The sequence below is a fragment of the Oryctolagus cuniculus genome, chromosome 11 (assembly GCF_964237555.1).
Source record: "Oryctolagus cuniculus chromosome 11, mOryCun1.1, whole genome shotgun sequence".
NCBI classification, from domain to species: domain Eukaryota; kingdom Metazoa; phylum Chordata; class Mammalia; order Lagomorpha; family Leporidae; genus Oryctolagus; species Oryctolagus cuniculus.
This window is the reverse complement of record NC_091442.1, coordinates 66,457,673-66,564,271: the sequence shown is the minus strand read 5'-3', so window position 1 is coordinate 66,564,271 and position 106,599 is coordinate 66,457,673. Positions and strand designations below refer to the sequence as shown.

Genomic DNA, 106,599 nt, shown 5'->3' with positions numbered 1-106,599 from the left:
GCTAGGATTCCTGTCCTGTGTGTTTCAGTGTATCCCTTAGAGCCAACACCGGTGCCAATCTGTAGTTACAACTCAATAAATGAGTTGCATGAATTATTCCATTAGCTGTGATGGTCAGCTATGGACTGTGGAAGCTCGGTAATAATCCTGGTTCAAGTGGCTTTGCATTGTGTGATATGTTTAGCATATTTCACTGTCTCATCTTAAAAGAATTCACTATGTTGTTTTGTAACTGGATTTCCTTGCCTTTTTTTTTTTACTTTGTACATGGATTTTATACATACTTCATATGTTAAATATCATACAAAGTTTATATAGCTTATCTAGTATCTGTAGCTTATCTATAATTTGGTGACTGGCCTTTCCTTCATGGTAGTTCAAATACCTAGGATTGTAAATATCTTTCAGTTGGGGCCGGTGTTGTGGCACAGCAGATAAAGCTGCTGCCTGTGGCACCAGTGTCCTTATCCGGTTCATGTTCCAACTGCTCCATTTATGATCCAGCTCCCTGCTAATGGCCTGGGTAAAACAGTGGAAGATGGCCCAAGTATTAGGGTCCCTGCATCCACGTGGGAGGCCTGGAAGAAGCTCCTGGCTTGGGCCTGGCTTGGGCCTGGCCCAGGCCTGGCCATTGTGGCCATTTGGGGAGTGAACCAGTGGATGGAAGACCTCTCTCTGTCTCTCCCTTTCTTTCTTGACTTTGACTGTCAAATAAATAAATAAATCTTTTTTAAAAAGAAAAGAAAGCCTTTCAATTTTGTAAGCTCACGTTATTTCGGAACGAATAAGGAACTACTTGGTGGAATACAACCAAAGAGGATCTAAAAAAGGTATTAAATTTGATCATTCCATATTCTGTCCAGTCCCATGAAGGAATGTACAGTTTCTCATCTCAGATTAACATAAAATGCCAGTTATCAAAGTTTTGATATATGCCACTGTTGCTATTTTAACATAAGGCATGGATGTTTGCATGTGGCAGTGCTTTTATGTATTACTTGTCAACATTTTTGAGCATTTCTTGAGTGCTAGACACTGTTCTAGGAGTTCACACATTAATTCTCAGAACAACTAGGGAGTTGTTACTATTAACATTACTCCCATTTTGTACTTGAGAAACCTGAAGTGCATAGAAGTCAGCCAAACTGGGATTCAAACCTACATAGTTTGATTCTAGAAGAGGGGTACAGAACATCGGACCTGGGGGTCCTGTAAGGCCTGTGAAATTATTTGATCTAGCCCTGCCATGGCAACCGTAGGCGGGATTTAGAATTCAATACATCTATAGCGAGTTAATTTTTAATTTGATCATTTGGTGTGGCACACAAATGGTAAATATCTGAATGACACTTGGCAGAGGAAAGGTTCCCCATGCCTTCCTGCAGAGTCTGTGCACCTAATCCCTGTCTCTGAAATAAAGGTCAGTTAAGACTGATGACATTGTAAAGCAGCAGTGTGTCAGTTCCTGGTCCTATAATGTACTCTGGTACCCTCTTGTTTTGTTGTTTAAACAACATTTTATATGTTCCTGTCCCAAATCTCCCTTTTCTTTCAATTTCAGAGAACGCCAGTAGGTAACATCTAGGTTTATTTCATCATACTGTTATTCCATATATCTTTCCTACTGCGTTCCACTTAACATTGCAGGGACAGAGTAGGTATCATCATCGTTGTCGTCACTGTCCTTTCATGAGGAAACCAAGGTAGATCTATTATAAGTAGTGTGTCCTGCTGGTAAATGGTTAGCTGTAACCCTGGACTTGATTGGCGATTTCTTGTCTCCAGCACACCATGTTTATTGCCCACAGTTCCTTTGCTTCTCTTGGCTTTTGTCATCTGTATTCTCCTGAATCACTACTGAGCTCTTACACACTGTCTGACATTATGACCACTTTTATTCATTTCTTTCAACTTCTCTGTTGACTATTTCCTTTCTCCTTGAAATTCTCTACTCTCTTGGCTTCTGACCCTATAGTATTCTTAAGTTCCTGTTACATTTTAAGCCCTCCTCTCTGTCTTCTCCACATGCCTACTTCTGCTCCCTTGACATGTTTATGATCTTAGCCATCTGGTTTTCTTTTGCCTACACTTGCCCCTTCAGAAGTTACCTCTTTCCACAGTTTCAATATTTAATCTAGGAAGATGACCTCTAGTTCTATACTTCTGCTTCCAGTATTCTGTACTGTCTTGCGTTCCCAGATACCTACATGTCTCACCAGCTCCTCAACTCTAAAATATTGTCAGTGGACTGAAAGTTTGTGTACCCCCAAATTCATATGTTGAACCTAATCCCAAGATGATGGTATTCAGAGGTGAGGTCTTTGGAGGTAGTTAAGTAATGAAGTAGAGCCCTCGTGAATGGGATTAGTGCCCTTAGAAGAAGTGCTAAAGAGATAGCTATCTTTCTTTTTGCCATGTGAAGGTACAAGGTACGAGGAGAAGAAAGCCATTTGTAAAACAGGAAGCAGGTCCTTACTAGATGCTGGATCTTGAAATAGATTGTTATTTAAGTTATCCAGGCTATGAAAGTTTGTTATAGCACCCCAAACTGACTAAGACCAAAGTCATGATCTTCCTCCCAAAAATAACTTCCTCTTAATGAACCTCTCAATATAACTCAAGGTCTGCGGTGTCACCTTTGTCTCCTTGATGTTCAGTGTCCCAGTACTATTTCGTCATAGCATTGTCTATCACATCTGTTCTATTCCATATCTTTCTTTCTCTACCCCTTTTTAAAATGTGTGTGTGTGTGTGTGTGTGTGTGTGTGTGTAAAATGGGTACTGTGGCACAGTGGGTTAGGTGGCCCTTGGGACACCCACATCCCATACCAGAGTGCCAGTTCCAGTTCTGGCTACTCCTCTTTTGACCCAGCTCCCTGCTAATATGCTTGAGAGCAGAAGATAGTTGCTCAAATACTTGAGTCCCTGCCACCTGCATAGGAGACCAGATGGAATTCCTGCCTTCTGACTTCAGCCTGGCCTAGCTCTAGCTGTTGTGGCCATTTCGGGAATGAACAAGCAGTCAGAATATTTCTCTCTCTCTCCTCTCTCCATCACTATGTCTTTCAAATAAATAAGTGTAAGGCAGTAACACAGAGAGGTCTTTTACCTGCTGAGTCAGTCCCTGAATACCCGCACTAGCCGGATCTGGGCCAGGCTACAGCTGGGAGCCAGGAACTCAATCCAAGTCTCCCGTGTGAGTGGCAGAGACCCAACATCCTGAGCCATCACCTGCTGCCCCCCAAGATGCACTTTAGCGGGAAACTAGAATCTGGTGCAGAGCTGTGACTCCAACCCAGTCACTGTGATATAAGATGCAGGCATGTTAACCACTGCCAAATACATGCCCCTCTACCCTTAGATTAGACCATCAAGACTTCTTTCCTAGACTTACTGAGTTCAATAGGGAAATATAAATACATCACTTGAAATGGTTATCTCTAGGTAGTGGGGTTGCAGATGATTTTTGTTTTCTTCCTTGTAAATTTTTTGGATTAAAAAAAAATCTCCACAGTAACCATGTGCTACTTACATAATCAGAAACCAAAGTAACTTGACAATAATAAAAGGAAAACTGTCTCATTCCCTCTTTGAATATTTATTGAGTGCTACTTCCTTCATGAAGTTGTTCCAGATTTCCTCAGCCAGCTTTGTGCTTGATCATTTCATTAATGTTCACAAGTTTAAATCCTATGTCAATAACATATTTTACTATGCTTTTGTTTTGTATTAAATGTTGTGTGATTATCTTACCTATTAGGTAGTTCTTAAATACTGAAAGTATTATTTTGTTTATGCTTAGAGATAATAATTTCTCAGTAAATATTTGTGTAATGTCTTGAGTTGATCCAAAAATAATATAATTGTGAGCCTGTAACCACTAAGTTGTATGTCAGATTCTCTTTTTCATGTGCTTCATCTCAATGTTTGTTAAACCTAATATCACAAAAAGCTAATTCATGATGGTTTTCCTGGCAGAGACGAAGTCAGAAAAGAGGTCAGTTGTGCTGTGTTTACTGGTCCTAGTCCAGTCATGGTGTTTTGTTTTGTTTTTAGAGGAAGTGCATGTGTGCTGTGGTAGGAAGCCTGCAGGGCAGAATAGGGCATTGAAGCATTATTCAGTCAAAGAAAACAGGTTTTTAAAAATTCAAATCATTTGCATGATTCCTTAGACTTTATTTTGATGACATTGTTCTGTATATCTTCAGATTCTAATTGTTGTAAATATTTAAATGGTTACTGCCTATTAATATATTTTTAAGAGATTTATTTATTTGAAAGGCAGAGTTAGAGACAGAGAGGCAGGGATATATCTTTCATCTGCTGGTGCAATCCCCATTTGGCCACAACAGCCAGGGCTGGGCCAGATGGAAGCCAGGAGCCATGTCTCCCATTTGGGTGGCAGAGGCCCAATCTCCTGCTTTCCTAGGCACATAAGCAGGGAGCTGAATTGGAAGTGGAATCAGCACTGATATGGGATGCCAGTATTGTGGGCAGCAGCAGCTTAACCCACTGTACCATAACACCAGGCCTATACTATTAACAGCAAGTTAAAGCACTAAGAGGTTTCTGCAAGGTGTCCAGCGTGTAACAAATCTTCCCAGGCAGATGAATCAATTAATTCACAAGCTTTTATTGGGATTATGCTCCCGGGAGAGGTTCCCGGTCCCAACAGAGTGGGGGCGGGGAAATCGTGCGTCAGAGGTTGGGAGGGCTCCTTTTATAGATAAGGGCGCGGGGGTTAAAGGTTGAGGCAGGTCTGATCCTCATTGGTTGACCTTTAGGCACCCGGGGGACCTTGACAAGGACTTTTCTTCCCTGGAAGTACAGGTAGGGACTCTCCATTCCCAGAAGTATAGGCCTTCTCTCCTTGCGGATCCCAAAGCTACCAGTTTCTTGATTGGACACCTTTAAAAATTTAAGTTCTGTTTATCTACTACACATTCTAAGTATCCTTTTCTAAAAAAGTTTATTTATTTATTTGAAAGGCAGAGTTACAGAGAGGCAGAGGCAGAGAGAGAGAGAGAGGTCTTCCATCCCCTGGCTGACTCCCCAGATGGCCTACTACGCCACAGCACCGGCTCCCCAAGTATCCTTCTATGCATGCTTTCTTTGGTTTCATATTGGGGGAATGGGAATGCTTGGGATCCTTAGACTCATTGACTTTAAAAAAAGACTTAAAAAAAGAGTAAAACTGCTATTCTCTCTCTCTCTCTTTCTGTCTCTCTCTCTCTTTCTGTCTCTCTCTCTCTCTCTGCATTGGATTAGATTCTTGCTTTGAGCCCAAGTTGGAAGTAACAAGAGATGAGACCAGCATGAAGTGAAGGACAGTCCGGCATGGCTGTAAATGAGGGGCAGAGTGACCACAGCTACAACAGGCGGTCACAGACTTGGTGAACTGATTCTTCCTTTGAGCACTTACACTTACTCTGTCCCAGGTACTTACTCTAAATATTTTTGAAGCTTTGTTAATCCTCATAATAACCATTTGGGGTTGGTACTATTAGCCCTATTTCACAAGTAGAGAAACTGAGGTGGAGAGTAATTTGCCCGAGGTCATTTAGCCTTCGATGCTCATAACTACTATCAACTACTACAGTTGAATTGGTCAACCAACTATGGACCCAAGATTGCTCTGTTCTGGTGAAAGTCAAGGAAAGTGCCTTGAGAATTAATTTCAAGTAAGTAATGTTTAATTTCTTTTGATAGTTTTATCAAGAAACATCTGTTAAGTGCCTGATTGCATCGGATCTGTATCAAATGCTTCTTGACTTAGTGCCTGTCTTGGTGCATTTGGGTTAACTATTCATGAAAAGCTTTCCAAAAGGTAAGGAAACATGAACACTCCATGTAGTTGTGATGCCCATAATTCATCACATTTATCCTTACACCAACTCTTGAAGGGCAGCAGAGCAAGCAGTAATAGTTGAATTTTACAGATGATGAAACTGAGACTCAGAAAGGTTAAGTCACTTATCAAAAATCTCACGGATAGTGGGCAACAGGGCTAGCACTCTTAGTGAGCTCTCCTAAATCTACTGCTCTTTCCATTATATGTAATCCCTTTACGGCAGACTGAACTTTGCTGTTACCTTGGCAACGGTGGTGTAGAACACGGAGTGCCTGGAAACTCCAATTCTGCCCCCTCTGTGTGCCCCAAAGTTAACAGTTTAACTACAATCATCTTAATCACCAATCCCTGTGTCAAATATTTTTCTTTGTGTGCTTCATCCTAATCTTTGTTAAGTGTATTCATGATGGGCTTCCTGGCAGATAAATCAGGTATCTGTCTTTTCTAGTCCTGGTCCAGCCATTCTTTTTCTTAGTCCTGTGAAGTGAGTGTGAAGCAGGAGGCCTGGGGAACCCAGAACAGCAGCATGGGGTGAGGGCTTTTCCCCTACTCAAGTCTCATTTTCCACCTCTGATACAGTCATTTGCTTCTCAGCTGCACTCCCGGGTGAGGCTCTTCTGCAGAGGTGAAGGGCCTTTGCCTTTCTGTTGGTTTGTGGAGTGCTTTAGATAAGGAATCGCCTTTACTTCCAATAAGGAGGCTTCCTTTATCAATCAAGTTCATAAGGGATGGTGTTCTCCTTTCATCCAGTGTTGAAGTTGTGAGGGGTCAGATGTATGATCAGATCCTAAGAAAACACTAAGTGCTGGGTCAATAAGATTCTGCCAGCAGATGGCACTTCTCTCCTTGCTCTCGAAATACAGTCTCTCCAAGAAAAGAAATAGTGTATATTGAAATTATTTATAACATTCAGTACACAATAGTAGGATAGGAAGAAAAGGAGACTGTAAATTACAACAAAGTATGTATAATTGGATTCAGGATGTATGTAGCTGAACCACCGTGTTTTCCATGATCAGGTCTTTGGGTGAAGGAAGCAGGGGAATGAATGACTTTCTAGGATTTGAAATAAAAACGGAAGCTCTCACCTAGGCCAAGTTTCTGTGGTGTTCCTCTCATCTCTCTCCTAATTTGTAAATGACTCCTGGCCTGTAAAAGCTCAGCACTACTTTCACTACTGCAGTCTGATGCCCGTGTGATCAGCATTCTCAGCCAATCAGCTCCAGCTGTTTAAGACGTCCACCTCGCCATCTCCTTCATCCTACCTAGATCATCCAGGGCACGGGGACACGGCATATTCCTTAGGTAGGCTTGACTGTGTCTAAGTCAACTTGCAAGAATCCCAACTCTCACAGAGCTTTTAACTAGTTGGAGAAAAGAAGACCAACATTTAACTTAACAGAACTACAGAAGTAGACCAGACAATGTTATAATCAAATGCTAAATCTATGTCTTAATAGGATTCTAGGGTTCAAAATACATTGTTAAATTCCATCTCTTTCAAGTTTCTCTCTTAAGAGACCAGAATAGGAATTAAAAGGGCTTCCATAGCCTTGGAAACTCATGACTGGAGCATAGGGAGATTACTGATGCCATAGACAGGAGTGTCAATTGGTAAAGTCAACAACAGGAGTCACTGTGCACTTACTCCTCATGTAGGATCTCTGTCCTTAATGTGCTGTACATTGAGATTTAATGCTATAACGAGTACTCAAACAATATATTTCACTTTGTGTTTCTATGGGGGTGCAAACTGTTGAAATCCTTACTCAATGCATACTAAACTGATCCTCTGTGTAAAAAAAAAAAAAAAAAAAAAAAAAAAAAAAAAAAGAAATTATCAATTCCCAACTTGACTCTCACTGGGATTAAACATGACAATAGGTCTGCTCTGATTTCATCATCATTTAAAAAAATCATCTATTATTTTTCACTTTATGTTTCTGTGTGGGAGCAAACTGTTGAAATCCATACTTAATGTATACTAAGCTGATCTTCTGTATATTAAGATAATCGAAAATGAATCTTGATGTGAATGGAAGGGGAGAGGGAGTGGGAAAGGGGAGGGTTGTGGGTGGGAGGGACGGTATGGGGGGAAAGCCATTGTAATCCATAAGTCGTACTTTGGAAATTTATATGCATTAAATAAAAGTTTAAAAAAAAAAAAAAAAAAAAAAAAAAAAAAAAAGAAGAAAAGTCTCTCCCAAAAAAAAAAAAAAAAAAAAAAAAAAAAAAAAAAAAAAGAGAGACCAGAATAGGGGCCAGCTTTGTGGCATAGTGGGTAAAACCACTGCCTGCAACCCTGGTATCCCTTATGGGTGCTGGTTCATGTCCTGGCTGATCCATTTCCAATCCAACTCCCTGCTAATGGCCTGGGAAAAGAGTGGACCATGGCCCAAGTGCCTGGGCCCCTATTTCCCACATGGGAGAATTAGAAGCAGCTCCTGTTTCCTGGCTTAGGCTTGGCCCAGCCCTGGCCATGATGTGGCCCTCTAGGGAGTGAACCAGAAGATGGAAGATCTCTCGCAATCTCTCTCTCTCTGTAACTTTCAAATAAATAAATGTTTAAAAAAATAAATAAACATTTTCAAATATTTTAAAGAGAGACCACAATAAAGCTGAATTCCTTTATGGATAAAGTTAGTATAGGGTAGAGCGGTCCCCAAAAATTGGAGTAGGCAGGGCTGGGGCAGGGTGAGGGGTGGGCCTAGAGGGCCCCTAAATTCGCAGGGCACTCTGTCGCGATTAACCTGGTTGCCCGTCAGCCCAGCCCTAAGGACCAGCGTCTTGCCCCGCCCATCGTTGTCTGCGGTTAGGACAAAGATTGGAGGCAGAACCCCCTGAAGTTGGCTTTGGCTCTTCCGCGCCCTGGGGGAAACGCGGTGGAGTGGGCGGCTTTGTGGCGGCAGGGGTTCCACCGCCAGTGGCGCGGAGGCGGGCGGGGCTGGGGGCCAGTCGCCCCCTGCACTTGGCCCGGCGCGCGCCGAGCATGGGCAGCCCGGCGCGGTCCGGCTTCCCCGCGCGCATGAACAGCCGCCTGGATGCGTTCCTGCGGAGGCGTCTGGCGCCCGAGGTCTACGACGCCATCCGCGCCTACGAGCCGTGTGTTGTGGTGTCCGACTCGGAGAACCACACTTTCAAGTACGTGGTGCTCAGCGACCGTCTCATCTACCTGACCGAGAACCCGCCCAAGTCCATCCGGCGAGCCGTGGCGCTGCGGGACGTGGTGGCCATTGAGCTGGTGAGGCGCGCGGGCGGGCTTGGGCGCGCAGCGAGCACCTGGGTCCGGAGCTCCGCAATCCCGGCCCTCCGGCATCCCGCCCTGGACTCCCCGCCCTGAACTCGGCCAGGAAAGGTTGCTTGTCCCATTCGTATCGTGTCTACCCGCGGGGCTACAGATTTGAGAACGTAGCTTCCTATCAAAAATACGCTCTGAAGTCACTCCTCAGTTCAATAAGTACTTAGTCTGTGCCAGGCATTGTGCTCTATCCGGAGGATGACAGGGAAGAACAAAACACAGCAAAACAAAAGCAACTTACAAAACGAAACAGAGCCCTTTCTTAGAAGCGGTTGTGAGTGGGTGGGGACAGAAAATCAACGCCAGAGCTACTAATTCCAAGTGTTAAGCATCCCTATTCCATGTATACTTTTTTATTTATTTTTTTGTCCCAAGTGCGTAGAGCATGTTAGGTGCACAGTGACTGAATAAATGAATGCTTGCATGCTTTTATGAGAAGTTCACGGGATGCCTGGTGATGTCGGGAGGGCCTCTTGATCCACGCTAGGTGGACCGCCGGGAAGGAGAGTGGAGCCTTGCAGGAGATGGAATCTGGCACAGCCTGTCTTGTCCCAGTTTTTGGTATGCTACTACTGTATCCCTGTCCCCTGAGAGTAGATTTACTTTATAAACCAGCAGCAGATTGGAAGCACAGTCTCCTCCAATTACTGTTTTTCCCCGTTGGCTCCCTTTGTCTGAGCTGCTCTCCAGGTGTGTGCTTCCTTTTTCCACTGGGGACAGGTGTCTAGCCTCTTTCTTTCTCTTGCTTTACCGCCCACCCGCAAGGGAGAGGTTGATGTTCGAAAGGGAGAGGTTGGCGAAACCCTGGATGGAGCAATTTTGCTGGAGGGAATCATAACTTGTTTTGAATGTGTCTGTAAAAAAAGAAAAAAATAAATGAAAAGCAGGATATTTTTATATTCAAAATTTCCCTGAGGTGTAATATCACTGTGCAAGTTTGTTTGCTTCTTTTTTGCGTAAAGGTTAGAAGTGATAGTTTGCCTTTTTCCTCACTGCTATTTCTATTTTCTTAAACTAAAATTTAAAAATTTAAAATTTCCTTTATTAAATATCTTTAAAAGCTTTAAATGCTCAGGCTTTTCTGCTATCTCCAGTGCAAGCATTTATTGTTTTGCCAAAAAATAACGATGTTAGGATATTGTTACTCTCCCCAAAAAGAGACAGTATATATATATATATATATATATAGTTGTTATAAGCTGTCAGAAACTGAAAAGTTTGATGATAAAACTCAATTGATTGGCCGGCGCCGCGGCTCAATGGGCTAATCCTCCGCCTGCGGCGCCAGCACCCTGGGTTCTAGTCCCGGTCGGGGCACCGGATTCTGTCCCGGTTGCCCCTCTTCCAGGCCAGCTCTCTGCTGTGGCCAGGGAGTGCAGTGGAGGATGGCCCAAGTGCTTGGGCCCTGCACCCCATGGGAGACCAGGAGAAGCACCTGGCTCCTGCCTTTGGATCAGTGCTGTGTGCTGACAGCAGTGCGCTGGCTGTGGTGGCCATTGGATGGTGAACCAACGGCAAAGGAAGACCTTTCTCTCTGTCTCTCTCTCTCACTGTCCACTCTGCCTGTCAAAAAAAAAAAAAAAAAAAAAAAAAAAAAAAAAAAAAAACAACAACCAAAAAACTCAATTGATCAAGGCTAAGCCACAATTCCTACAAACAAGGCTTGGTAATTTCTTTGGTCATTCTTTTTTAATGTACAGGACTTACCTTTTGGCATATAGAAGACTGTGTAATGTCTATAAATATGCTGAACAACTCCAGGATGTCAACATTATTGAAAGAATTATTGAATGTTCATATTGTACAAGGTAGTTTAACTTTGGAAGTTATGGTAGACACAATACTTCCAAAAGAGAACCCTATATGTTAGATTACATAGCAAAGGAGGATTAAAATTATAAATGGGGTGTAAGTTGTTAATCAGTTGATCTTTTTTTTTTTTTAAGATTTATATATTTATTTGAAAGTCAGAGTTACACAGAGAGAGAAGGAGAGGCAGAAAGAGAGAGAGGTCTTCCATCCGCTGCTTCACTGCTCAATTGGCCGCAACAGCCAGAGCTGTACCCATCCAAAGCCAGGAGTCAGGAGTTTCTTCCAGATCTCCCATGCAGGTGCAGGGGGCCAAGGACTTCAGCCATCTTCCACTGCTTTCCCAGGCCACAGCAGAGAGTTGGATTGGGAGTGGAACAGCTGGGACTCAAAGTGGTGCCCATATGGGATGCCGGCACTACACGCGGCAACTTTACCCGCTATGCCACAGCACTGGCCCCAATCAGTTGATCTAAGATAGGGAAATTAATGTGGATTATCTGGGGGGGGGGGGCTCAGTGCAATCACTTCTTCAGAAGTGGCGGAGAGGCCTGATGTTGCAGTATAGCATGTTAAGTGTCCACCTCTGACAGTGGCATCCCATATGTGTGCCGGTTTGAGTTCCGGCTGCCCCACTTCTAATCCAGCTCACTGCTAATATCCGTGAGAAAGTAGCAGAAGATAGCCCAAATGCTTGGGTCCCTGCCACCTGTGTGGGAGACCCAGATGGAGTTCTAGGCTCCTGGTTTGAGCCTTTCCCAGCCTTGCCATTGCTCCATTTGGGGAGTGAAACAGCAAATGGAAGATCTCTCTCTGTCTCTCCTTCTCTCTAACTTTGCTTTTCAAATAGATAAACTCTTTTTTTAAAAGATTTTATTTATTTATTTGACAGGTAGAGTTACAGACAGTGAGAGAGAGAAAGGTCTTCCTTCTGTTGGTTCACTCCCCAAATGGCTGCAACGGCTGGAGCTGTGCCATTTGTGCGAAGCCAGGAGCCAGGTGCTTCTTCCTGGTTTCCCATGAGGGTGAGGGGGCTCAAGCACTTAGGCCATCTTCCACTGCTTTCCCTGGCCACAGCAGAGAGCTGGACTGTAAGAGGAGCAACTGGGACTTGAACCGGCATCCATATGGAATGCCAGCGCTGCAGGTGGAGGATTAACCTAGTGTGCCACGGCGCCGGCCCCTAGATAAACTCTTAAAAAAAAAAAAAAAGTGTCAGAGGGAGGCAGAAGAGTCAGTGATAGTGTGATGAAGCATAAGAAAGTCTCTACCACCTGTTGCTAGTTTTGAAGGTGGGAGGGGGCCATGAGCCAGGAAGTGTGGGCAGCACCTGGAGCTAGCAAGGCAGGGAACAAATTTTCCCTAAAATCCTTGACAAGTGTGAAGTTCTGCTGTCATTTATTTTATTTTATTTTATTTTTAATTTTTATTTATTTATTTATTTATTTATTTATTTATTTTTGACAGGCAGAGTGGACAGTGAGAGAGAGAGAGACAGAGAGAGAAAGGTGTTCCTTTTGCCGTTGGTTCACCCTCCAATGGCCGCCACGGCAGGCTGCGGCAGGAGCACCGCGCTGCTCCGATGGCAGGAGCCAGGTACTTCTCCTGGTCTCCCATGGGGTGCAGGGCCCAAGCACTTGGGCCATCCTCCACTGCACTCCCCGGCCACAGCAGAGAGCTGGACTGGAAGAGTGGCAACCGGGACAGAATCCGGCGCCCCGACCGGGACTAGAACCCAGTGTGCTGGCGCCGCAAGGTGGAGAATTAGCCTAGTGAGCCGTGGCACTGGCTTGTCATTTATTTTAGAAACCTATTTTGGATTTCTGAACAGTGAGACCCATTTTCGACTTTTGACCCTCAGAACTATTAGAGAATAAATTTGGGTTGTTTAATGCTGCCAGGTTGGGGCCAGCATTGTGGCGTAGCCACAAAAGCTGCTGCCTATGATTGGCATCTCATATGGGCACCATTTTGAGTGCTGGCTGCCCCACTTCCTTTTTTTTTTTTTTTTTTTTTTTGACAGGCAGAGTGGACAGTGAGAGAGAGAGAGAGACAGAGAGAAAGGTGTTCCTTTTGCCGTTAGTTCACCCTCCAATGGCCGCCGCGGAGGGTGCGGGCAGGCGCACCGCGCTGCTCCGATGGCAGGAGCCAGGTGCTTCTCCTGGTCTCCCATGCGGGTGCAGGGCCCAAGGACTTGGGCCATCCTCCACTGCACTCCCGGGCCACAGCAGAGAGCTGGACTGGAAGAGGGGCAATCGGGACAGAATCCGGCACCCCGACCGGGACTAGAACCTGGTGTGCCGGCGCCGCAAGGCGGAGGATTAGCCTAGTGAGCCGCGGTGCCGGCCTGGCTGCCCCACTTCCAATCCAGCTCCCTGCTAATGTGCCTGGGAAAGCAGAGAAGGCCCAACCTCTTGGGCCCCTGCAACCACGTTGGAGTCCTGGAAGAAGCTCCTGGCTCTTGGCTTTGGATCTGCCCAGTTCCAGCCATTGCAGCCATTTGAGGAGTGAACTAGTAACTCTGTCTTTCAAATTAATAAAATAAATCTTTCCAAAAAAAAAAAAAAAGCCACCAGGTTTGTGGTAATTTCCTACAGTAGCCATAGCAAAAACAGAAATATTTCTAGTTATTGTAATCTTTTTTAATTATCATTTTAATAAGAAATAAGTATATTTGTGCCAAGCACAAATGCATTAGTCTTCCTTTTCTTGATTTTTTAAAACAGATTTATTTAATTTATCTATTTGATAGGCCAAGTGACAGAGACAGAGGGAAAGACAGAGAGAAAGATCTTCCATCTGCTGGTGTACTCTCCAAATGCCTGCTGTAGCTAGGACTGGGCACTGAAGCCTGGAGCTTGGTACTCTATCCAGGTTTCCTGTGTGGGTCGCAGGAACCCAAGATTTTGGACCATCTTCCATTGCCTCCCAGGCATATTAGCAGGAAGCTGGATTGGAAGTGGAGATAGGTCTCAATCCCAGACACTTTTTTTGGTATGCAGGCATTCTAACCACGTTAACCCACTGTACCACAATGCCCACTCCTTTTCTGAGTTTTCTGGTTATTATAGTTTGGTGACTTTGTACTAAGCTCTGTAGTGTGTGCAAAAAAATGAGTGTCACATAATTCCTTGCATGGTACCAATTAATAACCATAGATGTAATTGACTAGTCATTCTCTATGAATACGAGGTCCTTACTCAATGCCACAACTTAGAATTTTCCTTATTTCTGTGTTTTATCATGTACAGTCATCTTCCTGTCTGTGCTAACTTGTTCCTTCAGTGCAGCTTTGTTTTTTAGAACCAGTTTCTCCTTTGAAAGATAAACTGTTTAATCTCCTTTTCTGCTAGGATGCTGTGCCCTTTCTAAGGTCAACTCTTGAGACATCCCTTTCCATTCTCAACAGTTTTCTCTTTATACTATATAAGTTTTCCTTGTGATTTAACTTTCACTTGGCTCAAGTTTCCATTATGCCTTCGTTCTTTTGGTCATAGGCTTACAGGTCTTCAGTAAGGCACTGGAGTCCTTCCTGCTTTCCTCCCAGAAAACAACTGCTCGCCAGCCAAGCCTGGCTCCATAAGGCTGGCAGCTTCTTTCTTCTACTTATGTTGCTTCTGCTTCTTCTGCTGTTGCTTCTTCTTCCTCCTCCTCCTCCTTCTGTTCCTTTTTTTCTTTATTGAGAGGCAGAAAGAGAAAGAGACAGAGGCTGGCAGAGAGCTCCCATCTACTGAGTAACTTCTTAAATGCCTGCAATGACCAGGGCTGGGTTAGAGCTGGAATGAGTATCTTCCACATGAGTGACTGAAACCCAGTCACTTGTGCCATCACTGCTGACTCCCAGAGGCTACCTTAGTAGGAATTTGGAGTCAGGAGCTACTGCTGGAAATCAAACTCTGGTACTCAAGTGTAGGATGGGGGCCTCTTAACTTCCATGCTAAATACCTGCTCCTCCACGTGTATTTATGTATTTGAGAGGCAGAATTACAGATAGAGGGAGAGCCACAAAGAGAAGTCTTCCATCTGCTGGTTCACTCTCCAAATGGCAGCAAGTCACCAGGAACCAGGAGCTTCTTCCAGGTCTCCCACTAGGGTGCAGGGGCCCAAGCACCTGGGCCATCCTCCACTGCTTTCCCACGCAATTAGCACGGTGTTAGATTGGAAGTGGAGCAGCCAGGACTGCTGACACAACAGGTAGAGGCTTAACCTATTACACCACAGTGCTGGCCCCCTCCATGAGGCTTCTTATATGGGTAACAACTGTACCTTTCACAACCTGGTCCATTTTCTTACCATGTACTTCTTTTCTCAAGATAGTTAAGAACGCCACTTTTTTTTTTTGTTTTTTACATTTTCAATTATCTTTATATACAGAAGATCGATTTAGTATATATTAAGTAAAGATTTCATCAGTTTGCACCCACACAGAACATAAAGTGTAAAATACTGTTTCAGTACTAGTTATAGCATTAATTCACATTGAGCAACACATTAAGGACAGAGATCCTACATGAGGAGTAAGTACACAGTGACTCCTGTTGTTGACTTAACAATTTGACACTCTTGTTTATGGTGTCAGTAATCTCCCTAGGCTCTAGTCGTGAGTTGCCAAGGCTATGGAAGCCTTTTGAGTTCACCGACTCTGATCATATTAAGACAAGGTCATAGTCAAAGTGGAAGTTCTCTCCTCCCTTCAGAGAAAGGTACCTCCTTCTTTGATGGCCCATTCTTTCTACTGGAATCTCACTCGCAGAGATCTTTCATTTAGTTTTTTTTTTTTTTTGCCAGAGAAGATCACCACATTTTATAATCAGTTGTTTCATCCTTGGTGATTCTGTAGCATTCATTTATTCACTAAGATGTATTATTGAATGATTACTTTGTGTGATACAGTCTATAAAGAATAATAGAATCCTCTTTTAAAAGAAACAGATATTTTGGGGCTGGCGTTTTGGCATAGTGGTTAAAGCTACCACCTGTGACACCGGTATCCCATGTGGGCACTGGTTCAAGTCTCGGCTGCTCCACTTCCTATCCAGCACCCTGCTAATTGCCTGGGAAAAGCAGTGGAAGATGACCAAGTGTTTGGGCCTCTGCCACCCACATGGGAGATTTGGATGAAGCACATTGCATCTGGTTTTGTCCTGGCCCAATCCTGGCTGTTGAAGCCATCTGGGAAGTGAAACAGCAGATGGAAGGTTTTTTTTTTTCTCTCTCTCTCTCTGTAACTCTTTCAAAATCATAAATAAATCTTAAAAAAAAAAAAAAAAAAAAAAGAAACACTTGGGGCCAGCACTGTGGTGTAGCGGATAAAGCCGCCATCTGTAGTGCCAGCATTCCGTATAGGCATTGGTTCGAGTCCCAGCTGCTCCACTTCTGATCCAGCTCTCTGCTATAGCCTGGGAAAGCAGTGGAATGTGGCCCAACTCCTTAGGCCCCTGCACCTGCAGGGGAGACCCAGAAGACACTCCTGGCTCCTGGCTTTGGATTGATGCAGCTCTGGCCATTGCGGCCAGTTGGGCAGTGAGCCAGCAGATGGAAGACCTCTTTCTCTCTCTGCCTCTCCTTCTCTCTGTGTGTAACTCTGACTTTCAAATACATAAATAAATCTTTAAAAAAAAAGAAACATTTGAACATACTTATTTAAGCCATGGGCTGGGGCCACCACATTCAACTCTGGCATTTCATATCAGAGTGCCATTTGGGGTCCTGGTTGCTCTGCTTCTGATCCAGTTTGTTGCTAATGCACCTGGGAAGGCAGCAGAAGATGGCTCAAGTGCTTGGACCCCTGCCACCCACATGGGAGACCTGGATAGAGTTTCTGGCTCCTGACTTTGGCCTGACCCAGCTCAGACCATTGCAGCCATTTGGGAAGTGAACCAGTAGATGGAAGATATTCTCTCTCTCTCTCTCCTTCTCTCTCTCTCTTTCTCTTCTCTTTCTTTGTCTCTGTTGCTGTATCAAATAAATAAACAATTAAATCTTAAAAAATTCAAAGCAATGACTTGTTCCACAGATATATTCCTAGGATGCTGTGAGATTACAAAGTAGTATCCTCTGATGTTGCTGGAGGAGGAGGGGGTGGGAGGATCTGGATTAAGCAAACAGAGTAGTATAAGGTGCCCAAGAACACAAGCCCTGGAGTCAGATGGCCTGGCTTCAAATCCCAGTTCCGATACCATCTTGAAAAGACTGTGTCTCAGTTTCTTCATTTGTGAAATGGGGAAAATAATGTAACTCCTCTTAGGGTCATTGTGTAGATCAAGTGAGATCATGTGATGCATTTAGCACAGTGAATAGGGCAAAGTGAGCAATCAGTGCTAGTTGGTATTTATAGAAGCAAAAAGGATTCTTGAAGGACAAATGCCATTTTCATCCATTATTATGAATTTTCATCCATTACAGCATTTAACTCACTGCTTGCTAAGAGGGTACTTCAGAAAGTTCAAGAAAAATGGACAAGTTTATTTTTGTGTGAAGGTTTTGAAGTCATGCATTTTTAAAAAGATTCATTCATTTATTTGAAAGGCAGAGTTAGAGAGGGAGAGAGAAAGAGAGAGAGAGAGAATGAATGTTCCAATACTGGTTCACCCCCAAAATGGCTACAGCAGCTTAGGCTGGGCCAAGATGAAGCCAGGAATCAGGAACTCCATCCTGGTTTCCTTCCTGGGTGCAGGGACCCAAGTAATTGGTCATCTGCTGCTGCCTTTCCCAGGCACATTAGTGGTGAGCTGAATCAGAAGTGGAGCAGCTGGGACTCAGACCAGCGCTCATATGGGATGCTCGTGTTACAGGCAATTCCATTCTTAGTTTATGCCTCAAATGTATGTAATTTCAAAATATTATGCTCAAGAACATTTTAACAGCAATGTTTATTATTATTATTTTTAAAATTTATTTGACAGGTAGAGTTATAGACAGTGAGAGAGACAGAGAGAAAGATCTTCCTTCCGTTGGTTCACTCCCCTAATGGCCGCCACGGCCAGCGCTGCACCGATCCGAAGCCAGGAGCCAGGTGCTTCTTCCTGGTTTCCCATGCGGGTGCAGGGGCCCAAGCACATGGGCCATCCTCCACTGCCCTCCCGGGCCACAGCAGAGAGCTGGACTGGAAGAGGGGCAACCGGGACTAGAACCCAGCCCATATGGGATGGCAGCGCCACAGGCGGAGGATTAGCCAAGTAAGCCATGGCTAAATGGTTTGTTATTTATTTATTTATTTGAGAGTCAGAGTTACACAGAGAGAGGAGAGGCAGAGAGAGAGAGAGGTCCTCCATCCAATGACTCACTCCCCAATTGGCTGCAATGCCTGGAGCTGTGCCAATCTGAAGCCAGGAGCCAGGAGCTTCTTCCGGGTCTCCAACATGGGTGCAGGGGCCCAAGGACCTGGGACATCCCCAACTGCTTTCCCAGGCCATAGCAGAAGTGGAGCAGCCGGGTCTCCAATCAGCTCCCATATGGGATGCCAGCGCTTCAGGCCAGGGCGTTAACCCGCTGCGCCACAGCTTCGGCCCAAACAGCAGTGTTTATAGTAGCAGCAAATTGAAATGTATATTGATAATTGAATGGGCAAATAAATACCATATAGTACTAAAAGGAATGACTTAGATCTGTTGATAGCTCTATAGATATATCTCAATATATAATGAAGATTTGAAAAAAATGTTGTAGAAAGTTATATATAGTATGGTGCCATTGACATAAATGTAGACCAAAATACTGTATGGTTTAGGGATGCCTATATATTGGATAACAGTCTGAAGACATTAAAGGTATTGATTTACATTAAAGAGAGTGGCTACCTCTGGGGAGAGGAGGTGAGTTCAGGAAAGGGAGCATAAGGGACTGACTTAAAAAAAATGTCTGAAGTACATATGCTGAAGTATTTGCTGGGTAGAGGTGCAAGTGTGTTCATTACATTCTCTGCACAATTTTTCTTTGTTAAGGTCATTTATTGGAAAGAATGACAAAGAGAAAGGGGGAGGTTTGAAAGGAGAGAGAGAGAGAAGGAGAGAATGAGAGAGAGAAAGAGAATGAGAGAATTTCTATCTGCTTTTTTACTTCTCAAATGGCTGCAACAGCCAGGGCTGGGCAGAGAGAATCTTCTATACACTGGCTCGTTCCCCAAATGCTCGCAATGGCCAGGGCTGGGCTGGACCGAAGCCAGGAGCCAGGAGCTTCTTCTGGGTCTGTCATGTTGGTGGCAGGGGCCCAAGCACTTGGGCCATCTTCCACTGCTTTCCCAGGAGCATTAGCAGAGAGCTGGATCGGAAGTGGAGCAGCTGGGACTGGAGCTGGCACCCATATGGGATGATGGTATTGCAGGCAGCTGCTTAACCCACGGCACTACAACATTCTCCCTAACATCTTCTAATGATGCTTTTACGAAGCAAGTCAGTACAGACCAAACAGGAGAGTGGAGACCAGAAGGGAAGATGTCAAGAAGTGAATAAATGCTAAAGTGAGAACAGTCACTAGAGCTGAATATGACATTTATAGTCAAATAATGGCACCAGCTTAGAGTTGCCGAGAAAATGGAATTTTTTTCATGCAGTTCATGAATCTGATAAGATAGTGTTCTTAACCCTTCAGTGGTCCCTCATTGTCCTCAGGATTAAAGTCCAAACATCTTAATTGGTGGCCCAGGTTCTTCACCATCCACCCCCTGCTCTAATTGCAGCTCCATCCGGTTTCCCTCTGTACTTCAGCCACAAGAAAGAACCTTTTGTCTGTGACAAGCTCACTTTTCTCTGGACTTTTGCGAAAGCCCTTCCCTTTGCTGTAACCTGCCTCTCTCCCTCTCATCTCCTGTCACTTAATCACCCTGATCCTCGCAGATACTCCCACCCCCACAGCAGGTCACACACAGCACTTCTCATCCTTACTCTTTCTTCTGTTAGTGTGTTGGCTTGTCCACCTTCCCACTAATTTGTGAACCCCTAGAGGATTTGAACCATTTCTCCAGCATACAGCACAGGGCTCAATACATAATAGGCACTTAAAAAATATGTAATGGGGTAGTAGGTGTTTACCCTAGTGGTTTATATGCCCACATCCCATATCTGAGTGTCTGGGTTTGATTCTGGGTGCCAGTGCCTGACTCCTGCTTCCTGCTAATGTGGACCCTGGGAGGCAGCTGATAATGGTTCAAGTGATTGGGTCCCTGACAGTCATGTGGGACACCTAGATTGTATTTCTGGGTCCTGACTTGGGCCTAGATTGGTCCTAGGTGTTGTGGGCATTTGGGGAGTGAAATAATGGATGGGAGCACTCTCTGTGTCTCGACCTCTCAAATAAAAAATTATGTAAAAATAAACAAGTTAACTAATTATAGCTAACAGTTATTGAGCACCTGCTGTGTGCTACATGCTGTTCTAAGCACCTCACATAGGTTAACTCTTTCAATCTTTTTTTTTTAAGATTTATTTATTTCTTTGAAAATCAGAGTTACACAGAGAGAGGAGAAGCAGAGAGAGAGAGAGAGAGAGAGGTCTTCCATCAGATGGTTCACTCCCCAATTGGCCACAATGGCCAGAGCTGCACCAATCCGAAGCCAAGAGCCAGGAGCTTCTTCTGCATCTCCCACGTGGGTGCAGGGGTCCAAGGACTTGGGCCATCTTCTACTGCCATACCAGGTCATAGCAGAGAGCTGGATTGGAAGTGGAGCAGCCGGGTCTCGAACTGGCGCTCATATTGTATGCCGGCACTTCAGGCTAGGGCATTAACCCACTGCGCCACAGTGCCAGCCCCCAACTCTTTCAGTCTTGATTAAGTATGTTCTTGGGGCTGGCATTATGGTGCAGTGGGTTAAGTCACTGCCTGTAACACTAGTAATCCTATATCAGAATGCTTGTTCAAATCGTGTCTACTCAGCTTCTTGCTAATGCTCCTGGGGAGGCAGTGGAAAATGGCTCCAGTACTAGGGTCCCTGCCACTCACATGGGAGACCCAGATGGAGCTCTGGGCTCCTGGCTTAGGCCTGGACCAGCAGTGGCCATTGGTGGCCATTGGCGGCCATTTGGGAGTACATCAGTGGATGGAGGATATTCTTTCTCTGTACCTTTGTCACTCTCCTTTTCAAATAAATAATTTTTTTAAAGTTCATGGGAAGTGGAATTAAAAGACAAGTTTATTTTGGTGAAAAATTTTTTTGAAATTCCTATGCAAGTGTTCTTCATATAGTTTATGGAAAATACATAATATTTTTTTAAATTTTATTTTATTTTATTTGAAAGAGTTACAGAGAGCAGTAGACAGAGAAAAGTCTTCTATCCACTGGTTCATTCTTCAGATGGTTGCAATGACTGGGGCTGGGCCATGCTGAAGCCAGGAGCCAGGAGCCAGGAGCCAGGAGCCAGGAGCTTCTTCCAGGTCTCCCACCCGGGTGCAGGGGCCCAAGCCCTAGGGCCATCCTCTGCTGCTTTCCCAGGCACATTAGCAGGGAGCTGGATTGGAAATGGAACAGCCAAGATTTGAATCAGCGCCCATATGGGATGCCAGTGCTGTAGACTGAGCATTTAATCCTCTGTGCCACAGTGCCTGCCCCTTACTTGTCCTTTTCACCTCCATATCACTGTGCTTTACAATCCCTGGGATAGCGTAGATGGTCACCAATTGTTAATTGGAAAAATGAATGAGTGCTCAGACTGTTAGAGTCGACCACCCGAAAAACGTCACCAAGAGACACGTCTCTTATGCAAACAGCACGGGGAAGTTTTATTGATTATCCAGCATGCTGGGGCTGTCTGATCATACATGAACAGAGCAGCCCTGAATAACCAAAGGTTAGGGTTTATAAAGGCAAAAACCACAAAACTGGGGAGGGGGGAATACATGGTTGCTATACATGGTTGCTATACACAATTGTTAAGACCAAAGGAGAATCAAAAGAGTATATGGTTACTGGGGTCAACATAACCTAAAACCTAAGTGAAATTAATATTTATCATAATCTTGACAATACTAGTTACAATCTTACAATTAGCAATTAGGACTTGACATTAATGTAAGACACAGACAAATCACATCTTCATTATGAACCCAGGTAACCCAGGGGCAACTTTTTGTGCTTGTAAGCTTGAGCAATCATGCTAGGGGGTTTTTGTGCTCTGCCAAGGGTGATATAGTGTACTGCTATTGTTTGACTATTTGAAACCATAGTTTCAGACCAGAGTCTCACGGTGGGGGGGGGGGTGTTGGAGTCTCAAGGACTCCAAAATGGAGTCCCTACTGTCAGGGGGCTACTTCAAGACCTATGCTATAATTTACCTCTTAGAGGAGTTCATACCTTATTTAGAAGAGTCAAGGGGCCTGGGGGACTGGCTACGTATATTGGCCAGGATTACACAGTCAGTGGTAGAGCCATTGTAAGATCTCTCAGGTCTCACGATGCTCACGTCCAGCTCTCCTCACTTTCCTTTGTGTTGGTATGAGATGAGCAGGCTGTTGCTTAGCTGCTTCATGCATTTTGATCGGTAGTTATGTAAGATGAAAAGATGAAGTTTATTATGGATTTTTTTAAAAAAGGATTTACTTATGTATTTGAAAAAGGCAGAGTGACAGAGAGGACACACAGGTACATACAAACACACATACACACACACACACACACACGCACACACACAGCTTCCATCCACTGGTTCACTCTCCAAATGCCTACAATAACAGATACTGGGCCAGGCTGAAGCAAGGAGCCAAGAATGCCATCCAGGTCTCCCATATGTATGACAGGAACCCCAGTACTTGGGCCATCCCCCTCCACCTTCTCAGGCATGTTAGCAGGTAGCTGGGTTAGAAACAGGACAGCCACAACTCAAACCAGCACTGTGATATGGGCTGCGAGCATCCCAAGCAATGGCTTACCCAGCTGTGCTGTGACACCTTCCTCAATGCTTCTTTTCTTTTCGTTTTCCTCTATTTTGACTATTTTGACTTCTTTAGAGCATTTCAGAGCTCTCGTTGTGGGAAGCAGAAGGAAATGGTTAAACTCACATTGGTCATTCCAGCTTCTTAATAGTTTGAACAGAATACTTTGGAATATTCAAGACAGTTTGGTTCTCAGCTGTATCCTTAGTGACTGTAGTGATAATGTATCAACCAAGATAGAGTAAGGTAAAATACCCCAGAGTCTCAGTAAAATACCCCAGAGTCTCAGTGCTTTATACAGCATGAAGTGTGTCTCATTTAAACCACTTGCCCATAGTGGATTAGCAAGAGGTTCTATTCATTTTCAACATAAGATATGCAATAACTTAGTCACACGTCTTAGTGTTAGAGGTTCCATCTCAGTGCATGCTTGCTTAAGCACCATGGCAGAAGAAATTAACTTGGCAAATTATATACTGGTTTTTAAGCTTCAACCTAGAAGTGACACATAACAGCTTTTCTCACATTCCATTAACTGGAATTAGGATTGTGGCCATGCCTGACTTAGAAGGGGACAGGAAAATATGATCCGTCTACAGATCTGGAAGAAAAGGAGAACGGGGCCGGTACCGCGGCTCACTAGGCTAATCCTCCTCCTTGCGGTGCCGGCACACCGGGTTCTAGTCCCGGTCGGGGCGCCGGATTCTGTCCCAGTTGCCCCTCTTCCAGGCCAGCTCTCTGCTGTGGCCAGGGAGTGCAGTGGAGGATGGCCCAAGTGCTTGGGCCCTGCACCCCATGGGAGACCAGGATAAGTGCCTGGCTCCTGCCATCGGAGCAGCGCGGTGCGCCGGCCGCAGCGCGCCGGCCGCGGCGGCCATTGGAGGGTGAAACAACGGCAAAAGGAAGACCTTTCTCTCTGTCTCTGTCTCTCACTGTCCACTCTGCCTGTCAAGAAAAGGAGAATGGGAATAATTACAAGCAGCCGTAATGCCAACCTCAAATTACTGACATTTATTGAGTGCGTACTGTATGACATTTAGCTGCTGTTCTGAGTGCTTCATTTGGAACTTCCTTGGCCTCATAACAACTCCAGATAATATTGGTAGCTCAGTTTTACAGATAAGGAACCTAAATAACAGAGAGTTTATTTATTTATTTATTTTTTGACAGGCAGAGTGGAGAGGGAGAGAGAGAGAGACAAAGGTCTTCCTTTACCATTGGTTCACCCTCCAATGGCTGCTGCGGTTGGTGCGCTACAGCCGGTGCACCGCTCTGATCCAAAGCCAGGAGCCAGGTGCTTCTCCTGGTCTCCCATGCGGGTGCAGGGCCCAAGGACTTGGGCCATCTTCCACTGCATTCTCGGGCCACAGCAGAGAGCTGGACTGGAAGAGGGGCAACTGGGACAGCCGGGACAGAATCCAGCGCCCCGACCGGGACTAGAACTCGGGGTGCCGGTGCCGCAGGTGGAGGATTAGCCTATTGAGCTGTGGTGCCAGCCAATAACAGAGTTTAAGCAATTTGCCAAAGGTTGTCTACTACATGGCAGTAGCAGAATTTGAACTCCAGATAATGCCCATATAACGTGACTCCAGAATCAGTTCTCTTAATCTCTATAGTTGCTTCAGTACATAGTTGTTTAAAAAAAAAAAGTCTTTTTTTGTTGTTGATGAATCCCCACAAGACTCTAAGCTTGTGAAAACAGAAATTTGACTTACATTTTATATATTTTAATTTTGAACTTTCCCACACAGATTCAAAAATATCTATAATGAATAGAATTGAATAAATTAAAAACTAGATAATCAGCTGCTGAAAGTTTAGAGGGTCTCTTTTTCCCTCTGAAATTAAGAGTAAATGAAGTCTGAGTCAAGGTTGTGAAATCAAAACTGAGGGATAAGGCAAAGATGGATTTATTTATAAAATATCAGAAACCAAGAAACAAGAGGTATATCTTTTTTGAGGGAAGTATTTTAATATAATTAAGAGAAATAAATACTAGTTACATGTATAAATAAAGTAAAAATAATGTTGATACATGCTCAGATTTAGTCAAACAAGTAAGGGATATTTTCCAGTGAAAATCATTTCTATGTATCTTATTCTCTTGTAATAATAATATCGTACTCTGTTTTTTCCCAAAATGCCCCTTTCTGCCCTCATTGGAGAAAAATCCTGGGCTGAATGGACCATTAATGTGACTCAGTGTTGCATTATTGAGGTTCTTGTCAACAAGGAAATGTCATGAATAGTAACAAAAATTATGTGCCAGCCTTGTGCAAAGCACTCATTAATCACCTTATTTAATTTTATGAACTTTATAAAGAAAGCAATATTATGTGTCTTTTACAGATGGAGAAACTGAGGCAGAGCAGGGGTAAATACTTGCACAAGGTCATGTAATCAGAAGACATCTGAGCTGGATTGTGAACTCAGGCCCTTTGACTCAGAGCCAGCATTCTTTACTATCCACATAGCAACATTTGGCTGCCTGTAAATTAATGATGTTTCTCTAGCAGTTTATAAGTTTTGCAATAGGGATAACACAGTTAGCCACAGAATGCAAATTATGTGAGTTTCTGGGCGTTGGTTGTCAAGGGATAAAGTTGTAAGTGAAACAACTCTTGCATTCCCCCACAGCTCTCTAGTCAAAACTGTTGTCCTTCAAAGCTGGTGTCAGTATTTTGGCTCATGGAGCTCAAGATAGGTTTGACTGAAAAGATCCAGGTGGAATGTAACATCATTTTCTTTTCTTTTCAAGATTTATTTGATTTGTTTATTTAGTTGAAAAGCAGAGTTACAGACAGAGAGGGAGAGAGGGAGAGAGAGAGACAGAAAGAAAGCTCTTCCATCCACTGGTTAACTCCCCAGATAGCCACAACAGCCAAGGCTGGGCCAGGCCAAATCCAGCAGTTTTTCAGGTCTCTACATAGGTGGTAGGGGCCCAAATAGTTGGGCTGTTCTCCACTGCTTTCCCAGGCACATTAGCAGGAATCTGAATTGGAAGTGGAGCAGCCAGGACATGAACTGGCACCCATATTGGTTGCCCACATCATCAAGGTGGTAGCTTAACCTGCTGCATCACAATGCTGTCCCCTAAGTGGCAACCTTTTCACAGAACCAAGACTTGAGAAACTGTTTTTCACTTTGTCTTCCTTAGCTGTGGCCCTTGGTCATGAGGCAGGACTTTTTAAAGCCTGTTATGGGTCAGGTAACAATTTGAGCCACCAAATGCCTGTGTATTGGGGACTTGGTCCCCAAAGTCTTAGGTTAATGGGTTAATGTTGCTGGTTAATGCATTAAGTCTGGAGAATTGGCCTAGGAGGTGGGCCTAGGGAGAGGTGTTTGGTCACTGGGGGCATGTCCTCTGACGGTAGTTCTCCTGAGAGGGGTGGTTACATTTGCTGAGTTGGATCCAGCCCCTGTCTGTGCTTCTTGACTTAACCACATGATCCTCCCTCTGTACACATCCCACCATCCACCACCCTATTCCAAAAGAGGCCAAACTAATGCAGCCGCTGGATCTTGGACTGTGAACTGCTAAAAACTGTTAACAGGAGTAAACCTTCTTCATACCTAAGTAACTCCTCTCAGGTATCTTAGTTGTCATAACAAAAAGCCAACTAATACAAAGCCTAACATTGAAATAATCTAGGGAGTCTTCACTATTAGATGGGGCACTGCCAGGTTCACAGTTGGTGATTCCTGTGGGAATATGTTGGTGGATCATTCATGCCAGCAATATTCATAGATTCCAAAAACAATTCTGCTACTCAGATTTCCTTAGGGATTGGTACACTAAAGCCCAGGTAGAATATAATGGGAAAAAAACCACCTGGTGGAGACTGCAGTAAGTTTGTTAATTATGACAGTGGGAAGATTTGCCATGTTCCAAATGTAAAAATAACTTCTACTTGGGACTAAACTTATGTACATGTAACACAATTAATTGCTTGTCTGATTTATTGTGAGGAAAATCCACTTGAATTTTTGAATTTTACTAATAGATTCAATCCTTTGGGTTTGCATTGGTTATTCTTAATATTCTCTCTGAAATATTCTTGGAACCAGCAACTCATTTAACTGTAATTAATTAACCTTGCTTTCTTTCCTTTATTGGAGACTGGAGAGTTAGAGCTTACTGCCCAGAGAGGAAGTTAGGTCCTGAAAGGACCATGGAATTTGAAGGACATCTCTCAGTTTAGCCCTTGCTGGGCCCGACTTCCACTACATTAAATGAAGTGATCTCCCAGCTAGGCCCAGTTAATAGACCAACTTTCCTCTGTGCTTTACACTTCTGTTGAATGGATGTTAAGATTTTTTTTTTTTTTTGACAGGCAGAGTGGACAGTGAGAGACAGAGACAGAGAGAAAGGTCTTCCTTTTGCTGTTGGTTCACCCTCCAATGGCCGCCACAGCTGGTGCGCTGCAGCCGGTGGCAGGAGCCAGGTGCTTCTCCTGGTCTCCCATGGGGTGCAGGGCCCAAGTACTTGGGCCATCCTCCACTGCCTTCCCGGGCCACAGCAGAGAGCTGGACTGGAAGAGGAGCAACCGGGACAGAATCTGGCACCCCGACCGGGACTAGAACCCAGTGTGCCGGCGCCGCTAGACGGAGGATTAGCCTATTGAGCCGCGGCGCCAGCCCTAAGATTTTTTACATATAACATTCTACCCATGTTTTGAATTACCAGAAACTATATAAAAAATTTTAAAAGGGTACCTGCTTTTGAGCATCTCATAATTTGGAAAGGGAGGCAAGCAAATGAAAAAATAGAAAAATAGTTACAAGCAGATAATTATACTGAAGAATGAAAACATAGAATACAAGTATTGTAGGAATCCTGAAGAGGGAGTGACATTCTATCAAAGGAAATGACATAGGTAGTTTCACCAAGGAAGTGAAAAGGTTGGTTCTCAGTGATAAATAGACTTTTCTAGGCAGAGATAAAGAACAAGCGTATTCCAGAAGGAGGGAATAGCACGTACCCCATCAGCCCTCTACAGTGCGTCTTTTTAAGAGGGAGCAATAGAGAGATCTTCCATCTGCTGGTTCACTCCTCAAATGGCCACAACAGCCAGACTGGGCCGGGCCAAAACCAGGAGCCTGGAGTTTCATCCCTGTCTCCCACATGGGTACAGGGCCCCCGAGGACTTGGGCCGTCCTCTGCTGGTTTCCCAGGTGCATTAGCAAGGAGCTGGATCCAATGTGGAGCAGCCAGGACTTGAACCAGCATCCATATGGGATGCCTGTATTGCAGGTGGTGACTTAACCCATCATGCCACAATGCCAGTCCCCTCTACAGTATGTCTAAACCCAAAGCAGTAGAGCCAAGTAGAATCATGTTTCAGTGGAGGCCATATGGAATTTCTCTTTCTAGAATTTGTTTATAGATGGTTTGTTCAAACAGGGACCCAATCAGAAAGCACACATTACATTTTATTGTTATCTCTATCTTTTGTTAGCTTTTTCTTATGGAAGATTCCAGACAAACAAACTAGAATTAATAATATAATGAAGCGCAGCTTTGTGGCACATCAGGTTAAGTCTCCATCTGGGATGCCTTCTCTCATAGTAAAGGGTTGTTTAATCCCTTTTGTTCTTCCTCCCTCTTTTCTTTTCCACTAATCATTTATTTGCTAGAGAAACCAGGTCACTTGCCCTGGAAGTTTTCCACATTCTGGATCTGCCTGATTGCATCTCTATAAAAGCTGTTAACCTGTTTCTCTGTCCTGTTTCTTATAAACTGGGGTGGTAGGAAGCAGGTTCAGTTTTTGAGGGCAGGAATACTCAGGGCTGGTACTTTCTGTTTCTCTCCAGCAGTAGTCATCCCGTCTTTTGCCTTTCTTTTTGTGATGGTCAGATTGATTTGTAGGTAGTTATGTCTGCTGGGTCTCTTTTAAAACTAGAGCTGTTAGCCCTCTAGATTTTTACATGATTTATTGGATGTATGACTTAGATTTTCATAAGATGTTTTTTCTCCTAGATTTGCTAATGATTTCCTCATGGTTCTGTTTTACTTGAGAACACATATTTTGATCAGATCTGATCATTAACCAAGAGCTTGTGCACACACACACACACACACACACTTTTACTAAGTGTGGTATAGGTGAGGTGGCAATTGAAGGTATCAAAGCAATTATAATAATGATCTCTCAGGTTGCTCTCATAATAACTTCATATTTTCTACTGGAAGATATTCACATAATGAAAGTCAGGTTTCATCACATCCTTCTTATTCATTGCGATTTTTTTTTTAAACAGGGAGGTAATTGAAATGGCTAAGTATGTGTGTTAGGGTAGTTTATCTACAATTCTCAAACTCCAGAACCTTATAATATGTATTATATGTTTCTGGATTTTCTATGCAGTGTTTTTTTTTTTTGTTTGGTTTGGTTTGGTTTTTTTGTTTGGTTTGGTTTTTTTTTTTTTTTTTTTTTTTTTTTTTTTTTACAGGCAGAGTTAGACAGTGAGAGAGAGAAAGACAGAGAGAAAGGTCTTCCTTCTGTTGGTTCACCCCCCAAATGGCTGCTATGGCCGGCGCACTATGCCGATCCTAAGCCAGGAGCTAGGTGCTTCCTCCTGGTCTCCTGTGCGGGTGCAGGGCCCAAGGACTTGGGCCATCTTCCACTGCCTTCCCAGGCCACAGCAGAGAGCTGGACTGGAAAAAGCGCAACCGGGACAGAATTTGGCGCCCGGCCCGGGACTAGAACCCGGGGTGCTGGCACCGCAGGCAGAGGATTAGCCGGCCTATGCAGTGTTTTATAAAAGAACTTAGCGCCGCAGGCGGAGGATTAGCCTAGTGAGCCACGGCGCCGGCACACCGGGTTCTAGTCCCGGTCGGGGCGCCGGATTCTGTCCCGGTTGCCCCTCTTCCAGGCCAGCTCTCTGCTGTGGCCAGGGAGTGCAGTGGAGGATGGCCCAAGTGCTTGGGCCCTGCACCCCATGGGAGACCAGGAAAAGCACCTGGCTCCTGCCATCGGATCAGCGCGGTGTGCCAGCCACGGCAGCCATTGGAGGGTGAACCACCGGCAAAGGAAGACCTTTCTCTCTGTCTCTCTCTCTCTCACTGTCCACTCTGCCTGTCAAAAATAAATAAATAAATAAAAGACAATGTAATTTGTTGGTATACAATTGTTCATAGCATTCCCTTTTAGTGATTTGTATTGCCCTGTAGATTAATGACATTGAGCATCTTTTCACATACTTGTTGAACATTTGTATGTCTTTTTTGGAGAAATTCAAGTCTTTTACCATAAAAGATATATATTTTTTCAGTTATTTATAGAAATTCCTTATGTTTATGAGTATTAACCCCTTGTCATTCGAATGTTTCAGAATGTTTTCTTCCGTTCATTATATTGCCTTTCACTCAGTTGTTTCCTTTGTTGTGCAGAGATTTTCCATTTGATGTAGTTCCCCTTACCTATTTTTACTTTTGTTGCTATATCCATGAAATCATTCTGAAGACTAATGTCATGACACTTTCCATTTATATTTCCTTTTAGGGGCTTACATTTTCAGGTCTTAGTTTTTAAGTCTTTAATCCATTTTGAGTTGATTTTTGTGTATGCTATAAGAAACCAGGTTTGTTTTTTTTTTTTTGCTTGTGCGCATTCAGTTTTCCTAATATCATTTGTTGAAGAGACTCTTTGTTTTCCATTTTTATTCTTGGCATCCCTGCTGTAGATCAGTTGACCATATGTGTGTGAGTTTATTCCTTGGCTCTCTATTCTATTCCATTGTTCTATATGTCTATTTATATACTAGTACCCTACTGTTTAATGATGTAGCTTTGTCATATATTTTGAAATCAAGAAATATGATGTCTCCAGCTTTGTTCTTTCTCAATATTGTTTTGGTTATCATGGGTCTCTTGTGATTCTGTGTGAATTTTAGAATTGTTACAAGTAATATCTTAATATGTAAAAAAAAACCCTAGTTTAGATTATTACCAGCTTAATATTAGTACTAAATAAAAATTCTGCTTCTTTTTAACTCCATTTTCTCTCCCTCCTTTGTGCTGTTATCACCATACAAGTGACATTTTATACATTGTTTTCCATAAATAATATTTATGCTGTTGTCTTTTAAATTACATCAGAGAAAGAGTTACCAACAAATGATACATGTATACTATCTTTTATTTTCACCTATGTAGTTATCTTTCAGCATGTTCCTTATTTCTTTATTTGTCTTTGAGTTACTCTTTAGGTCTTTTTATTTCAGCCTTAAGTATTCCCTTAAGTTTGTGTTGTAGGTTTGCTAGTGCCAATATCTTTTACAAAATATAGATTATTTTTATAGATATATGTATACATACATATATAAACATATATTCACATGTGTATGTTTCTTTATAAGGAATATTCTATATGTGAGGTATGTAAATGATTACATATTTACAAAAACGCTCTTCTCCTTAAAATGAAGCTCTATAGATGCTCTTTGCTTGCATCTTTATAAGTACATTTCCTGAAACATAATCATTAACAGAAAGTTTCAATATTGTAAAGTTATAATATAGTTATATATACATATATATATTTTAAAATATTTATCTATTTATTTGAAAGTCAGAGTTACACAGAGAGAGAAGGAGAGGAAGAGAGAGAGAGAGAGGTCTTCCATCCACTGCTTCACTCCCCAACTGACCGCAACCGCTGGAACTGCACCGATCCAAAGCCAGGAGCCAGGAGCTTCTTCCAAGTCTCCCATGTGGGTGCAGGAGCCTAAGCACTTAGGCCATCTTCTACTGCTTTCCCAGGCCATAACAGAGAGCTGGATTGGAAGTGGAGCAGCAAGGACACAAACTGGTGCCCCTATGGGATGCCGGCACTGCAGGCGGCGGCTTTACCCACTACACCTCAGCGCCAGCCCCATACATATATATTTAAAAACTCGTTTAAGCTGAATAAGGCCTTAAACTTATTCCATAGTTCTCATTTTACACATGAGGACATCAAAGGCAAAAGGGATTAAGTGGGGCTATGGTGTAGCAAGTAAAGCTGCTGCCTGCATGCCAACATCCCATATGGGTGTGGGTTCAAGTCCCAGCTGCTCCTTTTCTGATCCAGCTCTCTGGTGTGGCCTGGGAAAGCAGTAGAAGGTGTCCCACCAATGCTGTGGCATAGTTGGTGAAAGTCTTGGCCTGTAGTGCTGGCATCCCATGTGTAAGCAAATACAGTGCCAACTGTACAATTCAGCTCCCTGCTAAAGTGCCTGGGAAAGCAGTGGAGGATGGTCCTTGGGCCCCTGCACCCAAGTGGGAGACCTGGAAGCAGCTCCTGGCTCTTGCCTTTGGATCGGCTCAGCTCAAGCCATTGTGGAGTAAACCAGCGGATGGAGGACCTCTCTCTCTCTCTCTCTCTCTCTCTCTGTGTCTCTTTGTCTTTCTCTGTCTCAGCATCTCTCTGTAACTCTTTAAAATAAATAAAATAAATATATATAAAAAAAGATAGAAGATGCCCCAAGTGCCTGGGCCCCTGCACCCATGTAGGAGGCCCAGAAGAAGCTCCTGGATCCTGGCTTCAGATTGGCCTAGCTCTGGCCATTGCGGCCATCTGGGAAGTGAACTACTGGGTGGAAGATCTCTCTCTGCCTCTCTGTATTTAGTGTCATAGTGTAATACATACACTATGTACATGCAGATTACACTACATATACACTACATACAGATTACATATGTATTTAGTATCATAGTGATAGTATTCCAGAGCTCTCTCTGCCTCTCTGTAATTGTGCCTTTCAAATAAATAAATAAATCTTAAAAAAAAAAAAGAGATTAAGCAACTTGACCAAAGTCATGACACTATTTCTTAGTAGAGGGCACACTAGAAATCAGATTTCCTGACTGCTAATTCATGGTGTTTCCCCATCATTCCAAATTTCTGTCAAGATGTCAACTATGATTACCTAGTTTGATGATAAATTATTAGGGCCCCAAACAATGAATTATTCCATAAGAATTTAATTAGAATAATTTATACAAGTTAATTAGGTTGCTGTCTGCCTAATGGATTTCTGTTGGAACACTTTGATACTGTCCGCTCAGAAGTCTGATTTCCATGTGATTTTGATCCTGATCCTTGTACATTATTTTACAAATTCAATTTTTAGGCTTTCATAGTCTGAGGATCTCGCTCATATTTCAATCCCGCTTTGATGTCAGGTCTTTGATAGGAACTCTGTGGGCTGTTCATGAGAATGCATAAGAATTGAAAGCCACCAGAGCAAAATGGGTCGATTCGGTTATCAGTGAATTTGGACTTTTTGAGAGTTGTTGTGACATTTGTGGTTACCATATCAATCATGTATGGTAGTAGATTGCTTCTCTTTAAACATTGTCTTACCATGAGAATAGAAAAACTCAATTCATTTTAACATTATTCTGTCTCATAATGGTAGCAATTTTATTTTTAGACTCACAGTATTTTAGTTCCTTCCTATCTGTATGTGTTGTATTTCTTTCTTTTTTTTTTTTTTAAGATTTATTTATTTATTTGAAAGGCAGAGTTACACAGAAAGAGGAGAGGCAGAAAGAGAGAGGGTCTTTCATCTGATGATTCACTCCCCAGTTGGCCGCAGTGGATGGAGCTGCATCAATTGAAGCCAGGAGCTTCTTTTGGATCTCCCATGCGGGTGCAGGGGCCCAAGAACTTGGGCCATCTTCCACTGCTTTCACAGGCCATAGCAGAGAGCTGGTTTGGAAGTGGAGCAGCGGGACTCAAACCGGCACCCATATGGGATGCTGGCACTTCAGGCCAGGGTGTTAACCCACTGTGCCACTGCACCTGCCCCTGTGTGTATTGAATTTCATTCGTCGTTCTGTGTAAGTTAAGGGTAGAGGCTTCATTTTGAATCTAATCTGACATTTATTAGTATTCCACGCAGTGGAACCTTGGGCAAGTAACTTAACTCCCAAGCCTTAGGCTCCTTGTATTCCCTTATAAATGGGAACAGTTTTAAAAACACATGGAGTTGTATGAGGAGTCAGTGAGATAATACCTACAAAACTCCTAAAAGAGGATGTAATGAGTGCTCAGAACATGTTGGTTCTTATTATAATCTATGTGAAATTGTTTGAACATTTATTTTCTCTTTTGTTTACCTTCATGCTGAGGAGAATGCGGCCACAAGGATCAAAATCCTTTGGAGAGGAAGGACGGGAAAGTGGGCTGGCCTGTCTCCGACTTACAGCCTGGGACATGCAAGGCTGCATGGAGCCCAGGGGATCCAGAGTCTAGGCAGCTAGCAGCCATACACCTGGGTATTGTTGTCCTACTGTGTAGGGGGTCTTCAAGCCCACCTCCTGCTTGACGATTCACTGGAAGGACTCACAGGACTCAGAAGAGCTGTTATAATCACAGTGACATTTATTACAGTGAATGGGTGAAGATTGAAGTCAACTGGGATGAGATCCAGTGGAAACCAGGTGCATGCTTCTCCTGGCTGAGTAGCCCAGACATGCTTAATTCTCCCTGCAGCATGTAATGACATGTGCAGAGTGTTGCCAACCAGGGAAGCTCACCTGAGCCTCAGTGTGCAGAGTTCTTATTGAGGGTCAGTTGGAAGGGCACGCAGGGCCTGCATGAGTGACTGACTTCAGCTATTCATGCTTCCCCTTCCCACCTCTTGAGCAAAAACAAGTGTTTCCCATAAATCTCATTGCCAGGATAAACTTATCTGGATAAACTGATGCAGCATAGCCCAAATTCTTATTCATATAAAATCACTCTAATTGAGCAGAATATATTAAAGCCCAGAGATTATCTACCCAGAGTGGCGCAAGGCCAGTCCTGAAGACAGACCTGTCTTTGAAATGTGCAGTGTTTGAGCAGCTCACACCTGCCGAGTTAACCCTTCCCTGCATACTTACCTGTCCTTGCAACTTCAAAATTGAGAGAAGGTGCACATGGCTAGTGTGCCAACATGCTTTTCCCTTCACACAGGGGCCTGGTTGTTTAGATTTTTCCCAAGGCCTAGATTTACTAGGAGAATAGAGTTGGTGCACCATTTGGCACCAAACCACCAGTGATAAAAGTTATGTGAGCACTAGACTAAATGGATTTTTAAGTTTTTTTTTTTTTTTTTTTTTTTTTTTTTTTTTTTGGTTCAAAAAGTTTTGAAATCCATGTAGTTTTTTCAATGAACTTTTTGAAGGCCAGTCATATGCATGGACTTCAAAATCTTTTGTACCAAAATAAACTTTTAATTTCATTTCCACAAACTTTTTAAAGTACCCTGATAGCAGGCACCTTCCTCAGGTAAACAAAGTCAAATCAGATACTGAAAAGTGCTGTAGATGAAGAATGGTCTTAGAGTGTTTTCATTGATAATGGCTGGGACTAAAAATTTAGGAGGCCAAAGGCAAATAACTTCAAGTTCCCCTGTCTCAGTTTCTAATGAGAGAAGACAGGGCCAGTGCTGTGGCGTAGCGGGTAAAGCCACTGCCTGCAGTGCCCGCTTCCCTTATGGGCATTAGTTCATGTGCTGGCTGCTCCACTTCGGATCCAAATCCCTGCTTACGATCTGGGAAAAGCAGTGGAGGATGACCCACATACTTGGACCCTGCTACCCACCAGGGAGATTTGGAAGAAACTTCTGCCTCCTGGCTTTGGCCTGGCCCAGCCCCAGTCATTGTGACCATCTAGGGGAGTGAATCAGCTGTTGGAAGATCATTCTCTGTGTCTCTTCCTCTCTCCCTATAACTCTGACTTTAAAATAAATAATAAATCTTAAAAAAAATGACACAGTTACCATTTAGATTGGATTAGTGGGCACTCTAAGTACAATACTGAACCAGTAATCATTTTATGTAATTATATTTAAAAAGAGGCAATCTATCAAATATATGTGAATAATATGATTTACTAGCTATATAAGAGCACTTTTGGTCAGTAATTCATAGAAAAGAATCTGTTATGTGCCCTGATTTGGACTTTAAAGTTATTTTTATTTATTTCTATGCTGATATTGCTATGGTTTGAATATAATTTGTCCGTCCCAACTCATGCAGGAATTTAATCTCCAGAGTCCTATGTTAATGATATTAAGAGGGGAAGGAAATTTAATCTGTGTTGTTTAGGGATGGACACTATGAGTGAGGATTGGGATTGGATTAGCTCTTTAGGGTGGAGCCCTCATAACTGAGTCCTGGGGACTTTGTAAGAACTGGGACACACATATGAGCAGACAGGCACAGTCCCCATCTGTTGCCACCTGATGCTCTCTGCCACCTCAGGGGAGCACCGTCACCAGAGGCCAAACCAATGGGATCTGCCTGATCTTGGGCTGTGAACCTACAGAACCATGAGCCAAAATAAACCTCTTATAAGATTAGCCTGTCTCAGGTATTCTTTAATAGTAACAACAACAAAGGACTAATCAGATATTATGCAGATACTGTCACCTGTGCTGTCATGTGTCTGATAAAAGTTCTCTCAAATTTGATAAGCAGTCCTAAAACAAATTCAATGCTGTATGGAAAAAATGTACAATATTAGCTCTTTTCCTGCCTAAATGTTTAAGTATCCATTTATAAAATACAATTTTAATTATAGCATTTATAGTTCATTTTATTAAATAAAGTAGAAAAATTTTAGATATAATAATTCAGTGGGACCATTATAATTATCTAGCTATTTATCTTATCTATCTACCTACCTGTTATCTACTGATCTTTTCATACTTTGGGGTGAAGTAAAAGTTTTGGCTTTTAAATTTTCTAATGATCTCTCTAATGTAAATGCAAAAACATTTTTAAAAAAGAATAACACCATATCTAAAATAAATTCTGAGCAAGAGACTGAATCCAGCTCTATCTCTTTCAGAGCTTTCTTGTCTTCCTTTTGGGCATAGACAATATGTTGTTTTGGCTAAGTAGTCTTTTTTTTCTTTTTTAAATAAAGATTTATTTATTTATTTGAAAGTTGAGTTACAGAGAGAAAGAGAGGGACAGAAAGAGATCTGTCCGTTGGTTCACTCCCCAAAGGCTGCAACAGATAGGGTTGGGCCGGGGTGATGTCAGGAGCCTGGAGCTTCATCCAGATCTCTCATGTGGGTGTTCAAGCACTTGGGCCATCTTCCACTGCTTTCCTAGGCACATTAGCTGATCAGAAGTGGAGTAGCTGGGACGCAAACTGGTGCCTATATGGGATGCTGGCATTGCAGGAGGTGGCTTTACCAGCTACGCCACAGTGAAGGCCCCAGACTAAGCCTTCTTGCCATATTCAGTGCTCATAGTGGAGAAATTTTTGGAAAATTCTTTAGCCCCCATGGATGTATAAATTTGGTTTGCTTAGCTCTTGATTATTCCTCTCATCCTTCACAAACATGTTATTTTCAAAAAGGTTTTGAATTTTGAAGTTTTTTGTTTTATTTTTAAAAGTGTTAACGGAAGGAAAAATTTCTTTCTACTCAGATTGGGCTCATTGGCTGGGACTCATGGAACAAAAGAGAAAAGTGTACAAACTTACTCATTATAAGTTTAAGTGGAGGCTGGCTATGTGGCACAGTGCCTGAAACCACTGCCTGCAATGTTGGCATTCTATAAAGCACTGGGTTGAGTTCTGGCTGCTTTGCTTCTGATCCAGCTTCCTGCTAATGCACCTGGGAAAGCAGCAATAGATGGCCCAGGTGGTTGGGCCCCTGCCACCCATTTGGGAGACCCAGATGGAGTTCCAGGAACCAGGCTTTGGCCTGGCCCAGGCCCAGCTTTTGTGGCCATTTGGGGAGTGTACCAATGGATGGAAGATTGAGCTCTCTCTCTCTCTGTCTCTCTCTCCCATCTGCCTTTCAAATAAACAATAATTCAATTTTTAAAAAAGTTTTACATGGCACAGAAATGAAGACCTGAGGAAGTAGTTAAACCTGTATTTTTTTTGTTAAAGATTTATTTATTTATTTGAAAGTCAGAGTTACACAGAGAGAAGAGAGGCAGAGAGAGAGAGAAAGGTCTTCCATCCACTGGTTACTCCCCAGTTGGCCGCAATGGCCAGAGCTGCGTTGATCCGAAGCCAGGAGCCAGGAGCTTCTTCCAGGTCTCCCACATGGGTGCAGGGGCCCAAGGACCTGGGACATCCTCTACTGCTTTCCCAGGCGATAGCAGAGAGCTGTATTGGAAGTGGAGCAGCTGGGACTCGAACCAGCGCCCATATGGGATGCCAGCACTTCAGGCCAGGGCGTTAACCTACTGTGCCACAGCGCCGGCACCAAACCTGTATGTTTTATGCTAGGTTTGTTGAAGAGTAGAAAGTCCTGGAGAAGTATGATAAGATAAAGTATGAAACTGGTGGAAGTATAGCAAGGCCTGTTTGTTCAGATTCTTCTGTGTTGTCTTCAGAGATTAGAATGCTCCTCTACTCTGGGAATAGGAAGGGTGCTTTCCAACTAGTGGTCTCATAACCTGTTTTAGCAGAGATTCAGAAAAGCCTTCCTGGACTTTATGACATGCTTCAGGGAAAAGTCAGAAAGTCCTTCCTGCCCGTGTCATTCCTCAGGTTCCCTTAGCTTGTCAGAAAACAAATTGCAACGGATTTAGTAGATCTTTATTTGTGACTCATGGATCACGGCAGCTTCAGTTCTACAAAATGGCATGAGAGTCCCACTGGGTAATAGCAGAACGAGGATTTTGCGCAGTGAGAAGCAGGACGCAGGACAATAGCAATAAGGATGACTGGTGAACATCAGGTTACTTTTGTGTAAGGGTTAAAGCTGAGGGAACTTCCTTATTGTGCTGGCTAAAACTGTCTTGTTGGGGATTTGCCTGTGCTCTCTGCTGATATACTGGAAGGTCAGATTAAACAATTTAGTTTCGGCTAGGTGGTGTGGACCTTCAGCAGGAGGAACTGCCTCTCCATTAGTCTGTTAGGCGTAGTGCAGGAGCTCAGTCCAACCCAATGGCCTCCTATAAATTGTATTTAATAAGCACAGAATATTCAATATGGCGTGATTTTGGCATATTATATTCATATGTTGGGGCAGTATATCCTGAACTCCATCAAAGCAAATGAAAAAGAGAGAAAACAACGACCCTCCTTACATTAATATTTCATCTATGTCATTCAAGTTCAAGCTGACTTAAATGCTTCTGGCAGAGTTTTGTTCTGTATCTAATTTTGTGGCCATAGGCATTGCAATTAACACTGTGCTTGTTAAGTGAACCAGTAAGAGAATGGGAGAGGCCGGCGCCGCGGCTCACTAGGCTAATCCTCCGCCTAGCGGCGCCGGCACACCGGGTTCTAGTCCCGGTCGGGGCGCCGGATTCTATCCCAGTTGCCCCTCTTCCAGGCCAGCCCTCTGCTGTGGCCAGGGAGTGCAGTGGAGGATGGCCCAGGTGCTTGGGCCCTGCACCCCATGGGAGACCAGGAAAAGCACCTGGCTCCTGGCTCCTGCCATCGGATCAGCGCAGTGCGCCGGCCGCGGCGGCCATTGGAGGGTGAACCAACGGCAAAAGGAAGACCTTTCTCTCTGTCTCTCTCTCTCACTGTCCACTCTGCCTGTCAAAAAAAAAAAAAAAAAAAAAAAAAAAAAAAAAAAGAGAATGGGAGAGGTGAAAAGCAGTAGATCATTCAGCCACTACCACTATTCCTGATTACTCTCTTTTTATCACATTGGTCAACATCCTTTTTATATATGCATTTCCCCTTGGTGTGTGACAGCCATCAGTGTAATCATCTATCACTTCCTGGCAGAGATGGAGGCCTTGTAGGGTGCATGGAAATTGCTTTTTAAAAGTGAGGTTACTATAACAATACTTTCTTCATGAGTCACGTTAGATGTTATCCTTACTCCCTTACTCCCCCATTCTTTGTGACACATTTTCAGGGAAGAATGCACAAGTTTGTATTTTATGATTATGAGATGACAAGACCACCAGTTGAAATATTAAAAAGAGCAACAAAAATCAGCTAAATAATTGTCTCTATAATATTATCTAGATTATTCTTTGAGTTAAAATTTAAGAAAATAAATATAAATACCTATAATTCCACCATCCAGGGATGACCACGTCTAATAACATACACAGGAAAATTTGATATACAACATTCCAAACTGTTTTCTCTGCATTCACACACACACACAGAACCATACTCCACATAATGTTTTATAATATGTTATTTTCCCTTTACAGCATATGGTGGATATTTTTCTGTGCCAATGAATATAGAAAAAAGTTACACAGATGTTTTTATATGAATTCTGTCATAGTTTGTTTAAGGAAAGTATTCTTGAATGACAAAGCAAACCAAATTCAATGATAACAGCAACTGAAAGAGGTCTGGCTCAACTTCCTCCAAAATAAAGGGATTAACATAATGTGATTGAAGCCCTGACAAAATAGTGAGTCCAGCTGCTTGGTTACCGTTTGGATTCCCACCCCTGGCCACTAGTAGGGCTCTGCTCTTAAACATTAGTTGTTTTCATAAAATTGTCTTTGCAGACAAATTGTCTTGTAATTGTAGTTCTGTCTTATAATTTCAGTTCTACCATTTATTATTTTTGTAAACTTTAACTCTCTCTTAATGTCACTTCCCTCATTTGTAACAGGGGGTTACTAATAACTGCCTCATAGGTTTTTGTGAGGATTATATAAGATCATCTTTGTTCTGTGTTCCATAAATTATTATTCAAATTATTTTTTAAAGATTTATTTTATTTATTTGAAAGACAGAGTTAAGAGAGAGGTAGAGACAGAGAGAGAGGTTTTCCATCTGCTGGTTCACTCCCCAGGTAGCCGCAACAGCCGAAGCTGCGCCAATCTAAAGCCAGGAGCCAGGAGCCAGGAGCTTCTTCTGAGCCTCCCATGTGGGTGCAAGTGCCCAAGGACTTGGGCCATCTTCTACTGCTTTCCCAGGCCACAGCTGAGAGGTGGATCAGAAGAGGAGCAGCTGGGTCTCGAACCAGCTCTCATATGGGATGCCAGCGCTTCAGGCCAGGGCTTTAACCTGCTGTTAAACCTGCATTCTTCCTATAGATTTAAGAAGGAGTAGAGGAAAAGAGGAAGCTATAAAATGCAGTGAAATAAAAGGGGTGAATATTTATCTGATGTCAAGGTGTAGAGGCATTTCTAAGCATAAATCAAAGGAAGAAATAATAAAGAGAAAGTTGATAGATTTGCCACATAGATAATTTAAATTTCTCTATGTTTTTACAAAACACAAAAACATTTTATACAAATTGTAGCATTGTAGAATAGCTCAAAGATAGTGAAAAGCATTGATAATCTGGCTGTCTGAACTAAAATAGGCAACACAAGCTCATCTTCCGTTCCAGTCCAATTCAGAGTTCTTCACAGTTTTTTCTGATGGTTCCTCCCAGCCCCCACCATCTATTGCAGACATAAAATTAACTTCTTCTAGAAGATTTCATAATCAATGTTGGGTTAGACTTTCTAACAGCTCTAGAAAACCAACCCAGAGAAGCTCTCCATCAGATTTCTGTTGCAGTAGCCACAAATTTGAGTGAATTTTGAGGTACTAAAATCTTCTTTTAGAGGTTCTGCAAATTCTTTTAGTACTATAGCTGGGGTCCTGTAAACCAGATGCAGGCCGGCTTTCCTGGGAGAGTTTTGTAAACATTGGTTCTGTAAGTGCAACCAGCCTTCAGTTCTAACATGGCTTGCCCTTCCTGTCTAAATGAACACTCCCCTTAAATATGACACTCATGCACACCTTTGGTTGTAGATTCAGTGTGTCTAATTATATCCTGGTACAAAAGAAGGCAGATTCTCTGAATATAGGAAGACTTTCTGAATTCTGGAAGAGTCAGTGAAAATCAGATGTTTATGACCTTTCAGCTTACAAAAAGAGAATTTACAAAATTGTTGCAAGTTGCACATGACTTGTGATTTAGGAAAAAACAGAAATGGCTTTCTTATATGTCCATAAAACAGAGTATTCAAACCACACCCATGGTATAGAAAACAGAATAGCCACAATAAAGTTTTCCTTCTCAATTGCATTCAGACCTGGGATGTTGATTCTTACTTGTCTGAATCTTGAGTTAAAGTCTCATGAAAATGTCTGTTTGACCTCATGGAGTCCTGAAAATCCTCAGTCCACTGCTGTGACTTCAGAGTTAGCTAAGCAATGTCGGCTCACCCTTGACGGGACACTAAATAGTTTGAGAGGTTTTGTGCAGTCCTTTTGGAGGAGCCTCTGAGATTGTCCTTTTTTGTTGAAGATATGGACTGACTTTTAGATTGTAGTAGAACCTTCAGGGGAGCACCAGAATCCCAGAGTAAAATAAGAGACTTCAGCTGGCTATGAGTAGTTTATTACTGAGGACTCTCAGTTGTGAAAGGATGGATGAAAGCTCATGGTAAGAATAAAGCAACTGACAAGAACTGTCTATGTTCCTGTGGCCTGCAGAACAAAGATGATAAAGCCATTTGTATTTATCAACTTCTCATTACTATAGCGAAATACCTGAGGCAACTTTTTTTTTTTTTTTTTAAGATTTATTTTATTTGGGCCGGCACTGTGGCTCACTTGGCTAATCCTCCACCAGCGGTGCCGGCACCCCGGGTTCTAGTCTCGGTTGGGGTGCCGAATTCTGTCCCGGCTGCTCCTCTTCCAGTCCAGCTCTCTGCTGTGGTCCAGGAAGGCATTGGAGGATGGCCCAAGCGCTTGGGCCCTGCACCCGCATGGGAGACCAGGAGGAAGCACCTGGCTCCTGGCTTCAGATCGGCGCAGCACTGGCTGTAGCGGCTATTTGGGGGGTGACCCAACGGAAAGGAAGACCTTTCTCTCTGTCTCTCTCTCTCACTGTCTAACTCTGCCTGTCAAAAAAAAAAAAAATGCAGAGAGACAGATATCTCCTATCTGCTGGGTCACTTCCTAAATGCCCACTACAGCCAGGGCTGGGTGAGACCGAAGCTGGGAACCTGGAATTCAGTCTACAACTCTGACCTGGGTTGCAGGATCCCAAGTGCTAGAGCGTTGTATGCTGCTTCCCACGGTGCACATTAGCAGCAAGCTGGAATTGGGAGCCAGAGCTGGGACTTGAACCTATGATGTGGGCATCCCAAGCAGCCTTTGATTTTAAAGACTGAGTTCATTAATCCATTTCCTATCTTCAACTACTTTGAGTTAGATTTTCTAAATGTTATTATTACTTGACATTTTCTTATATTTGTGAAAAGAGAAAGATGAAACTACATGATCATAGAATTTTGCAATTTCTTAGAACTTACAAAAAGTCTATAGAGGAACCCCTGCTGATTCTTGAATTAATGGTTTTAGATATCCCTCTAATGATTCTCTGGCTTTTATTCTTTTCAATCAGATGCTTTGTTGCATGTCATAAAAAGAGAAGTTAGCTTATTAAAGACAAGATTTAAAAGTCCTAAGTATTTATTAAGATCTTTTCCCCACATATATGATTTATTTCATTTATTTGAGAGACAGAGTTACAGAGAGAGTTAGAGAGAAAGAGAGAGATCTTCATCTACTGGTTCACTCCCCAAATGGCTGCAATGGCCAGAGCTAAGCTGATCCGGAGCCAGGAGCCAGGAGCTTCTTCTGGGGCTCCCACGTGGGAACAAGAGCCCGAGAACTTGAGCCATCCTCCACTGCTTTCCTAGGCACATTAGCAGGTAGCTGGATCTGAAGTAGAGTAGCCAGGACTCGAACTGGCACCCATATGGGATACCAACCCTGCATGCTAGGGCTTTAACCTGCTGTGCCACAGTGCCGACCCGCCTTTTCCCTCTTAATCAAGAACAGAAAACCAAGCATGTTGGAGAGGAAGCATTTCCCATAGTTCAGCTCTGAATGTTTGTATTTACAGAGCCTATTGTAGGACATTGCATCCTCCATAGAAAAATCCTAAGTTAAACCCATTCATTGTACATTTTAAAAATCTTTTTTTCTTAATCTGTTTTTCAAATTGGAAATGAAAGAGCAAACATTTGGTGCAGCAGTTCAGAAGATGCTTGGCAGCACGTATCAGGGTAGTGCTTGGGTTTGAGTCCCAGCTTCTCTTCCAGTTCCAGCTTCCTGATGATGTAGGCACACCCTGGGGGATAGCAGGTGATGGCTGGAGTACTTGGGTCCCTGCTACCCATGTGGGAGACCCAGGTAAAGTTGCTGACTCCTGGCTTTGGCCAGGTCCAGCCCTGGCTGTTGGGGCATTTGTGAAGTGAATCATTGAATGGAACAATCTTTCTCTTTTCTCTCTCTCCAATCTTTCAAATAAAATAAAATAAATTTAAAAAATCAAGTTATTAAGAAAAAGAAACTTGAAAGAAAACAAACAACAAAATGGAAATAGAGAGGGATACATTTAGTAAATAAAAACATTGTTACTATTTAACAATCCTAGAGAGTCAGTAGTTTCTTGGGTTCTGCTGCTGAGCCCATTTTCAGCACATTTTCTCCCATAGTGGAAGAATTGAGAAACTGAAAAAGAAGAAGAAAGATGTCCTAGTGGAGAAAATAAAAAAAGAAATAAACCAGTTTAAACTTGCTACCAGCTTTGGGAGATTTATTATTCCAGAATAGGTAAGCAGTCATATTTATCTTCAATGAGTTAAATTACTTTTTTTCAGATTGATGATTACCCAGAATTTTTGAATTCACCTGATAGAGAAGTCAACCAACATATTCGTATCATCTATTCTTCAACTGTTAAAAAAGAATGTGAAAAGTCAAAAGGTCTTGGGAAATTCCTGTTTCCATTTCATCATGCCAATGCTAACAATAAAAAAGGTATGTAATATATTTCTTAAAATTATATAACAAAAGATGTTTCTTTATGAGATAAAAAAAAATCCTAACATTCTTTACACCAAAGCTGAGCTGACCAGTCCATTATCAGTAGCACAGTGGCTGGACAAAGTTTGCCATGAATACCGGTGTTTAGAATGGGAGGGTGTTGAGCGTTTGGTGCAGCTGTTAAGTTTCTACTTGGGATGCCCCATTTTGTATCAGAGTACTTGATTTGAGTCCTGGCTATTGTGCGTCCAGTCCAGCTTCCTGCTAATACACACCCTGGGGAGCAATATTTGGGTCCCTGCCACCTACATGAGAGACCCAGGTTGAGTTCTGCGTTCCTGGTTTTGGCCAGACCCAGCCCTGGCTGTTTGATGGTGAACTAGCCAATTGAAGATCTCTGTTAGTCTCATTCTGTTTTCCAGCTTTTCAAATAAAATGAAAATAAATAAAAACAGAAGGAAAGGGAAAGAAAGGAAAAGAGAGAAAGAACTTTATTCACTACATCCTAGTTTTCAATAAAGTTAGGATCATGATTCCATGTGGTCAGTTCTTGTTTTATCTTAATAATCTTATTAACATCTAAAAATTTTAACCTAAAACCTGGAAAAGAAGTACAGTCAGGTAACCAGAAATAATTTGAATTTGGCTTTATAGAAATGAGCCTTGGGCCTCTCACCAAACAGGGAAGCCATCAGCTCATTTTCCGATAGTTATAGTTGTTAACAGCAGTCACTCTTTATGCAAAAATATTTGTTGGGAATCTGTCAACAAAAATTAGAACTGGATAGTAAAGTGGGAAAAACAGATTTTTACTCAGGATTGTTGCAATAGAAAAAAAGAGACCTCAGTGCAGACCCTGGCTCCATTCTGAATACAGTAAGGACAAGTGGGGATTTGTAGCCAAGGAACAGGATGGGTTGTTGGATAGAAAATTACCACAAGTGGCCGGCGCCGCGGCTCACTAGGCTAATCCTCCACCTGCAATACCAGCACCCCAGGTTCTAGTCCCGAATTCTGTCCAGTGGTGCTGGATTCTGTCCCGGTTGCTCCTCTTCCAGTCCAGCTCTCTGCGGTGGCCCGGGAGTGCAGTGGAGGATGGCCCAAGTGCTTGGGCCGTGCACCTGCATGGGAGACCAGGAGGAAACACCTGGCTCCTGGCTTTGGATCTCTCACTGTCTAACTCTGCCTGTCAAAAAAAAAAGAAAGAAAGAAAGAAAGAAAATTACCACAAGAAAACCTTGGAGTGAGGTACATGGGGAATTCTGACCTAATAGTATCCTAGCTGAAGGCAGATCAGGGTGATCTGACATCACCTGGGGGATGTAAACAAGGAGAAACCCTATGAGAGGTAAAGAATAATTGTATATGGAGGTTGGGGGTTGCTGGCTAAACCAACTTAGCAGACCTTTTGCTAAAACTGGACAGTGCAGACAAGTCCAAGAGTTAAAGCCTAATGGAAAAGCTTAGGCGAGCATGATGTAAGGTTGACCAAGGAGAGAATCTTTGTCACCACCTAAGAACTGCAACACACACCTAGATACAAAGATGAAAAGTCACCTTAGATCCCGTTCTTGGAGAGCTCAGCATCTGATGCAGGTGATTTTCCTGCTGAGCCCATGGAGATCTGGAAGATCCACAGTGGGGTGGGGATAGGAGAAGGGCGAGGAGCCAGGGGTCCTAGCACCCTCCTGACTCAACCAAAACTGCTTTGCCTGTATGTTTCACTTGTTAGGCTTTTCCCAGGCTTTTCTCCTGTGAAGAAGTTTTAAAAATCCACAGACAAATGGGTAAAAATATAATTATCCATGTAATATCATATGTACGTCAGCAATTTACTATTTATTATATATTTTAGTATATATTATATGTAATTTATTTATATATTGTTATACAATTAAAATATGTATTTGTCCCAGGCTCCTGACACAAAACTTCTAAAACCTTGGAATATTCTGAGTGATAGGTGTGATGAGAATTTGTTTGTTATTCATAACAAGCTCCTTTTTTACCAGACCTGAGTCTGTGCTAATGGAGTCACCGTTGGTGAGCCACTGGGTAGCCTCAGGTGGAGGGTTGGTTCCTTTGACAGGGGAGCAGAGAGTAGGAACTCTCAGTCCTCTTCCACCCTCAGGAAAGGAAGAGAGGCTGGAGATCAAGTGAATTCCCAGTGACCAATGTTGTAAACAATCATGCCCATTTAAACCTCCAGAAAACCTCCTCAGGGTTGGGGCTTGGAGAGTTCCTGGGTTGGTAGACACGAAGACTTTTGGAGAGGATGCTGCACTGGGAGAGGGCACCTGTCCCAGACTCCTTGCCCTATCTGTCTTTTCCATTTGGCTGTTCCTGAGTGGTCCCCTTTATAACTGACTGGGAGTATAGTAAGTAAAGCACTGTGTTCAGTTCTGTGAGCTGTTCTTGCAAATTATGGAGCCTGAGGATGGGGTTGGGGTCCAGGGAAGGAGCGACTTTTCCTCTGCCCTGTTCGCTTGTGTGGATGGGCTGGAGGATTAAACTGACAAAAGGCAGATTAACAGGGAAAAGACATACATATTCGATTAAATGTTAACAATTTTTAAAAAAGGTTTATTTGTTTTGGAAGCCAGAGTGACAGGGAGAGAGAGAGGGAGAGACAGAGGGAGACATTGATCCTCCATCTGTTGGTTCACTCTCCAAGTGGCCACAATGGCCAGTGCCAGACCACGCTGAAACCAGGAACCTAGAATACCACCTGGATTCTCATGTGGGTGGCAGGGGCCCAAGCACTTACACTATTATCTGTTGCTCTCTCAGGCACATTAGCAGGGAGCTGGATCAGAAGCAAAGCAGCTAGGACTTGAACTGGCACTCTGGTGTGGGATGCTGACATTGCAAGTGGCAGCTTAACCCACTGTAATGCAATACTAACACCCAAATGTTAACATTTTCACATGGTATGGAGGCCCTCATAGAGGAGAGATGGCTAGGAAATAATGTGGGGACATTAACGAATGATAAGAGTTATTACATATCTTTACATTAACTCATTGTCTCTGGTAATGACAGTGCTCTCCTCTTCTTGGCACAGAGAGGTCACATTTTTTTCATGGGAAATTTATGCCTATCTTTTAGGTAGAAAGGACAGAGAGCCCTTCCTGCATATGCTCTTTCTCAAGTGCCTTCAGCTCAAAATAACCAGCACATCAGAGTGGCATCTTTCGGCTGGCGCTGCAGCTCACTAGGCTAATCCTCTGCCTTGCGGCGCCGGCACACCAGGTTCTAGTCCCGGTCAGGGCACCGGATTCTGTCCCGGTTGCCCCTCTTCCAGGCCAGCTGTCTGCTGTGGCCAGGGAGTACAGTGGAGGATGGCCCAAGTGCTTGGGCCCTGCACTCCATGGGAGACCAGGAAAAGCACCTGGCTCCTGCCATCGGATCAGCGTGGTACGCCGGCCTCAGCGCACTGGCTGTGGCAGCCATTGGAGGGTGAACCAACGGCAAAGGAAGACCTATCTTTCTGTCTCTCTCTCTCTCACTGTCCACTCTGCCTGTCAAAAAAAAAAAAAAAAAAGTGACATCTTTCAGGGCTACATCTACTGATCCTCTTTAGGAGGGCAGACTACAGATGGAAACCTAGGATTTGACAACTGGTGCCTGAAGTTGGGGCAGTCTTGTGGGGCTAAAACCTTTACCTGTGGGTCTACGCTAATTCCTGGTAGTGTCAGAATTGAACTGAATTGTAGAATACCTAGTTGGTGTCTGGAGAAGTAGAAAATTGGTTTTGGGGTGGAGGAGAAATCCCATATATTTGCTGTCAGACATGTTGTGAGTAAAACCAGCTCAGGTCTACAGAGATAGAGATCTGTAGACATAGCTATACCTGTGTAGATATATGAGCTCTGTAAGGCATCTGTCCCTGTAATGGAGGGCTGATGAAAAGCAGGGATAAAGAATGTGAACCCTGGACTTAGCTAAGCCCAGGTTTGGCTAAGAAACCTTCTTCAAGTTACTTAACCTTTGTGAGCCTCAATTTCCTCACCTCTATCACTAGCTTCACAGAACTGTGTTAACATGAAACAGTGTGTGCAGTACTGGGCACACAACTGGGATGGCTGACTTAATGCGGTCGGTCATTAAGATTGCATCCTTTGCTAGGAGAAGGGAAGGGTAAAGGTCCAAGGTGGCTCCTGGATAAGCCTTTCCACATCTGGCATCCGGTCAGTGTGACTGGACTAGCCCATGCCAGCTATTCCACTGGGTCTCCAAGTCAGAGTAGAGCCTCTTGGAGCATTGGATAGCTACAAGTATGAGGCGGTTATCTGGTGTGTTTGTACGTTTTCATGGATGAACACCTTTCCACACTAACACACTATGAGCATGGAAACTTTGAAGAAGTCGTTGTAATTAGGAGGCTTATTAAATCCCTGGTTGCTCACCAGGTCTCTTGTCACACTAATTAAGGCATCTAACTGGTGGTGTTTGCCTTAAATGCATATTTATCCTTGTCCATGAGTGTAATTATTCTTGGCTTTTTGTCCCCAACATATGTAGGAAGATGAAAACAGATGTGAAAAGAATAATAAAGCAAGTTGAAGTTCTATGAAATTTAAACGCCTAGAGGCTTTTCAAATGGTGTTGAAGCAGTGAAGAGTTTTTGTGTGCCTGGCTGGTCATAACATTACCTCAGCTTGTTCTTTACTCTCATGCCCAACCATCTGACCCTTTTGCATAGAGGATTTTGAAAACAAAATGGTCACTGTCACACAGAGTCACAGTACATTTCAGGATGGGAACATTCTCTTTCCTCCAAGCTACTTGTTTCTTGGATTAGATGTTGCTGTATATATCCTAGTGCTTCACCTGCCATACATTCTGTGATACATGGTCCTGAAGGAATATATAGGCTACAACCCGTCTGACCATCCATTTAAAAATAGTCTTTACTAGAGTCTTTAATGTTAATGATGATGTCATACCTAGAGAAGCAGTGTGTATTAGCCACTGTACACTTAAATACAGGTAATTATTAGAACGGAGTCCAAACCTCTTGGGTAAAAGCCTAGGGAATATTTTTGTCATGTGGCAGAGGTGCCCACACTCTAATCAGCTTGATCATCTGAACAAACTCAAAACTGCCCATCATTTATAGTAAAAACGCTTTTAACAGGATTCCTTATGAGGCCCAACTTTTCTGGAGATATAGAGAAAGAGTCTTTTGTCTGTAGTATATATGTGGCCTTATATGGGCCACAGTTAGCATTTTGAATCATACTTTTCACATTTAGAGGGAAGAAAATGGTAATTAAACAATGTTGATGAGAATAGAGTGACAGTAGTGAATTGCATTAGTAGCTAAAGCTCTTGAATAGATTGGGTTATTATGATTTAGTTTCAGATATGTTCTAGAACAGAACTATCCATAGAACTTTCTGCAATAATGGAGATATTCTAGATCTGGTCTGATTATGTCTATTACAGTAGACATAGGCTACCATGGCCATTTAACACTTGAAATATGGGTAACTGAATCAATTTTAAATTAAATCTAAATACTCTCAGATGGTTAGTGACTACTAAATGTTCACCATAAGTCTAGAATCAGAAAAGACCTTAAAGCTTTAATGGTATATTTTGAGATATAGGCAGGAAATGAAATCAACCAACTTCCAAACGTGCATGAAACAGCTTAATGAACTGTAAACTGAATCAAGGTTTTATACACACACACACGCACACACACACACAGGTACTTTATTTATTTTCTTATTAAAATTTATTTTATTTATTTGAAAGAGTTACCGAGAGAGAGAGAGAGGGAGGGAGGGAGAGAGGTCCTCCATCTGCTCACTCACTCCCCAAATGGCCACAACAGCTGGAGCTGAGCCTATCTGAAGCCAAGAGCCGGGAGCTTCTTCCGGGTCTCCCATGTGAGTGCAGGAGCCCAAGAACTTGGACCGTCCTCCGCTGCTTTCCCAGGTGCATTAGCAGCAAGCTGAATCAGAAATTGAGTAGCTAGGAATCAAACTGGCACCCATATGGGATGCTGGCACTGCAAGCCAGGGCTTTAACCTGCTGCACCACAGCGCTGGCCCCCCACACAGGTACTTTAAAAGGTTTGTGGGTGGAGGGGCATTGGACATTGAGGTCCAACAGGTTAAGCCACCTTAATATGAGACACATCCATTCCAGGCTACTCCACCCTTCCAATCCATATTCTTGCTGTGTGCCTGGAATGAAGTGGATGGTGACTCAAGTACCTGGGTTCCTGCCACCCATGCTGGAGACCCTGAAAGAGTTCCAGGCTCCTGGCTTCAGCATGGTCGAACCCTGTCTATTGCCGGCATTTTGGAAGTGAACCAGCAGATGAGAGATCTCTCTCTGTTTCCCTCTCTTACTTTTTCTTCTTTTCTCTGTCACTTTGCCTTTCAAATAAATCTTTTTTCTTTGTTTCTTGCCTTTTTTTTTAAAGTTTATGGAAGGGGCCAGCACCATGGCATAGTAGGTTAAGTCTCTGCCTGCAGTGCTGGCATCCCATATGGGTACCAGCTTAAGTCCTGGCTGCTCCATTTCCAATCCAGCTCCCTGCTAATGGCCTGGGAAAGCAGTGGAAGATGGTCCTAGCACTTGGGCCCCTGCACCCATGTGGGGAACCCAGAAGAAGCTCCTGGCTCCTAGCTTTTGATCAGCTCATTTCCGGCTGTTAACAGCCATTTGGGGAGTGAACCAGTGAATGGAAGATCTCTCTCCCTGTCACCCCCTCTGTCTGTAACTCTGCCCCTCAAATAAATAAATAAATAAATATTTTTTAAAAGTTTATTGAAATTGAATTAAAAATATTTATTTTTCACAATGAAACAAAGATAATTTTGGTACAAAAAATTTTGAAATCCATACATGGGGGTTCTTAAAAATTCATAAAAATGCATATTATGAACAAAACTATTGATGATTTAAAATTTTTTATTTAAAGAAATCATTTACTTAGGAGAGACAGACAGACAGATAAGAAAGAGAGCTCTCATCTGCTGGTTTGTCCCCAGATGCCCACAATGAGTGTGGTTGGGCTGGGGCTAAAGCCAGGAGCCAGGAACCCAGTTAAGGTCTCGTTTCTGGGCAGCAGAGACCGAACTACTTGAGCCATCACCACTGCATCCCAGGATCTGCATTAGCAGGAAACTCCAGGAAACTGAAGTCAGAGTCAGACATTGCTAGGTACTCTGATATGGAATGCAGGTGTCCTAACTGATATCTTTACCTCTAGGTCAGATGCCCTGCCCATAAGCTTGCATTTTAATTCCATTTGTCCACAAGCTGTGTGTGTGTGTGTGTGTGTGTGTGTGTGTATGCATGTGTAAACTAAAACCTACGCTTTTTCTAAAACCAATGACGTGTCCTGAGACAAGAATCACAAGGCGCTGACAATTCTCTCAGGTTTAGTAGACAGTTTTTTGTTGTTGTTGTTTTGTTTTTATAACTGGAAGCTTGAAAGTCTTTTCTACAGGAATAGGATTCTGATAAGTGTAATAAAACTTCTTCCAACTGAGAAAGCAGACGTATCATTTTTGTAGTGTCCCTTGTGAAAAACGTCCCTCAGTAGATCAGCACTACTGACGTTCCATCTGATACAGATTGTACTAAAGGACTGAGGGACTCCATACGAACTTGTGTCTCACATAGTGAAGGAGTCGAATGGACTCAGCTGCTCCTGTCAGCCTCTTCTATAAGGGCGCTAATCCTAGTCATAAGGGCAGGTCTCTCATAGTTTAATCACTTCCCCAAAGACCTTACCTCTTAATAGTATCACATTGGGTGTGTGGTTTTTTTTTTTTTTTTTTTTTTTTTTTTTTTTTTTTTGACAGGCAGAGTGGACAGTGAGAGAGAGACAGAGAGAAAGGTCTTCCTTTGCTGTTGGTTCACCCTCCATCACATTGGGTGTTAACGTTCTAATATATGAGTTGTAGGGATTCACATACATGTAGCCCACACCAACCACGACGACACCTTGACTCTTCCAACATTATCTTTTACAGCTGTAGGTTCCTTAAGAATGTTGTCTTCATCTGGCCTTTGTCTCAAATCCCCCGGTTGTCTTTGATTTCTGGGTTGTCTTCTCATGCCTGGACCAGAGCAAGCTGTAGTGACCTGTGTATTCCATGTCTCTGTAGATCCCTTCCTACACTGTCTCTGGCCCTCTGAAGTGCGGGAGTTCTTTCTCTCAAGTTTGAGGTGTCTTGGTCTCTCAGACACACATAAATGAGACAGAAGAGCTGTTCAGAGCCGTTCACAAGGAAATAGCCAAAGTCAGTGAAAATACACTCAAGATTTTGCATTCATCTTCTCAGATTTTACCTCAAAAGAAAAATTAACTGAAAAAAGGAAGGGAAAGTCGGGGAGGAAATGGAAACAAGTGCACTAAGGGAAGGCACAGCTAAGAGAGCCAGGGAAACCCTGGTCAAGAATTCTCTGTGGGATCAAGGGCTTCCCGCCTTTCCTGCCCTAGTGCTATGGTTGGCTCTTGCATCCTGGACTCAGTCTCTCTTCTTCCTTAGGGAAGGGGAGGAGGTCAGACAGGGAATGCTGGGTTTCCATTGGAGGTTGAATGCATAGCCAATATTGACTGCATGCAGTAGTTTATGGAAATGTGAATTCAGTTCTTGTTCAGAATACCCAGAGATAAGACTACTCCTAACCAAGATACACCCACATAATGAGGATGACGTGACAGCTTTCTTGATGTCAATTATGATTGGTTCTTTGATTTTACTTTAAAATAAGTTTTTAAGATTTTGTTTTATTTTATTTTTTTATTTGAGAGGCAGAGTTACAGAGAGAGGGAGAGACAGAGAGAAAGGTCTTTCATCCTCTCATTCACTCCCCAAATGGCTGCAACAGCCAAGAGCTGGGCTGATCCAAAGCTAGGAGCCAGGAGCTTTTTCCAGGTCTCCCACATGGATGCAGGGGCCCAAGCACTTGGTCCATTGCTTTCCTACGCCATTAGCAGACAGCTGGATCAGCAGAGGGGCAGCTTTTACTTTAAATGAAGCTAATATTTATTTTGCACCCACTCCACCAGGCATCATGCAACTAAGTCATTTTTATACATATTATCTCATTTTCATTCACAAAATTGCCATATTCATTTTTATTTTTAAAAAAGGTATATTTTATTTGTGTTGAAAGTCAGAGTTACAGAAAGAGAGAGAGAGAGAGAGAGAGAGAGAGAGAGAGAGAGAGAGAGAATGCTTCCATCCACTGGTTCATTTCCCAGGTAGCTGTAGTAGCCAGTGTTGGGCCATGCCAAAGCCAGGAACCAGGAGTTTCATCCAGATCTCCCACTTTGTGGCAGGGACCCAAATACTTGAGCCATCTTCCACTGCCTTTCCCAGGCCATTAGCAGCAAGCTGAATTGGAAGTGGAACAGCTAGGACACGAACCAGTGCCCAGATGCCGGTGTCACAGGCAGTGACTTTACCCACTATTCTACAACACTGGCCCCCATCTTCATTTTTGCAAATTAAGATATTAAAGCCAGAAGAAAATCGGAACTCGTGAAGTTCACACACATGTTTATTGGAAGAGTCTGAACTTGAGCACATGTTTTAGCATCTAAACCCATGTTCTTTTTTCTCCATCATGCTGTCAGGCTTATAATTTTGGACTTGTAAGTTTTTTTGAGAATTCTGAACTATCATTAAATCAGTACATGTGAATATGTCTTCTTCATATACTCAATAAAATTTTTTAATTAATGGCCAAATAACTTTTTTTTTAAAGTTAAGGAAGAGAATAATGGCCCTGTCTTTTGGAAAAGCAAAGAGCCTAGAAGTCCGAATGAATCCTCTCTCAGGTGAGATTGTTGTTTGGAATATGTTTGTAATGTGTTAGCCAAAAGATATTTTATATGACAATTTGTTTTTATTCACGCTTTCCTTATTTATTTATTTATTTGACAGATAGAGTTACAGACAGTGTGAGAGAGAGACAGAGAGAAAGGTCTTTTTTGTTGTTGTTGTTGTTGACAGGCAGAGTGAGAGAGAGACAGAGAGAAAGGCTTCCTTTGCTGTTGGTTCACCCTCCAACGGCTGCCACGGCTGGCATGCTGCGGCCGGCGCACTGTGCTGATCCTAAGCCAAGAGTCAGGTGCTTCCTCCTGGTCTCTCATGCGGGTGCAGGGCCCAAGCACTTGAGCCATCCTCCACTGCACTCCCTGGCCACAGCAGAGAGCTGGCCTGGAAGAGGAGCAACCAGGACAGAATCCGGCGCCCTGACCGGAACTAGAACCCAGTGTGCCGGCGCCGCAGGTGGAGGATTAGCCTATTGAGCTACGGTGCTGGCCGAGAAAGGTCTTCCTTCTGTTGGTTCATCCCCCCAAATGGCTGCTATGGCTGAAGGTATGTCGATCTGAAGCCAGGAGCTAGGTGCTTCTTCCTGGTCTCCCATGCGGGTGCAGGGCCCAAGCACTCGGGCCATCCTCCACTGCCCTCCCAGGCCACAGCAGAGAGCTTGACTGGAAGAGGAGCAACCAGGACTAGAACCCGGCGCCCATATGGGATGCTGGCACTGCAGGTGGAGGATTAATCAAGTGAGCCATGGTGCCGGCCCCCATGCTTTTCTTCTACTAATGGCTTTGGATTGAGTTCTGTTTTCTCAATATGCAATAATGAAGAAGGTATGTTGAGAGAACTTTCTCCTAAATTGAAATCCAGTTAGTTAAATAGTAAACCGTAATTTTTCTCATTTCAACTGCATATATAAAAGTTACGCTATAAATAATTGATTAAATTTAAATTTACTTGTAGGTATTTGGCATGGAAATTAAGAAGCCTACCTCTGGGGCTGTCCTGTGGCACAGTAGGTTAAGCCACCTCTTGTGATGCCTGCATTCCTTATCAGAGTGCTGGTTCAAATTCTGGCTGTTCTGCTTCTTATCCAGCTTCTTGCTGATGCACCTGGGAAAGCAGCAGAAGATGGTCTAGGTGCTTGAGGATCTGCCACACATGTGGGAGACCAGGATGGAGTTCCTGGCTCCTGGCCTTGGCCTGGCTTGGATCTGGCTTTTGCAGCCATTTGGCGAGTGAACCAGTGGGTGGAAGATCTCTCTCTCTGTCATGCTGCCTTTCAAATCAGTCAGTCAACCAATCTTTGAAAAAAAGACTTTTACCACCCATATTGGAGTTTCTGGTTTTTTACAGATGTCATTGAACGGTGATGCCCTTCAAAGAAGTAAGCATGTCAGGTAGGAGCAAGCCTGGGTACTGGGTTAGACAGGTTGATCCTGAGGTCCTGGTGGGCCTTTTCTGGGGACAGTTTGATTGGGCAGTTGCAATTTCAGTCTGGAAGTAAGAGTGACATTTTTTGGTAAATTTAAAGAGGAATTTCCAAGGTTGAAGTATGATACTATTATATACTTTAAGTACCTCTATATTAGAAAGAGGGGGAACTTAGGATTCTAAGAGCTGCCTGTGAATGGACATATAGGCAGAGGGAAAATTAATGTGAGAACAGGCATTTGACCTAGAGTAATGATGCCATATTCCATATTAGAGCCGTGGGTCTAAGTCCTGACTCCATTCCCAATTTCAGCTTCCTATTAATGTGCACCCTGGGAGGAAGCAGGTAATGGCTTAAGTAGTTGTGTCTCTGCCATCAACATGGAAGAGCCAGATTGAGTCCCCAAACACCTGACTTCGACTGTCCTAGCCCAAGCTGTTGTAGGCATTTGGGTAGTTCCCATGGGAACCCTTTTCTGTCTGTATTTCTCTTTGTCTCTCTGTCTCTGTCTTACCCTCTGTCTCTCAAATAAATAATAATACAAGAAAATTAATATGTGTTGTGGGCCCTGAAAAACAGATTATGGCCGATGGGAAATGTCCAAGTTAGAGAAGCATTGTAAATGCTGTCTGGGAGAAGTGAGGCCAGCGTGGGGAGGATTCAGACACCTGTGGGGTGACACGCTGCTCTGCTTAGGCTGCTGGGAAGGGGCCTTCTCATATCGCGCCTTCCTCCTTCTCATCTTTTCTCATGGTTTGCACAACAGGACCACAGTCAGTATTATAATCTCCTTTCCTTCAAAACCCAAAACTGGTTTAGGAAGTCTTTTTTCCCCCTATTGGGAACACATCTCAATTTGTTTTACAGAATTTTAACCATTTCTCTCTTTTTAAAGATTTATTTTATTTATTTGAAATACAGAGTTATGGAGAGTGAGAGTGAGACACAGAGAGATCTTCTGTCCACTGGTTCACTCCTCAAATGGCCTCAATGGCTGGGGCTAGGCCTGACTGAAGCCAGAAGTCAGGAACTTCTCCCTGGTCTCTCACATGGGTGCAGGGGCCCAAGCGCTTGGGCCATCCTCTGCTGCCTTCTCAGGCCACCAGCAGGGAGCTGGATAGAAAGTGGAGCAGCCAGGACATTAACTGGCACCCATATGGGATGCCAGCATTGCAGACAGTGGCTTTACCCACTACGGAGAGGCAGAGTTACAGGTAGAGAGAGACAGAGACAGAGACAGAGAGAGACAGAGAGGTCCTCCATCCGCTGGTTCACTCCCCAAATGGCTGCAACAGCCAGAGCTGGGCTGATCCGAAGCCAGGAGCCAGGAGCTTCTTCCGGGTCTCCCACGAAGGTGCAAGGGCCCAAGTACTTGGGCCATCCTCTGCTACTTTTCCAAGCCATCAGCAGGGAGCTGCATCAGAAGTGGAACATCCTGGACTCCATGTGGGATGCTGGCATTGCAGGCGGATACTTTACCTACTATGTCACAGTGTTGGCTCCTATTTCTCTCTCTCTAATTTTTAAAGATTTTATTTATTTATTTGAGAGGTAGAGCTACAGACAGTAAGAGGGAGAGACAGAGAGAAGGGTCTTCCTTCCATTGGTTCACTCCACAAATGGCCGCCACGGCCGGGACTGCACCAATCTGAAGCCAGGAGCCAGGAGCTTCTTCCCGGTCTTACACATGGGTGCAGGGGCCCAAGGACCCGGGGCCATCTTTTACTGCTTTCCCAGGCCACAGTAGAGAGCTGGATTGGAAGAGGAGCAGCTGGGAGCAGAACCAGTACCCATATGGGATGCCGGCGTCGCAGGCGAAGGATTAACCTACTGCACCATGGTGCCACCCCCCCCCCCATTTCTCTCTTTTAAAAATATTTACTTATTTATTTGAAAGGTAGAGTGATGGGGGTTGGGGGAGGAGAGATTGATTGATTTTCCATCTGTTGATTTACTCCCCAAATGGCTACAACAGTCAGGAGACTGAACTCTATCGTTGTCTCCCACATGAGTGGCAGAGGCCCATATTCTACTGCTTTTTCCACATGCACAAGCAGGAAGCTGGATGAGAAGTAGAGCAGCTGGGACTCAAACTGACACCTAAATGGGATCCGAGTGTTTCAAGCAGTGACTTAACCTGGTGTGCTACACGCAGGCCTCTCAATCATTTCTTACATGAAAAAACACTTGTTGTTTTAAATTGTTTTCCCATGATCCTTTTGAAGCCCCCTCCTAGCTCTAAATGTGCACCCAGGTCCCTTTCTAATGCTGGTATTGAGGAGGAGACCAACAGCCTGTACAGTTGGGTTCTTCCACCAGCGTTTCCCAGTAGGGTGCTATTGACATTTTGTAGGGCACCATTCATCGTCCTGTGGAACAATTCTACACTTTGTGGGAGTTGAGCTTCCCTTGCTAGTATCCACTAAGTACCAGTAATATTTGCTATTTATTGTGGCAACTAGAAACATTGCTCTGCATTTCTTGTGAACCACCCCAGTGGTCCCAGTACTCAGCACACCTGTCAGGTGGTCCAGTTGGTTTCCATTTCCCCCATCCTGTGTTCTTTCTCCCTTCCATGTGTGGTCCTATCTCTAGCCTTCTCTGGTAAGCACAAAATTTTGTGTTTTTATTGGTTTTATTGTTTGGGTTCGGGTTTTTATTGTAGTGTGATAGCTCAATGCTGATTTTGAATGGTTACCCCTCTGTGGGACTTCCATTTTAACAAACATCAAAGCCAGCATCCCTAGGAAAGAATCTCTATTAGTAGAATTTTAGCAGCTTTATTGACGTATAATTGACACACAGTAAATTATACCTGTATGTTCTCCCTACACTGGGGCCTGGAAATTTTTCAAGGTGATAAACTGGGGCAACTGTTGGGTTTCACCATGAATTGCTTCCTGTTTCTCAAAGCTCAGTGTGTTTTTTTTTTTCTTTTCCTGATGTCTTAACCTATTTTTTCCTACTTGTGTATTTTGTCCAGTTTTTTGATTGTATCAGGTGGGAGGGTATGTTTGGTTTGTACTACTCCATCTTGGCTGCAAGTGGAAGAACACCGGTACAGTTTGACACTTAACTCAGTATATATGGACAAGAATTTGGCTTGGTATTAGATTCCTCTTGGAAACAGTGATGATTCTGGAATTTCTAAAAGAGGATCTTTGGGGCAAGAGTAGAGGAGTTGAGGGAACGCATTTATTTAGACTGTATACTTATTCAGGGTGGCTGGAGACTCCTTTTCCCTTGGCAGGTACAGCTGCATTGTTTTTATGTAGCACATATATTTATTTGTGCTGGTTCACGTGAGGGATGACTGTTGGAGATCCTAGAGGGTGAGGGGCAGTGTACAACCCTGTGCCTTGGCTTCTGTTCTTGGAACCTGCTGTTTCAGACCTACTCAACAATTCCAGTTCTGGACTAGGTTAATAAAGATAATTTGGAAGCTTAGAAGGACCCTGATTATCAAATATTCATGAATGCCTGAGATTTTTACTTCTACAAAAACAAAAAGCCACACACATTGTTAGAAAATCTTAACAGAGTTCACTATCCACAACAAAGTTGGTTAGATAAACCAACTGAACACAAAAGCCCATTGATCCCCAAGAACTCTTGCTGTTTGGAATTAGATTGGTCTCAGGGACTTGAATTTGCTGGCCAGAAGTCCAAAATCTGAAACACCCACTGCTGCTTCCTAATGTGGTAGTGTTGCTTAATTACGATCTTGACATGTGCTGACTAGGTGGGCCATGTGAGGAGTCAGCCCAGCTTAGGGGGAGGAGTGGGAATAAAGATGACCTAGAGTAACAGCAAAGGTTCAGTTTTCAAGACTGGCCATGTATCAGAGTTTCTCAAGCACTGGTGGAGAGTACTGACTCCTAGACTATGCTCCAGACTACTGAATCCCCATCTTCAGAGATGAGCTCAGCAATTCGTTTTTGGTCATTTCTTAGATGGTTCTGCTAGTTGGCTACCAAGGTTTGGGAGTTACTAGTTTAGATTTTCTCCACTGACTTTGGTCTTCTCCTGGATTCTTGAGACCCTTGAGGTCTATACCCATAATCTATCCCAATTGCTAGCTTCTCTCAGTTTCTACTACCAGTACACTCAGTACAAGCCACTGTGATTGTCACCTGAACTCCTGTACCTCTGACCACCCTCCCCAATTCCATTTCCAGTACCTCTCCACCACCTATCTCCCCACCCATCTATTATCCATCCTAAAATCAAAGTGATCTTTTAAAAATGTTCCCTTCTTAAAACCTTTCAACGTCTCCCCCTCCCTCACCTCTCCCCCTCTCCCCCCTCTCCCTCTCCCTCTCCCTCTCCAAAAGAAAAAAATTCAGTGGTGCTCCATTGCACAGCAAATAAAACCTTTTACTGTGTCTGTCCATCCCCGCAAGGCCTGCCCTTTGCTTACTGCTGCAGCTTTATCTCATGCCAGTTCACCTTTCACTCATCTCCCATATGCTGGTTTACGCCCCAGTTGGCTGCAAAGGCCGAGGCAGAACCAGGCGAAGCCAGGAACCAGGATCCTCATCCAGGTCTCCCATATTGGTGGCAGGGGCTAAAGCACTTGGGCCATCTTCCGCTGCTTTTCTCAGGCCCTTAGCAGGGAGCTGGATTGGAAGTGAACCAGTGGTCATATGGGATGATGATGTCTCAGGCAGCAGTTTTACCCACTACAACGTTGGCTCCTTCATAGCACTTTTGTTAGCTTTGATTACACATTTGTTGTTTGTAGCCTGCCTTCCCATTAGAATATAAGACCTAGATATTTTTGCATGCTGATAAATTTCTAGTGTTGGCCCAGAGCCTGGGACATAATAGGTGTTTACTATGTGTTGAATAAGTAGCATTCTTTACAACTTAGGCTGGCTTGCATTGTGTAGGCTTACAAGAGTGTGAATTGCTCTGAATCTATATAATAATAAACCATGTTTTGAAGAGGCTGATTTACTTTCACTGTTGTGGTTTATGAACTTCTTGGAGGAGGATTCTCTGCCTTGGTAGGAGCTTTGAGAGAAAGGCAGCTCCAGTGATAGCCATCTGCATGCTTCCAGACTTACTAGTCTTCATTGCACATTTTGGCATATAATTACCAGAATCTTCCAGCATGCTCCGATGATCTCATTGTTTTCCTACAATTTAGAAAAGTAAAGGAGTTTTCTAATGAATGTTTTCAGTAGTTATTTTGGTTATTGTTGGAAGTTAGAACTCTGTGAAAATATGTTGAAATCTAGCTTAGGGTAAATGGGGAATTTATTGAAATTACTAAGGCATGCCATTCAACAGATGGATAGACTGATACAGAGATAGATGTCAATCTAACTATCTACCTCATCTGGCATACTGTGATCCCTGGGCTCTGGGCTCCATTTGAGGTTGTACCATGGTGAGCAAGACTAAACCACGAGAATGTAGAAATGGTAAGAATGAGGTTAGGAACCAGGGGCCTGAGTGTCAGGGAACTCTGTTTCTGATACTTGTGTGTCAGCTTCATTTTCTGTCATTGAATCCTGCATCCTCCAGGGTATGGCAGACAGTCTCCACTTGTCTCAAAGTCACATTTTACAGCTCCAACCCCTAGACAAAGGCTAACTGAAACACTTTCTTACATCAAATTTTAAAAATCCTGGAGAAGGCCTCTGACTTCCCAGCTTGAATAAATGGTTCACTAATGAACAACATTCACCACTGCCAAAGCATCAGGGGCTTTAAAAACAGGGCAGCCTCTGTGTGTTCCACACAGAAGGGAGGGGAGGAGTAGCTAACAAATAAAGGTAAGGAGGGAACTCTCACAGTTTTCAAGCACTGTCGTCTGTATAATTAAACATTTGAATCAGAATTCTAAACCAAAGTCAGGCTGGGATAGAAAACACTAATTAAAGGATGAAAGTGTGCTGTCATATACAGAGCTTTGAAACACCTCCTAGGTGTGAAGTTTTAGGCCTAATTATGAGAAGCTCCAGGTCATAAGGAGGATGCTGTTATCTTGGGACATCAGACTTACATAAGTATGCTTACTTTTCAGGGTAGTAGTAAACAACAGGGCTTGAAACACCTGAGGGATAGGAAACAGACCAGTGATCGCTGATAATGAGATCAGTATTTATGTCTGTCTCTCTTTAGGGTAGCTCTTCATTAGTGCACAGTTTTGTGTATTCATAGACATTTCATAGGAGGAAACACAAGTGGGTATTTCAACAAACTAATTTTTTAGGAGAAAATGTCTTGTGACTTAAGAGTTTCCTAAAGGTACTGTTTGAGAGTATTAAAAATATAGAGGAATATTGAGACCAGTAGTGCCAGCACTGTATAAATTTAATTAACTTCACTTTGAATAATACAAGGGGAAAAATAACAGTGACAATGCTTAGCTTTAGTCTGGATCTGCTAAGTCCATATTTTCTAGATTGAATTTTTTAAAAGATACTATTGCTTTTGTTTATTTTTAAAACAATTATTTTACTTTCCATTTTACTTATTTATTTAAAAGGTAGGGCGGAGATCTTTCATCCATTGGTTTACTCCCTAAATGCCTGCAATGACTGGAGCCAGGTCAGGCCAAAGCCAGGAGCTGGGAACTCCATCTAAGTCTCCCACATGGGTGGCAGAGTCCCAGATAGTTGAGCTGTCACCTGCTGCTTCCCAAGGTACACACTGGAAGGAAGCTAGCATTGGAACCAGTACTGAGATTTGAACCCAGACTTTTTTTTTTTTTTTTTTTTTTTTTTTTTTTTTTTTTTTTTTTTTTTTGACAGGCAGAGTGGACAGTGAGAGAGAAAGACAGAGAGAAAGGTCTTCCTTTTTCCATTGGTTCACCCGCAATGGCCACTGTGGCCAGCGTGCCGCGCTGATCCGAAGCCAGGAGCCAAGTGCTTCCTCCTGGTCTCCCATGTGGGTGCAGGGCCCAACCACTTGGATCATCCTCCACTGCCCTCCCGGGCCACAGCAGAGAGCTGGACTGGAAGAGGAGCAACTGGGACAGAATCCGGCGCTGCGACCAGGACTAGAACCCGGTGTGCCAGCGCCGCAGGCAGAGGATTAGCCTATTGAGCCGCGGCACTGGCCTGAACCCAAACATTTTGATAGAAGATCTGAGACCCCATGTGGTATCTGCACCAAATGCCTACCCCCCAGTGTAGATTTTGATCTTAATTTATGTGAATCTGTAGTCCTTAATGGTAATTAGCTAAAGAAAGTTTCAAAGTAGTTTATATATATTTATATATAGAGCGAGAAATTCGTATGTATGAGAAATATATATTTTATGTATATATACATAGGGGTGTGTGAATGTGTGTGTGTGTCCATCTGCTGGTTCACTTCACTCACTAAATGGCCAGAATGTGAAGTGACAATGCTTAGCTTTAGTCTGGGTCTGCTAAGTCCATATTTTCTAGGTTGAATTTTTTAAAAGATACTATTGCTTTTATTTATTTTTAAAACAATTACTTTACTTTCCATTTTATTTATTCATTTTTATTTATTTAAAAGGTGGGGAGAGATCCATTGGTTTACTCCCTAAATGCCTGCAATGGCTTGGCTAGGCCAAGCCAAAGCCAGGAGCCTGGAACTCCATCCAGGTCTCCCAAAGGTGTGGCAGGGATCCAAGCCCTTGGACCATCTTCTGCTGCCTTCCTAGGCATATTAAAAGGAAGCTGGAGTCAAAGTGGCACTCATGGGATACAGTGTCACAGGCAGCTTAACCTGTTGAACCACAACTCCAGCCCCTTCCTGAAAGTAGGTTTTCTAAACACAGCACATGGCAAATACAGAGATAAACTTGTGGAAAGGTCTTTGTTTAATTTTTTAAGGTTTATTTATTTATTTGAAAGGCCAAGTAAGAGAGAGAGAGAGAGTGCACACACTATCGTTCATCCACTGGTTTACTCCTGAAATGCCTGTAACAGCCTGGGGTGGGCCAGGCTGAAGACAGGAATCCTGGAATCCAGAATTCCATCTGGTTCTCCTACATGGATGGCAAGAATATAAGTACTTGGACCATTGTCCACTGTTTCCCAGGCACATTAGCAGAAAGCTGGACTGGAAGTAGAGGAGCCAAGACTAAAAACTTTACTCTGACATGGGATGTGGGTGTCCCAAGTGGTGGCATAACACACTGTGCTACAGTGACCACCCCAGCTGATCTCTTAAATAAACAGAACTTAGAGCTGACCAACTTGGTATTCTTAAGAACTTCGAATGTATACACTTATTTGTACATCTTAGAAAAATGGAAGGAAAAAAAAACCTAAGAAAGTGAAGCTTACATTTTTCTCTAACAAGATGGATTTCTTGGTTGAATGTAGGAAAAGAGAGCTGTGATATTTTTCTCTACATAGTAAGTACACATGCAGGCTCTGGAGCCACACTGACTGACTTTTGAATCCTGACTGCTATGTGGTAACTATTTTCCCAGGCTTCTCTTTTTCATAGGTGGGATGTAGCTCATAGTAATACCTACCAGACAGGGTGATACATAAGGGCTCACTCATGTAGATGTAAAGTGCTTACACTCTATGCAGCATTTAATGACACCTTACTGAATCTCAGTTCTTCTGTTACTGTTGATTACTGATAAGACAGTCACCGAGTCAGCATCCTTAGAATCAAGGCCTGGGGTAGATTGACTATCCTCGTTTTCTACTCTCACTTAGTATTGGGGGCTGGCATAGCAGGTAGAACCACTGTCTGCAACTCCACCATGCTGTATGCGTGCCAGTTCGTGTCCTGGCTGCTCCACTTCCAGTCCAGCCCCCTGCTAATGGCCTGGGAAAAGCAGCAGAGGATAGTCCAAGTGCTTGGGCCCTTGCCACCCACGTGGGATACCTGGATGAAGCTCCTGGCTCCTGGCTTCCACTAGGCCCAGCCCAGGCCATTGTAGCCATCCAGGGAGTGAACCAGTGGATGGAAAATTTGTCTCTCTAACTCTGACTTTCAAAATAAATAAATAAATAAATATTTTTGTTAAAAAAATCACTATACTACTTAAAGAAATATGCTGTTGTGCAATAATATGGCATAAGGTGCCACCTGTATTAGTTTTCTAAGAATTTTTTAAAAGATGTATTTCTTTATTTGAAAGGCAGAGTTACAGAGAGGCAGAGGCAAAGAGAGAGAGAGGTCTTCCATCTGCTGGCTCACTCCCCAGATGGCCACAATGTCTGGAGCTGTGCCGATCCGGAGCCAGGAGCCAGGAGCTTCTTCTGGGTCTCTCATGCTGGTGAAGGGGCCCAAGGTTCTGGGCCATCTTTCACTGCTTTCCCAGGTCATAGCAGAGAGATGGATTGGAAGTAGAGCAGCTGGTACTCGAATCAGGGCCAACATGGGGTGCCAGCACTGTAGACGGCGTCTCCACATGCTACAACATAGCTCTGGCCCCTCTAAGAAATTCTTATGCAGTGGGTTGTTCTAATTCTATTAGAGAAGCAAGTCCTATGTTTACATAAATATACAATGTGTATAAGCACATGAATCCAGGGTGTTTAGAAATTCAAGAGAAAAGATTCAAGATCTCCAACGTTTTCTTTTTGTTGCTGTTGTTGTTTTTTAGATTTATTTATTTATTTGAAAGGCAGAGTGACAGAAAGAGGGAGACAGAGAAAGAGGTCTTCCATATGCTAGTTCATTCTCCAAATGCCTCAATAGCTGGGGCTGGCCAGCCCAAAGCCAGGAGCCAGAACTCTATCCCTGTCTCCAATGGGGGAAGAGTATTTGAGCCATCATCTGCTGCCTTCCAGGTATAGTAGCAGGAAGCTGGATCAGAAACAGAGAAGAGCAACAAGGTACCATCTCTCTCTCTCTTTTTTTTTTTTTTTGACAGGTAGAGTTAGTGAGAGAGAGACAGAGAGAAAGGTCTTCCTTCCACTGGTTCACCCCCAAAATGGCCACTACGGCTGGCGTGCTGTGCAGATCCGAAGCCAGGAGCCAGGTGCTTCCTCTTGGTCTCCCACGTGGGTGCAGGGGCCCAAGCACTTGCACCATCCTCCACTGCCCTCCTGGGCCACAGCAGAGAGCTGGACTGGAAGAGGAGGAACCAGGACAGAATCCAGCGCCCCGACCGGCACTAGAACCTGGGGTGTCGGCACTGCAGGCGGAGGATTAGCCTAGTGAGCCACGGTGCCAGCCCAAGGTACCATCTTGGGACAGAGACAGGAACCAGCAGTGCCTTGGTCTTGAACTTCTCAGCCTCTGAAAGTATGAGATAATAAATTTCTGTTCTTTATAAGTTCCCCAGTCTGGGGCAGGCATTTAACCTAGCAGTTAAGGTACCAGTTAAGATACCCGTGTCTTATGTGGGTCTGCCTGGGCTTCATACCTGGCTCCAGCTTCCAATTTCTGCTTTGTGCCAGTGCAGACGTTGGAAAGCAGTGGTAGTGGCCTGAACAACAGGGTTCCAGCCAACCACATGGAAAATGTGAATGGAGTTTCTGGTTCCTGGCCTTGCCTGGCCCAATCTCAACTGTTGCAGGCATTTTGATAGTGAACCAGTGGATAGTAGCTCTCTCATTGTGTTTCTTTGTTCCTTCTCCTCTGTGCCTTCTGCTTTTCAGATGAAAAACAATAACAAAAACACACCCAGTGTGGAAGTACAAATTGGACTAAAATATAAGTTCTTTTTTTTCTAATTGTTTCCAATAATTATAAACATTCTGGGTAAGGATGGGGATTTTCTTTCTTTTATAAGTACCACATCTCTATAACAATGGGGCAATCTATGATGTGTATAAAAATTCAGAAGATAGATAATAAATAATTGTTTAGTAACAGGACAAGGTCTTAGGTAGAATCCAGTTACTACATTAATGCCAAGTATTCTCCAAGGAGTTAATGTTTGCTTACTTGAGAGCATGCTTATGATATTTATTGTAACCCCTACCTGGGAGATTAACGCCCTGTATACAGTGTTGAGTATTTACAGTGTCTCCACTATTACCTAAGAGAAATTGTTTTGTAATGACATCATAACTGCCGTGTGTGTATTATTAGTAAGTTAAAAATGGTTTCTGGGTACAACAGTTAAGGCCCTACTGTGGATCCCCACATCCCATGTTAGAGTACCTGGGTTCAAGTCCCAGATCTCCAGATGTCAGCTTCCTGCGAATGTGCACCCTGGGAAGCAGCAGGTGATGGATCAGAGAGGTGGGTCCTTCCATCCCCTTGTGAGACCTGGATTGAGTTCCTTTATCTGGGTCCAGTTCTGGCTTTTGAGCTCGTTTGGGAAGTGAACCAGCAGATAGGAGATCTCTGTCTTTCAAATAACATATTTTAAAATGGTTGCTGCCTGAATTTCAAACAAATAATGTTCTGTTTCAACCAGGAATTTCTTCTAGGTCTCCCATGTGGGTACAGGGGCCCAGGCACTTGGGCCATCTTCTGTTGCTTTCCCAGGCACATTAGCAGCGAGCTGGATTGGAAGTGGAACAGCCAGGACCCAAACAGCTGCCCATATGGGATGCCAGCACTGCAGGTGGAGGCTTAACTTTCCTAACAGCGCTGGCCCCCACTTTTGATTTCTTGTGTTCTCTTTCTAGCTTCTCTTTTCTCCTTTGTGGCTTGATTTTCCTTAGAAATAGTGACTAGCTTGTTAGAGAACCACTTGACTTTGAGCAACTTAGTCCTGTAAATATGAAGTTTGCAAATGTGCAAATTCATTATTTTGAAACTCTTGTTTTTTAATTGGACAATAAAGGAAGTATTGATTTTCACCTTAAGAAAGCAGTTTAATGAGTTCCCTTGTTTAAATGGGGAAGATATAATGCTCGTGATATATTCATTCATGCTGTCAAAAAATCCATTTTAGAAACTTGTTTTTAAAAAGATTTTATTTATCTTTTCAAGTTGACATAAAATTATGCATATGTATGGTATATAACATGATGTTTTGAAATATGTATACATCATAGAATGGCTAAATCTAGCTAATTAGCAAAATATATTACCTAATATTTTTATATGTTGTATACAGTGAGAAGAAACCCCTCCCCCTTTTAAAAATGTTTATTTATTTATCTATTTGAAAGGAAGAATTACAGAGAGGCAGAGGCAGAGAGAAAGAGGGAGATCTTCCATCCTCTGGTTCATTCTCCAATTGAACACTGAGATAATCCGAAGCTAGGAGCCAGGAGCTTCTTCTGGGTTTCCCACGTGGGTACAAAGGCCCAAGGACTTGGGCCATCTTCTGCTGCTTTCCCAGGCACATTATCAGGGAGCTGGATCAGAAGTGGAGCAGCTTGGACTTGAACTGGGACCCATATGGGATGCTGGCACTGCAGGAAGCAGCTTTACTTACATTGCCACAGGACTGGCCCCAAGCAATTTTTAACTCTCCAAAATAATTTTTTTGGCACAACGGAGAAAATAAAAGTTACTTATAGTGAGACTTTAACATTTCCTGAAATCATTCTCACTGAACTTTCATATGAAACATATTCTGTATAGAACACTTTAACATAAATCCGTAACATCACATATCATTATCTGTGCACTCTAGTTTGTCGCTCCCCCTCGTCGCGGAGGAACGACACAGGACCCTGCGCTGTTCTTTCGTCTGCTCGGCCCTCCCCGGGTTTGCTGCTGGTTCTTCCCGGGTTGGCTACTGTCCCTTCCACCTCCGTGGAAGGGCAGTTCCCCCTGGCCACATTCCCCACTTCCGCAGGGGAGTGGCACACCGCCGGCCGGCTCTCTCGGGGGCTGCACAGGTGTTCCCTTAGATGTTCCCCTTAGATGTTCCTGGTGCATGCCGTCTCTCTCCTCCTTTATAGTCCTCCTCCGCAAATCCTAACTCGGCTGCCCACACGCCAAGTACGCTGCTCTCCTCCAATCAGGAGCAAGTCCTACAGTTTGTTGGCTGAACTGGAGGCAGCTGTGTAGAAACTGTTTTCTCCTCTCCCAGCACCATATTGTGGGAGAGCAGATGCATAGAATAAGTCTTAATTCCAGTAACAGTCTAGTCCGGGTTGCTCCCCACATAGTTATTTAATTTTCTTCAATTTACATAGAGAAAATTCTAGAAAGTATCATCTGCAAGAATAAAAATAAATGTATTTTTTCAAAGAGGTATTTTCATTCGTTTCTGATCTAGACATATTAACTGTGTTAGTCAGTTCAGGCTAATATAACACCACAGCCTGGGTGGCTCATGAACAACAGAAATTTATTCGTCACAGTTCTGGAGGATGGAAGTCCGAGATTAGAATGCCAGTGTGGTCAAGTTCTGGTGAGGACCCTTTTCTGGGTTGCAGACTGCCAAGTTCTTGTTATATCTCACATAACAGAAAGAGGGTAAGGGAAGTATCTGAAGTCTCCTTTATAAGGGCCCTAATCCTTCTCAAAAGCCTACCTTCTAACACCAACACATTAGAGGTTAGGATATGAAATCTGAATTTGGAGGCGACACAAGCATTCAGTCTATAATATCCATTTATCTAAAAATCCTAGTGTAAGCATCCTATATTCTTAGACACTTTAATGACACTGTACATGTAGAACCTTATGAACTAATTGATATTCAGTAATTATTGTGCGTTATAAACAATAATACATCCAGTCACATGCTAATACCTGGCTATGCCATGTGTCATCCCACAGGTCCTGTGTTTCTCTCCTAGACTACAGTCTAAAACCACAATGTTGGGGCCGGCGCCGTGGCTCCCTCAGTTAACCCTCCGCCTGCCGCACCGGCATCCCATATGGGCACCAGGTTCTAGTCCCGGTTGCTTCTCTTCCAGTCCAGCTCTCTGCTGTGCCCGGGAGAGCAGTGGAGGATGGCCCAAGTGCTTGGGCCCCTGCACCCGCCCGGGAGACTGGGAAGAAGCACCTGGCTCCTGGCTTCGGATTGGCACAGCGCCGGCCGAAGCAGCCATTTGGGGGTGAACCAACGGAGAGAAATTTCTCTCTGTCTTTTTCTCTCTGTCTCTCTCTCACTGTCTAACTCTATCTGTCAAAAAAAAAAAAAAAAAAAAAAAAAAAAAAAAAAAACCACAATGTCAGCTTGCATAGTGCACTCCTAAGCCTGAGGGCTTAGCAAGGGGGAAGGGAGAACTTGGATGAGAGACCCGGGGTGACCACTGCTCTGTGTGAGTGCGTGTGTGTGCACACAACTGGAAGGTCAGTGGAGGAGGGAATTGGAGATGGGAATTCAGCATTTTTGATAGCGCTGTGCAGATAGTACATGAATTTTATGTTTATTTAAAATTAACTGAAGGGGTAATAAAAGCCAAATGGAACTTCTAATCTTATGGAACCTCAACTCAAGGCAATATAGGGTAATAGCAGTAGCTAGTTAGTTCCTATTGTTTCCAGAATTACATACACATTCCTTGTATTTTCTTCAGTCTTTACAGAAACTCTGAGATTGGTGCTATGATCATTCCTATTTTTAAATGAAGAAATCAAGGTTTAGGTCAAGTAAGGTGTCAAAAGACAAAATTAACACAAACTTAGTTTAGATGTCTGTTAAGTTAAATTAAATTTGACCCAAGGGTGCTTTTATACTTGAGTTCTTACCTAATGAACTACAGCCTAATCCAGTATATAAACTGAAAGCCTATCCTCAGAATATATTCTTGTCTAATAAATAACCTAATCTTGCAGCAGCTGAGCCTCCATCAATCACAGGCAGCCAAGTGAAGTCACATAAGGCAAGATGCCCAGCTGTAATTCACCAAGCTATCTTCACCCTCCACCTTCTGTCCTTGCTTGCTGCCTGACCACATCACAGGTCAGAGTTCTCTGAACCTGCGCTGGTTCTCCAAGCGTCCCAATTTGCAAATTGTTCTTTGCTCAGTTAAACTGTGTTAAATTTAACTTGTCTAAGGTTCTTCTTTGAACAAACCTAATTGGGTTTATAGGTGATTCTAGAATGTTTGTGATTCTAAAATCAGGCAATGCTTCATTCTGTAGAATAGCATGGATGTTCTGATGATCTGATCAGATGAGGTTAGATTTATAGACCGAAAGCAGAAACAGAGACAGAAAATGAATTGGTCATTTCAAAGTGCTTTCCTTGTATGGTTAAAGTATAGTGGATTTTCTCCTTATTCCAACTCAGGTTGACTGATATCTCCTGTTTTGTTTTTGTTTTTTGGAAACTAACCCAGTTCAAATTTCAGCCTGATTGGTGGCATTAGCTTAAGTGACACCTTAGTGTTGTGTTGTGGTGTGGTGTGGTGTGGTCTCGTTGTTAGGGTCTAGTGCAGTCGGCTGGTCCAAGGTAATGGCCTCCATAAACTTTATTTAACAAAGGTCACATACCTACCAGGGCAAAGATAGGAATTTGGATCTGATCCAGCTCTGCAGTGTTTTAGCTTCACTACCTTGCTTCCTGTACAGCAAAATAGAAAATAGACTTACTGAGCTGAAGAGAAGAGATGCTAAAGAGATGCGACACAGCATTGATTCTAGGAAAAGTGCCAGTGCTATTGGGATGATATGGGGAACATTAGATAATTAACTAGAGGTTGAAGAAAATACCATTTAAGCACCTCTTTTTATATCTTTAAAAACTTTTTCATTTATTTGAAAGCAGAGCAACAGAGGGAGAGAGAAATCTTCCATTTGCTGGTTTACTCTCCAAATGCCCATGATGGCTAGGTGTAGGCCAGGTCAAAGCCAGGAGCCCAGAACTCCATCATGGTCTCTCACTTGGGTGGCAAGGACCTAAGTACTTGAACCACCATCTGCAGCCACTCAGGGTGTGCATCAGCTAGAAACTGGATCAGAAGTGTACATGGGACTCAAATCCTGGCACTCCAGTATAGGATATAGGTGTCTTAATTGGTAGCTTAACTGCTGTACCACAGTGCCCACCCCTATATATCTATGAACATTTTTTTCTTAATAGTATCTAATAGCAGTTACACAATGGAAGGGCAACCTGATTTCAAAATTGGACTGAAAAGTCCTTTCTTTGGAAATATTGGGGCTCTATGAAGGATTGCATCATGCTTCCAAAATGAAAAGTGCTTCTTCATATGACATTGAGTAGAGTTTTATTTTTGAAAGAAAAAAATACATTCTGGAGGATTGCCGTGCCATACCTTTCCTAGTCAGTGGGTAGTAGCAAGTGAGGTTAAATCACTCCCTTCTCTTGACAAGCATTCCATTTACAAGTATGTGAAAACATTTGCTTTCAGAGTCTGAAACTGCTGCACTGGGTTATGGGGCTCTCTGCTCCTTACTGTTCAATTCTAAATGTCATGTTTAACACTAATGTCTACCTGACAGGTACTGCCTGGAGAGCAGCGCACCGACCAAGGACTCAACTCTCTGTCCTTCCCCAAACTTCAAGAAGCTGTCCCTCCATGGCCAAGGTGCCTTTCAACCTTTGCCTTCTCCCTCCAGGAGGAGCTGTCAGTCCACACCAGCTACTGGCAAGGCCATCAGCAAGACTTCTTGCACCACAAACACAAAAAAACCCCAAGACTTTGCAGCTCACAAAGATTCTCTATGTGAAGTCCCTTTCAAGTGCAATGGGAACAAAAATGAGTTTTATTTAGAAAATTCCCTCCTAACATCCCCTTTACAGAGCAGCACAAACCTGGAGAAAAAGGAGTTGGAACTTCATTTGTACATTATTTCTACCACCTCATCTATCTTTCTCCACTTAAAAAGTTCATGGAACAATTATATTATTGTAAGTGCCTTCATAAGTTAGCCTTGAACTGAGTTTTTGTTTTGTTTAATGACAAACATGTCTTTCCTGCTCAACTTCCCCATTTTGGAAATTTAGTCTTGAGCTTTAATAATATTGTGAAAGACAAAATGCATTGGGCAATTATGGGTTTGGTTTTATTCAGGCTATCGCAAAATAGAGAAAATGCGCATTAACAGGGAGTGTTTTTTTTTGTTTTGTTTTTTGGTTTTTGGTTTTTTTACAGGCAGAGTTGTTAGACAGTGAAAGAGAGAGAGACAGAGAGAAAGATCTTCCTTCCGTTGGTTCACCCCCAAAATGGCCACTACAGCCGGCGCGCTGCACCGATCCGAAGCCAGGAGCCAGGTGCTTCCTCCTGGTCTCCCGTGTGGGTGCAGGGGCCCAAGCACTTGGGCCATCCTCCACTGCCTTCCCAGGCCACAGTAGAGAGCTGGACTGGAAGAAGAGCAACCAGGACAGAATCCGGCGCCCCAACCGGGACCAGAACCCGGGGTGCTGGCGCCACAGGTGGAGGATTAGCCTAGTGAGCCGCAGCACAGCCGGGAGTGGGGTTTTGAAGAGGCAGGAAGACAAGATGGCCATAGTGTGTCTCATGGGAGTCATCAGGAAGATGGAGACAGACTGTGGAACATTTGTGAGCAGGATGTCTTCTGCAGGGAAATTTCAAATTTCTAGTTGTCAGTGTGTTTTGTATTTCTTAGCTGTACTACCAACAGTAGGCTAATGGAAGTCATTGTTATAGGAGCAGATAACTTTATCTAGAGGTAACTAGTTTAAGTTCCTTGGTTTATAAAATGCGGAGACTGAAACACAACAATTTTTAAAGGCTTATTTTGTGTATTATTTGAAGGGCAGACTAACTGAAAGAGACAGACAGAGAAGTCTTCCATCTGCTTGTTCACTCCCCAAATGGCCACAACAGCCTGGGCTGGGCCAGTCCCAACCTAAGAGCCAGGAACTTCATATGGGTCTCCCACATGGGTGGCAGATACCCAAATACTTGTGCCCTCTTCTGCTGTCCTCCCAGGCGGATACTTCAAAAAGTTCATGAAAATAGAATTAAAAGATAAGTTTATTTTAATGCAAAAGATTTTGAAATCCATGCATAGTATTTTTCCTCATAAAGTTTTCAAAGACCCCAGTAGGTGTGGATTTCAAAATTTTTTGCACCAAAATAAACATATTTTAACAAATTTATAATTTTTTATTTGAAAGAGAGACTGAGACAGATAGTAGGCAGAGAGCACCCCTCAGCTGGTTCACTCAACAAATGGCCACAATGGCCACGGCACGGCCAGGACAAAGTCAGGTGGTGCTCAAAAGGGATACCAGTATCACAGGAAGTGGCTTAACCTGCTGTGCCACAACACCAGCCCCTGTCTTGAGCCTTCTACCCTTGTATATGATATTAACTAAAGGCAGGGGAAATTGATTGTCAGTAAGCAAAGATTCTAAAGCTTCCCTTTTGATCCTCTTGCAGAAAGCTACTCTTTTACAAGATCCCATATACGCTAGTGAGCTCATTCCTGCTATTGGAAGTCAGAAGCCATATAGGTAAGGTGTGAAGGGATGAGAGAATTGCATTGGGGTGTTTTTCTTTTCTCTTCACCTCTCCTAACTGTACTATGTGTGGCCATCACATTTGTGCCTCTATTGCCGCCCTCCTCCCTGAGTTAGGCCTGCAAACCCAGGCAGCTGCTGGATATTAGTTACTTCTCCTGTATCTCAAACAGCCGGAAAGTACATTCGAGAGAGAACTCAACATCTTCCATCTGTGAACTGACCTTCCTCTTGTGCTTCCTAGTACACAGAAGGATGTTGTTATCCTCAGATCACCTGCACTAGAGTCCCGTTTCCCTGCATCTAGCCAGTCACCATATGCTTTTAATGTGTCTGGATAACATCTACTTCTTTCCTCTGCCCCTTGTGCAGGCCCAGTGATCTCCCTTCTGGGCCTACAGTACTTTCCTAGCTGGTCTCTGCCTTTTATTCTTTCCCCTCTCTTGCCTGTTCTCCATTACAAATCTGATCCTGAAACTCCTTCCTGAAGGCTTTTGAATGGCTCCCCATTGCCCATAGAGGAAAGTCTAGACTGTAACAGCTTATGAAGAAGTTCATGTCTCTCCTAATTTTCCCATTCTCAATTATCGTATTCCCCTTTACTCTGGCCCTAAGCTCCTGCACTGAATGCATCAACTCTACTCTCTTTCCCCCTTCCTCAATAACTTCAACTTTTCAAGGCTTAGCTTATTCGTCCTTTAGAAATCTTTCCTTCACCTCTCAAAACTAACTCATGAAGGAGATGCCTCAATTCATGCCTCTACTTAGGACTTACCAGCCTGTATTATGATTACTAGCTTCGTTATTTGTTGTTATGCAGTATTCAATGAATGAGTAACTGAGATGAGACAGAGGCTGAGATCTGATCATAAAAGATCTTATATGTGAGGCTAAGGAGTTTGGGTTTTATTCAGACTTTAGCGTTCTCTCCTGTTCTTATCACAGTCAGTCTTATATTGTGGTAGTTCTTTGTGATGTGACTATCTCCCTACTAGATTGTGAGTAAGGTAAGTTATATGTATTTGGAGGGTATGGAAAAATCCTATAAGGGTGTTTTAAGATGTTTATATAAAAATGGAATTTAAACATGTTTATTGTAGTCAACAAATTATGTAACCTGTGCATCAATTTTTCATTAAATACATTTCCATGAATTTTTAAAGATCCCTTATATAAATCTTAGTATGTTTCTTACTTAAAACAGTTCTTTGCACATCATAAGCACTTGGTGAGTTAATGTCATTGATCTTTTAAAATTTTTTAGAAAACTTTTATTTAATAAATTTCAAAAGTACAACTTTTGGATTATAGCAGTTACCAAGTAAGTCATAGGCGAGTTTTGAGAGGCTTATGATAGTATGATAGTGAAGTTTGGATGGGTCAAGTAAATGAGTTAAGACTAAGTTAATTTTAAAAGACGCATTTTTGTTTCCCACTAAAAGGGGGGATTGAAAACTCCAAGTTTTCAGAAGAATTCTAGTTCTGAGGCAAAAAATATATCAAATGAATCTGAAATAGAATCCTAGAAAAAGAGGTCCTAACTAAAGAGATTTAGCTATCCACGTGAAGAGGCTCCTGTGGGGAGCAACCCGGACTGGACTGAGTTACTGGAATTAAGACTTATTCTATGCATCTGCTCTCCCACAATATGGCGCTGGGAGAGGAGAAAACAGCTTCTACGCAGCTGCCTCTTGCCAACTTGAGTGATGACCTCCAGGAGCTGATCCTGCTCCTGATTGGAGGAGAGCAGCGTACTCGGCGTGTGGGCAGCCGAGTTAGGATTGGCGGAAGAGGACCATAAAGGAGGAGAGAGACAACATGCACCAGGAACATCTATCTGAAGGAACACCTGTGCAGCCCCCGAGAGAGCCGGCCGGCGGTGTGCCGCTCCCCTGCGGAAGTGGGGAAAGTGGCTAGGGGGAATCGCCCTTCCACTGAGGTGGAAGGGACGGCAGCCAACCCGGGAAGAACCAGCAGCAAACCCGGGGAGGGCCGAGCAGACAAAAGAACAGCGCAGGGTCCTGTGTCGTTCCTCCACGAAGAGGGGGAGCGACAGGCTCCCATTTGACAAAGGTGGGACAACTCGAACATCAGAATAAATAAGGAGTGAGGTGTTTGAGCACAATGAATATATAAAAATTCAGAGGTGTGTAGCAGTGCCTCATAGAAAGAAGTCACTCCCTGTCCCACCATCTTCAGAAGAAATAGGAGATACTGAACATTGGAAGAAACTTAGGGCACCAATCCCTTACTCTGTAAAAATAGCAAACAGATGGAAAGAATCATCCTGCCTTTTCTGCATGAATTGTAACCTGTTCAGGATGAGCAAGGTGTCCCAAGTGATGAGGGTAAATTCCATTTTACAGAATTCTTGCTAATGAATACAAGAGGCTTAGTATTAGAACATTACCATTTTGCAGCATCTAATGAATAAAGATATTCATGCACCTGTTCTCAGTGTCTGAAAGCATTAGCTGGAAAGGCAAAGTGAAACTTCAAAACAGAGGGATCATGTTGTAACTGACTAAATCCTTTGATCAGAAATAGTGTCACTTAAGTGAGACAACCAGACTTTTTTGTGCCTCATTATATTTGCTTTAATATGGAATAGTATCACTGATGGAGTGCTTTTATTAAAACAGTTAAAAATGAGTCTGATTTAAAAGTGTGAGTGCCAGGGCTGCTGCTGTGGTGTAGTGGGGTAAAGCTGCAGCCTGCCGTGCCGGCATCCCATATGGGTGCCAGTTTGAGTCCCGGCTGCTCCACTTCCAATCCAGCTGTCTGCTATGGTCTGGGAAAGCAGTAGAAGATGGCCCAAATCCTACGGCCCCTGCACCAGAGTGGGAGACCTGGAAGAAGCTCCTGGCTCCTAGCTTTGGATTGGCGAAGCTCCGGCCATTGTGGCCAATTGAGGAGTGAACCAGAGGATGGAAGATCTCTCTTTCTCTCTCTGCCTCTCCTTCTCTCTCTGTGTAACTCTGACTTTCAAGTAAAATAAATAAATATTAAAAAAAAGAAATATTGTCTTTAAAAAAAAGTGTGAGTGCCTTATAAGAATAGGAATTTTTTTTTTAATTTATTTGACAGGTAGAGTTATAGACAGTGAGAGAGGGAGACAAAGAGAAAGGTCTTCCTTCTGCTGGTTCACTCCCCAAATAGCCGCCACGACCGGAACTGCGCCGATCAGGAGCCAGGTGCTTCCTCCTGGTCTCCCATGCGGGTGCAGGGCCTAAGCACTTGGGCCATCCTCCACTGCCCTCCCGGGCCACAGCAGAGAGCTGGACTGGAAGAGGAGCAACCGGGACTAGAACCTGGTGCCCACATGGGATGCCGGCGATGCAGGCGGAGGATTAACCAAGTGAGCCACAGCACTGGCCCCGAAAAGAGCCTTTATTACAAAGCTAATTCCTGAAGGCAGCATACGTATTTAAAATGCACTGAAGGATATATTGGTACACAACAAATGATCTCTGCCTACAAGGCACCTTCAATTTCGAAGGAAACAAATACAAATTAGACTCTCATTTAATATAGGAAAAGATTTTCCAGCTGGAAAGCATGATGTAAATGTAGAGTACTATTTATATTAAATGTCTGAAAAATGAAAAAAATACAGGAAAAATAGAACATCATTTAATAAGAATCCTTCTTGCAACATTATTTTGGTAAATTTATGTCTTCTAGTTGATGAAAATATAGAGTATCTGTTACTATTAATATAAATTTCCCTCATATTCCTAAACTGAATAATGTAGTCTTCTGGCACTAGACTTTTTCTTATTTGGGCAAATGAAGTTTGTCACTTATATAAAAGCAAATATTCCTTAAGTGTCCAAAGAAATCATAATTTTGATAACTTAACTGTAATAGTAATATAGAATGACTGATCTAACTTGAATTTATTGTGCATATGAAACCTCAATTTATATATGAATTAATTTTAGTATAAAAGACTAGTGTGCAATTTCCAATGAAAAATGTTTAGGCTTTAAGAAATTAGTTTGACTTTATCATCTTTTATCATTGATGGCAAAGGATTAAAAGCAGTTTGTCTCTCTTATAGATCTTAGCAAATTGCTGACACCTCAGGGGGAAAACTGGAAAATCAATTTTGAATAATTCTGTTGACATTGTATTTTACCTGAGCTTTTGTTTTTCTAAGCTTATTTATTTGTGAAAACTATATTTTTTGCTGTTTTTAAGAATTCTCAAAGAGTAGAGGGATTTTATAGTTTTTTAAAAATGAAATGTGTTAGAGATTAGAAGTGGGTATATACGAAGCACAACCTGCTTTATTCCTTTTTTGAGAATGTTTATTAAACATTTACTGTATGCTAAGTGGATACATTAACTAATTATGGAAACAGCAAGCGCCACAGACATACAGTCATCACCTGCATTACAGATGAGGAAATGGAGGCACAGAAAGACTATGCAGTTTGCCCACGGTAATTACTTAGCCATGTTGGGACAGGTCTAGGATCCTGCCTCAGCCCTCATGCTCATAATCATTTTGTTCTTCTACCTCAGTGACTGCTATTGCTGATTTCCTGATGATTTTTCCTCCAGCATCTCTATTAAAAGGGACCATTTTCTCAGAAAATCTTAATTTTGGTATCAGCAAGAAGGCTTATTGATTGGAGAGAGGAAAACATTTTAGATATATATATATTTTAAATAAAGAGGGGAGGTAGTGGGTAAGATCCAGCATTCCAGGGGCTGACATTGTGGCACAGTGGGTTAAGCTGCCAGTTGCATTGCTGGCATCCCATTTCCATGTGCTGGTTTGAGTCCTGCCTGCTCCGCATCTGCTTCTAATCCAGCTCCCTGCTAATGTTCCTGGGAAGGCAGCAGGTGATGGCCCTGGTATTTGGGCCTCTGCCACCATGTGGGAAACAAGGATAGAGTTCCTGGATCCTGGCTTGGGTTTGGCCCAGCCCTGGCTGTTGCAGGCATTTGGGGAGTCAACCAGCAGATAGAGGATGGATCTCTCTCTCTGCCTTTGTACATACACACAAATTTTTTTTGAAGAAAAAAGGCCCAACATTCTATGTAGCAGTTCTGGGATAAATGGCTAGTATCACAGGTTTCTAGAGCAGGTAGCAAAAGTGTTTTTAGTTCATGCTAGAAATTCTAAGATTCGGGGCCAGCGCCGTGGCTCACTTGGTTAATCCTCCGCCTGCGGCGCCTGCATCCCATATGGGCGCCAGGTTCTAGTCCCAGTTGCTCCTCTTCCAGTCCAGCTCTCTGCTATGGCCTGGAAAAGCAGAAGATGGCCCAAGTGCTTGGGCCCCTGCACCCACATGGGAGACCAGGAGGAAGCACCTGGCTCCTGGCTTCGGATCAGTGTAGCGCTGGCTGTAGTGGCCATTTGGGGGGTGAACCAGTGGAAGGAAGACCTTTCTCTCTGTCTCTCTCTCTCTCACTGTCTAACTCTATCTGTCAAATAAATTAAAAAAAAAATTCTAAGATTCCATCAGCCTGTGCAGATGTGAAATATTCTTCCCACTGTATTTTGCTCCTTGACTTTCTGAATCACTAATTGTGTGAGCCTTGACAGGTTAGATGACCCCTCTAACATCCTACAAATTGTGATAATAATTCCCAGCTCAGATCCCTCAGTGGGAGCAAACTCAGTGGATGATCTCATCTATGAAAAGTACTAAGGGCAGGACCTGCCACATGGTCAGTGCCCAGTGAAATGCAAGTTATTATTGAGCACTGTGGGACATACAGACAATATTTAACTCAATAATTTTTCAAGTTGATAAAAATCAGCTAACTGGCCAGGATGCATACACAAATAACCACAGTGAGGTGAAGTAGAATTAGTGTGAAATTAGAAGTATGAAAAACTGCAGTGGGAGAGGGGTCACCTTTGTTGGTGGAATTAGGGAAAGATCTAAGGAGGTGTCAGTTTTTTCATTTAAGCCAGTGTTCTCTGAAGTGTGGGATGCACGTGGATCAATGATAGGAGATGATTTCAGGTAGTGCTTTGACCTAGCATGAAATAACTGAATTGCACAGTGGAAAAATGTACCTTTTTCCAGCTAGTCTGATCTCATCAGGGAGAACTTCTCAGCTTGGTGTCAATAGGGACAGCTCTAACCCACACTCACCTGCCTTATAGTCAGAGAGAGCAGCCCTCAGGCTCAGAATATGGAGCAGCTCCTGACAATTTGTGTTACTTTCATGCTGTTTTTATAGTTACCTGCTATGCCAAGTGATGCGAAGTTTTCTTTGTAAACATACTTAAAATTTTTTTAAAGATTTTATTTATTTATTTATTTATTTGAGAGGTAGAGTTACAGACAGTGAGAGGGAGAGACAGAAAGAAAGGTCTTCCTTCCGTTGGTTCACCCCTCAAATGGTCGCTACAGCCGGAGCTACGCTGATCCGAAGCCAGGAGCCAGGTGCTTCTCCTGGTCTCCCACGCGGGTGCAGGTGCCCAAGCACTTGGGCCATCCTCCACTGCCTTCCCGGACCACAGCAGAGAGCTGGACTAGAAGAGGAGCAAACAGGACAGAATCTGGCATCCATATGGGATGCTGGCACCGCAGGCGGAGGATTAGCCAAGTGAGCCATAGCGCCGACCCCTTAAAATTTTTTTTTTTTTTTGAAAGGCAGAGAGAGCAAGCTAGCTCCCATTCACTGGTTCAGACCCCAAATGCTGAGGATCCTGGAACTCAATTTAAGTTTTCAAGTTTTCCAGGTGGATGGTAAGAACCCAAGTACTTGAGCCATCACTTGTTGCCTCCCAGGATGCCCATTAGCAGGAAGCTGGATTGAAGTGGAAGTGGGAATTAAACCTCAGCACTCCAATGTGAGATGTGAGTGCCCTAATGGCATCTTAACACCAATGTAATATATTCTGTAGCAGAAAAGTGAGTTGATTGAAAGAAAACACATTAAGCTAGTGTTACATATGTGTCATGGATGATGGTAAATGGTATTGGCTAAATTCTGAAAAAGGGACAGTTTACTAGGGACTGTGAGTATTCCTAGTATGGTACAACTTGAGTAAAGGGACATGGGCAAAAATGTATTTGAGAGTAATAAACAGGCCCATTTTAGGGGAGCAAGTTTCTTTTTTTTCTTTTCAACTTTTATTTTAAATATAAATTTCCAAAATACAACTTTTGAATTACAGCAGGTTTCCCCCCCATAACCTCCCGCCCACCCGCAACCATCCCATCTCCCACCCCATTCTTCATCATGATTCATTTTCAATTACCTTTATACAGAAGATCAACTTAGTATATACTAAGTAAAGATTTCAACAGACTACACCCACACAGACACACAAAGTATAGAGTACTGTTTGAGTAGTAGTTTTACCATTAATTCTCATAGTGTACAAAGTACAGCACATTAAGGGCAGAGGTCCTACATGGGGAGCAGGTGCACAGTGACTCCTGTTGTTGACTTAACAATTTGACACTCTTATTTATGATGTCAGTAATCACTTGAGGCTCTTGTCATTAGCCACCAAGGCTATGGAAGCCTATTGAGTTCACCAACTCTGATCTTATTTAGACAGGGCCATAAGCAAAGTGGAAGTTCTCTCCTCCCTTCAGAGAAAGGTACCTCCTTCTTTGATGGCCCGTTCTTTCCACTGGGATCTCACTCACAGAGATCTTTCATTTAGGTCATTTTTTTTTTTTTTTTGCCACAATGTCTTGGCTTTCCATGCCTGAGAAACTTTCATGGGCTTTTTAGCCAGATCCAAATGCCTTAAGGGCTGATTCTGAGGCCAGAGTGCTGTTTAGGGCTTTTGCCATTCTGTGAGTCTACTGTGTATCCTGCTTCCCATGTAGGATCATTCTCTCCTTTTTAATTCTATAAATTATTTGCAGACACTGGTCCCATCCATGCAATCCCCTTGACACTCAATTCCATCCCCCCAATCAACCATGAACCTAAACTGATCACTCCAACAAGTAAGATGGCATTGGTACACGCCACCTTGATGGGATTGAATTGGAATCCCCTGGCACATCTGTAGCTCTACCATTAGGGGTAAGTCCGAGTGAGTGTGTGCTGAACTGTACATCTCCTCCCTCTCTTATTCCCACTCCCACATTCAACAGGGATCACTTTTCAGTCAAATTTAAATGACTAAGAATAATTGTGTGTTAATCAAAGAGTTAAACCAATGGTGTTAAGCAGAACAAAAAAACACCAAAAAGAATAAAATAGAAAGTTGTTCCTCAACAGTCAGGACAAGGGCTGATCAAGTCATTGTTTCTCACAGTGTCCATTTCACTTCAACAGGTTTCCTTTTAAGTGCTCAGTTAGTTGATCAGGGAGAACATATGATATTTGTCCCTTTGGGACTGGCTTATCTCACTCAGCATGATGTTTTCCAGATTCCTTCATTTTGTTGCAAATGGCCAGATTTCATTTTTTACTGCTGTATAGTATTCTATAGAGTATATATCCCATAATTTCTTTATCCAGTCTTCTGTTGATGGGCATTTAGGTTTATTCCATGTCTTAGCTATTGTGAATTGAGCTTCAATAAACAGTGAGGTGCAGACAGTTCTTTTATTTGCCAATTTAATTTCCTTTGAGTAAATTCCAAGGAGTGTGATGGCTGGGCCATGTGGTAGGGCTATATTCAGGTTTCCGAGGAATCTCCAAACTGTCTTCCATAGCGGTTTTACCAGTTTGCATTTGGGGAGCAAGTTTCACTACTGATGAGTAAAGGCTGAAAGTACAAAACTATATTAAAATTACGTTGCTAACAAAGTTGTACGAATCTGTCAATAATTGTTGGTATTCCTAACCTGCTGTTTCTTATAATTTTCTCATGGAAAAATTTCTCACACTTCTGTAGATCTGAGGAGAAAATTAAGCACTTCAGTCAACTTAAATCTGAACTTTTTCTTAAAGACAATACTCTGAGCAAGATACTTTGTTTAATTATGGAGCTTAAAGCAGCAGCCCGGAAAAACTTCATCCTGAAAAAGCTCTTCTGGAAAGTAAGTGTTTTCTTTTATTTTTAACCTTTTCTAATTGTTTCACCTGTTTATTAAATTCAGGCATAAATTAAAATATAAAAATGTCTTTTATGCTGATGCTGTATTTTAAAAGGATGATTAATTCTTTAAAGATTTGGTTATTTGTAATTACATTTTTTGAAAGATTTTATTTATTTATTTGAAAGGAAGTGTTACAGAGAGAAGGAGAGACAGACAGAATGGTCTTCCATTCGCTGGTTCACTCTGCGGATGGCCACAATAGCTGGACCTGAGCCAATCCGAAGCCAGGAGCCAGAAGCTTCTACCAGGTCTCCCACTCTGGTGCAGGGGCCATAGGACTTGGGCCATCTTCTGCTATTTTCCCAGACCATAGCAGAGAGCTGGATCGGAAGAGGAGCAGCTGGGACTTGAACTAGTGCCCATATGGGATTCTGGTGCCAGAGGTGGAGGCTAAGCCATTACACCACAATGCTGGCCCACTGATTAAGTTTAGTACAGCCACACCTTAGCACCTGCAAATTTGTGGTGTTATCAAAAATGTGCACTGGGGTGGTAGGGAGGGGTTGATAGCAAAATAGTAGCCCCTTGGTTGGGTTAGTAGAGTCACAGAATATCAAGGTAAGAGGGGAAACTTTTGGCGTGCGAGATGCACATATCGGTATAGACGGTGAGATGGGAAAGTAGATTTCATGAAGTTGTTCAGTGTAGCTTCCCGTATAACACAAATAATTTTTACAACTGACTTACAAGTGTAAGACTGATATTTTATAAAGTACGACCCCTGGGAAGTCAAGGCAACCTAGTTCTCACTTAGTAAGTGACAGACTTCATTTTCAGTTTCAGGCGAGGGCATTAAGGAGCTCAAGTGAACTGCCCATTGGGGCAACTATAGTTCACAGTAAATTATATCCTATATAAAAAATTCAAGGAGGAGCTGGCAGGCTCTAAACAAAAAGAAAAGGAAATGCCAAAACAAATGGTGTGGTGCTAATGAGGCCCAGGTGAGGAGGTGAGCCTTGCCTAGGGCTGAGTTCATGTTGATGTTTCTCTGTTGAATCCTAATTCTGGCCAGTGGCCTCATTTATAGCTACTACCATTTTATTTATTTATTTATTTATTTGCTGAGGAGAGAGAAAAAGTGCTCCCTTATCTGCTCCCTCAAATGCCCACAAGGTCAGGGCTGGGCCAAGCTGAACCAAGGAGCTTGGAACTCAGTCTAGGTTTCCCATGTGGCTGGCAGGGACCCTAGTCCCTGAGCCACCATGTGCTGCCTCCCAGAGTGTGCATTAGCAGGAAGCTGAAATTAGGAGTTGAGCTAGAACTCAACCCAAGCCATATCATTATGGAATGTGACCATCCCAACTGGCATCTTAACTGCCAGGCCAAACACCCACCCTGCAGCCACACTTCACTGAGCAGTGCAGAAGTACACAATTTCCCACAGTTCAAGGCAGGTCTCGCTATTTCTTAGATTCTACCTGCTTCACATGTAGGATGATGAGACTAGGCTGACCTGCTATTCCACTTTTCTTGTGCCATAGGTTGTGGCTTAACCCGCTAAGTGACAACACCAGCCCCACTAATTTTTCAGGTTCTAAATAAGCAAAGCACTTTTGACAGTTGCTGGAATATGTCCCACTCCTGCTCCTCTTTCTCTTTCTACACTGTCATCCTCAGTCTCTTCTGGTGGTATGCCACCTAAATAGAAGCACACAGATAAGTGCCTAAGCAAAGAGTCTTGGTTGTCAATAGTCATCAGAAATCCTGGAGAAACAATGAACAATACAGGAACAGAAAAGCAATTCCATTATATTTCTCATTAGTACCAACTGCCTGATTTCATGGACCAGTGCCTATTATCATGCTCAATTTACTTCATGAGACTGAATAGGAGCACAAATATATTAGTTCCCCAATTCTTAAGTCTGTGTTTATTTAGACTGAAATGGAAATCTGCCTTTCTGCTTCATTGCCAGAAGTATTCACATCGTTTTGCACCATTGTTAAGGGCTATACCATACATGTATCATTGTGTTAGTCAGTATTTTTAAATGCCAGTATTCCTATCCATTATTTTGTTATACCTTAACAAAGCCTAGATTACTTTGGGAAGGCAGGAATTATAGTAACCCTATTTTCCAAAGTGACTGACTTGCCTGATATTGCATACCTATTCCTAGAGGATCTTCAATATTAATAACCAAGCCAGGCTTCAATAACATCGCCCTGGCATCCCTCCCTAGCTCCTTCTCTGTGCTCCACGCTGGCGATCGCCCAGTTCCATGTATACAGTGTGTTGTCAATTTGGGTGATTCTAGTTTTAATGAGAGACATTATTACTCAGTTATCTCACCAAAGAACAAGTCATTTCCTCATACTTTAATGTAAGGATAGCAAGTTCTGACAACTGAACTCTTAATTACCATCTTCTTTTCCATTTGTTTTCACAGACCAGTGACCTTTTCTATTTCCTAGTGAACAAACTTCATGAATATTTGCCAGAGTCTAGGGATAAGAATGCACGCCAAAATAAAAGCCAAAGGGCTGATGAGCTGGTGTAAGTATTAAGTAGGTAATCATAGATCACCCCCCACCAGGGTGTTTAAGAAAAATTGAAGGCACTGGATGACACATATGTGGTATTAATGATTAATGGTGCTGCAAGTTTTGCTTCACATGAATTTTTTAAAATAGCATTCATTTTGTTCTAATTTTAATGGGAGAAATGGATGTCTGGAGGAAAGACACCTCTTCCTGTATTCTGGTTTTTACCTATGAGATTTTAAAATGTATTAATCAATTTAATGTAATTGAGAGAGAACTCCCTTCTGCTAGTTCACTCTGTAAATGCTCGCAACAGCCAGGGCAAGGTCAGGTTGAAGCCAGTAGCGAAGAGCTTACTCCAGATCTCCTACATAGGTGTCAGGGAACCAAGTACGCAAATCATCATTTGCTGCCTCCCAAGGTGTGCGTGAACAAGAAACTGGAATGGGAAGCAGAGCTGGTAATTGAACCCAGCTGCTTGGATACAGGTTTCCTAACTTCTTGGCCAAACACCTGTCCTACTCTTGATGTTTTGGGCCAATTATAACCTATTTGAAAAAAACTCTAAATTTTAAAAAATGCTTTTAAAATAGTGTGTGATTATCCTAAAAACTGTTGAAAAACATATAAAAATATGAAAATGACTTAATTGTGACCATCCAGTTACTTATTCAACAGATAATTTTGAATGTAGCAATCAGAGAGGCACTCAACCAATGTTGGCAGTTTCATGTACAGAATGTCCTGCCTTTGCATTTTTATATCTATCTGAAAGCATTTCTAGCAAGGTTATCTACATTTGTGGAATTCTGAATATCTAATGAAATCATGCCATTCCCATACTTCTTTTCTGTTTGTTCTCTAGGGTATGCATTGAAATTCTGCAGACCCTAGGACTGATGTTCAGAGAAACAGAAACTGAATCATCACGTCTGAACACACTGGCAGCTAAGAAGTAAAGTGTTTTGGAAAACACTGGGACCTTGTAGTTGGAATCCATTAACTACTCTTGTTGAGTGTCTTTCAAAACTTGAATCGCTCATTTTCTGTTCAATCCCCTTGAAAGTATAATACACTCTTGTCTCTTCACTTCCTTCTGTGATGATCACATTAATTGGCACATGCTGAGTCCTCTCTGCTCCCCTGGATTGTTAAGAGTACAAAGATTTTCTTAGCATAATTTCATCTTTTGTGCTAGTCTGGTGAACTTGAAAAAGACCAAATGGCCCATCCTATATTAAAAGCCAGGAGGTCTCTATTAGAAATTTTCCAGAGTACGTTTATATTTACATAACAGAAAAACTACACTGTAAAGGCAGGAGTTATAAGTAGCCGTACTTACTATGTACAGTCAGGCTTTGTTTAGGGATTGGGACGTGTTCTGAGAAATGTACTGTTAGGCAATTTCATCATTGTGAAAATATGGAGTAAACTTGCACTAGCCTAAATGGCATAACTTCATATATACACACATATAAATACACACAAGGATACTTCTAAAAGCTCATAGAAAAGTTGAATTAAAAGATAAGTTTACTTTGGTACAAAAAGTTTTGGAAATCAATGCATATGAGGGCTCTTTAAAATGTTAAAATGTGGGTTATGAAAAAGCTGTGCATGGATTTCAAAATTATTTGCACTTAAATAAACATTTTAATTCCATTTTCCCACAGACTTTTTTGGTACATAATTGTATGTGCTATGCTTTTATATGACTGACAGCACAGCAATAGACATACATGTGAGTAATGTGTGGTGCTACAATGTGAGGATGGCTACAGCATCACTAGAGGGTAGGAATTTTTCAGCATCATTGTAATCTTATGAGACCACCATCATATATGCAGTTCTTTGTTGATGAATGTGTCATTATGTGGCACGTGACTGTAATTATGTGACCTCACAGTGAATGACCTGGGGATTTATACACATATTAGATGAGCAGCTGTAATAAAGCCACTCTTAAAATATGTGATCCAAAGAAGACAGAAATTGATAATCTTTCTCATATAACAGTCCAGAGTAGACAGTCAAGCTTTCCCCCACATCCGCCAGCCACCTCCTGTGCCTCTGCCATCTTCTGTCATGCTGTCCTTGTCCTGTGGTTGAGCAGGCTGCTCTTCATGCCTTCATTAGACTGTGGGAAGCACAAAGAGAGGTAGAGGGCAAACACATTTCCTTTTTAATCAAGGCATATAACACTTCTGCTCTGTTCTGTTGGTGAGAACTCAAGAGAGCTAGGAAATATGTCTGTAGTTGGACAGCTATGTGTCTAGCTAAACTTTGGATGGTGATAAGGGCATCTGTCATTACAAGGAAGAATGGAAAAATGTTTAGTGGAGGACAATGGCATCTTTGCTACAGAAAGTTTGTGTTTGCATGCTTTGAATTATCTGCTTGATTTTTAATACGTATTTATACAACTTTGCCCAAAAATCTTAATTTTTTTCTACCCTCATCAATTATTTACCTGAATTCAGAAGGATGAAGACATGAATCATGGAGAAGGATAAGAACTTTTGGTAGCATTTCCCTAGGCTATTTATTAATGTCCTTTAAAGATAAATGTTAATGATGCTGTTCATTTGTGTTTCTTAAGCAACTGGCTATGTGCTAAGGATTATGGGCGTACTATGCTTTATAGCAGAAGTAGGCGAACATTTATGTAAATTGCCATACAGCAAATATTTTTGGCTTTTTAAGCCATACAGCCTCTGTTGCACCTACTTTACTTTGTCATTGTAGCACAAAAGCAACTATAGTACATAAATGAATGGGCACAGCTATGTTCCAGTAAAGCTTTATATACAAAAACAGGCTGTGGACTGAATCTGGCCAGCAGGCTATAATTTGCTGATCACTGCTATACAGCAAACAAGGACAATACAGTTAATTATGTTCTCTGCCTACTTCGTTATGTAGTTGGTAGCACTGCCACTCTTCCTCAATGTCCAAAATGGAGATTTAAAACTTTTTTTTTAAGATTTATTTTATTTATTTGAAAGGCAGAGTTACTGAGAGAGAGGGAGAGACAGATCTTCCATCCTCTGTTTCACTCCCCAAATGGCTGCAACAACCTGGGCTGGGCCAGGCTGAAGCCAGGAGCTTATTCTGGGTTTCCCATGTGGGTGCAGGGGCCCAAGCACTTGTGCCATCCTCCACTGCTTTCCCAGGAGTGTTAGCAGGGAGCTGGATCAGAAGTGGAGCAACCAGGTCTTGAACCGGTACCCATCTGGGATGTGGCATCATAGGCGGCAGCGTAACCTGCTAAGCCACGGTGCTAGCCCCTCAAGACTATTTTGAAAATTATTAGTAAAGCTTGTTATTCTTTTTCTCTACCTTTTAGTCCCTACCTTTTTTTTTTTTTTTTTTTTTTTTTTTTTCATTTTTGATAGGCAGAGTGGACAGAGAGAGAGACAGAGAGAGAAAGGTCTTCCTTTGCCGTTGGTTCACCCTCCAATGGCCGCCGCTGCAGCCGGCGCACCGCGCTGATCCGATGGCAGGAGCCAGGATCCAGGTGCTTTTTCCTGGTCTCCCATGGGGTGCAGGGCCCAAGCACCTGGGCCATCCTCCACTGCACTCCCTGGCCATAGCAGAGGGCTGGCCTGGAAGAGGGGCAACCGGGACAGAATCCGGCGCCCCGACCGGGACTAGAACCCGGTGTGCCGGCGCCGCAAGGTGGAGGATTAGCCTATTGAGCCACGGCGCCGGCTCATTCCCTACCTTTTTCTAATCAAGTTGAAAAAAAAATCACCCTTACCTCTGTAGCAAAGTATTGCTTTTGATATTTATTTTGAATTTGTTTTTACTATATCAGTTTCACTATATCAAACCTCTTACCTGATATGACTTTTTTTATGTCCTTCAATACAAGAGCATTGAATTGCTGTAGCAGAGACTGTTTTCAGCCAATTTTGATAAGCATTGGGTCAAGTCACATGACTCAGCATTACCTAGCACAGTAAATGTCCAATATAGTGGTAGTAGTCTTTTATTGCCAGTACCAAATTACCACAAGTGTAGTGGCTTAAAACAACATATGTTTATTATCTCACAGTTTCTGTGGATCAGGGATCTGGGTATTGCTTAACTGCATCCTCTGCTCAGGGTTTCATAAGGCTTCAAGTAAGGTGTTAGCTGGGGCCACAGTCTTGTCTGAGGCCTGGGGTTCTCTTCCAAGCTCATTTTGGTAATTATTTATTTTTATTTTTATTTTTTTGACAGGCAGAGTGGACAGTGAGAGAGAGAGAGAGACAGAGAGAAAGGTCTTCCTTTGCCGTTGGTTCACCCTCCAATGGCCGCCGCGGCCAGCGCGCTGCGGCCGGCGCACCGCGCTGATCCGATGGCAGGAGCCAGGAGCCAGGTGCTTTTCCTGGTCTCCCATGGGGTGCAGGGCCCAAGCACCTGGGCCATCCTCCACTGCACTCCCTGGCCACAGCAGAGAGCTGGCCTGGAAGAGGGGCAACCGGGACAGAATCTGGCGCCCCGACCGGGACTAGAACCCGGTGTGCCGGCGCCGCTAGGCGGAGGATTAGCCTAGTGAGCCGCGGCACCGGCCCATTTTCGTAATTATTGGTGGAAATAATTTCCTTTGAGCTGCAGAACCCATGAAGGCTTGTTTCTTAGCAGGAGCATTCTGTGAGTTCAGGGAAGGACTAAGCATTCTTTTATAGGGCTCACCTGGTTAGATCCTGCCCACTTAGGAGAATCTCCCTTTGCTAACCTCAAAAATAGCTAACTGGGGGCCTTAATTATATTTGCAAAACCCCTTCACCCTCTCCACCTAATATAATCACAAGAGTGGTCATCAAACATATTCACAGGTCCAGCCCATACTTAAGGCGAAGGAACTTAAATAGAGTATGTGTAGCAGGGAGGTGGGTGTCTTGGAAGTCATGTTAGAATCTTAACACCCACTGACTTAGGAGGATGTGAGTTTGCCCTTCAAAGTCTGTTTTAAAAGATATTATAGTGCATTAAAACTTCAAGTGTTAGAAATAATAACATCTGAACAATGAACGTATTAAATAGTTGGGATTGTTTTTAAGGCTGAGCTGTCAATCTTATAGTAAGTCAATATTTTCAGGATGAAACTACCATTTTGATTAAAATTCCTTCTGTCCATTATTGATTTAATGGATTTTAAATGAAGTGAGTTGGCAGAAGGGGTGTGTTTCAAATTAAATTCCCTTTGAGCAAATAAAAACGCAGTTATTCATTTCAGCATTCCCCTCTTTATTATTTTCATAAATGGAGGTTTTATTAGTTCAACCCTTTTTGCTGTATTCTTCTTGAAATGTGAAATATCCTTTCATATTTTAGTACTGTTATGGTTGAATTCATATATTATCACAGTAAGTGACCTTAGCTTTGGAAAGAAGCTGTTGGTGGAAATAAAAGACTGTAATTAAATATAATGGTTAATAGAATGTCACTTCAAACTTAGTATCAGGAAAGGCTTCTAAAAGGAGTGCTCTGTTGATTTTGGAAGGGTCTTCAAAAGTAAAATTGGCCTTTTAAAGTAGCCTGAATAAATACTCTGTATGATATATCCTGCTTTTGTTGAGAAATTGACACAGAGCTTTCTAGAGTTACTTTTTGAGTTGGAAAAAGGAAGGAAATTGTATTTTTATTAGAATTTTGGTTAATCATTAGCTGCTCATCGCAACAATGACTGAAATGATTGTAAGATTAGGAACCCTCAAATATTACTAATCTAGGACAGTTTATAGTTTCCTTTATTCCAGTAGGAAAGGAATGCTTATGGTTACAGAGCATTTTTGTATGGTCATATCTTGAATTCTTTCACTACTCCATCCTTCAAGCCTATTCTGATATTGTCTTCAATTAGACAATTGACTTTTCTTGTGGTCTGTTTCCAGTTACTTTTCAACCAAACAGGGACTGTACTTGACATATGAAGATGATGCTGGCCAATGTTGCGGCTCAATAGGCTAATCCTCCACTTAGCGGCGCCGGCACACCGGGTTCTAGTCCCGGTCGGGGCGCTGGATTCTTTCCCGGTTGCCCCTCTTCCAGGCCAGCTCTCTGCTGTGGCCTGGGAAGGCAGTGGAGGATGGCCCAAGTGCTTGGGCCCTGCACCCCATGGGAGACCAGGAGAAGCACCTGGCTCCTGGCTTCGGATCAGCGTGGTGCACTGGCCGCAGCGTGCCAGCCGTGGCGGCCATTGGAGGGTGAACCAACGGCAAAAGGAAGACCTTTCTCTCTCTCTCTCTCTCTCTCTCACTGTCCACTCTGCCTGTCAAAAAAAAAAAAAAAAAAAAAAAAAAAAAGGATGATGCTACTAACTCAACTCCTCAGCTGCACATTTTGAATTGTGATTTTTGTTTGGTCTTTTTATTTTCAAATAGAAGGGCATATTATTCAGACATGTAATGGCATTTAAGTAATTTGTTCCTGCAGATTAATAGACAGTACACTTGAAAGTACAATAGACAGTACAGCATTTGAAAGCAAAAGACCTGAAGTTTAATACTAGTTTTATTAACTAATAGCTAATGGTGTTCAGTAGAGCAGTAAGGCCCTGAAATGCTGTTTTAATAAAGGGCTCTGAAGGGGGCCGGCATTTGTAAAGCTGCCCCCGCGACATCCCATATGGGAGCCGGTTCAAGCCTGGCTGCTCCACTTTGATTCCAACTCCAAGCTGATAGCCTGGGAAAAGCCATGGAAGATGGTCCAAGTATTTGGGTCCCTGTCACCCATGTAGGGGACCTGGAAGAAGCTTCTGGCTTTGACCTGGTGTAGCCCTAGCTGTTGTGGCCCTCTGGAGAATGAACCAGCAGATGGAAGCATTCTCTCTCGCTCTCGCTCTTGCTCTTGCTCTCGTTTTGCCCTCCTCTGTAATTCTGACTTTCAAATAAACAAATACAATTTTTTTAAAAAACAAGGGCTCTGAAATAACAAAAACAAAAAACCTTGGGATAAACATTTTAATAAATGCTACACATTATTTATAACAGCCAGGATATGGAATCAACCTAAATGCCCAGCAACAGATGAATGGATAAAGACAATGTGACCAAAATGGACAGAATATTATTCAGCCTTAAAATATTAGGAAATCCTGTTAGTGACAAAAATGGATGAACCTAGAGGGTATTATGCTAAGTGAAATAAGCTGGGTGTAAAAAGGCAAACATCACAGGATCTCAGCTAAATGTGGAATGTGAAGATAATTAAACCCCCAGAAAGTAAAGAATGGTGGTTGCCTGGGAGTGGGTGGGATTGGAAGGTGTTGAACTAAGGGTACAAATTTCAGTCAGATAGGAGAAATAAGTTCAAGAGATCTATTGCACAACATGGCAACTATAATCAATAACGATGTACTGCATACTTGAAATTCACCCAAGAGCAGATTTTTTTTAAAAAGATTTATTTTATTTATTTGGAAGAGTTACAAAGAGATAGAGACAGAGAGAGAGGTCTTCCATCCACTGGTTCACTCCCCAGACGGTCCCAACGGCCAGAGCTGCGCCGATCCGAAACCGGGAGCCAGGAGCTTCCTCCTGGTCTACCACTTGGGTGCAGGGGCCCAAGGGCCTGGGCTATCCTTCACTATAGCAGGCCATAGCAGAGAGCTGGATTGGAAGAGGAGCAGCCAGGACTAGAACCAGCGCCCATATGGGATGGGGGCACTTCAGGCCAGGGCTTTAACCTGCTGAGCCATAGCACCAGCCCCAGCCAAGAGCAGATGTTAAATGTTCTCACTACCAAAAAATGACACACGAAGGAATTCATGCTAATTAGTTCGGTTTAACCATTCCATAATGTATAGATATTTTAAAACATCATATTGTATTCTATAAATATGTGCAATTTTTGCCAATTAAAAAAACTTTTTTTTGACAGGCAGAGTGGACAGTGAGAGAGAGACAGAGAGAAAGGTCTTCCTTTTGCCGTTGGTTCACCCTCCAATGGCCGCCACGGCTGGCACACTGCGGCCAGTGCACCATGCTGATCCGAAGCCAGGAGCCAGGTGCTTCTCCTGGTCTCCCATGGGGTGCAGGGCCCAAGCACTTGGGCCATCCTCCACTGCACTCCCTGGCCACAGCAGAGAGCTGGCCTGGAAGAGGGGCAACTGGGACAGAATCTGGCGCCCCGACCGGGACTAGAACCTTGCGTGCCAGCGCCACAGGCGGAGGATTAGCCTAGTGAGCCGCAGCGCTGGCCCAATTAAAAAAACTTTTAAAAAATGTTGCATACTGTTTCATGGTCTCAGAGACACACGGGACATGTTAGCATGGTAGGGCCTCTGAGAAGTCTTCGTATGAAGATTCTCAGTGAACTTGGGTTAACCATTATCTCCCTAATGTAATTTAACTACAGAATCTATTTGATTATAATATTGCTTGTAATTAGTAATCCATAAAAAGCCCTCTGGAAAACACTGCTATAATTGAAGTCACTCAAATCTCCCTTAAATCCAGATGTCCTGTGCTTTACAAGCTATGTGAACTTCTAGAACTATCCTTTGGCTGATTCAAAAGACCAAGAAATTAAATTTTCATTTAAATTTCTTGTATCTAGATATTCATGTGCATGTGCAAGTGTCCAGAAGTTCAGTCCAAAATGGTCTACAGTGCTTCATATTTGAAAGACAAAGAGCAAGAGAGCGCACACTGCCATCTGTTGGTTCACTCCTCAAATACTCAACAATAGCCAGGCTTGGGCCAGGCCAAAGCCAGGAATCAGGAACTCAGTCTGGGTCTCCTAGGTGGGTGGCAGGGATCCAAGTACTTGAACGATCACCTGCTGCTTCACAAGTGTACATTAATAGAAAGCTGGAATTGGGAGCAGAGCCAGGATACAAACTCAGGGCACTCTGATACTGGAGGTGGGTATCCTAAGTGGCATCTTAATCACGGTGCTACGTGCCCACCGTTTCATCTTTTAAAAATGTAATTAAATCCAGTGTGTGAAAGCTTGGGAATTTTTCTTTTTAAAATTTTGCCATTAATTGTTTTTTATTTATTTATTTCCCAGGGGAACACTATCTAATCTCTTGGAAATTTTGATTAGCAAGCCTCAGATTCCAAAATCTTGTCCTGTGTTTGATATCCAGTTGGCTGATGCGACTTTAGTTGAAATGCCTTTTGATGCTGAGGTAAGATGAGAATTATGGTGACAGGCCAAAGATAATTCTAAGAGATCTTGGGTTTCTGTCTTTTAATGTAGACCATGATATTGTAGGATATAGAATATAATTAAAGAGTAGAGGCTTTGTCTTTAATGTAAAAACTCAGATAACTATTGAGTCAATACTAATATACCTATTTTATATATGTTAAGCTATATATTTAAGCTCTCTCTATATATATTTGATATGTTTTAAGCTATATACACATACCACAGAAAATAATTAGCATTCTTTCTAAAGTAGATAATGCAGTTTATGTCTGTCTCTGAATACAAGATTGATGTATATGTAATTTCATAGTAGAAGTCTGATGAGTTAAAAAGAAACACACTGTCTTAGAAATTTTAGAGCTGGGACCAGCTATGTGGCATGGTAGGCTAAGCCTCCACATGTGGCTCCAGCATCTCATATGGGCAATGGTTCATGTCCCAGCTGTTCCACTTCAGATCCAGCTCTCTGCTAATGGCCTAGGAAGGCAGTGGAAGATGGTCCAAGTGCTTGGGCCCCTACACCATGTGCGAGTCCCAGAAGAAACTCCCGGCTTCAGATCAGCCCAGCTTTGGCCGTTGCGGCCATTAGCGGATGGAAGACCTTTCTCTCTCTCTCTCTCTGTAACTCTGCCTCTCAAATAAATAAAATCTTAAAAAACATGTAGAGCTAACTCTCATGCTTTAATTTACCATCTCTTTACTTGAATGAGCAGTGAAAACTTTCAGTGGGAGTTATTTGTTTTTTAAGGCTGTACTAAAACATCAGAAATATCAGACTGCCTAGAAAGCATGTATTCTGAGAAAATGAATCAGTTTGTTTTTAGTTTATTTTCAGCCAGGTCACTCAGAATTTTTTTCAAGAATGGGACATGTTTTGATCATTATTAAACATTGAGGCAGAGTCGTTTTAGACAACTCTCATTTACTCATTCACTCAGTAAATATTAGTCAGCATCTATTATGAACAAACAGTGTGCTAGGCAGTGGTGTCCAGCAACACGTAAAACAGACTCAGTCTCTTTTTTTTAAGATTTATTTTATTTTATTTGAAAGACAGAGTTACAGAGAGAAGCAGAGACAGAGAGAGAGGTCTTCCATCTGCTGGTTCACTCCCCAGATGGCCCCAATTGCTGGAGCTGCGCCAATCTGAAGCCAGGAGCCAAGAGTTTCTTCTGGGTCTCCCACGTGGGTGCAGGGACCCAAGGACTTGGGCCATCTTCTACTGCTATCCCAGGCCATAGCAGAGAGCTGTATCAGAAGCGGAGCCTCCGGGACTAGAACCAGCTCCCATATGGTTTGCTGGAGCTTCAGGACAGGGCTTTAATCTGCTGCACCACAGTGCCAGCCCCTCAACCTCAGCTTTCATCAGTTGATAATATGATGGGGAAGAAGAAAACACTTGTGAATATATGAGTAAGACTTCAGGCCGGCGCCATGGCTCAATAGGCTAATCTTCCGCCTTGCGGCGCCGGCACACCGGGTTCTAGTCCCGGTTGGGGCGCCGGGTTCTGTCCCGGTTGCCCCTCTTCCAGGCCAGCTCTCTGCTGTGGCCAGGGAGTACAGTGGAGGATGGCCCAAGTGTCTGGGCCCTGCACCCCATGGGAGACCAGAATAGGTACCTGGCTCCTGCCATCGGATCAGCGCGGTGCGCTGGCCGCAGCACGCCAGCCGCGACGGCCATTGGAGGGTGAACCAATGGCAAAGGAAGACCTTTCTCTCTGTTTCTCTCTCTCACTGTCCACTCTGCCTGTCAAAAAAAAAAAAAAAATTAAAAAAAAAGACTTCAGTCTGTAATGGAGCATCTACATGTAATACAGTGTCTACAGTACTGCTTTCAATGATTGAGTGGATCAGGGATGAGAGAGAGGGACAGAAGCAAGACTCAGATGGGCAGAGCTGTTAAGAAGCTAATGCAGGGGCTGGTATTGTATACTTTTTTTTTTTAAGATTTATTTATTTATTTGAAAGGCAGAGTTGCAGAGAGAGAGAAAGAGAGATCTTCCATCTGCTGGTTCATACCTCAAATGGCCGCAACTACTGGAGCTGGGGTGATCCGAAACCAGGAGTTTCTTCTGGGTCTCCCACGTGGGTTCAGGAGCCTAAGTCCTTAGGCCATCTTCTGTTGCTTTTCCAGGCACATTAGCAGAGAGCGGGATCAGAAATGGAGTAGCTGGGATGCGAACCAGCACCCATATGGGATGCCGGCACTTCAGGCGGCTGCTTTACCCACTAGGCCACAGTGCCAGTCCCATAAATAAGTCTTAAAACAAACACAGAAGCTAGAAGCTAATGAAGTAGTAGAGGTGACAGATGATGTGGCCAGAAGGAAGCCTTCTTTAATACCCCAAACTAGTTTTCTTTGGGGGCTCTTCTGTTTGATTCCAGCCCTTGTCTCAGTTTATAACTATGTCTTTGTTTATTTGATTGTTACATTGATGTCTGGTCCCCAACTGGGTCTTCCATTCCTTGAGAGTAGGAACTGTGTGTGTTTGCCATTTTATCCTCAGCACCTAGCACAGTGTCTGATGCATAGTTGTTGAATGAGTTAAAAAGAAGAGGATGGTAGTAAAGAGGTGGATTCCAGAATTTTTAGGAAATTGGGTTGATAAGTTGATGTGAAAATAAAATGTGAAGATTAGAAGATGACTTTTAGGTTTTGTTTTGAGAGTCAGGTAAGAATTACAGCCAGAAGAGTAGGTTCAAAGTGGGAGATGTTGAGTTGGTTTTGGATTGATTTGATTTTCCTATGGTATTTCCATATGAAAATATCAAGTAGGAAGAATGAATAGGTCTCAACTTCATGTTTTCCTATTTTGGGATTTGCTGATGTGTTGCACCTGGCTATTAGTGTGGCCATCAACAGGTAATATACATTTTGGTTCCAAGGTCTAATAGAGTGAGATGTCAAAGAGAGCCCTGCCTTGCAAGAACATGGCTGGGGATAATGTGTTGGCTGGTATCTTGCCTACAGACAGTTCTCATGCCTTAAGTAGTTTATGGAGCAGAAGACAGCGTCACCAAGTGCTGGAGTTTTTGAGAACAACAAAATGTCTCTGAGCTTTATATATACTCGCACCACAGGAGAAATCTTAACTACATGTCAGGAATAAGCCCCAATTTCCCAGAGAATCTCCCACCTCCATTCTTGGGAGCATATTTCTAACATTCTTGAAAGGAAGTAGGGTTGTTGATCTGCTTGATTTTGCCAAACAATTCTGCAGTTTTTTGTGTTAGTTTTCTGTGGGTCATTGTTACCTTCTTTCCTTGTCTTGCTTTTTGAGCCACTATTAAATGTGTGGTCTTTTTATGAGAACTGCTTTCTTGAGAATGAACAAACCAAATGGAACAGAAAAGTGGTCTACACTAATTATATTCTCAGTTAATCAATAATTCTTTTGACTGAGTATAAGAACTTACAGGGAATTAAGAGAAATTATTATTTTCCAGCTTGACCTATAATTTTGCATTGATTACTCTTGAAAATTCTAGTTACAGAAGCTTATCCTGGAATATACAGATACAGCTACAGCACTTTTATATGAGATACTTCTTGTCTTTCAACAGGTACATTTTATTGTGTATTATATGACTTAACTATTATGTTACATATATAAAATTGTGTTATTAATAATGAACTAGAATTATTTCATTCAAATACTACTTTTGCTATGAAGTGCTCAGCTGGCTTATTTAACTAAACACTAATTTTAACTATTTTATTAGTCAGGATAAAAATGTATTTGAGGCTGTCCTTTTCAGTAGAACTTGAGCTTCATGATTGTATCTTGTTTATTTCCTTGATTTTTGAGGGGAATCTTGGATTGGGATCCACAAAGTTTGCCATTAGCTGGATGATGTCCTTTCTACAAAACTGTCCTCCCATAGTAAGTATCTATTAGGAAAACAAAACCATCCAAGAGATGCCCTTGTGCTTAGTTACTAAAACACAGATTTTCTCTGTGACAGAGTCACGTCTGTAAAACAGAAACAAAAAATGTAAATTTGATCATTATTTAATTGAAATAGAATGTTTTTACATCGAGACTTGATTGTTTACTGAAATAGTATCAAAAATGATCTTTATTTCATGAAAGACTCTAGGATATGTGCAAAAAACATAGTATCAAATTATTGACTTTGTAATTAAGTAAAAAGATTAACGTTTCACTTAAATAATATGAATATAACATCTGGGTCATCTGTGCACCTGTCCTGGAAGATACCACCCTAGTCCACACTAGCACCATTTCTGACCTTGATGTTACACTTGCTTCTAAATGGTCTGTCTATCTTCACACCAGATTACAGCCAGAGGGAGCTATTTAAAGTAAAAATCATCTCTTGCTTTAAATCTCTTATCAGATTTCTGCTTTTAATAAAAACTAAACTCACTGATAGGACCTCTAAGGCCCAAGGGTTATGGCCCTGCAGCCTCATTACTTGGCTCTGTGGGTTTCTAACACACTGACAGCATCTCTTCCCCTAACAACTCCATCGCAGAGTTTTTACGATGGCCCCTGTCTCAGTCTGTTTTGTGTTTGCTATAACAGAATGCCACAGAATGGGTAATTTAGAAAGAACAGATATTTATTTGGCTCATGGTTCTGATAGAAAGCCCGTGATTAAAGGGCTGCATCAGGTAAGGGCCTCCTGCTATCCCACAGCAGAAGGCAGAAGGGCAGAGCAAACTCACTGATAAAAAACTGACTCTGTGATAATGAACCCACTCCAGTGAGTGTCCACGTAGATAACAGCTTTAATCCATTCATGAGGGCAGAGCCACTGTGACCTAATGCACCCCTGCTAGCTTCCTTCTCCCAACACTGTGGCACTGGAGATTCAATTTCCGACACATAAACTTGGAGGACACATTGAAACCACACAGTATGTCTGGCTCCAAGTGCTTTTTGTTCCTTTCTCCACCTAGCTGGTCCCTATTCATGGTGCAGCAGAGGATGATTCTCTGACCCCTCTGACCAGGTCAGACGTGCCCAGTGGCCTCTGTGATCTCTTGACAAAAGCTTTAAGAGGAGCCAGTCATGCTTCCCTGCTTTCTCTTTTCCTTCTGGCATGGGAACTGGTGATGTTCTACATGGTGGTTACCCTGCCATCTGATGGCCCTGAGTGCCTACAACGAGCAGCGTCACTTACCAACCCATGAGGGACATACAGTGTAAACTGATAATGAACCTCTGTTGTTTTATGCAAAGCAATTAATCGTACATAGGGAGGTTTGTTACCCCAGCAGAACCTAGTCCATTATGATGATTACCATGTGTCTCTCTCCCAACCAACTGTTGGTGCCATGAGGGTGGGAGCTATGTCTGTTGTGCTAGTTACATAATAGATGCTTAATAAAATATCTGCTGAATAAATTCTAATAAAGGCTCTATCCTTTAATATCTTCTTAACTCCTCAAACTTGGTTTCCTTTTATTTATTCATGCATATTCAATCAACACATATTTTAATAGGAAATATTCACATTAAATATTCATTAATAATGGTGACTTGACATGAGGTAATCATCAGTAGTTCCTGGCTTTGGGCTGGGTTGTTTTTTTTTTTTTTTTTTTCTAGATTCTCCTTCTCAGGTCCCTACAACATTTAGGACAAGGGTGACAAGAAGGTACACTTGTTCGTAGAACAGCCAACTACCTTATTCAGAGATTGAGCCCTTAAGCTTGGCTCCTTCAGCAGCACACAGACCCTAGCTGGTCTACAGACCCACCTCAAAGAGTGTCATAATGTTAATCACTAACAGCAATGGAGGCTCATCTCAGCAAGATGCAATCCCCTTGCTTATTCTGTGCAATGGGTGCAGACCCCATCATCTGAAATGATATGTGGAAATCTGGGGTCCCAAGGGTTCCAAGCAATAGAGAAGTTTCTTTAGCAACCTCTAAAGTTGATTCACCAGAGGACCTGAGCTGAATTTGAGGCCAGTGTGACCATGAAGCCTGCCAGGATGAAAGTTGGCAAAAGGCAGAAAGACTGTTAGCATTGCTGAAAGCTTCAGTTAGCCCAGCTCTAGACCAGATGAGCAGAAACAGACCAGGTGAGAGAAATTTCGGAGCAAAGACACTGTCAGGATCATTGAATGCACCTGCATGTCAATTGCTCTGATTGTTTCACTTGCTTAGAACAAGGTGCTAAAGAAGTTGCAAATTGAATCCTCAGGTGGACTGTGTCCTAGTACTGAGTAACATTTTGGCGAGAAGTAGGGCAAAGGCATTGACAGAAGGGTGGTGAGGGCTTCAGCCTAGATTGGTCAATGAGGCTGCAGCTGAAGTAGGTGCTTCTGTGGGCAGCTGGCAGCCTCCAGATAACTGCTTTTCCCTTGTCTAGGTTACTTTTGTGGCCAGTATTGTGAAACAAGTGGTGAAGGGGCTTTCAGCTTCATTGCAGCTGCTAAGTCCATGCCAAGCAGTTCTGTTGTACCAGCAGTTTTATATCCTCAAGAGCTGCCTGCAGTACAGCAAGACCCTAGCTGAGTATATTAGGAATGACTACAGAGAAGAATTCAGGTAAGAAAAAAATAATGAACAGAATCTGCAGAACACCATTCATTTCTAATTTTCACGCAAACCTGCAACATGGCCCAGCACTTACAAGATTAGGTAAAAACAGAAAACTCTATTTTTAGTTTTAATAATGTTTCACCTTGATTTGAAGTAAAGTAGGATTTGGGGGAGTTCTGAGAACCACTGCCACTTGAAGTATGTTCTCAGGCCAAAAAAGACTAGTAAGACATCCTTTCTCTTTGAAGAACTGTTTCCTGCTCTTTCTCTTTACTGCATCCTGTGTCTTATGGAAGTAGTAATAATTTTCACCTGCTGTGAGTAATTAGAGTAACAAATCCCATTAAAAGGGTGATAAATTATGGACTGTGAGCTCAACTCAGTCATTGGAAAGACACAATTGAACAGCTAATAATGGTGTTATTAAGTTTTGTCTGTATGTTTCATTTACCCCTCTCTTATGCTCAGTAGCAGAACAGTAAGAAAGTGCAGTAGCCAGCATTGTTTCATCAGCTAGCTTGTTCTGCACCTCAGGGGTTGCACTTCTATTTATAGGCTGGCGAAGCCAAGTGCACTTAGCAGTACAGACCGGCATTAGCACCTATTAAGGAAAAAACCAGGTTGCATTTGACTTAAGATGAAAAGGGTGCAGTGGGCGTAGCTTTGTCACTAGTCTGAATAGAGATATTAAAGGATGTGGAGGTTTACATTCTGGCCTTAGAGTGGGTTTTTTAAAAATGTTGGGCCCAGTTTGTAGACTTCGTCCCCCCACCACACCCCATGTGGTATTATACCATAGGTTCCATTCTGGCGCTCATTAAAGGAATTTATTTTTTGCTGAGTTGGTCCAAAAAATCCAATTTCAGCCCCTCCCCCTTCTTTTTTTTTTTAAGGTAAAATTCACATAGCATGAAATTAGCATTTTTGAACTGTATAACTCCGTAGTTTTTACTCTGTTTCATAATGCTTAGTAACCATCACTGTTATTTAATTGCAGAACATTTTCATCATCCCAAAGCTAACTCAGTACCCATTCATAATCACACTGCATTCTCTCCAAAGCCCCCAGCCCCTTGCAATCACTAATAGAATATGTCTTGGTGAACTTGCTTATACTGGAGATTTCATGCAGAAATCTAAATGGGATCATACCACATGTAGTTTTTTGTGTTGGGCTTTCACTTACTATAATGTTTACAAAGTTCATCCATGTTGTAGCACATATCACACAACCCAATTTTTTAAAAAGATTTATTTTTATTTTTTTATTTGGAAGTCAGTTACAGAGAGAGAGGAGAGGCAGAGAGAGAGAGAGAGAGAGAGAGAGAGAGGTCTTCCATCCAATGGTTCACTCCCCAATTGACCGCAATGGCCAGAGCTCCGCCTATCTGAAGCCAGGAGCCAGGAGCTTCTTACTGGTCTCTCCCACATGGGTGCAGGGGCCCAAGGACTTGGGCCATCATCTACTGCTTTCCCAGGCCATAGCAGAGAGCTGGATTGGCAGTGGAGCAGCCGGGTCTTGAACCAGCGCCCATATGGGATGCCGGCGCTTCAGGCCAGGGCATTAACCTGCTGCGCCACAGCTCCAGTCCCTACAACCCAACTTTAAAAACTTATTTATGAACATTTAAAAAGCAGGACCACCAGCAAAAATGATATCACACAAATAGATGACAATAGTTGGCTGGAACTCACTACAGCTGCCCCACAGTGAATCGTGTTTGTTTAGCTTAACACAGTCTCTCTCTCTCTCTCTCTTGCTTACTTTTACCCTAACTCCCTAATTCATGTTGCTTTTTTTTTTAAGATTTTATTTATTTGAGAGGTAGAGTTATAGAGGGAGAGAAAAGTCTTATATCCATTGGTTCATTCCCCAAATGGCTGCGATGTCTGGAGCTGGGCCAATCCAAAGCCAGGAGCCAGGAGGTTCTTCCAGGTCTCCCATGTGGGTGCAGGGGTCCAAGCACTTGAGCCATCCTCTACTGCTCTCCCAGGCCACAGCAGAGACCTGGATCAGAAGAGGAACAGCTGGGACTCAAACCAGTGCCCATACTTACAGTGCTGGCCCCTCATGTTATTTTCGGGCATTTAGATTTGTGGTCCTTGTTTTAAACTGGTGATTTTCAACTCACTTTGCATTTGAATCACCTGGGTAACTATTTTAAAATACTCCTAACCAGGTCTCAAAAGCAGAAGTTGTTTCAGTTTTTCCAAGTGAGCCCGGGTCAGTGGTAGGTGATTCTGATGTACACGCAGTTGAGAGCCATTCTCTAGGTCATCCAAAGGGATCACTAACAGCCTTCTCATGTTTGTGTCTCCAGTTGGCCTCCCCTAGACTTTTACTAAGTCTATGGAGATGAACCTTCCTCCCCTCTTGAGGTGGCCTTAATGATCGCCTCAGCCTGAACCTTTCGTTTCAGCTCCCACAGTGCATGCATGGCCTGAGAAACCAAGAAGCAGAAGTCCCATCTCAGACTGTGGTGAGGACAGTCCCAACTTCCTTATTAATTCTTTAATGACCAGTACATTATTAATGAATTACACTTCTCTGCTTAAGCACTTCGGTGAGCTGAAAGGCACCCACATCAGAGATTTTATAGGTCACAAATGGAGGAGGTTTGGAAGCTCACAATACTGACTACATCTTGGGACTTGGATACCCACACCCAAAAACACTACAGCAGTGAATGTGAATGTACTGAAGTCACCAATGTGAAAATACTTGTTTTGTAAAACTGTTTTCTTTTTGTGATTTGCAGGTACTTTATTCACATGCCAGCCTTGAAAAAAAGACTCCCGTTGTGTTACCCTATTACCCAACCTACCACTCAACTTTTTCATGAAGTTCTGCAATTGATTGAACAGAAACAATGTGTAAAATATTAGTAAGAGTGTAAAATGCCAACAAGGAATCAGCTTTAAAATTTATGAGAACCATTTTTGATTTATTTAACATCTGGCTATCTGTGTACCTTGTCAATGAAGTTTTTGAATGTTACATCAACACTTCTCTAAGAGAAGTCTTCAAATTTTTGATCTGCTATCCCTCAAAAAAACCTATTAAATCCCTTCTGACATACATAAGGTGGTGCTAAAATCTAGTGTTTCTTCAGAGAAAAAAAAAGTTTTCTAAGACACAAAACCTGAAAAGGAAGTGGGAGCTCATGGAGAACAAATGCAATGTAATAGGATGGGCTTTGTTGGTGTGATAATGTTGAGTGATGTGAAGCCATGGAAACATCCAGAGAAACTGCAGGTGTACACACCTCAAAGTGAATATTAGAGGGGCCGGCGCTGTGGCATAGTGGGTAAAGCTGCTGCCTGCAGTGCCAGCATCCCGTATGGGTGCTGGTTTGAGTCCCAGCTGCTCCACTTCCTATCCAGCTCTCTGCTATGGCCTGGGAAAGCAGTAGAGGATGACGCAAGTCCTTGGGTCCCTTTATCCGTGTGGAAGACCCAGAAGAAGCTCCTGGCTCCTGATCAGCGCAGCTCTGGCCATCGTGACCATCTGGGGAGTGAACCAGTGGATGGAAGACCTCCCTCTCTCTCTGCCTCTGCCTCTCTGTAACTCTTTCAATAAATAAATCTTTACAAAAAAGTGAACATTAGAGAAGTGCTGAGCAACAGGTTGACACCTGCCTTCTCCACCTATGAAAATCCTAGTGCGGAAGTATTCATGGAATAATGGGCAGTGGAACACAGGCATAACTGCACAGAATGTCAGTTCCTTACGTATCACGGGGAAAGAAGCTTGGACTCTTCTAATAAAATGCAGTGCATCCTACTACTCTGTTAAAGGCACCTGTGGACTAATCTGAGCAGTTCCATAGAGATTCGTGGAAAAGTATCTTGGAAGTGACCCATGAGCAGATACAACTCTCCATTTAAAAAATGTCTTCAATCTCCTATCTTACAGCAGTAAGCCAAAGTATTTAACAAATACTTAACTTTATCACACTGAGCTAATATTTTGGACTTGTAAGAACCTAGGATCTGGGATTTCTGTTACATTGATCATGACGAGCAAATATCAGAGAAAAATCTACCTCCAAAGAAAGATCTCCCAAGCCAGATTTGTCTGTGGTATCGTGAAGAGAATGCTCAGGACATTTTATTTCTGGTCCTAAGTAAGTCAAATCAGCAGTTGTTTGACTTGAAGCCCAGGTCCCCTTTCCAGCCCAATTCTGCTTCTTGCTGGGCTTCCTCTGTCAGGTGGCAGGGTGGGACTACATGTTCTCTAAGTTCTCTTCCAGCTGTAACTTTCTCTACCTGTACAATGTGCTACTTAACACTTGGAAATGGGAGAGAGTGTTCCTCGGCTATCCTGGCTCAGTAGATGATTTCACACTGATTGCAAATAACCTGCTTTCTTTGGACCCAAACCATTTCTTTCAGCCCTCACCAGCTTCACCCAACAGAGTCTCTAAACCTTCTCCAACCTCAATACAGAGTCCAAGCCTTCTACCCTCCACTTTGGGGACAGAGAGGAGTGCAAAACCGCCTGTTACATGGGGGTTACTCCCAAGAGAGGGTCAGTCAGAGGAACATGGAGAGCTTCTTGGAACATAGGCAAACTTCACTTAAATAGGACCCGTGAATACTGGTGAGTGGTGGAAGCCAGAGGATGACACTGAGGGGATCAGCTCAGCTCTGCCTCAGTTTCTAAGCAGCACCCTGGCTCTGGGCTGGTGAGTCCAGGCACTGGCGAGTACTTGGGGTCTCTCTTTCATGTGCTTGCGTGTCCATATTACTTTTCCTCTCAGCCCTGAGATCATATTTTATCTCTAGGAGTGAAAGCTCTCTCAGAATGTACCTGCAATCTTTCCATATAAGGCCCAAGTCAGAGGCTTTTCTTGAGTTAATGGTTGAATATTTGCCACCTTGATTTTCTTCAGTTTACTCTGTATGACTCATGTCTATTCATTTGCACAGTTGGGGGGTGGTGGTGAAGGAACCAGAAATTAACAGTTTGAAGTGTTAGCCTATCACAATTCTTTTCTGCTATGTGATTTTGTGAGAAAATAATTAAATATCCCATCTGTATTACTGGTCATACATCTCTAACATTTTAGCTAAATATTGACCTCAACCACAAAGTAATTATTCTTTAGGAAGTCTAATTGTAGAAAAATCTTGAATATGAAATCCACATAAATCACTTTTTAAGGTTATAAAGAACCTACAAAAACAAATACACATAGCCAGTTTTCAGGTTGAGTTGAAGATTCTACACCCTTTACAGAATAAACATGACCATTTACCATTCCCACATACTTCTATAGTTATCCATTCTACTATTTAAGAAATTATATATATATATGCCCATATAATATAATTTAAAAATTATATATGTACATATAAAAGTACACCATGAGATCAGCAGTTTTTGGACCAAAATACTTGA

At 42.8% G+C, this 106,599-nt stretch overlaps 1 protein-coding gene across 3 annotated transcripts; it reads left to right on the top strand.

Moving 5' to 3' along the window:
• The first annotated feature begins 8,658 nt into the window (after window positions 1-8,658).
• Window positions 8,659-106,238, top strand: C11H12orf56 (chromosome 11 C12orf56 homolog). Of its 3 annotated transcripts, XM_008256734.4 has the most exons (13): window positions 8,659-9,092; window positions 44,371-44,530; window positions 54,284-54,356; window positions 72,014-72,422; window positions 73,921-73,994; window positions 82,840-82,984; window positions 85,435-85,541; window positions 86,394-86,483; window positions 94,532-94,652; window positions 98,165-98,239; window positions 98,485-98,559; window positions 101,023-101,201; window positions 103,955-106,238. In XM_008256734.4, exons 1-13 carry the CDS (start codon window positions 8,841-8,843, stop codon window positions 104,079-104,081), a joined length of 1,887 nt encoding a protein of 628 aa, XP_008254956.1. In that variant the 5' UTR covers window positions 8,659-8,840; the 3' UTR covers window positions 104,082-106,238. The 3 variants fall into 3 exon arrangements, with proteins under 3 accessions (XP_008254956.1, XP_051701602.1, XP_051701603.1); XM_051845642.2 differs by lacking the exon at window positions 101,023-101,201 and having other exon boundaries at window positions 8,710-9,092; window positions 103,955-104,273; XM_051845643.2 differs by lacking the exons at window positions 72,014-72,422; window positions 73,921-73,994 and having other exon boundaries at window positions 8,710-9,092.
• Window positions 106,239-106,599: the final 361 nt, after the last annotated feature.

Coding starts and splice junctions, on each gene's coding strand:
- C11H12orf56 (XM_008256734.4), top strand. CDS start 8,841: ATGGGCAGCCCGGCGCGGTCCGGCTTCCCCGCGCGCATGAACAGCCGC. Junction 9,093..44,370: donor ACGTGGTGGCCATTGAGCTG/GTGAGGCGCGCG, acceptor ACTTTTTTTCAG/ATTGATGATTACCCAGAATT. Junction 101,202..103,954: donor GACTACAGAGAAGAATTCAG/GTAAGAAAAAAA, acceptor TGTGATTTGCAG/GTACTTTATTCACATGCCAG.